Below are 144,179 nucleotides of genomic sequence, written 5' to 3' on the forward strand. Positions count from 1 at the left end.
TACCCATTTGTCTCTTACATCAGTGTTTCTTATAAAGGTGTTCGACTTACCTCGTTAACTCGAACTCGCATATCTTCAAAAATTGGCTAAGCCGAGATTTTCCACAGCACCAAACATTTTCCTATACCTCCCATGTATACTTTTCCCTTTGTCTTGAAGTATTTTTGGGTCAGGTTTGGGATAACCCGAAATCTTGACTGGAAGCGGGTTGAAAATTTCGCCGCCATACTGTTTCACAAGATTCGCACGATGCTGCCATGCCTGGAGTCTGCTGATTTTTGTTCTTATTTTGTTGTGCCTGCCACTATGTCGATCCTTTCGGTGAACGAACGCGAAGTGCACGAAGCCTCAGCCCAGTGACATATCAACTTTGTCAAGCAACCCTGTGGCTCATCATGTGACGCATGCACTGAGCAGGGAGGCCCTCTGCCCACGCCTGGCGTAGTTTGATTTGTTTGCATTGTGCAGTGCACATGATTTTTTCTGAGGTGTGATTCCCGTTCATCTGTGCACACCGAGCAGTACAGATTTTTCTCCGACTGTGAGGAGCGCCAACTTAGCTTGAGTGTGGCAAGCATGGCGTCAAAGCAGTGCAAGTCGCTAACGCTAGAAGAAATGGTTGCCCTAATTAAGGAAGTGGAGAAAGGAAGCCGGAACGAAATCGAGCATCGCGCAGGAATTTGCCATCTCTTTGTCGACGCTTTCGATAATGCTGGAAAACAAGCAGGAAATGCTGGATGGATTTCAGCAGAGCTTCTCCAGCCAGCAGAAGTGGGTTCGAGGGTCAAAGTTCCCAGACGAAGCGGTGTTGATGGTATGGCTGTGCAGCAAAACCCAGCCGGTGAAAGTCTCTTATATGTTATTTTTTTTCCTCTAAACCTGCATGGGTGGAAAGATTAGAAACTGCCGCTGAAGATCCGATAAGTAGTAGTGATTTTTCTGAAAAGCGCAGATTTTTCCTGGCAATTAGCACAACTTTGCTTATCGCAAAAATCCATGTCCTGAAATTTTTCCTGAATTTTACGACTTCGAGTTAACGAGGTGTTACTGTATACCAATTGGAAAAAAGAAAACAGTTAAATAAAAAGGTACGTCGGTTCAGTTTATGCTAAAATAAAAGTAGAACTGCTGGTGTGTTCGTGAGAACTTCTTGCTCACCTGAGAATTTTGCTTTTTAAAAAAAAGTATACAATAAAATGGAATGATTCAGCCTCATACTCCTACATTATATATGACATTGCGCGGAAGGTGTCACAGCACTCAAACTTGCCCTTGCACTGAAAATCAGAACTGGCAGTTTTATACCAGAAGCACAATGGCACATGAGGATGGTTGTTCGGCGTAATCTTTTGTGCACGAGTTGTATGAAGCATCACAAATAGAAGAGTGAACAGGGTGGAGTATAACTAGAATCGGGCTGTATTGTTTTGAGCAGACTGTGAAGAGGGCTACGAGAATGATGTGGCCCAACTGATGAGCACCTTTCCACAACCTCTGCATCGTGAAGAGAATCTGAAGTGAAATAATCAGTCATGACGGATAAATTGTACACTAAAAATCAAGGGCTCAGTTTGTTTTTCAACCTCACGCTGAAATCTCTGCATGTGAGGCCACATATTTCAAAATGCTTAATTCGAACTTCAACCACACTGGCTAACAAAATTTTGTATGCGAAGTATCGGGCACTCTCAGAGGACACTTCATTTTTGCCATTTTGAAATCGCGATGTTAGCAGACGCAGTCAAAACCTGCGACATCACGGCGATTGGTGCGGGTACTTCAAGGTGTTGTCCCCACCCGCATTTATTTGTGCTTTTTTTTTCGCCAACCAAGCATCTTCTCGCAGTGGGCGTGACGATTTTGGTATAGCGAAAGGGTAATTTCTGCCACGAGAAAAAAATTGTTATTCTTCATAGTGCTCCTTTCATCATCAGTGAAACTGTGCCTTGTATAGCAAGCGTGCACCTCTTGTGTTGAGGCACCAATAGATTCCTGCATTATGGGCACTTTGGATTGGAACACCACTAAAACACTACAGAGGTTGCTACTCTTGGAGCAGCCTATCAGTGAACAATAATCCAGGCTTTGCTTTGAAAGATGTCCAAGATAGACTCCTTCACTAAGTGTTTGTGTTAATACTACGATGTTACAATCGAAGTGTACTGAACTGTATGCAACATATGTTGAAAGAGAACAGGAACTTTATTTCTGTTTCCGAAGGCACTGAAATGGCAGTTTTAATTTCGAACACAAGGCACATGAAAGATGTGCGAGCGCGATCTAGTCTTGCGCCTGTGCTGATGGCACCGCAGCTGGCGAGACGTCGGGCACCACGGCGGACGCGTTGAGGCTTGTGTCGGGTGTGGTGATGTTGATCTGGTCGGGGTTCCACTGCACCTGCACCACATCAGCCCCGGTGGACTCCTCGGTCACGGTGGTTTCGCCCGTCAGCAGGTTGGTGCTGGTGACCGTGAGAGTGTGCTGAATCACCGGGCACGTCATGGTGACCACCTCCACCTTGTACGCGTGGTGGGGCTCCGTCTGCACTGACTTGACCTGCGCATCAAACGTTCGTTTGTGACATGGGACAAAGGAAGGATTAAAAAAAGCCCCACGGTAAGACGCTGATTCTGCAGTAAATGTAGCGCTGATGTAATTCTTGCTTAAGTCACTAATGTTGTTCTTGTGTGGGTATTGGTATAGTTCTCAATCCTGCACCTGATACAGCCCCCCTACCATGAAACCTGATAATGTGTGTAGCATGGGCAATTTACCGATTCCCTTGGCAATTGCACACTTGCCGATGCGGTGGCGCCTTCTCTCTTGTGGCCCGGACAGACAGCGATTCTTAGTTATTTCGGTTGTTTATATCATTTTAGACCTCGTTAGTTTGTTTCGCACTGGATTTTAGAATTGCTATCTTGGTTTCTGGCATGTACTCGTATTATTGACCTCTACATGACCGTATAGATAGACAAGCTGAGCCCCAAAGATGGTTTTAAAAAATAAACCTTGCAGTTTGTACAAATGCATTAAATGCGAGAAACTCACCTCACTGCTCTCGGCATTGTCGTCGCCCATCATTCCCAGGCCGGAAGGTAGAGCTGTCGTTTACCAGGAAAAGGATAAAATGGATGTGAGAAATTAACACAGTGCTTATTACAGTATATTAAAAAAATATCTCGGATCTCTGAACTACCAGCTCTAAGACAACTAAAGGTGGAGGTTATACTCGGTGACAACTTATCTTGGCAGTGGAGCGAAGGCTTTGACAAGGACTTCTGTGCATTCGTGTTACTCTGCAAAAAGCATGACAGCTTGCAGCCAATTTCAGTTTTGCTTGCATGCACTGTTAAGGGGGGGACGCGGCTTTGGCATCGCGAAATTTGGCCAAAAAATCGATTTTCTGAAAATCTCATTTTCACATTTTGTCACCCCTTTTCTATCTAATTTCGAAGTTTCGTCCCTCAAAACAGCGTAGAAATGACATAAAAAATTTTTATCGAAGCTAGGGTGGCGATGAATTTCACGGAAATTGCGAAAAAACGGCGTTTTTCGAACCGCGATATCTCCGCAACCACGTAACCTAGCGCCGCCATCTTTGTCTCTATGGATAGCGCGATTCTTCCGTTTCAAATTTGCCGGCTCGGCCGGCTGAACCAGGCAAGAGCAAGCCCACAGCAAGCCAAAGTGTAAAGGTATCACAACAGTTTCCGATTGGCGACGCGCGTCACGTGACTGTACGGCGGCTCCGCATTGGTCGCCCGTGCGGTCGCTTGTAGCAATCGGCACAATGGTCGTCTGCTCTACGCGCTGACGGGCCGCTTACTGCATGTGTTTTTAACTCGTTGCGGCGTGGTTTCGAGATCGCAGCGTGCTGCGATAAGACCGGCGCTCGTGAAAGGAGAAAAACGTTGTTATCCAGTTTGGCGCATTGCAGTTTTGAGATCTGTTCCCGCATGCGATCATGGACCGGCGATCGTTCAAGAAGAAACGCAAGACTGCGCAGCGATTTGGTGCTCGTAAGCCGAAGCCGCCGATCGTGAAAAAGAAATTCAGTCCGGCAACTTCTGCGAGCAGCGACGACGGCGTGCGGCGCAACGAGGACTCGCAGCCGAGCACCAGCACGTACGGAGCATCATCCGCGAGCATCGACGAAACTGTTCATAATATGCCTGTGGAGCAGTGCTTTGTGCTGTCTGAGGAAACATCCGTTCGTCGTTCCGCGCAGGCTGCAGACATCGCGGATGCTAAGCCTAGCACTTCGCGCGAGGATGTAGACGCCGCGGATGCTAAGCCTAGCACTTCGCGCGAGGATGTAGACATCGCTGATGCTCAGCCAAGTACTTTGCGCGAGGATGCGAGGCCGTCTACTAGCACCACCAGTAGCCTGATTCGGGCCCGATTAGAGCCTCGTTTTGTGTCAGCGGAGGCATCTCGCGAACGCGCCGAGTCTCTGTTCAGGAGTCCCTAAGAGCAGTGTCTGCGACGGAGCGCAAGATGTCACTGATGGACCAAGGGGACGAAACGGAAGACGAAGATCGAAACGGAAGACGAAGATGAGTTTTTCCTCGTACAACGCGCGGTCCTGAATGGTCTGTTTGGCAGTGCCCTGTGTCTGCAGTGCAAAGAGCCGGGACGCAAGATGAAGCATGGAACTAAGCACGGGTTAGCGGTAAAGATGGTGCTCACTGCTTGTGACGCGGACGCGAAAAATGCGTGGTCGTCGCCGCGAATGGAAAACAGCAAGTCATTTGAAGTAAATATTCGGGCCATGCAAGCTATAAAAACTATTGGAAAGGGATCAGCTGCACTCAGTGATTTTTGGTCTGTGATGAATGTATCACATAGGGGAATTCACCACAAGACTTCAAAGGCATCTCAAGGGGGAATTTTGGCCTGCTGGCGCAGCAGCCGCAGCACGTGTGTTTTGCGACGCTGTTGCAGCCGTTCGCAATGTGTACAGCCAAATGGAGGGAACACCTACCAAAAATGTCACGGTGGTGTACGACGGGACGTGGATGACACGCGGCCACGCGTCCCACATCGGCGTGGGCACGGTCATTGAATTCTACACCGGATTAGTGCTTGACAGTGTTGTCCTGTCCAATTACTGTCATGGATGTGCTGTGGGCCCCAAAGAAGGCGACGACGGCTACAGTGAATGGAAGGAAGCACATGTTTGCCAGAAAAACACAGAGGCAAACTCGGGCCAAATGGAGGTCGAAGCGGCCCTCATACTGTTTCGGCGCTCACTAAAAAAAAAATGACCTACGCTACACAACCATCGTTTGCGATGGAGACAGCCGCACTTTCTTAGCTCTGTGTCGGGACCACACTTACGGTTTTATACCCCTGAAGAAAGAAGATTGTATCAATCATGTTAAAAAGAGGATGGGCACAGCCCTGCAGGCCATTGTCACAAAGAGCAAGAAAGACCAACATATCGGCGGAAAAGGTGGCCTTACACAAAATTTGATCAAGCAACTGACTGACTATTATGGCCAAGCCCTTAGGCAGCATGCTGAAGTGGAGGATATGCAGCGAGCGGTCATGGCTACATTCTACCACACCACTTCGACTGACCAGGATCAACACCACGAACTTTGCCCACCAGGTCCTGATAGCTGGTGCAGACACCGGGCTGCAGAAGCTAAAGGTGAACCGCAGCCACCCCATAAGTACCACCAGGGACGACACGTTGCCGCTGCCCTGCTGCCTGTGTACCAGCGACTTTCGGACCCACAGCTTCTTGCGCGGTGCCAGGGCAAAAAAACTCAAAATGCTGCCGAAAGCCTGCACTCAATTATTTGGTCAATTCCACCCAAAGAAGAGCATGCTTAATTGATAGCCGCAGAAATTGCTGTCAGTGAAGCAATCTGTAGGTATAATGCTGGGAACCTCCTTGCCTACACCCAACTTTGCACATCTCTTGGTCTCCAACCTGGATGCCATGCACTTCGTAGAGCAGCCGAAAAAGATGCCATGCGGAAAAAAAAGGCTGCGAAAGCTCATCAGGCTAAAGGTCAGATGGCCAAGCGACGCCGCACTGCAAAGGACACTAAGGACTACAACCCTGGTGCCTATTAGGCATGTAAACCGTGACTCAAGACTGTGAACCTCGTTTTCTCAATACTGTTCTTTTGGCATGTTGCTCAGCTCGTGGAGCAGATATCTTCACAACTACTTGACAGATTTTGATTCTGTTTTTTTTTGTAATGCTCCTTGAACTGTGTTTCGGGGGGCTGCGTTCTTATTTTTAAAATTTAGTCTTTTAAAAATTTTTGGTAGGATTTCTTGTTTGTAGTGCAAATGTGCTCATTGAAGTATTAGTGGAGAAAACATGAACTACAAATTTTAGTGTTGCAAAAAAATTATTTTGAAAATGCAGCCCCCTACAGCATACATTCACCTCTGCACACAGTGTTTACCAACTTTCTATGTCATTTTTTAAACTCTCCAGCCGCTCCACGAGGTCCAGTAATGAAATTATTTGTTTCTCAGAAAGTTGTCATGATATCATCTTGAAATATTTATGGAAGCATTGTGAGGTCATTCTTGGTCTCTGTGCCAATTTTCATCAAGATCTAACCAGAAACAAGAAAGTTTGTTCCGACAGGTTTGTCCCCCCTTAACGCATTTAGAAAAAGGCATGCACACGAAAAGCGTGAATGGGGGGGGGGGGGGGGTACAATGCTCATTCAGCATACATTCCGCTGTCATATCAAGAGTGCATCGTACCTGGACAGCTCAACAGCGCGTCTGTGGCCGCACATTACCCCACACATGTACGCCACGTTTGCTCTGGAAAGACGGCATGCAGAAAACGCGGTGCCGTTTAAGAAATGGAAAGAAGAAGAAGACAATTCTTGTAAGGAAAACATTAATTATTGTTCAGCTACGACTTCCAGTGAATGTCTCTTTCTCATAACAATTGAAGCAGTATCTATGTCTGCAAGGCAAATGAGAAAATATTCGGTAAACTCGGGTACTATTTGTCAATGCAGCAGTAGGCATGCGTTTCAGTTTTGTATCTTCCACAATACTGCCAAGATGAGTTATCCCCAAGTATAGGTATCTATTAAAATGTGTTTTTTTTTTCAGCGCTTCATTGGGAACATCACTTCCTTTGCATGCTATAATATAGTGTTAGAACGAAGGTGGCAAATCTTGGAATTTTAACGTGCACGCCCGCAGATGAATCCCCATTCTTCATTTCAACTGTTTTTGAAAACCTCTCTTTTACCATCTCGACTTCGTGTTTTCGCAAAGACAAAGCCAGCAGGCAGCTCAAGCCCCTCTAGTCAAAACTTGTACTACTTAGTAGTTTTTTTATTGTTTGTGTAGAGGCCAACTATTTTGCGTACTTCGACTTGGGATTTATGCAAGAACTACAGCATTTTCATGACTTAGGTGCACTGCAGCGTTGAGTAGATAAGCGTGTATCGGAGTATAAGTGTTTTGATGTTAGCATGCACCAGGGCTTATCGTTTGCATAAGGTTTTCAAGAGAACTGTTTTCAACTCATGCAATGTACACAATAATTCGATAAATCCAAGGGCAAGTGACAGAACCCAGGATGACTCGGTAGGCAGATGTCTGTCAACTTACGGAAATTATAAGCTAGAAAGAAGACCGTGCTCTTGTCACGTGAACAAAGGCAGCAAGCTAACAGCCAGTTTAAGCTCACACTAATTACATATTGGGGCACAGCAACGGTCAAACATGAGTACTGTTGGCACCACGATGCAATTTTGAATATTTTGTAATGTTCACTTTGATGTTACATGAATAGCTAGGCAATGTGAAAGCCGAACGTGCTTTTAAAAAAGCTATTGCACAGAGACGTGTGATCGTAAAGAGTGAGTGGGAAAAGCCATTTTGCAATGGTTTTGTGACCAGTTCAACTTCAGCGTTTTTCTCCTAAAGATGTTACACAAGAATAGCATGAATAATCTGAGAACATGAAATGGACGGCACATTACTCAAGTGACTGGATATTGTTTGTTAGTCATGATAGGTGATAGAATCCCGAATTATAGAGGTATTCATTGTTGATATGAATCGTTGTAATGTCTGAGGGTTTGTGTCGGTGCATTCTCTAGGTTACACTTAAAACAGGCAGAGCGAGCATTAGCTAGACACAAAATAACGTTAATGAGATTGTTCCATGTATTGTCAGGCTTAAAATGAATATCAAACCTCAATATAACAAACTTTCATCTGCCACAAACATACTTCTCCATATCTGAAAATTCATTATAAACAATTGTTTCGAACACTCAGGGCAAAGCTATTTGTCACTGCTAATCTATTCGTCACCGATAATTCATTATATTGATGCTTTAGTGTACAAGAAATTTGGAAGTTCCGGCATGGTGCGTCTTGCAGGGAAATTGCATAGCGCAACATAAAAATTGAGAAAAACACAAGGAAACCAACAGTAGGCAGCACTGCCTACGGTGCGGTGTATCTGTCACTCAAGTGTGCACCACAATCATCGTAACTTCTTTGCACTGACAAAGGATTAACTGCTGCGTATAAATAAACATCCTCACAGAAGTCGGCCATCAGAGTCCTCTCTTCCTCCTCCTCGAGCTTCTTTGGCTGCGACGATGTCTCGGCACACACCGAGCGGCCCACCAACTCCTTCTGCAATGATTCCGCATGCACCATGCTTCATCTCAACTTTCATTTCTTGGTTTTAAATACAATTTAGAAGGTAATAAATGTTCATGTTTATTGGCGACGTAATTCTGTTTCAGCAGCTAACAAATGCTACATGCTTCCCAAATGCACATGCAGCATACTCTCGGCAAACGAAACTAGTGCTTAAATGAAACGAGTGCTTCTGACAGGATTCGTTTCGTGCTAATATTCTGCACCCTCCACAAAGCGACACACTGCTCTTCTTCCATCAATGTCGCCGTCAAAGGTTGCCTTGTTGAGGCAATATCGGTGGCGGTGGGGTGCGGCCTCACGATTTCGGTGCCCCAGTGCCGGTCGACGAGGAGTCCTGAAGCTTTCGTAGAAAAAGGTCTGGACTGCGCACTTGACGTTCAACAAGTACAAATGTAAAAAAAAATAGTAATAGAACACAGGGCGCTGCTTAAGCTGCAAAAAGACACGGTCTTGCCGCTTTGTCAAAGAACTTAGCACAGCTCGATTTCAATTAACACGCCTCTAGTTTTACTCGGTAATCACACTATTTTGCATTAAAACAGTACCTCTGCTAAATAAACAAATTCCTGGTCTTTTCACATTCCGTTTCGTAAGAGTCAACTGTATATACCCTATAAAGTGGACAGAGTGATGACCGTCGCCATAGCTCAGTGGTAGAACATCACATGTGTTATTAGAAAATCACTAGATTGCTCCCTGCTGGCGGCAGGTAACCTTTTTGTCCATTTTTATTTCTTTACATTTACATTACAATTACTCATAATAACATCCCCTATACTTCTCCTGGCATCGTTGTCTATTAGTTCTCAATAACATAGTGTTCAGCAAAAAAAATAAGCCCTTAAAATTTACATTTCTTCCCTTCGTGCTTCCCTTAAACTCAAATAAATTTCAACAACCGCGTTTTCTTCAATACGACTGGCGGGTGACAGGCAGCATTTGTCTTACGTGGTATCGCTCGCCATCTCCAAGACCCTCCAGGATGGCATCATCCACGCGGCAGACATTGGTGCCCCTGGTGGGGAGGGACAGGAAGTCGAGTCTTAACACCGAACTTAGCACCTCATTCGTAGTCAAGACAAGAAAAAAAAAAAAAAAAGAAAAGAAGAAGAGAGACTGCAATAAAAGCATATACCATACATTTTGCGTCATCATCATTATCAGTCTTAATTTATGTCCATTGCAGCACAAAAGCCATTCCCTATAAACGCCAAGCTACCTCATCTTTTGCGAACCAGTTCCACTTCTTGATTGTGTCCCTCCATCCAACTCGCTGCCATCTGCAGCAGCATTTCCCAATTGTCGGTAACTATTTCCTTGCTGCTCCAACTGACCAATGGTCGTCGTGTCTGATACACTGTGTGGCTGGCCCTAGTCCACTTGTTCTGTCTATATCCAGCTACAATATCCACTAATTCTGAGCCACTCTGCTCTCTTCAGATTTTTGTTTTTGTTACGCCTATCATTCTTGATTCACAAGGCTGACCTTAAAACACTGAAAATTATGTAAATAAATCTTGCAAATTAAACCCTTACACAGGAACTATAGAATATTATCAATGTCAGTGAAAAACATTTTTATCTCAGTGAATAATGTATGCCTGTATACAGATAACCTAAATTCAAAGTAGAAAGCTTTATTCATTCTACACGTTCCGCCGCGGTGGTCTAGTGGCTAAGGTACTCGGCTGCTGACCCGCAGGTCGCGGTCAAATCTAGGCTGCGGCGGCTGCATTTCTGATGGAGGCGGAAATGTTGTAGGTCCGTGTGCTCAGATTTGGGTGCACGTTAAAGAACCCCAGGTGGTCGAAATTTCCGGAGCCCTCCACTACGGTGTCTCTCATAATCATATGGTGGTTTTGGGATGTTAAACCCCACATATCAATTATTCATTCTACACCGGTTACGGAAATGGCAGGAAGAGCAAAATGATTGAGGCCTGAAAGACATTCCTGCACTGCTTACAATTTGCTAATGGCAAACAGCTTTTCTTCAGTGCATAAAGTACATACGGCACTGTCAACATGCATTGCTGCGGCAATACATAAATGCTCGGACATGTGCGTGCACATACACCAATTTTCTACAATATCAACCGAATTGAAACTAAACATTGGAGCTCTACGATTTTGAACTTCTAGCTATTCACGGGCTGCCAAAGCCAGCCAGAGCGCGCTTGTTTTTTTTGGACTGCTCTGTCCCCCTCGCGGCGCACTTCCGATTGGCGTTCGTTTTTCTCGGGTTGGACGGTTCTGGTTACTCGCGGGGAGCCCAAGAGTCGCCAGATGCTTCCAGGACAATTTAGTCGTGGAAGCTCTCTGGAAGGTGTCGGGCAGGTTTCGGGCTAGCAGACGCCGAAAAGGTACCGATACGCATTCGGCGCCATCTTTGTGAGGACTCGATGGATTGCAATGTGGGAGCTTGGGGACTGCGCCTTTGTTCGTCATTACACGTGGCGTTATCTTCTAAAGCCTGTTGCGCCTTGCGAGATGAGGCGATTCAGAGTGGCGCCAAGTGTTTGAAGCTACTGTTCATCGCTTTTGTTATGTTTCCCGTGAAGCTTTCTCCTGTAAACAGCGCGGCAAACTGTTGCCTACTAACTGCGTCGTGCACATGCCTCAAAAGTTATGTACGATACGCTCGTACGCACGCATGGAAACAACTTCGGAGTTGTTTTTCTTTTTTCTTTCGGAGAGGTCGTTTGTGGAGCTTTGCCTGCTTTCTGTGCACTTAGCGAAGACGTTTATGGTCGAACTAGCTTGCTCCGTCGAATGTTTTCATGCGTGAACTTCATAGAACTTGATCGATCTTTGATGGTGATCTTAGAAGGCCCTAGATTGTGACTGTTGTCTTCAAATGTGTGATGCTCGCTGGTGGCAAACAATGTGCAAACACACTTCGATCTATGGACCAGCATATGTAGTATGATATACGCTACGACGCGAGGAAAAAAACAAAACAAATGGATTCAGAAATGTATACATCCTTTCATTGCCCATTGTATTGACGGCTGTGTCGTTTTTCACCTCTTCGTAATAATGCCACGTGGTATGTACGCTTATGACCAAGTAGGTAGAATCAAAGCTGATATACATATAAGTGCCACTTAGAACTGAAAAACAGGCCCCGGCAAGTCCCTAAACTGGTCGAAAATGTGTCATGAAAGGTTTAATTTAGATATGACGCGCACTCTTAGTACAGATACCTACGCATGTCTAAACTTTAGACAAAAACGTAAGTTGGTTAATGCGTGTTTGCGACGTATACTACACGATAGCTGAGCAGGTATTCTCCCTGAGCAGGAGTTCTTGAGCTCTTTTGAAAACACGATAACTTTCGAGTGATTTCGCGTCGTGTAGTGCAGTGACTGTACTATGCACTAAAACGACCTGAGCTTGTTAAGCCATCAGTGGCTCGTCAGCTCACCTTGCATCAATCTCGAGGAGGCATACGCCAACTCGCTGTTTCGTTCGCAGACGCGGCGAGTCAACGTGCGAGCATAATAAGTTGTACCCTAATGCGTACGCTCGAAGATATTATTTGAGCTTTTTGGCGAGCTTAGCTACTTATTTCCAAGTGGACAATGCAGAAATAAACAAACATGCATGTGGCACATTGTTTTGTTTGCCGCCACGACGGTAGAGTTTGATTACGCTAGCTGTCCCAGCATTCGATTTTGCGATCTTCGGGCAGCTCCGGGTTGTCTTGGGTTACGTACACACGTGACCACGACGCTATTTCCTGTCCAGACCGGAACTAGCTAACTGACTCTCTGGCTAGCTCTGACTGCCAGAGAGCTGCCAGAGGTTTTGAAAATTGAAGAGCCCAATTCTCTAGCTATTTCTCGGTTGGCAGGAGCTGCACGCAGTGCATTGAAGTACATTCGTGCCTGCTTGCAATGAAGTCGCATTTTACACAAAAATAAGTTCTTTACATCGAAAAATTTGTTGTAAGGGTAATTTCTCAACACTGCCTGTTACAAAGTGATTCTTCACTTACTTCACTATAACCAATATTTTGTGGTATCCGAGTTCGTTATATTGAAGTTTGAGTGTAGTAGTAACTAAGCGAAGGCAGCCCACCAACCTGGAAGCAAATGTGGTCTTCTGGCGGTGGCGGGTCTCCGTCATTCCCTGACGCACACGCCACTGCTGCTGCTGACTGGACACCTGAACAGTTATGTCAGGCACAGAACTGTAAGCAGCTTATAGGTGTCTGCGAGAAAACTGCACAGTAGGTTTGGGAGCAGTATGAAAGGCAGCACTGAAGTTACATAGAAGAAGCCACAGTAGCTAATTGCCGTTGGTAAGCGTAGAAATGTTCATAGCAGAAACAGTTTGAAAGGAACAGTACACCTATTACGACAGAACGTTTCCTGAACAACCGCCAAAAAAATAACTTATCAAGCTTAGTACTCCTGCCTTTAGGGCTAATTATAGCTTGTCGCTTTGCGCGTTGACCTAACGGCAAGTGCGATACAAAACACGGAGCTACGCTGTGTACAGAGGGTAAAATAGTGTGCTTGCCAGGGCTCCTGCATGCAACAGATCCGCCGCACACTCTTCCGTTTCCACCCCTAGAAAGGCGAGGACAGCGTTGAGCCGCAGTCTTTCCTCGACGTTCTGATGGAAAGTGCAACGCTCCGCCTTAGCAGCCGCTCTCTGTAGCACGGCTTGAGATTTGAAAAATGTGTTTGTGAGAACCGTGTGCAACTTGATCATATGACCACTGGCCCCAGCACAAGTTTCCGTTTATTGCCTAGGTCTTCTTGTGCAGCAGCACTGAAAAAGCGCTGAAACCATGGACAAACACGTTTCGTAATATTGAAGTACGAAATACATACAACTCTATGAACATGTGAGGAGTGAGATACTTCGTTATGTCGAGAATGTAGTTACAGCAAGGCTACACTGTATTTCACTTCAATGATGGAATAATTCAATGAAGTTTGTTAATGCCAAGCTTGATGTGTCTAATATTAAATGCTACTCCATATTCCCACTGGGTCCCGACGTCGCGACGAAGGGAGCAGACTGTAGGTCGAAGATGAAACTGGTTATTCGGCCGAACCTGTCGGCGGTCAACGAAAGTCAGGATACAGCGATACATACGCACAGCACTGATAGCAGCGAACAGAGCGCCGGCCGTTGATCAGCTGACAAGTGGTGAAGCACGGTGGCATTTATAAATCTGCTGTCGAATATTCTAGCCTTATTACTGGTCTTTACGCAAGCTTTGGAATAATCTCAAGTGTTCGTTTCTTGCGAGCAATCTTAGCAGAACGATCTACAATGATCGCGAACCTTCTCGAACAATGAGGTGCAGTTAGCACTGAGCATTCCTGACCCAGGCTTTGTGGGTGAAAACCGAATAAAAAAAAATGTGAAGATAAAAAATGTCCATGGCAATATTGTAATTACTGGGATACCATTTAACTAAAATGCAACTGTAAATTTCTATTTCTAGGGATGCTTAGTGACAATGTGCAAGAAATACACAATGCCATTTGAGCTATACAGTAACTTCATCTGGTAATTAACTATCATAGCTTTGCTAAACAATATAATTCTTAAAACTCTACAAGAAACATTGTTATAGTCGAGTTTCCTGTGCTTCATTAGTATTCAGTGCAATCGGGACAGTGTGACTTTGTTAAGACGGTGTTAAAAGTTTATAAGACACCTCAATTTCTCCAGTGAAATTGCTGTCTAACCAAGCGGTGGTTAGACACAAACCGAATTAGTAGTTGCATTCAGAAGAACAGGAACTCAGAGCTTCCATTGATTAACTTCATACCGTAATTCTTAAAATTCTTTGCACTGATATTTCCTCTTTGCCAATATTTTTTAGCTAGAAATTCCTCTTCAAAAGGAAAATTTTCTTGAAGGAATGAAAAGTAGTGGCACTCACCTCAGCATTGTACGTGCTGGAGGAGGTATCCATTGTGGTGCTGCAAGAGAGACACAATGGTCAGGAACTATGGTGTTGATATGCATACTAACTGTGTCACAATGGCACAAGATGCTGAGGTTTCAACATGCAAGGGTCACCTCATTTCGTACGAGCTAACAAAACATTTCTATCTATGACGTAGAGTCTTCCCCCCTCCAAACAATAAAGTAAACAGAGCTCAGGCCACTGCACTCAGGCGATTACTAACAAGAACCTATCCGAACCTGCTGTTAATTAGCAGGATTTATCCGGAGTTGTGTGTTCCTACAACATGTGATAAATGCCACGACACCGTAGATCTTGCTCAGATGCTCTGGCGTAGCTCCGCGTTACGCAGCGACTAGGAAAATACTGAAGGACGACGGGGCGCAGCTTTGCGCAGTACTACATTAGAGGGACAATTATGGACAGCCCAACGGGCCCGCGAAGCGGCTGAAAGGCTAGGTCTTTTGGACTCAATGTGGGAGCGGCCTGCTTCATGCTAGAACACTGGAACGACCTATTGAATCTTAATAAAGTTTTTTCATTCATCCATCAGTGCAGTCAAGGCACTCCTGTATATGTCACATGCTGGGAAGAAAACGAACAAAGAAAGCAGCTGGAGCCATTTCGACAAAAGCCTTTATCAGGGTCTCTTCTCAGAGAAGGCCTCCTTGTCAATGCAGTGGCTTCAGCAACATTACCTGTTCAACGATTTCTAATCACTTCAAGCATTCATCTTGCCCTGAGCTTCCGTCTTAGATTTGTTAGAGAAACATGAGGATCAGACTGGAACAATGCACTGCAGCTGAAAATACACGCTTGAAAATACAAACAAAAGTAATTTCAATTGTAGATGCTTAAAACCTTATAGCATTGTGCAACAATATTATCTCTGTGGACATGTCATCCGAACAAACTGGATATTTTCTTACTACAATCGATGTCCGATTTCCCGGACCCCCAAAGGACGGCAAAAGCATACAGAAATTCACACAGCCTGAAAAAATGAATGCATGTGAAAATAGGTATTTTTCATTAACAGAGAGGGTAGCAACAGGAGTACAGGGTTCTCATTGCAATTTAGCAAATGCATCATTTAGGTGGCTCTGAAAGAGCTGAAAGAAACAAAAAAGAAAAAAATCACAGCATATCCACGGAGCGAGTGATGATGAGTGGGGCGACGCGTCCCTCAGCCCGTCAGTGCTTCTGTGCGTCCGTTCGTTCTTGTTTCCGTCCTTCCGCGCGACCATCCGTGCGTCCATCTGTCTGTCCGTCTTCTAGTCTGTCGGTCTGTCCGTGCGTCCATCTAGTGAACACTTCAAGTATCGCCATCTCGCATCCCGGTGGCTACGTACGACAATGATGGGATCGACAGGGAGCTTCGCCCCTAAAACAAATCTGATGTGGCCGATGCTACAGCATTTGTAAACACTTGGGCACTAAAAAAAGAAACAGCTGAAGGTTTTTATCAGCGCTTGAGAAGCCCTGAAGCGTTATCCCAGCTGGAATCTTAACACCAGCAATGTGCAGATCGTCGAAAGAAACGTCCGCGGGTGGAAGCTCGTCGCACACGCTGTTCACTCCGGGCGAGACGGCTGTCTCGGCTTCCGAGCTCGCGTGGAGAAAACAGTTTCGGGGGTTGTGTTGCGTAACTGCCTTCCAAGAGCCTGCATGCATGCCGACGGCAGACCATAGGTCAACAACGTAGCTTTTCCCGCCGTCGGAGCACAGGCTGCACTCGTGGGCTGCACAGCACCATGTGGCCGAAGCTACGGCTGGAAACAGATTAGCATGCGCTGAATTGCGGCATTTTTGGTTTCAAGGGTACGACAGCTGCGGCTGGTGGGTTCAAGGGCCTGAAAATGATCAAAATGACGACTTCAAGTTTGGGGTTAGCGGTAAAAAGTCCGGAAAATCGGTTGGCTAAAGCTATAAACGTCCGGAATTTCAAACTCTTTAGTACACTGAATCTATGGGGAGCTTGATGGGGTCACAGATGAATTTGGGAAATCAAGCATGTCCGGAATTTCAGGCGTCCTCGAAATCAGACGTTGCAAAATACTACAACAGCTCATTCAAGATGGCACATAAGCTTTACAATTTGCTTTGTTTGCACTCTCCTGTCCTGCTTTTTTTACAGCATGACTGGTGGAGAGTTGCATCATTCAGCGAGGCACATAGTATGTCAGTTGTCATCACAGCGTCTCGTGACTGTGATGACAGTCACATGTGATGTAAATTCAGAAAATTTATATAATAAAGGTTGACACAGATCTTGTAATGGTGGCCATTTTGTCTTTTTGATCTACTTTTCTTTTAAATAATATAATATTTAAACTACGCTCTCAACAAAAAGAAAGAACACAGGATTCACACTATACGCAATTATACTGTACTAATGAGTCTTTCTGGAAACTTGTTGAAATGCAGCTGCAATTTGAAAAAAAATTGGAGGACGCTTGAGCTTCGCCTTCAAGAGTGGGTCGCGAATAGTGTGATCTGGCCTCGTGTGCATCACCTTATAAACTGCTAGCCTGCTTCGATTCTTGGTGCTTGCCTCAACCGTGCCGTAAGGAAACGAAAGTATCATTTAATGGCTGTTACAAGCACCATTGTTAAGTGCTCACCATGCCATAATTATTTCTTTTGCGAATCAGCGAAAAGCCCACTTTGCGTCTGCAAAACAACACGTGAACCCTATGCAGCTGTTCACTTTGATGATGGTTCTGCTGCTACTGAAGATTAACCGTACCTGAGCGTTTTATAATGGGTGGACCTCACCCTATAATGGGTGAGACACCCATTGTTGCTAAACTCGCACATTTTGACACGTGGCAGGATTCTACGCTTCTGCCACACAATATATGATGCGTTGAGACGTTCCTTCCCCTGCATGACCTTCCTACGATGTTTTTGTTTTTGCCAAAGCAGCTTCAATAAATCTCGTGGCTCTGTAATGGAACACCTGCTTACCACTCATACAGCCTGGTTTCGATCTTCACTCAAACCTGGAAATTTTTCTGGCTTATTTTATTTGCATTTTTATTAACTTTCCAGTACGAACAAGATGACTTGAGCGAAACGAGCTATTTAACGCTATCGCATTACTATGGTTTTACACAGTCAAGGGGAATTTAATGTGGATACCACAAGATTGTAAACAGACGTTTAAAAAAAATTGTATACGCAATTTTCTTAACAATATGACTAATGACCATTGAGACCAAAATATGAATTAAACCAGCATAATCGTCAACATGTGATATTATTTTCAAGAAGGGACACTTGCAAAAAGTGTCGTCCCAAATCTGAACAGAAAGGGTGTCAGGACCCCCCCCCCTCATCCCAGCCCCTTCGTTATTTATAACAATGTACGTGACACTCACCGGTGCTGCTGGGTGTTTGCAGAAGAGATGATGCGGCTGGCACCTCCCTGAATGAAGGGCGACACCCCGTAAGAGTGGCTGGCCGGCTTGCAGGGGCGCACCGTGCGCCGCAAACTGCCATCGCCAATCGCACCCTGCTGCAGGGGCTGCTGCTGCTGTGCCGTCACGACAGTTGGCTGATGGACGACCCGTGCTGAGGACGCCTGCGTGCAACAAGATGTAGAGTTCGACTAGCTGGCACACATTGATGTTTAAACATTACTCTGAAGTGTACAACTGAAAAGAGAAGGTTATTTTATTTGTTTAACAAGACTATTAGGGTTAGGAGCAGCGCTGGCCAACACTTTCAGGTTTCACACTCATAAATGCCTCATAGTGTGGACAAGGGTGCTGCGACTGCCACTACACCCGAACCTACACATGAACACTATTGTAGGATTTAGCACTATGCCGAGAAAAGCGTTACATCATCTTTACACTAAACATAGGATCAAGGCTGGATTTATATTATTTTATGGACGATAGTCTTTCTTGGGGACCTTCGATGCAAAAATTTTTCATCTGTCTGTACATTTCTCTGTTTGTTTGCCCTTAACGGTACCCTAAACGGCACCAAAGTGGCCAAACGATACTCCAGATGGCCGACCCCATCAGCAGCGCCCACCAATATTGCTCAAGATTTAGCGTTCATACTTGCGCGATTGTCAATCAAGAAGCAATCGCGCATATCTGAGGCAACGTAACAGCACGTCAATAGTTTGTACGTGTGTCTCTTACTAGAAAAAGCATACATAAGTAATTATAATGACCGTAGCATTTATCACGTTGCGCTGACCAGGCAACGCTTGCACGAAAAGACAAGCGCTTCTAACGCTTTGCTAAGACGACACGGTGGTGGCACCTACCTGTCGCCTTGCGTTCTACACTTTATCACCTCTGAGACGAGCGTGCAGGGCACGCGCGCTTCGTTTTCCAAGATAACTGCCAGATAGCGCTCATGTCTCACGTGCGACGTGACTTAATGTGCTCGTTCACCTCCGCTTCTTGCTCGAGGCACTCTAACGCAGCGCCTCGAGTATACCATTCACCGATTTTCTTGCGCAAAACATCAAATAAACCTTTTGTTCACTCTTTCCAGAAGCACGACATGCAAATACAGGGCCAATTTTTTTTTTTCTTGCTCTCTTTGTACCTATCGCATTGCACAATGCTCCTTCCCAACTGTTTCTTTCCTCCATGCTGAAACTGAACCTCCGTTGACATGCTCAGCAGTGAAAAATTTCAATCGCTATAGGCAACAACGTTCATACCCAGGAAACAATGAAATATCACAGTTTAAAACACGTGACTTCAATAAAACATCCAATTGCCACGCCATAAACAGCTGATTGCTGAGAAGTTCACGTTTGAGAGGGCACCAATTGATGGAAAATGACGCATACAAACACACTCACACCTCATTATAACGAAGTTGCGTCTTCCACAAGAATAAGCTCGTTATATCGGAAAATTTGTTATGAAGGTACACTCCGAAGACTATTTCAAGATTATATTTTGTTTACTTCGTTATAACTAATATTTCGTTATATCCAGGTTTCAGTGTGAGCATGTGACTGGTGCACCTTTGTGGGCCACATTTTTTTACACTCATCGACATCGGGTTTTTTATTGCATACACCACCACCAGAATCTGCAAGTTATTGAAGCTGCGCTTAAACAGCCAGGCAACTGATGATGATGCCCCTTGAAGTATTAGCCCCTACCCATTCAGGGGGATCAGCCAAGAGTGAGGTGGATTATACATACTGGATTTATGATTTATATTTAGTAAGAGGTAAAATAATTTAGAGATGAACTTTTTAATGCAACGTAAATTATGAAAGATTGTAATGTTAAGTTGCACTATTTTGTGTAACCTCCCAGTAACCTGTGTTTCAACAAGTGCACTGTTCTGCACAACCTCTTCCTCACCTTGGCAGACGGCACCTCTTCCGTGTCGAGCAGCAGGTTGTCCGCGAAGCGAGACGACGTCCTGATGTTGCTAACTGACACCTTCTCCGTTGCGGGCACAAAGCCTCTGGTGCGTGGCCGCACTGGCGGCGGCGTCTCGGGATCTGTCTGGGTGCATGCCTGCAGACGCATCCCACGGGCTGGCTTTGCCGCTTATTGGGGCATTTGTCGATAGCTGGCATTTGAACTTAAAGTGGAGCTGCACGGTGCGGGCTGACAAAGCGCCATAAAAGTCGACACGCCCTGTTTCGTCTAATTATGCTCGAACCGCAAATTTTACAAGTACGAAATCGAGCCTCAACTTCCTTTCCCACTTCCCCCCACCATGAATTGACTGCTTGGCTTTTTTTTTTCACTGACCCATTTTGTCAACTTTTCGCAGTATTATTGCCGCACATTAATCGTGCAACATAAGTTTGCACGCTTATCTTTGGCATGGGACTTGCACTTTACAAAACTAATTTTTCTTTGCTTATAGCTAATGAGGATGAAAATTACCATCCTGATTTTATTACAGACATTGCCAATCATCAACGATCTTAGACCACCTTAACTACCAGTAATTAATTAGTCTGCCTTATGTGTTTCATTTAGCATTGCACAAATATTTGAATGAATATTAACATTTGCTCTGATTCAAATTTAAATTATTGGGGAAATTTCAAAGTACACGAAATAAATGAATAAGCTTATATTGATCCCCATGTAATCCACCTGTAAAGGTGGTTTCACTACAGCATATTGATGCTATACTGCAAACACCTTTCCGCGAAAATCCGCACAACCACAAAGCTTTAATTCAAATGAAAAATTGTCTCGATGGTGGGTATTGACGGCCGACTCCGAAGCTAGCGCATTTTGTGAGTGCTCATCTCAGTCTCCGCAGCCATTCTTGTTGTTACGCTGCTTCCTTATTTGGGTACAGATGCAATATAAAAAACAGTGCAGTAACAAGGAAGACGGGAAGAATGACGAAGGAGAGACAAGCAAACTTTCACAAAATGCGCTATCTCTAGAGTTGGCCGGACAATGAAGAGAGACCAAATGAGTCTTGAAATGCAGAGACAATTTTGAATTTCATTATTAACCACTATAGACTACACATGGCAGGAGAGTCTGTTTATTCGTTTAATTTTACCCAGCCAGACAGATCTTAGTCAGGTACGTTTACCTTTTCACAAGTTATAGTGACATTAGTGCAAGACATATTCAGCCATTACTCATGCAACAAAAGCTTAACGATGGTGGTAGACACTGCAAACGATGCTCACCTCAAACGAGTGTTTTCCCATGGGCCTGGAGGAGAAGGTGGGCACCTTGGGCGTCTCCGAACTGCAACGTTGAAAGGACGGCAAACCATGACACACCTTCTTAGCACGGCACACTCACATCATAGCGAGTTATACAGTCAAGTTTCATCAAGCTCATCCTAATGAGAAGACTGATGCTCATCTGATTATCCTATTCAGCAGGTCGAAACAAAGGAGCAGAATGTAGGCTTGCACAAATAGTGAATTTTCGGTTCAAGCGAGTAATAATTTCGGTCAAATAGTTTCGAACTGAATTAGAATGGTATGCATCACATCTTACATAAATAAATGGGCATATTTGTCATGACCTAAGTAACCTGCACAATATTTTTTGAGACTGAAACGAAGCCTGTGCCAGTGCCACTTTTTTAGTTTAAAGGAAGTGGAAACAACTTTGAATAGTCGCAGGATTAGACTTTGAGTAGAATGCAAGTGATAACCTGTAAAAATATGTTACGTTCTAAAATTTGCCATACTTAAATTACATAAGCGGATAATATTAGAGGCTTTTAAAGATAAAAAATGATGTGATGGTAATATGTTCATTTAACTTTGAAGTAGAACTTCAGGGCAATGCGCATTTCCACTAAATGTGTTTTTTGACTGCTTAATAACACTTTACCGCAGAGAAACAATTTTTACAAAAGGATTACATGTGAATTAAAATACTGTATAAATCGGACTATAGGTTGAGTGGGAATATAAATCGACCCCCAAAGTTCAGGTTACCGAAAAAAAAAAGAAAAACAACCCAAAATTGCTGACCGACATTTATTTGCAAATTGGGCACACCGCACCCCGATGGTCGGAACTCCCCTCAACCACCATCGCAACTGTTCCTATCCGTCAGACCAAGCACCACTGTCTTCTGAAGACAAGGGTTTGTCGCTGGCCACCTCCCACAGTGTGTTGTCTTCCGTGCCATACAATGAGTTGATGATGGAACATTTCTTAAAAGCATTTTCCACCATGGAATCTGGCAAGGGACGCCAGGCGGAAAGCACCCAGCCAGATATGCAAGGATTGCACATCTGGCTGTAGATGTGCAAGGATAGCACATCTGCAGCTTCCCTTTCTGCACCCTCCAATAGCGCACGCTTTTTTATGATACACCAAAGCGGCCCTGAGCCGCCATATTCCTATTCGCTTCTGCGAACTCAACAACATCTAGTTTAAATGCAGCTGAGTACTGCCTTCTCATACCGCTTCTCATATTCAGTGAACGAAAGAAAAAAAACACTAAAAATGAAACACAATGTCAAGTGGAGCGAGAACTTAGAAAAGATCGGGGGCAAATCACGAACACAAAAAACAGACAAGAGAGAAAAAAAAAACAAGCTTCTATTGGATTCGAATGTGAATATGGCCGTGTCCTTGTTCATCTATTGATCATGGCGCATACCCACTATGAAGGATTGGCCAAGAATCGAGTGGTTTTAAAAATTATTGTTCAGATTTAGAATAATAGAGATATAATCAGCTTCTTATGCACATGCAAGCCACATGTTGCCAGACAGCTGTGCACTGTCGGCTAAACACCGCTATATAAGACGAGGGGCGACTTTAGCTAGTTGTTTTATTGAAAATATCTCGACTTATATTTTGGTTTACACGGTACAGTCTAACTCCGCTACGATGAAAAATTTACGATTCCCTGCCAGCAGTCCATAGGAGTCAATGCATAAATATCATTTTCAGAGCCTGAAAATGCGTCAACGAAGTCTAAAACACGCATTGGCACCACCAGAAACCGCTGCTGCTCAGCCAGCATGGGCACAACCATTGCTCGATAGTGATGGCAATGAGACTGCCCTACTTTTGTTTTGCCACTGGCTTGCTTTTGAGCCGCAGACGATCCGAAGCTGAAGCTCAGTTCATGGTTTCCTTCTAGCAGCTGCTTGGTGCAAACGCGGCACGATGCCTTTTCCAGATTCCGATGCTTATCATTATGTTTGCGCTTGGCCAGTGTGGTAACTAATCAGAGTGGATGTTCGTCCGCATTATCAACAAAATCAGCTAGCCGCGAGTGATGGATGATAAGAATAGCATAGAATAATGATAAAGTCACCGCTCCACGATACCCTGCCTTCATCTCGGCGTTCTCGTATACACTTCAGCGGACAGCTGCTCGTGTTAATGTGTCAATGCAACTGTTTGGTTCGTTCACGAAAGCGGTTTTAGGTGTTTCAGCGTGCTTTTCACAATGGCCTCGCTATGCATGGGTGAGAATCACGTCGTGACGCTAGTGGGAAAGAATAGAAAGCAGCGGACATTTTTTGAATTTTGAGACCGAACATTCTTTTGTTTTGCTTGCTCGGATCAGCTATATTTTTTCTATTTCACTACAACTAAATTTCCGCTTCAACGAAATTTTTTCCACACCCCTTCAGTTTTGTTGTAGTGAGGTTTGACTGTAAGTCTATCTGTTGATTGGAATACTTCGAAATTTATCATCTAAATTTGAATCAATAAAACAAATTGTCCTCTTTCACTGCTTGAGTACTACACTTTAAAAATGCTATACTACTGCATGGGATGTGCAAGGGAATTGATGTAGCGTATTTTTTAGGCTTGTGTAAATAGTGAATTTCAGGTCCAAAGCGAATAGCTCGAATAATTGGTCTAATAATTTCGAATTGAATTCGAATAGTGTATATGATATATTATAAAGAAAACTGGGCATATTTGTAATGAACTAAGTAACCTGCACACTACATTTTTAAAAATTGAAACAAGGCTTATGCAAATGCACTCTTCTTTTGTTTAAAAGGAAGTGAAAACAAGTTTAAATTGTAGCATGATTTGACTTTAAGTAGAATGCAAGTGATAACGAGCAAGTGATAACGTACAATGCAAGTGATAATGCAGAGCCAATTCTTTTTGAACAGATTTTTTTTTCACAGCTTAGCACTTCTGTACTGCAGTGAAACCACCTTTACATGAGGTTACACGCGGACTTGTATACATTTATTCGTTCATTGCGAATACTTCAAAAATTTTCAATAATTTAAATTCAAATCGAAGCAAATTCGAATACTGAATTATTTGTTGGAATATTCAAAGTGTTCGAGTATTCACACAAGCTCAGTATTTTTACACACACGGGTTGGACTATGATTTATGTGTCTGTGTCAGCGAGAAGCAAATGCGATTATAAATTACACTTATTTAAGATGCACATGTCAACGATTTTTCACAGCTGCAATGCTCACGTGAATTCCATGGGGTCCAAGCTGGAGGTGAGAGATATCTGGTCAAACTTGCTGTCCAGCAAGTCTGCCTGGGCCGAAGCCGCGGTGGCGGTGGTGATAAATGTTCCCCGCGGTGGTTGTGACCGACTGGGCCGCCGGGGCGGGGACCGCTGCAGGGGCGCGGCCCTCTCATCGGCAAGGGAGATCAGCTCCTCCACGACGTCCGACACGTCGTCGGCAATGGTTGATGGTGCACGTCGCCTGCAAACACAAATGATATCACCATGGCATATGCAACATATACCAAAAGTAAATGTCACTGCAGCGCAAAGGAGCACTACTGAGCTACTATATGTATAGCTCAAAAGCTATGCAGATTCTTGCACTACTTTCCACATACCATGCTTGGTAGGATAAGGGTCAGCATTGTCTGCTTGAAAGCACCAACGCGTGCAGGTAACGAAATTTTAGAATGACACCTGGGGAGGTTTTCTCACCTAAACATTGCACTAGACAACACTCGAGATTACTGCAATGCGCATTCACTGTCTTTGAAGGCGTTTATACGATAGGGAAGTGCGCGGTGCCGCAGAACATATGCAATAGAGCCCATTGTCAGTCTTTACGTGTCCCGTCAGGGAAAGAAGTTGCGTGAAGCTTGGATTTTGAGACTCATAAATGCCGAATAGCTGTAGGCTGTAACGCGCGTGTACAGCCAGTACGTTTGCGAGCGAGGCTCCTGCTGACCATAAGGCTACGATGTTTGGTGAGTAGGAGAAGGCACTCACTGAGATGTTTGCTCATGAACTTAATTGGCTAATGGTGCCTTTTTCTTGCAAGCAGGCTCATATGTTGACAGCTCTGTACCTGCCCCAAAATTAGGTTTACTCCCAAATTCAAGTAGGCCCATCACAACGTCATCAGTTCTGTGTAAAGACATAATTGTATTGCTAGAAAGGCACTATGTCTCCCTCGTTATCAATAACATTTTTGTCACCGAAATCGTCGTACAGCTTGACCAAAGTTGCAGATCAAAGCTTTAGATTGTCGTCGCTAAGCCTATATTTACCCCGCTTATCAGCTATTTGCTGCAATAACTTCTTTGTTTTTCACAACAATTTCTGGCTCACGCAAGTCCTTGTCTACAGATGCTGTTCGGAGAACTAGTCCAGCGAATGTTGTGCGATATTTGTTTGCCTGTGCGCTTCATAATTCTACATGTTCAACTTTGTAAACTGCTTCTTCTCACATCAGCCTTGAAGCCCATGGCTTTAAGCTTTGGTATGTGCGCGTTTTGATGCTATAGATACCAGGTACTTCACTGGCATGAAGAGCGAGTGGTAGGAATCATGGTAAAAAAAGAAAAGTCATGGCAAGCACTCATGTTTGTCTTAGCCCCAACCAATGAAAGTAAGAGATTAAAAAAAAAAAGCAGCGAGAAATTGCTTGCTGAGGAGACCAATAAATGTAGAGTGCAAAGCCTCCTGAGTAACAATAATAATTAAACATCCAAAAACTTGCAAATAAAAAAGTGAACGTTGCCGACGGTGCGCAATGCGCCCTCATTGTACACAATTGAACCCCTTTAGAAGACACATGCGCCAAGCAACAATTGTCATCTTTCATATGAGGTGGCTCCTGTGAGCAGTGTACCATGCTTGCACTTTTTTGTCATTAATTCAACATAGAATGTTGAATTAATGTGTCTCTTATAGCTTGTGTCTCTTATAGCTCTTGTGTCTCTTATAGCTGGTTGTCTGCTACATCAGTCTCCCTTATAAAGGGGTTTGAATGTATTCTGTAAACAGACAATGGCTGTAAACAATTGTTTTTTATTTAAATGCGAAGCAGCTCTTTGACTAGCTTGTGTAACGCTGTCCCTTCGTCTGCACCACACTTCCCTGGCTGCAGGTGTTGGTCGGTGCCAAGTAGGTCATGCCTTCTCTCACAGAGCGCTCGTTGATGTCACTCTCTCCCTAGCTTGTCGCCGCTCGCCGTGTGTGACAACCGTAAAACTGTCCCTCCCCTCTCTTGCCTCACAAGGCTGTCGACTAGTAAAAACAGACTGCTTGCTGTGTACAACCATTCACTGGTCACCCCGTATATGCAAGAACTGGGTCGCGCGTTCGAAATTCAGTCAAGGGCGTCTTTACTTAGCTTTCGCTTGGTGAGCGCCAGCATCAACGTTGCTGTCAGTGTAATCCCCTAATGCAGAGATGTTACTTGACTTGTCCTTGACTCGTTCTTGACTCAAGACAGTCTTGCCAGTCGCCATAAATCGTTCTCAAACTTGCGGACGACTTGAAGGCGACTTGGCTCGGTCGAAGTCAGGACAAGATTCAAGTCAGCTGCGGGGCTAGCTTGAAAGCAACTTCATGCGTTATTCGAACATGGCCACCTCTCGAATGGACGTCGCGTGGAGGGTGGCCGCTTTTGAGTTTTCTTGCCTCACCATAAGCTTAGCATTTTTTTAGGCGCACTGCCTGTCGAAGATTTTTGGACCCACTTTACATGACCGAAGAAATCCGATGGAGTTGTACGATGAGCAACAATTCCACGCTCGGTACAGACTCACGAAGAACGCCGTGCGGCAGCTACTGGTTATGTTGCCACTCCGTGAAAGTGGGGACAACCAAAGACAGCCTGTGCCTCCATAGTTACAGCTACTGATGACTCTCAAGTTTTACGGTGCTGGCACATTCAAAACAGTCATGGGGAATCTCGTCCGCAGTCGACAGTGTGGCGTGCAGTTGGAAAAGTTACGTTACTTATCGCAAAGCACAAGCACGCGATGCTGGTGCGCTTTCCGCAGCCGGCAGCACTTTCTATAGTTATGCGGGACTTTTATGAAGTGGCTGGGTTCCCTGGTGTTACAGGTTGTGTCGGCTACATACACGTGCTTACTAATAGCCCCGGTGATGATGACGCGGAAGTGTTCCATAACCGCAAAGGCTATTACTGTTTTTTTAAAACACGACGACATTTTTCCTCTCTTTCGGTACAAAATTGACTCGGCACTGTGTCTGTGTGCCTCGTCTATCCTTTCGTCCCGTCTAGGGTGCCGTTTCTCGCTCAGAAAGGAATCGCTTGCAGCACAACGCTACGTAAAATTCCACACACACACAAAAAAGAGGTACCGCTATCACGGCTTTTTTGTTCATGTGCCTCCCCTTTCACCATGATGCAGCGAGACATTGACGCACCCCGCGAAACAAAATATTGCTGAGGGCAATGTCCTAACCCCGCTTTTTCTCTTGTTTACCGAGCTCAACAAAAGGATACGAATCACTTTTATTCCCAGAACTTGTTTTTTTTTATTTTTCATATATAAATGCGACCTAGCCCTCTACAAGCATGTCCACAGGTGAACAGAAAGACGAATACCCTGAAAATCGCGTTACCTCGTGAGCCAGGTCAGCACAAATACACGCCATGACATTCAATTGGAAAGAAAAAAAAAAAGACGAAAGAACCCGGCGCAATGCTTGTTTCGCCTCCAAACAAGCAAGCATGGAGAAACGCGCCGCATTTGTGTGGCCTATAAAACCAGCGGGCAACGAACACTTTACAGAAGCAACAATGAGCATCGCTGCGGTGGCAGTCACCAAGTGCCACTTGTTAGCCGTACAATGACAAAAATATGCTTGTGACACTTCATTTTTATAGTTATTTTAAAATGTATGGTCTTTTTTTGCTGTAACACGTAGCTTACGTGAACAATTTCATTATTAACCTCGTTAACAGGCGAGCAGCATGTTTCTACTGTGAAGCTCGTTCTTGACTTGACCAAGCAAGACAGCCTGAGCATCTATGAAACGCCAAGGCTGACTTGGGCATTTTGAAGTCCGCTGCTTGCTTCACGCCGACCTGCTCAAGTGAAGTCGAAGGCGCGAGCCAAGTAACATCTCTGCATTTGGGGGTAAGCGTTAAGGCCCGCTGCTTCGCATCTACACATGGCTCCCTTTAGCGGGAGATGGTCCAATTTTTCATCCAATGCTTTTATTTCTACTGTGAGAACTTCCCCTATTCCGAAAGTATTCACAGAAGTGTTCAGAAGGGATTCTGCATGGCGTTTTCGTAATGTGCTGGCAGCCAAACATATGAGGAGCACACTGACGTTACCCTATAAGGCACACAAGAGAGGCATGCCCTATACAAGGCAACTCCGTAAGATCTCATCCCCAATGCGCATAGCTTGCAAATGAAACTGCTGGGACCGTGAATATAACTGATGCCCTTGGGCTTATTTCACCCCTTGCGTGAATTGTATTTGGTTCTAGCTGCTGTTGCATCAACAAATTCAACCAAGGCTCTTTCGTCAGTAAGGTTGAGCTAGTTAATAGGTACCCTTCATCAAAGAAACGAGGCATGCCACAGTGTCGTCTAACTATGGCAGTTGGGGGTTCTGCATCTGTGTCACTTGTTTGCCTACTCTCTTTTGTTTGTTGTCTGCGAACCTAGCTTTTTCTACAGTCAACATTGTTACATAATTATACATCCACCTCATTGAAGCTGGCCGGTGAACAAAGGCGGTGTGTTCTACTTCAACAGTTGGCGCCTGACGGGAAGGAAGTGGCTTGCCGGGCGTCGACTTGACCCGGCACGTGTCCCCAGCCTGTTCCAGCCGCCCGAGGGCAAATCCTTCGTTGCAGTGTCCCTGCGTGCCAGAATACATAGGAAAATGTGTGCCATGCCAAGGCTGACACCGAGTTTCTCATGGTGTCATCCATTGGCAGATTCGGAGTACTTCCAGTAATGCTTTTTCTTGCTCCACGCGGAGCAACCGCATTTACACGGGCAGATTGAGAGTGCTCCCTGCATGTTCCATTGGCAGATCTGCAGCAGCTTCGTTGCGAAGTCCACTTCACTGAGCAAGTTTTCTTAGTGCGTGAAAATCAGCAGATTCGAAACAGCCTTGAAACAGTGCCAATTTAAGGCTCACCAACGGACGTTGGTCGTATCAGTTGCACCTCGCGTCGGAGCTCACGTTTTGCCAGCGCAGCATCGCTCCAACCAGCGTGCCCACTCATGCCAGAAGAGAGACGAACGCATCCCGCTCCATTTTGACATCATTCTAACCCTGCCATTTGCTCCATGGGGAGTGCGTGTGTTCCATTGATAGATTCCGTTCTGTTGCCCTCCGCCAGAAGGGAGTGCTCTAGCGCAGAGTTCGTCGGCTTCTCCGAATCTGCCAATCGATGGTTACTCCTCCAAGGAAAAAAACAGCCAATAAGTTAGGATATTTTGTACTAACCATAAGTCAACAAAAAATTGTAACACTCCCTCAGACTCACCCTAAAAATATAGTCTCGATTCAAAACCAAATCCCTCCATTTTCTATAGCACAACTGTAAATATGACTCTCAGGTTCAACTAAACTAAAATTTTTCTTTTTTGTGATTACAGTTAGCTTATATACACTGACCTCTAGCTTCCACATTTCTTGCAGCACATTTATTGACAAGAAAAAAACATGTCAACGAATATATCATTTTTTTTTTTTTGCAGAAAAACCAAATTTTCATAGAATAATGTTTTGACATGACAAACTATGGTGTAATATTAAAAAGACTTCATTATGTTGAGCTTTCAATGTATACCTAATGCGGCAACAGAAGCTTACGTAGTTCGGCGAGTGATAAAATTACGTGTGATGGAAAGCCTCAGGGCACCTGTAATATTTGATAACACATGGCTTCATGGACATGGCGTCACGAACTTCACAATGACGATGCTGATATGAACGAATGCCATGCTTTGTAACATACACTTGAGTCAAGCGCACCACACTGCTCACCTCCTGCACGATGGCAGCCAGGGCTTGGTACACGTCCTCAAGGTCGGTGTGCCTTTCGGCTGGGTCCAGTGCCAGGCCAGCACGCACTAGCGTGTCCAGCGGTGACGGGATCTCCGGCCGGCGGGACAACCCTCGGTGCTCCTGCGTCACGGCACGCTCCACCGCCACACGTTCGGCCGAACCCCACGGCACCTCCTCTACGAGTCCGCACCACATTGAAAACCATCATGGTGACAATCCTGCCCACAGTTTAGTTACACAATGGTGCCACCACTAGTGTAACTAAACTTCAACATGAGCAACGAGAAGTCCTTACGCACATGCCACCACACGCTAAATTCGATTTTCTAATCCTTTGGTCATTGGAACCAGTAAGCAACTGGTACCACTTGGCTACTGGAACCAGCTAAGGTACTGGACGTGTGTTGTGTAAACCAGTTAACCTAGAATCACTGGAGCAGCAACTGGAACTTCAAATTATTGCATTTAAAAACTAGGTTTTACGTGATGACAATGAAAAATGAGGTATATGTACGTACTAAACACAACAGATTTTAAGTGCAGTATAACAATAGAACATTCGTTATTACACAACACTACATGTTTGTCGCAGACCATGTCTAAGCTCCTGAACATTCTTGCTTCACAAAATAGGTTCCGCACTCATTTCAGTGACTGCAGTTGACCTCGCTCATACAGTCGAATCACGATAATTCGAACTTGAAGGGGCCCGTAAATTTGTTTGAATTAAAAAAAGTTCTAATTAATTAAAACTAAATCAACAGAGGTCTCTCCATGCAGTGGAGCATGTGCATTGAGCTAACACACAAGGGGGAAGTTTTAGAAGACTTACATTTATTCACAAATCACAAGACATCTGCCTAATTAAAATAATCAGTGATGCGTGTCTCCACACGTTTGCCTTGCAGCGAGTCAATCAGTTTCGTACGCAGCTTGCAAAGCATTTCTACTTCGGCTTCAGCATTCTCCCAGCAAGAGAAGTTGCGCGCGGAAATGTTTAGCGCCGACACTCTCTAAAGACGATGACAACAACGACTGCATAGCAGAGCCGCAGCATGGCCAGCACGTGACAAGAAAGGAGGAGCGTCTCCACACGGAGAGAAGCAGATCGGCATTTGAAAGATAACCAACACCCTACGGCAGCTTTTTTTTTTTTTTTTTCTCTTCGTGCACGTCATTGAAAGGAGAAGGATTACGTAGCAGGGACGAGAAAGAGGGAAGCGTGGCACCGGCGCGAGATCCCCCCCCTCAAGGCGCACAGCCGTGCTCCCGCAAGGGGCAAGGGCTGCAGAAGATAGTGCCTTTTACCTTTCCTTTAACTACACATTCATTCAACCCCGCGACAGATTTTTTTTTTTCCACTCTCTCTTCGCGCGCAACATTGGAAGGAGAAGGGTCTTTACATGGCGGGGACGAAACGACGACAGTTATAACGCAAGAACAGAACGCTGACAAAGAGAGTCGTTCTGTTCTCGCGCTATAACTATCAACATGTCATACCAACTAGCCCAAATGGCAACACTTCTATGGGGACAGAAAAGGAAAAAGCATGACACAGGCGCGTCGCAGATCGGCATTTGAGAGAGAGCAAACATTCCACCGCAGCCTTTTCTTTCCTTTCCTTCGCGTGCAGCGTTGAGATGTTGCAGGTGCTGCGGCGGGATTGGGGGGGGTGGTGAGAGCATTTTCAGAGTGCGGTATGTTTGAATTAACTGTCGCAAGTGCTTGCGCGTTTGAATTACCGGGCGTTTTCGCCCATTAGAATACACATAGCTTTGACGGGATCTCATGGTGAGTTCGAATTAAGCGTGTTCAAGTTAATGAGATTCGACTGTATGTTAGAAAGAAAGAAAAGAAAAAATGCAAAAAGTACTATTTAGGCAAAGGGACAATTTAAATCCACCGAAACACCGCAATGTTTCGCTTGATAATGATGTCTAGAATGGCGGCACTCAAACATCATATGAAACGGGAATGTATCTACTAGTTTCGTCTGTGCAGTCTACGGTCCAATTAGCTGCAAGGGAGCACTTAACTTTCACATTGAAAATGGATGCAGAGAATATCTGCGAGCATACCGGTGAAGACCTCCCAGAGGACAACACAGAACTGGTACAGGTCGGCCATCTTGGTGGGACGACTGCCAGTGAGCACCTCAGGGGCGAGCCAGTGGCAGTAGAAGTCGAGAAAGTCTTCAGATGGAGGGCTGTACGCATCGTTTCCCTCCGCATCCTCGCTGCAATCATTTGTCATCACACCAGAGCAAACTGAACTAGCACTATGTTTTTCATTTGATTATGTAGTTCAAAGATATGTAACTGACTGCTTGTGCCATCAGCCTGCACATGCAGTGTTCTACAAGGTTTATAAAGAAGTATCGGGAAAAGTTTATAAAAAATAGATACATCAGAGGTATCGCTGCAGTGCATCAAAAGTCTTTAAAGTAGATACACTGAACATTGAGACAATCCTCTTGCTAATGACCTTTTCGCCACTCGAAGGCTTTCCGGTTGGTGAATTCAGGAAGGCCTCCCTCAAGAGCGCACTAATGCTGTCATCTTTGTGATCTCTAACGATGCTGCTAAGTACACATTGCACTACACTGACACTTGCATTGTCTTCAATGCTACGAGCAATATAGCAATGTTGGAAGCTTGCACAAGTAGTGGAAGGCTGGACAAACGTGCAGTCTGGATTATGAACAAGGTCTTAATTAGCAAGGACATCATTAAAATGATACAAGTTAACACATTACGAACTAGGAAAGTCTTAAAATTGTATAATTTAAACAGGTCTGAATTATTATAACTTTTTTGTATTACAATAATTAGCATGGACTTAATCAGCAAGGTCACTACTCTTTCTCCTCTTGTCTGTTTTTTATCTTCTCCTTCTTTTTATCTGTTCTCTTATTTAATTCAGAAGGCTCATGACCCGAAGTAATGCACACCCATTGAGCACATCCATCTCGTGTATACGGACGAGATGGATGTGCTCAGCGGGTGTGCTGGCTGCAGGCCATATTATCTGCAAATTACAAGGCGATACACGGAAATGTACTCTTTCTAATAACTAACCTTATTTTTCTAATGTACGTTAGCAGGAACGAGGTCTCTTTATTTATAGTCAATGTTAAGATGAAGAAAAAGAAAAGAGCATGGAAATGACTGAGCGTTAAAGCACCCACCTGCGCTGGACAAACTCGAAGTTCCCAAGCTTTCCTAGGTACGGCGACACCACATAGATGCAGTGTGACGACACGCATCCATGCACCCACTGCCGGCTGTGCAGAAAGAGCAGTGCCTCGCACGTCTGCTGCAGCACGAGCAGTAGACGACTTTGGTCGAGGGGGCCACGGCCTGCAAGCAGCTGCTGCGTGTTGTGCAGGATGTCAAAGAGGCTGCCAAAGTGGATGCACTCGAAGACGAGCAGCATGTCGTCCATGTTCTGCACTGGGCTCACGGCCAGCGGCCACAGCAGGTACGGGTGGAAGGTCAGCCGGCGGACCTTCTCCAGCTCTGTGATGAGGATGTCGGAGCCGGGACCGCGAGTGTGGCTGCCGCTGAGCGACGACTTTTTCACCGACACCTTCAGCTTGTCCCAGTACATGCTGTGTGCACAGGAGGATGCGACAAGATAAAGGAAGTTGCCTTATGCATTTGCCTCAATCAACTTCAAGGCAAATGCCATCACTTCTTTTTCTTCTAAATTGATGTACTGAACTTTCCAGACTCCCCTCTAAAGCTTTCTGTAACTATTGTGGTCTTTCAATGCCTCCATTGTAAACTTTCAGCACTTCACCTTGCTCAGCACTGACTCCGAGATTGGCCCACCCTTGACGGAAAAATGATGCTATGTGATGACGCCACCACACAACGTCATGATTATGTCACATATTTTGGCGATCAGTAACATCACATGGTGATGTCATCATGTGATGATTTTTTTTCTCCTCACTTTTGTAGGCATCCCCAACGTGCAACACCAGCAAGAGATGCTGGACAATTATGGCATCTTAAGCTTACTCCTTATGCTTTTTACTGAGTACAGTCCAGTCCACTTATAATGATATACAAGTGCCTACAAAATCCGATCGTTGTAACAAGTAACTGTTACAAGCGGGTCGAAGGAAAAAAATAACCCAAAAGAGAGGTCAATACATTTAATTTGCCTGCAAGCAAGGTAGTGCAACTATGCACTAGTTTGTAGAAAAGCCATAGTATGTCACCTTTGATTGCTTTAAGCTCAGCATACAGAAATCTTTTTTAAGAGCATCACGGTGCTTCACGTATTTGGGCGGGAGGTTTTTCACAAAAACAAAGTCCCGGAGGGACTGAATGGTATGTTGGGCCTCTTGCGATGAGAGTATTTCAGTAGGCTGCTCAACCACACCGTTGCAATCGCTACTCTCACCACTGTTCGCAACACGTATACAAGCAATGACTGCCTCATGACTGAGGTGCAAATGCAGTCAAATGTATGCATATTCGTTTATGAATTCAAGAGATGGACGGGAACCCCTCTGGTCACTTAAAGACTTGAAGGCAAATAAAATAAACACCGACCATGAACGAAAGAAAAATAAAAGCTAGACTACACGGCTCCCACATGGAATTCTTGTTCACAAATGAATTCATTTGTTCACTTGCGGACAAGGCTTCTCAGTGGGAGCTGAGACATCTTGTATTTATGTTGCTTTCATTAACAATTGACATTTACTTCAATTGTCTTCGTGCATAATTGTTCATTTCAAATACTTCAAAATTTTAAAAAAATTTGAAATAATGTCAAAGTGGATTCAAATACGGTAATGACTTGTTTGCATATTCTTAGTGCTCAAATATTTGGCCATTCGTATATATCTCTCTAGTACCATTCTTCTGAACAGAAAAGCTGTTCAAGCTTTAGCTATTGCGATGGGTCGTTTACAGAAGCTTGTGTTGTCCAGCAACAACTTGGCACAGTTGCACCTGGCTTCGTCATGTGTACCACCTAGCAACGAAAATCGAAGGAAAGGAAGTGGAGAGTAATGGAGAGGAGGAGAAGAAATAAATAAAATTTCTAGAGGAGGGCGGCGGGTATGTATGACCCAAACCTGAATGTCACAACTACTCGGCTTTCCAGGCACGCTGACAGAACAAGCATTTATGGGAACTGTATGAGTGCACTGCCATAAGGGAGAGGAAAGATAGAAAAGAAATTAAGACAAAAAGGCGGGAAAGAGAAGTGGGGGGAGGAGAAAAAAATTGTGGAGGGGAAGTTCACTAGTACTACTATTGCTGTTCTCACAGTCATCGCACCACTACTATGTTGCAGCCCCTAAGGTAGACAGACATAGGGTGGAGTTAAGCTTCATTTTTGTTTTTGCTCTACTCCGTGTAGCGATATCCACTCATTTATGGCTTAGAGCTGTTTATAGGCAATTTTCAATAACAAATGAGTATGCTGACTATATTATAGGTGTCAGATAACGCATAACTGTGTTATGAAACATCCCCACCAGAGGCAAAAAAAAAAAAAAAAAAAACGGGGGCCACTATATACTCACGTCTGCATGAGCGACTGCGGCCCGCTCCAGATAATGTTGTTCTCCTCAGAGTTGTAGAGGTAGTTGCTTCCTATAAATGGCACAAACGTGGTGACGCCAGTCTCGCGAGCTGGGCTGCAGTAAACCTGGAAACAATATGCAGAAGCACTAAAGATACATGGCCAGTAAACAACTATATTTTGTAATGTGCTGTCAGGTATGACAAAGACTAAAGAAGAAATGAAACACACTCGAACCCGATTATAACGAAGTTGCACCTTACAAAAATAAATTCGTTATATCCGAAAATTTGTTATAAAAGTTTATTCCAAACACATGTCTATTGAAAGGCGATTTTTCGTTTACTTTGTTATAACCAGTATTTTGTTATATCAAGGTTTGTTATATTGATGTTTGAGTGTACAATGAAGTACAATAAATCACAATTGTACAATAAAGCACAATATATATGTGGAGTGCCCATTTTCAGCACATATAATACCGTCTCAATTTATTGTTCTTTTAATGAGAACTGACAGACAGTTACCCCAAGGAAAGTATAGGGAATGTTATTAGAAGTAATTGTAATGTTACAATTACTTCTAATAATATCCCCTGTAGAAAACAGATTGAAGATGGAGCTCGGAGGCGAGGAAGAAGAAGTAGCCAGGGTCACGCTCTGCATATTTTTTCTGGTCTGTCAACAATAAACCGAAGACGTATCGGTTCTGCGGTCTCTCTGGTCCTTGTGAAACATGGTGCCGTGACCAAGAGGATCTGAAGACAGACGCACAGACTTCAACCCCATTCGCAACAACGGGTTGAAGAACGAAGCAGCGGCGTCTGGCTCAAGGACGAACTGTCGAGAGAAAGACCACGACCGACGACTGTTGGCGACGCACATAAACAGGCAAGAGCTCTTTAAACACGTTAAGCATGAATAAAGAGGTCCTATCGAAGAAGCGAAATCGATAAGAAGATAGAAGAAGACGCCGATCGAGCGCAACTTATGACGCTTCTGAACCAGATGAAGAGCGTGCCAGAGACGCTAAGACAAGTTAACGAACAGATAGAACCGTTCATTGAAAAAGACGACGCGGAGGCAGAATTTGAAAGAGTTTTGCATTATGAGATGAAGATCGTCGCTGCAACAACAAAAATAGAGGAGCGATTACGCGAGTTAGAACAAGCGACGCAACTGACTACGAGAATAGTCACAGAACAGTCGAGTTCAGTGCAAGGTACTAACCAAATCTTGGAGACGCAAGAGCTTGTTAAGTTGCCACGTCTTGAGATGATCAAGTTTGATGGGAAAAAAACAGCATGGCCAAGGTTTTGGCATCAGTTCGAGACATCGGTGCATAGCAGAGTAAACATGCCGAAGAATCAAAAATTTAATTAGCTTCTGGCGTCTCTGAGCGGAGAGGCTGCGTCCCTCATAGAAGGCTTGCAGTTTTCTGATCAGAATTACGAGCATGCAGTCGCTCTTCTGAAAGAAACCTTCGGACAAGAAGATAATTTGAGAGATACCTACATAAAAGAGCTTGCAAACTTGGAAGCAGTGAAGAGTCCTAAAGATGTAGATGGGTTGAAGAAACTCCTCCAAAAGTTGCAAGTGAACACACGAGCACTGCAGTCGTTAGGAGTGGAAATGGGTAGTTACGCCACAGTGATAGCTCCTGCAGTAAAATCTGCGCTACCGGTGGATATGAGGATTGAGATGAGGATAAAGGAGTTAAAGAAAGGTGACAACAGACCAGCAACTACGGAATCGGACTCAGCGTCAAGAGACAGCACGAGCAGTTTGAAAGAAATTATGGAGTTTTTAAACATATATACGCAGCAGAGAAGAAACTCGAGAGGAAAAATACGACGTTACCCAGTCACCGCACAGTATGAGGCGGCCTAGAACATCTGCGCTTCAAAGCACCTCAATAAAAAAATGCATCTTCTGTGAGATGACTGGACACTACACGGAAGATTGCAGAAGAAGCATTAGTATGCAACAGAAGAAAGAAGCCTTGCAACGGCAACGAAGGTGCTTCAGATGCACCAGACCTCACCACACGGCGAAGATATGCCGCGCTAACGTACGCTGCAAAACGTGCAAGGGAAAGCACGCGATATCCATGTGTCGACCACGTACGCCTGCAGGAAAGTCAGCACAACAGCAAAGCGGTGATGTTGAGCAAGTGCGTAAAAGCGCGCAACCTGACCGGTTAGACACCAGCAAGTCCTGCAACATGCACGCACAGCAGTCTGATGAACACAAGTGCATACTACTGCGGACAGCCTTTTCGTGGACGGAGGGAGAAGACAGCGGGTGCTACGCACGGATTCTGCTGGACAACGGGAGCCAGAGGACATTCATCCTCAAAAGATTGGCAAGAAAACTAGCGTGCAAGGTAAAAAGATCCGAAAGGATTACTGTTGGATCATTTGGAGGAGGAGAGATGGAACTAGACATGAAAGTCGTCGAGGTCAGCGTGAGGAAGGATCCCATCTCGGAGCCAGTCACGATTGAGGCACTGGAGATAGAAGTTATATCCTGTGACGTGCTACTATCGCCACCGTTGACAATACACGAAAGAGCAAGATCGATGGGAATGTGTTTGGCTGATGACAACGAGAAGACGGACAAAGAAAGAAAAAATATGGAAACTTCTATATTAATTGGAGCAGATTATTACTGGACTGTAGTCACTGGTCGCATTTGTGAGATTCATCCAAAAGTAATGGCAATAGAAACAATATTGGGATGGACGGTCCAAGGTCCTGTAGGACTTTATTGTGCGCCGATGAAATCATCGACGGTTATGGTACTCAAGGTCAGTGCCAAGTCAGACACGGCTGTGGATGAACTGCAGCGATTCTGGGACTTGGAAAACATGGGCATCAAAGAGGAACCAGCAACAAAGATGAGTGATGAACATTTGCTAGAGTACGTCCGACAAACAATGGAGTTCAAGGCAGGAAGATACCAAGTACGGCTACCATGGAAGGAAAACATGACATTGGACGACAACAACACCATTGCAGAGAAGAGGCTTATCCAGGTGACCAACAGTGAATTATGGGGGAAAGGCGCCACGTGGATCAAGAATGAAAAACAAAGGCCTGATTATGACATCACGCAAGAATCGGACAGTGATGACAACAAAGACGAAGAAAAGACAGTGGCATGCTTAACTACCACCACGGGTGAAGAAAAGATAATTGATGTGAGCAGATTTGGATCATACAAGAAAGCGTTACGAGTTACCGCGTGGGTGATGCGTTATATAGGAAACCGACAAAAAGAAAGGAAAACAGGTTCGCTGACAGGAGAAGAATTGGACAAGGCAGAGTTTGTGCTGATAAAGCAGGAGCAGAAAACGCTACAAAATGCAGTGACACGAATATATGACAACATGAATCTGTACGGCACGAACATCTTCGAAGATGATCAAGGTGTCCTGAGAGTAAAAGGGAGGCTTCAGTGGAGTGATTTGAGCTTTGATGAGAAGCATCCTCTTATTTTACCAAGAGAAAGTCACTTTTCAGAACTCCTAGTTCTGAACGCGCATCAAGTAGCAATGCACGGTGGCGTTGCGGCAACATTGTCACATCTAAGAACGAAGTTTTGGATTCTGCATGCCCGACAGATGGTGAAATATGTGATAAAGAAATGCATCACATGTAGGAGATTCAATTCTAGACCAATGGCACAAGAAATTCCACCACTACCAGCTGACAGGATAACACAGACGAGGCCATTCGACACAGTTGGTATAGACTTTGCTGGACCACTAAATGCTCGAGAGGAGAAAGGCGAAAAAGTTACAAAGTTTTACATTGTGATATTTACGTGTGCAGTAACAAGAGCCATACAACTGGAGTTGGTCAAGAGGATGTCATCAGAAGCGTTTATACAAGCATTCCGAAGATTTGTAGCTAGAAGAGATATTGTGTACAACTATTTACAGCGATAATGCAAGAGCATTCAAGAAATCTGTGAAAGAGATGAACAAGATATTAAAGATGGAAGATGAAAGGGTTCAACAGTATACCAGTAACCTGAAAATAAAATGGAAGTTTATTGTAGAGTTAGCTCCATGGTGGGGAGGATTTTATGAAAGACTGATCAGAAGCTTTATTTAAGACATCCATGGCAAAAACTATAGGTGCTCGACTTTTGGATGAAGAAGAACTACGGACTGTGGTTGTTAAAGCAGAAGGAGTACTTAACAACTGGCCTCTCACTTATGTGTATGACGATCCTAATGAGCCACAACCCATCGCACCGGCGGACGTTATAGGAGGCAGGCAAGCCATGAACAAGCCGGGAGAAAACAGACTCGAAGAATACAGTTTGCTGAATTACTGGAGTGCAAGAAAACAGGCAATGATAACATGGTGGACCAGATGGAAAAAGGAGTACCTGAGGGAGCTTAAGTGTGCCAGCAGAAAAACAGTGCGTCACGCAAATGTACAAGAAGGAGATGTACTTCTGCTTGGAGAAGCGCGAAAAAGAACTCAGTGGAAACTCTGCAAGGTCGAAAAGATTTTCCCAGGCAAGGATGGACTAGTGAGAACATGCTTGCTTCGTACACCTGAAGGAAAATTAGTCAAGAGGCCGATTCAACTGTTGTATTCGCTCGAAGGCTGCTTCGGTTGAATCTGGCCGGCAGGAAGATGTAGAAAACAGATTGAAGATGGAGCTCGGAGGCGAGGAAGAAGAAGTAGCCAGGGTCACGCTCTGCATATTTTTTCTGTTCTGTCAACAATAAACCGAAGACGTATCGGTTCTGCGGTCTCTCTGGTCCTTCTGAAACATCCCCTATACTTTCCTTTGTGCAATTGTCTGATAGTTATCATTAATTTAGTGCCTAACAAAGAAAATGAGCCCTCGAATTTACTCTCTTTCTTTTATCATTCTAGTAACATAAAGGTAAGGCCAGATAAGAAGATAACAGGACGATACGCACCACTCCAAATCCTCCATCGGCACGGATCCTTTCGCCGCACCAGGGCCTGCGAGGTGCAGCAGGTCGACCGACAAGGCGTCGGCGCAACGAAGCAGCCGCAGCCGCACCACCCTTGGTGGGTGAGCCGTCGAGGCCACCTGCACCACCTGCGGCGTCGTCCTCCAGTAGGGCAGCTGCGTCGCCAAACCGGTACGCCAGAGCACGCCTGCACGCATGGCGCACAGCATGTTAATGATGCAAGGTCTTATGCGGCAAGGTTTTAAAACATGCTGTAAATTTAAGGGCTCTGCCTTGCCGCATCTACTTTCTATTCGACCCCAGTTTCAGTGAGTACCAACAAGCTTGCATCAATGCATTTTTCCAGTTGATTTGAAAACCTATATTCACAAACATTTCTGTTCGTAAAGGCTATTTGCTATCAGCTGATCGCCATCACTAATAACATTACGTTTAGTGCCACGATTGGCTAAAATTTGCTCTGATCAACAATTCTTTGACATAGTAAGAATTATTAAATAGTGAATACAGGCCCACATAATACAGGTGTAAGCCACCTATTTACTTCATAATAGCACAGCTAAGTATACTCATTTATTACCTATGCTTTACAAGCACAATAATGGCACAGAAATGTACTACACATGTGTCCGACAAAATATGCGATAAAGCTGCTTCCACAGCTGACTGCAAGAAGCGTGTCCTTAGGAGGAGGATAGATACTGCACACTTCTGTATGGCATATAATATATGAATGAAACTTGCTGCATGTGAGAGAGCGAGCTAAATTATAGCAGTCGCAGAACCTCAATTACAGCACTCGCAATGACTTGCACCATTCTGTGCGCCAACTGGCCAGTGTGGGCAAAGAAAACACTGCCAACTTATTGGTCTACCGCTGTAACAGAGCTGGTGAGTTGTGGTTGCAGCTGTTTTAGTTCACACAAACGAGGGTTGAGAGCTGCACGATTTTGCTGTGCAAATGCGCCGGTTACTAGCTTTCTTTGTGTTTCACAGGCTTTCTTTGCAGCTTAGAAAAAAGGATACGCATGAAAATTCCTATAACGCAAATAATGCAGTGGGGTTTTTGAAGATGCTCTCAAACTTGGCCAATCCCATTTCCCGCCTAAAGTCAGTATTTATCAATTTTGTTGAATAATCCTAATAAACAAATTAATTACAAAACAAAGAGACTGCCCTTAGTGAGCAAGGTGGCTGTCAGCAATGTAACACATTTCACTCGCACGGCTCTATTATTGTATTGTTTAACCTTTGGACAAGTTATCTGGGACACCCTGTATATCTAGATTTGCAAGACATGACAAAGATAAATAAAATGCCATTACATGCAAGAGCAAAATGAGCCCAAAAAAGCATCTTTTCTTGTATCAGAAAGTTAGCTCTGTCATAATGTCTCAAAACCTACCGTTTCTGAAGGAGGTGGTGGGTTTGAAAGAAAAAAAAAAAAAAACCCATTAGAAAAGTACATCTAACAATGGTTCCTTGCCGTTTCTGTTTGAACTTGCAGTGACGTGAAAGATTTCAAAGGCATATAGACAGGTTGTCCACCAATCCGACATTTCTAAATTCCCCGACTTTTCCAGGTTTTCCATGATGCTTAAAAGCGAATTCCATGACCGCCACATCTGCTTGTAAAACTGTAAACTGGAAACAAATTTTTGAGTGATAAAAAAAAATCAGGCGCTCTATACAGAAGAAGTAAGCATATTTACCAGACGCACGCAGAATGTTTTGAGCCCAAGCTGTCAATGTGAAAAAATATGTATATCTGTCCAAAATAAAACCCCTAGCCAGGCAGTGAGCAAGTCAGCCGTTTGATGTTCAGAAGAACCACGAAGCGAACACACCAGTTAAAAGTAACCACGGAATAATGTTTCATGAAGCCTGTGACAGTCTGACATTGCAGTCAAAGCTGCTAGGAAATGTAGAAGTGGTGCCATCTTGCGGCGTCCGTGTAAAATGAGGACATGAGAGCCTGGTTGGTTCTGCCACTAGAGAATAATCTAGTTTACTATAATGGCTGTAGCCCGCGGTGCTTAGGATGTGGATTGGATTGAATTAGGTCGACCTGAACTGCTGCATTTATTGACTGAAATTTTTAGGGTGTGGATTTAATTAGATCTGGTTCGACTTGGACTGCTGTATTTACTATTGATTTGTGACCCCGCCTAATTTAAGCCCTTCTAAAATATATTTTTCAGCAAAAAAAAGAGACTAACTTCTACTCGCATCTTTTGTGTACCTTGCCTTGACAACGAGTAACAACAATGTTTCAAAAACAGAGGCGTCCTGCAAAGTTTTATTTCTTTCTTTTTCCGACGAGCACATGCATGTTTGTATTTTATGTCTCTGGGCTCTGATGCTTGAAGTGCAAGGAAAGTCCTCAAACGGCTGCAATGAAAGCTGAGGACAGCTATTAAAGTGCTGACGTTTGAATATGTGGTGGCAAGAAGGAATCTGTCAAAGGCGCAACAGCTACCTTGATTCTACAGATGAATCACGAATGTCGGCACATTACCTTGATTTACGTACTCTTCTGTGGACGTCACGTTAAAAAATAATTGTAGATTTATTTACACAATCTCACGAAACTGAAATGAGAAATTTAGCAGAAGTTACCCAAGTGCTACCCTTGAAACACGAGCTACCAGCAATAAGTGTGTAGCTGAGGGCGTTTGCTGTTGCATCACCAATAATAATAATAATAATAATAATAATAATAATAATAATAATAATAATAATAATAATAATAATAATAATAATAATAATAATAGCCTGGCAAGCTTCTGCTGACGGCAGCTCAAGCCTAGACAAACCAGACAACCTTCAAGCCGAACAGTAATCGTGGCCTAAAAAAACATGAATAAATTTACAGAAGTGAGTAATGTGGTTCGAAAGTAAGATCTGCAGTTTGATATGTAGAAGCAACACACCACAATAGTGCATGTACCAATGTGGAAGCTAAGGAATGTTTTAGCCAATGTGAAAGACAAGTTGCCGAGCAGAAATTTTCTTGGTCTTGTTAAAGCCATAAGCTGCCATAATTGTGACAAACCACTACATTGGTGGAACTGGTGATTTAAAAAAAAGATTTAAACAAAACTATGACGCCACGAAACGATGCGTGTCCTCAACTGCCCTCGCTGAGCAAGCAGAATCTACAGACTACCAAATAGGCTGGTCAAATGCACGAGTTCTGAACAAAAAAAAAAAAAAAAAAAAACCCCATCTTCTCAGAAGCGGCATTAAAGTAAATGCGTCACAGAGTCGTGGGGGTATCGCCTAAATGTTGCATAATTGGGTATGGTTTGGGAATGCTTAATTATTATTTCGTCTTTATTATTTCTATTTATTGAATAAAGGAGAAGCGTTGCCTTCAATGAGTAATGGGACGCTGATGTTGGGTTGTGGCCCACTAGTGGTTGATGATACTGTTGCTTCTATCGCATCTACACGAGTCAAGCAAAGTGTCAAGTCAAGCGAAATCCAAGTAAAGGTGCCCTTCACTGAATTTCGAATGCTAAATCTCGTGGCCAGTGAATGTTTGTGCAGTGCGAGCAGTCAATTTTTACTATTAGACACTGCCTGAGTCGGCCTTGCGAGGCGAAAGAAAGGGGGGGAGCGACAGTTGGCACAAGACGCGAGCATGCGGCACGAGATGCAAGATGCAAGCATGTGCAGTAGGAGTATAGACACCACCGCTGACACGAGATTTGCATGTTGGTGCGACTACTAGAAAATGCTCCACATTTAAAAGAAGCTTGCATCATGCCAGCACCTTGAATCTAGATACGGACGACTATACATATGCTTAACAGGAGTGATGCCCATCACTCCTGTTGCTGAGCATCCTTGCTGCACATTGTCTCCTGTTGCTGTACATTGTCTGACAATGTACTCTTGCTGCTTAAGTGACTTATTTAGGCGTACTTGAGTACGCCCTGCCTTTCTTATGGCTTTTATTGTGAACAAGGCTTCTTCTTATATCTGGCGCCGAAACGTCACCAAACTTTGTGTTCCATAGGTCGTGTATCCTTTCGCGTTTACACTAAAAAACAACAGTTAAGCACATTCTTTTTTTTTTTCACACCTCTTCTAGCATCTCACTGTAGTTGCAGTTGAAAGAGGAACTTTTTAAGCTTTGATCAATGGTAATGCTTATTCTTGCGACAGTCGCACAGAACTGCTGTCGGTTTCCATGAACTGGCCACATTTTTCAGAAAGTGCCTGACTTTTCCACGATTTTTCCAAACGTGTCCGAATTCCCTGACTTTTTCAGGTTTTACAGGTTTTCCAGGTTGGTAGACACCCTGATAGGCCAATACAAATGTTACCTGCAAAAGTAAACTGTATTTTGTAGACATACGAAAAAAAAGGGGGGGGGGGGGGGCATTTGCATAGCCAATTAGCTAGCCAACCATTTAGGTGCAGTGGTTAGAGTGAGTAATAAAAAAAGACCAACTAATTTTCACTTCTAACACTGATTTCACTGTCACAAAATAATGAAAGGTCTGTAATAAAAAAATAGTTAGTCTAAGCTAACTTCACATTTCGCTTTTGTGTCCCTTGAATTACAAGAAAAAAATGAGATGCATTCATACTCTGATATTACCACACAGAACAATATTCGCCGAGTCTCGACTAGTGATAGCGAAACGTTCATTTGCACAAATTATTATTTATCTTTTCGAGAGGCTATGTACACAATTGTGTACACTACTCGTTTTTGCAACTTCCATAAAGTAGAGGCTAACAAAGAGCAAGATATATAAGATATATTGTACTTTGAATAAATTGAAGCTCCTGCATAATAAATTTGGCGGCATTTAACTTTATTTTGCAATGATACATATAACCACTTTTATGATGGCACTACTACGCTTGACGAGTCGTGCGATGTGCCGCTTCCTGCAAGCAATGTGAAAAGCAGCATTTTTCTTTGCTCATAATGGACATAACCAAAAATAAATTCTGACTTTATCAATAGCCTGACATTTTGTTCTAATTATGCTAAAGTAAGCATCAATATCTTCAGGGTAAAGAGATATTTAATTACAACTTAATTAGGATGAATTACTATAACACATAAATTAAAGCATCATCATATTATTTGTGTAGCAATAGAATATTGAGTGCCTTGAAGTAACATTGTAGCGATTTGACACATTTACAGACAGTTCTTTGTAGGTGGGGTTTGAGAGAGCAGAGCAGGTCAAGGAAGCTAAGATGTCAAGAACATCTTAGTCGAAATCAAGAAGAAAAAAATTGGCATGGGTAGAACACATAGAGAGAAGTAAGAGTGGAAATCTCATTTAAGGGTAACAGACTGGATTCCTAGAGAAACCAGAAAAGACAGAAAGTATAAGGGGCAGATGAGATTAAGAAGCTTGCAAGAATAATGTGACCTGGCCACAGCTGGTGTGACACTAATTGCAGAAATGTGGAAGAGGCCTGTGCCTTGCAATTAGGCAGTCAGGCCAACGATAATGATGATTACTTCATGGTGATGGGCTGGGTGTCGTTTACCATAGCTGCCTACTCTTTTACCAATGCAGTAAATATGACACACCAGTATAACCACGTATCTGCTTCACATAGCACAACAATTTACCTGAGAAAAATTTGCGGTCATTTTGTTTCTTTTAAATGTGACAAATAGAATATCAAATGCACAAATTGTCGTATATAGAGATCGATTCACTTTGTGTTGATGAAGGCGACCAGCTTGCGTCGGCACTGCGGGTCGGCGTGTCCCAGCGCCCAGTCCTGCGGCGTGCGGCCCGATGCGTCGCGCAGCCGCAAGTCCCCGCCGCACTCCAGGAGCTGCTGGAGCAGGGCCCGGCTTCCACGGCGACACGCCGCGTGCACAGGAGTCGCGCCCTCACTGCATCGGCTGCAATGTACACGTCATCACACATGTAGAGCTGTGCACTCGCACATCCCCCAGCCAACGGAGTAAAGTACACTCAAACCTCAATATAACGAATCCAGAAATAACAAAATTGTGGTTATAACGAAGTAAATTAAAAGTTGTCTTGTGATAGGCATAATGTCAGAAATATACCATTATAATGAATTTTCTGAGTAGCAAACTTATTTCAAAGTAAGATGCAACTTTATTACCATAAAGTTTGAGTGTAATGCAATGACGCACTGCCATCAGAGCAAGGTGTTATTTTGAGTATCGTCAAATTCAGCCATTTCATGGTTCTCTTAGTAGGATGTCACGGACGCTCTGATTGGTACAATATATATTATGTTCCGTCATACTGTAATGGCGGGATTTCGCGATTTCCACGAGTAACACGCGTATGGACTTCATGCAAAATTTTTTCGTCACTACACGTGAGTGGACACCTTTCTAATGTGAGTGTTGGAGAGAGCCCCGCTAAATACACGTAGCCATACATAGCAAACTATATTGAAATGAATATTCTTGAAGCATAGCTGAAAGACCTGTGTGTATAAATCCATATGAGGCATAAGTGCCGTAAAGTCAATTACGAAATTACTAGGAAGCTAGTTAAAACAGAATGAAAACCAGACGTTCATTAAAGTTGAAACGAATCCGCATGTTACTGTTTTGATTGACATAGAGAAGAGTAAACAAAAACATGGCGCCTTGTTACATAGCGCGAACGATAGGTCTATCTTATCTTTTCACGAGAGAGAAAAATGCTGCCATGCTGGGATTCGCGCGGCATGATGATGATGATAATTTTTCCCGCCAAACAACGAGGCCCTCTATTCCCCGTTCTTGATACACATGACAGAAGCCGGCACCTCCACGGCTCAAATTAAAAGCAGGCAAAGTTAAAAGCAGGCAGACAAGGATTTCTTAGCCCTTTGCAGCTTCTTCCACCAGGCGGATGACAATTGTTGCTACGAAGCAGGCTCCTCACTTCGCAGCAGGGCTTGCCAGGCTTCTCTACAATTTATGTACGACTTATCCTGGGGGGTGGGGGGCTATAGCGTATTCCCGCATTATGTAGTCGAGGCTTGATCCCTCTCGCCCAACAGTGCTTGCACTAATCGCCTTTCCTATCGTCGGTGCAAAGGTGACATGTCCAAAACGGGTTTATAAAATTGGTACAAAGGCTGATGTCACAGTCCCGACCTCCCATTTCTGGGGGGTCACGATACTTAGGACTGCCCATATGGGAACATGGCGGTGCCATGGGAACCGTCTATGTAAAGATGCATATACACCATTCACTCACAAGTTCGGGTCGGCGCCGGCCTGCAGCAGGTAGGGGACGGCATTGATGGGTCCGTCCGTGATGGCCACAAACAGGGCCGAGTTTCCGCTGGCATCCACTGCGTCTATGGGGGTACCTGCGCACACACGCATCGACAACCACCACACAATGCAAATGAAAACAACACGTAACACACCACAGGCCTAATGCCTGCCCATGCTTCCTTGTATTTGCAGTGATGGAAGTGACTTTTCACTTTTTGGAGCATACCTTGGATCAGGCAAGGTACTGTATTGGAGCAGCCATAAGTGTTTTTGGAGTAGAAATATGTGAGTTTGGAGCAGCTATCGGTGTTTTGAAGCATATACAAGATTTGCTGTACACCAATCGGAGTTCAAAACATCTTGTAAATATTAATATTATAAGATATATATCACAGGCAGCAATCAATATAAATTTCAAGATGCAAAACAATTAAAAACATGGCTGGTTATTAAAAATATAGTGCAAAATGAGCTATATATTTAAAGTACTATTATTTGTGGCAGATTTCAAAAGCTGAGCATCGCATTTTAGAAGCAACCACAGTACCGCATAACTGTTGCCAAATAAGTGGTATATAATCGATTCAGATAAAAGTAATCCAGCTCATTTTCATATTTCAGCCTGTAAGTCTAGTTAAAAAAAAACTGAAATGAGTTAACGCTTAATATGCTGGTTCTTGTCACACAAATGAGATCAGTGCCAATAATGCTGCACAACACACTGGGATGATAGTAAACAGGTTCTTTTCAGTTTCTTTAGGACTTATGAGCTGGTAAACTAGTAAAAGTCAGTCGCATTCTCTCAGTGCAATTTTGGAGCAGGTTTGGAGCAATTACTAACAAAAATCATTGTTTGGAGCAGCATGGAGCAGCATTTCTCTTTTGGAGCAGTTTGGAGCAATTGGATCAGTACTTCCATCAGTGCATACGGTTCATTGAAAAACAAGGATTGGTATGCACAGTCGGTGCCATAGGTTTGGAGACCATTACAGGCCCGAAAAAACTGAATTTCCCAGCAATCCGTGAACACACTCTGTCATGGGCGTCGACGGGAGAATGGGTGCCAAAAGCGCACTTGTACCTCCTAAGCGTCAATAATTCTTGCCCCCCCCGTCAGAGCCACGCCAGTGCCGCCCCTCCACTGCAATGCAGGATAGGTTTGCAATCCCCCTGACAAAATCCTGTTGACGCCCGTGTATTCTGTCGACCTGCACAGTACATATTGTTTATGCATTGTGGAATGAATTGAAAATCTAAACTCCACCGGCCTGCCGAAGCAGATGGAATATTTAGCTTTCTCTTGTCTCGTGGTCCCCAAACTCTCCACGCTGTCTGTACGAAAACCTCACAGATGTGTCATAGCAAAAAAAAGAAAAAAAAGAAAAGGAAGTACGGGCGTGGACGCGGTTTGTTTCATGGCAGTGACCCGACACTGACACGGTGATAAATTAGTACCATGATGACAATGCTTGTAAGGATGCTCGCGATCACTAACAATCCTTATGACAACAATGAATTAATTTTTGCGCCACTTCGAGCATGAATTCATTTTTGTGCCAGTGCCAACGACACAGCGGCAAGGCCTATATGAGTTGGTCAGGTGCCATACACTGCAAAGAAACACACACACACCAACACGCCGACCCGCACACTTCAAATAACAGTGATGGAAGAGACTTCTTACTTTTTGGAGCATACTTTGGAGCAGCCATAAGTGTTTTCAGAGCAGGAAAAAATGCTAGTTTAGAGCAGCTATTGGTGTTTTAGGAGGAAATATTAAATTTGCCATACATTAATTTGGAGTTCAGAGCTTTGTCAAAGCATCTCATAAATATTTTTTTACTATAAAATATATTTACCAGACAACAATTAGTGCAAACAATGCTAGGTTGTCAAAAATGTACTGCGAAATGAGCTACAAATTGAAATACAGTTAAACCCTTTTGTAAGAGACATGCTCAGGGCAGCGATTCTTGTCTTTTATATGAGATGCGTCTTATAAGCAGAGGACCTTAATGCATTTTCCAATGCCCCTATTTTACTGTAGGCATACTGGTGTCTTTTACACCCATTTGTCTCTCATATCACCGTCTCTTATAAAGGGGTTCGACTGTACCAGTATTCGGGGCACAAATCAAATTAAACCAGAAAAGCTAAGCGCCACATCTTAGAAGCAACCACAGTCCCATATAACTGTTACCAAACAAGCAGTACATGATAGGTATGAGATGAAAGCATTCCTGCTTGTTTTCACATTTCACCACACTTGCCTGCATGTGTAGCTGAGAAAAAAAAAAAGAAACAACAGCGAAATGACCTATATGCTTAATATGTCAGTTCTTGTCGCACAAATGAGATCAGAGCCGATAATGCTGCTCACTAGTAGCACACTAGAATGATAGTACGCGGATTCTTTTCCCTTTCTTCAGGACTTATGAGGAGTCGGCCACACATTAAAAGTTCGTCATTCTTATTCTCCGAGTGTCCTTTTAGAGTAGGTTTGGAGCAATCAGTAACAAAAATTACTGTTTGGAGCAGCATGGAGAAATGGGAGCAACACTTCCATTACTGAAATTAGAACAGCTCGGAGGTCAGAGGACCACTAAAAGGACAAAGATGTGTGTGTCTTGCAGGCCTTCGATATCGCTTTATCGGACAATAAAACTTATTTGCTTCAGCACGTGCCGCACGAGCGCTTGACGTTCTTGGGGCAAAGCGATGATGTTGAATGGTGTGATCATTGTATTGCTTTTATAATTTCTATCGTTTTCCCCCCTATATTTTGTTATAGACTGCATAGGTATATATTTTGCACTGCTGTGACAATAAGCCTTGTCTGTGCTGTTGTCTGTCTCCTTTCTTTTACTAGTATTCTGTCTTGTGCGCTGTTTTCAGTGCAAGCAAATCACACCAACTCACCCGAGCATCCACTTCAGCCACTCGCACAATACACTCACAGCCCTTATTTCAGAATACCTGCCCTGAGCGTACCGACCCGCCTTTGTCCTTTTGTAAGTTTCCTTAGTATGCCTAAAATTCCCAGTCAGTATTTTACTCACCACATACCAAAATCTTGCATAGATTCTGGATGACCAATCGTGAATCCTGAATTCTCATTCTTTTTATTTGTACGCACTACTTGCATCACCAGAATGTCACCATTCGATAACGCTCCAACGCTTCATTGGATGTGGTCACCAATTGTTTCTCGTAAGTTATAGCCAGTGTAGTGCATGTGCAGGTCGCTCGGATTATATAAGCTCATCCCTACTTAGCTTCTTTATTTCATCGGATAGCACATGACTAGTAGCCTTATACCTTCTTTTGGGTAGACTTCTCTTGAGTTTCAAGTAGCAGCAGCTGTGAAGCTGTGAATGATGTCTACTCGTAAGATACCTATACTCCTTAACTATGCTATCTGTGAATGTTGTTGTTTGCACAGAATCAACAATTTAGTTGGCATTTAAAGGGGCCCTGAAACACTTTTTCATGTAACCACAGAATGAATTCACAAAAAGAGCTTATTACTTCACAAATTAAATGATGCAAAAATTTTCAGAATCCATCTCATACTAGCGCAGTTACAAAGAATTGTCGCATGCTGCAATTGCTTTCTGCTCTCGTCCCGGCGAAAGCGCTGGAAGCTAAGCATGGAGGGATGGCAGGGGCAACGAAAATGGGTCCCGCGCACCTCCTAACCATGAGCTTTTTCGTTGTTTTTTTTCGTATACGCGGCTTTATGCAAGCGATCGCGAGCGCACGCGTGGACAAGTCACGGCCCCCCCGCGGTGGTCACTGTAACGACCAAGCGCGCCATGTTCAAATCGGCCAATGGATGATAGATGGGCTTGCTACGTGTGATTTTTGGGCGACTTCTGTCATTTGTAGAGAGAAGAGAAAGCAATTTTTTGCGGACTTTGATAATTTATTGTGAATTCCAGGCTGCGTATACTGCGCTATAATATTTGACTCGAGTGTTGTCGGGAGCCTCTACTAACGATCGGCAGCGTTTTCTGACCATGCTCAAAAAGTGTTGCAGGGCACCTTTAAAAGGCGGGGGGAGTCTCAACCTTTCTACGCTCATGCGTGTGTGGTGCGTGTTGTACAAACAACATGAGTAAACGTTTCGCGGGAAGAGGGGGGGGGGGGCTTAAATCTCCCCCACCCAACCAGCTTCCTAGCTACGCCAAAGGTGTACTACGTTGTCGAGCTTGGAAGCGTCATCCAACTACACCGCACCGACAGTTTGAGAAGTCCATACGCCCAGTCTATGCATGAACACTACGTTGTTAGGATCCACAGAATTTCGTTAAGAAGACTTGCCATATGCAACAAGCGTCTATATATACTGCAACATGTTCAAAATAGAACCAAGCGTGACACGTCAAAGAAGCGTTGTGTTCTGCAAACAATGACAAAACGTGACGCAGAGCTGCCGCACGGCATTCTACACAGGTAAGTGATCAGCGCCAGCAACACCTTCCACAATAAAAACGAGTGCACAAGCACGCAACTTCAGAGCGTCGTGCGGCAGAAAATTTGGTAATTAAACCATGGAAGACTTCGTATTACAACACAGCGACCATGTGAAAACTACCGTTACACATCAGTATAGTTAACTAGACAGCACCCATAGCGTTCCCAGCACGCTGCCTTGAACTTTATTTTTCAGTACTATTACATTTGTTTGACTATATGCAACTATAGTGCCAGCACGATTGTGAACAGAACGTTGTTAGCAGCGGCATTGCGGGACGCGTCGATTCGAACACGCTCGACTATCATGCGTAAAATCGTTGTGAAGCGCTTGTACAACGCTCTTGTTCAAGGAACTCGCGTCCAGAAAGCCACCGCTCACAGGAAAGCATAGTCGCGACACTAGAGAAACACGGCGTCGCCGGTCAGAGAAACACCAGCGGCCCTCTGAAAGACCACGCCGTCATCAAACCGCGCTTACCTTCGGCGACAAGTCGAGAGATAAGCCTGCACCTATCGTGCCGCACCGCGTCGTGAAGCTTGGTGCCGCTGGCCATAGTTCACACACAAGCACGGACCAGTACCGAACTGCAAGACAACGTACGGAACACGAAAGACAACAGACAGACTTGACGAGGACATCCAACAAGGAAAATGTCCACTCGCAGAACGGCGTTCGATTACGGTTCGCACCTTCTTTCTAGCGCGAGCGTGGAGATACTGGAGAAAGAAAAGCGCGCGCTGCTCAGAACGTGGGAAGAGGGGAATGACTCGGCCAACTCGGCTCGGAGTGGGCGCTGACGTTCATTGGACGCCGGCCGCCTGATACGTCAAATCGCGTCTAATTCGAAGTTAGTGGGGCAAGAAGGCGCAACGGTCGCTGTGTTCTGTGGTGCAGCCGTCTCCGCGACGCGACGGCGCTTGTTTGTCGCTGGTGCTTGTCGCCGTCGCAAGGAAATTGCCTACATGCTTTAGTCGCGCGCTAGTGTAGACGTCTGTTTTGGTTCACGGTGGTTCAGGCTTGCCTGAAGCTCGCATCTCAACCTGTCGCGCGTTCTTTGTGTTTTGTGGTATTACGTTCTTTCATCGCATATCACATACTCACAGCGGGGATTGACAAATAACGGGGTTGCCGCACTGGCGCTGGCGTGTGGTCCTTGTAGTCCTTGTGAGGTTGATTCTAGCACTGCATCCTCTCGAATACCCGCGCCTCCATCTGTACCGCGAGTAAGAAACATTTAAAAAAAAAGGTATTCTCAACCTGTACATTGAGTTAGTATCATTAAAAAAAGTACTTTTCAAGTTGTCTTGCCACCGACAACGCTTTTTTTTATGTACATGGGACATAGTAGTGTTTCTTGAAAAAGACGTTTGGCGGATTTCCTGGCTGATGGTTGTCTCGTTCGTTATGTCCTCTACCGCTCGTACATGGGACATAGTAGTGTTTCTTGAAGAAGACGTTCGGCGGATTCCCTGGCTGATGGTTGTCTCGTTCGTTATGTCCTCTACCGCTCGCCGATCGGGGCCCCGTCCACGCACTTTTCTAACCGTCTCCCAATCTTGACGTTTCTCCCTATTTCATTTATTCCCTGCTTATCCGTTTCCTTGTGAACTTTGCTAAGGTGTCGCACTTTGATGCGGACAGTTTCGGGGCTAACTTTTCATCCCCCCCCCCAGATCACTACCCTCGCCATCTCCAATGTTTCTTCACATTCGGGATTCTTCAATCTTCATGACTTGCTCCCATCTTGTTATCCCGCAATCCCCTTTCCCCCAGCATAGGATAGCAAACCGGAGGTGCGTCTCGTGAACGTTCCTGCCTTTCCTCCTCGCTAAATAGTGTTATTTTATACGTATCACTAACTTCTGCCCCATGCTGGTATTCAGGAAGTGAGTAAGTTATTAAAATCGAAAGCCTTTAGACGCTTTATTTGTTAAACGTGAAAATTGACCAGTGTTTCCCGTCGATGGCACGAACACGAGTGATGCAAAAGATAGTGGTCACGTGATGACGTCACAGATTGCTTAAATTTGTCACATCGCCACGACAATAGAAGTTCCTAATAATACACTGGAGGGAACTCTGGCGCTAGTGTATATGGGAGCTGCAACGCATGGCACTTAAGCGAGCATGAAAACTATAGGTAGTACATAAATTTGCCTAGTTTTCGCACATTACGTTCCGTTTAGCTTCGCATGGATTTATGCTTTGTCACGCAACAACAATCAGCAATAGTTTACCAGTTACGCTTCCCCACCTTAATAGGCTTACCAATTCGAATCCGGTCACGATGTTCAATTATTCGAAACAAAACCGAAACACAGCAATAAACGAATCCAGAAGTGCAATTCGAGGCCCGCAAGTATGAAGACTAGGCGAATGCATGTACTACCCATAATTCCTATGCCTGCTGAACGATCGCGGCGCCAGAGTCCCCCCCCCCCCCCCCCCCAGTTACTATTAGGAAACTTCATGACCAGGATGGTACATCACGTGACGTCACATGATGGCGTATACACATGACATCGTCGCTTCGTTAAAGGCGGGTTGATCAAGGATGCTGTGCAAACACAGATGGTGCGCAGAAAACTTGCAATGCCTTGAATCACGCAGGCAGTTGTAAAACCGCGTTAGGCGCGGGAATCTTGCAACGCTTCCGATCACAGAGGTGCTAGGCGCGGAAAGCTTTCGGTGGGCAACGGGGGTAAGAACGATACATCGAGTGAGAAGAAAATAAGATGGCTTTCGACTTGAAGTCGTTCAAGTCGAATGCTTAAGAGAAATTAAGATATTTTTTTATAGAAAATAAGATGAAAGCCGCTTCTGCTCAAACTCTCTGCCGTTTCATACCCTTAGAACAGGGATGAGGCCAAATACATCTGAAGATGAGTCCAGCATGAATACATCGCCTAGCAACGTTGTAAATAAAGAAAACACTGCGTCTAGTGGTGTAACCAGGCGTGGCCATCCTGGTCCATGTTAGGTCCCCCTCCCACGAAATTTTTTCACCGAAAGCTGTATATGGCTAGGGGAAACGAAAAACCGTTCGGCATCGCGAGCCGTTTCCATTGGCTGTACTGTCAGTTACGTATTCTTAGCGTCGTTATCAAGCACACGCTCGATTGGCTGCGTTGGGAGTGACGTCGCCCATCACTTCGCACCTGCGGCTTCTATGCCTCCGTCACGAAAAGAGGGAGAGGCAGTGTCGCCTGGGTAACGCATCGGCGCGAATTTCGCGCTGGTTGCCGTCGGGCCGCGCCTACGGACGCTGGTCGCGCCTGGCGTCAGGCTATAGAGTGCTCGCGTTTTGCTAACGTAGCGTCACTGTGCCCAGCGTGCGCGTGCGTCCACACTATATTGGAGTATATAATTGGGCCATTCATGATGCGCTCGCGGTCGTTTTGCTAGCTCCTCATATACCAAATGGAGGACGAAATATATGACTGGTGCAAACCTGATAATACTGACACGTGTGTCATGTAAGAACATGACACTAAAGCACGCTAACAGCGTGATCACGGCCGTTTCGCTAGCTCCACATATACTAAACGTGGTATCACGTGATGTGAATAGATGACGAAGGTAAACGACACATCCAAACATGATAATCATGACACATAAGTCATGTTCGGCATCATTTACCTCCACATCGTGACGTTGTGCTGATTTTAAAGTGACATCAACCTTTCTTATTCGTGCTTTGGATATCACTGATTCACACTGTACGTGGGATCGGCCAGTTTTTTATTTTTTCTTTCTTCATATATTATATATTTCTTCCCCATCTCACTCTGTAGTCGTTCTCTCGTCTTCTTTTTCTTGTTTTTTATTTCTTCCTTTTATATATGTTTCTCTATATACGTCTCTTTCTTTTTTTTCTTTCTCACGTTTTTTCCCGGCTCCATTCCTTCCTCACCTTTGTTCTTTTCCCGCCCCCGAAGCTATATGGAAGGCTCCATTGCCTCGGCTCTAGCACGCACGCACGTTGCAGAGAAACGCATAGCGAATAATTTTCTCACCAACCCATTTGATTAGTATGGTCATTCAGCAACCAGATGTACAGGCGTGAGCATAAGTGTGCAGACGACGGAATCACGTGGCCAAATATGGCCGAAGGCATCGACGCGCTGTCTATCGACGAGACCTGACGAGCCGAATGCTGCGGTGAGCATGCGCGTCCCGTCGTATCAGTTGGTCTCTCATGTCACTCTCTTCGAACGCGCTCGTAGCCAATAGGTCTGTGGGTGTTACTGTCTCTGCTTCATCAAATTTGTGCTGTTCATTTAGAAGCGAAGCTCCTTGAGGCATGCCTTCAGGCGTGGGCTGAGCGTCCCGTCGTAATCGTATGTAGTCACTTCTCGTTAGTTCTTGAACTGGCCGTAGGGGGTGGTACTTGTACATTTAACGAAATGCATATATGCAAATGGTACGATACTAGAGGGCGTTACTTGTAGTATCATAAATGTAACAATTGATAAATGTAACAATGATGAAACAATTGTAATAAGTACGAAGACATAATTAAATTGGTTTGGAGGCTCATGATATTTAATTTAGCTTATTAAGATTAGTCTCGATGATTAGTAATTTGTATCTTCTTCAGGTTGGGTTCCCTGAGTTCACACAAATTCAAGTTCAATTACTTTAAATGATTTTTTAAAACTTGCTTAATTACACCTAACTATAATTAGAATAATATGATGATGCCGTGATCAACCATACTTTGTCAGATTTTTCTGTGCTTACCTTGGTGCTGCCTCACTAGCTTAGTTATGCACAATTAGCTTTATTATACTACGTGAAAGTCCAATGTTTAGTGTGATTGGATATCAGACTAATTAATCAGCCATAACTTTGTGTGTTTGAATTAACACTAGTTAGTTATAAATGAGTCTAATTAATATATAGCAATTAATAATTATTTAGTATCTTTCAGTGTATGTCGCCTCCAGGCTCATGGGGAAGTCGACTTGGATTCTGATAAGGTTTCAGCCGCGATAAGGTTTGCCTTATTTGGGGTAATTTTGCTCGGCTAAATTAAATTCTAGCATGATCAACTATGCTTCATTGAATTTGGCTGTACACGTACTTTTCTCGACCCATCTGGGCGCATCGAGGCTTTACTACGCTTAACTGGGCTTCGACTTACTTACGGCCGAATTTATCAGGTGATACCACGCTCTATGAGGCTAGATTATATTCGGCTGTATGCAATTACACTCTCTCAGCTAGGCTCATTTAAGTTCAACTTGCCCTAACGAAACAAAGGCGCGCTGAGCTGAGAAAACTTAATTTTTATGTGCTTAGATTCATTGAGTTTTGCGAGGCTGACTGCGCTTAGTTAGGCTGATAAACCGGTATAAATAACGACGCGAGCCCGGTGCTGGAACCGGCGCCGTTGCAGCCACTACGTGAAAGAAAAAAAAAAAAAACGGCACGAGTTTGATAAAGCAAAAGCACCGACACCCTGTTGTCGTTTCGGCTACGAGCGCGTCATAGAGAGCGACATGAGAGGTCAACTTATACGACGGCACACGCAAGCGCACCGCAGCAGGTGCCTCGTCGCTAGATGGCGCGTCGAAACCATCGAAGAGAGGGTAAGAGGTGACAAGAGGGTTGCAGTAGGGGCGTTCTCAGGACGCAAGCTGGAAGCAGTCATGAGGCAAGCGAGCGCAAAACTCAAAACAACAGCTGATAGACGAAACCTCGTGATAATTTCAGGCGGTTTAAACGATGTCTTGAATGAAGATACAGCAGGAATAGCAGCCACACTGGCGAAAGGCGTCGATGACATGCGTGCCACTTCTCCTAAGGTACAGGTAGTGATATGCACGATACCGGAGGTACCGGTGCGTGATAGCAACCTGCAAAGAGCGGTGGTCAACGCAAACCAAGAGATATGGCGGGTGAGTCGAGAGAAAGGCTTTGAGGTGGTGGAAATAAACAGAGAGGTGCATAGGTGGGGTGGTTTTCAACGAGACAAAATTCACTTCGATGGGCGGCTAGGTCATGAGGTGGGTTGGCGACTTGCAGGACGCGCAGTAGCTTTTTTGGGGGGCAAGCGAGCCCTTCGGGGTGCAGGATAGTTAGTAACGAGGAAAACAACCAGAGAGACTCTTCGACAGGTGTTATGAACAGATACGATTCCAAAGTGGCACCAATATCTAAGATAGGTAGGGTCCGGGGCATAAATAGACGTAGCTACGAGCGCCGAGCCAATTCAGACATAGGGTATATTAACATACAGGGTGGTAGGAACAGGCTGAAGTGGGAAGAGATAGAAGAACAGCTAAGGGAAGAGAGGCCGATGGTATACGGTTTTGTAGAAACACATCTCAGGGACATGGAACAACCTCCAAACAATCCGGACTACGCGTGGGAATATTGTAATAGAACAGAAGGCAGCAGAAAGGGGGGTGGTATTGGGGCATTCATTCATAAAAGTACAGACTGGCAAAGGGTCAAGCAGGAGTGCAAGGAACATTTATGGCTAAAAGGGAAAGTGGCAGGTCAAATGACACTCCTTGGTTTCGTGTACTTGTGGACGGGAGCAAAGGCCAGAGAGGAAAACCAGGCAATGGTAGAGTGCATATCAAAGGACATTCAGGAGTTAGGAAGAGAGTGCGAGACAATTATACTAGGAGACATGAATGCGCACATAGAAGATATAGACAGGTATACCGATCCGACAGGCAAAATGATCATGGATATGTGTGAAAGGCTTGATTTGATCATTTGCAACAGTACCGAGAAGTGTGAAGGGCAAATAACATGGAAGGTAGGAAGGCTGCAGTCGACGATAGATTATGCACTGATGTCATATAGGATGTATGATAAGCTCAGGGGAATGCACATAGATGAAGGTGGCTCCAGAAGTCTGGGTAGTGATCACAAACGTATCAAGCTAAGTTTTGGAAGAGCAGTGAAAGTGGGAAAGAGACAAGATGAGTAACTACAGGAAAATTTTTATCCAGAAAGGCAAATTGAAATAGCCACTAAACAAATTGAGAAAGTAATCACGGAGGATAATAAGACAGTGTGGACATACACGAATCTAATTAGACTCTTTGAGCTAGAGCTTGCTAAGACGCGTGACAAGTCACCCCGGAAAATAAGACACAAACCCAAAAGTTGGTGGGATGAGGAAGTTAAGAGAGCCATAGCAAAACGTCAGGAAGCCTCTAGGGAACACAGACATGCTAAGCAGCGGGGTGAACCGACAGATGATGTTGAAAGAAAATGGGAAACTTTTCTAAGCTGTAAAAGGGATGCATCCCTTCTGATCAATGAAAAGATTAGAAAGGGAGCTCAGTGGCTGGCAGAAGTACATAAAAAAGATAGAAAACAGCTTCGAAATTTTGGAACCATCTAAACTCCCTAAGAAATGAGACGAGCATAGAGCAGAGTTTTATAACTACAGCCCAAGGTGCTAGGCTAGAAGGGGACGAAGCTATTGAATATATAAGAACAAAGGTTACAGAACAATTTCAACAAAGAAGTACTTTATGCACCACAATAGACAAGGACGAATCAAGTGGTGCAATGGCTCCATTTTCACAACGAGACTGGGAAGGGGCTGAGAAAAGGGTTCCTAGTAGTACATCAACAGGCCCAGATGGCATTCCAATTAGGCTGATAAAGACATTAGGTCCGAAATCTAAGCAGGCTTTGAGAGAGGCAGTGAGCACAATAAAAAACTGACAGCATATCCACGGAGTGAATGATGGAGAGTGGGGCGAAGCATTCGTCCGTCCATGCGTCCGTCTGTGTGACCGTCCATGCGTCTGTTTGTGCGCCCGTCCCTGCGTTCTTTCATGCATCCGCCCCTGCGTCCGTTCATGCGTCCATCCATGCATCTGTTTGTGTGTCCGTTCGTTCATCTATTCAACACTCCAAGTCCCACAATCTCGCATCTTTTTATCATATATTCCCCATATAGAAGCACCGCCATCCAGCGGACATTCCAAGGACTAAACGAGAGGTGGCACACGCACACTTTCTTACGGCCTGCGCTTTGGGTCCACTTCCCACCTTTAACCACCTCGAGTTCATGGTATATTCTAGTTCACTGTATTCATGGCACTGCGACCAAACGCTCGCTAAACCTTTCGAAAACCAAGGAGGTTACGCCCAGCGAGTATAACGTAGCAACCTTTCCCTGTCAGATAGGGCTCAATTTACATGCCAATGGCTGCTAATGAGAAATGAGAGACAGGAGAATTCGGCTTTTACTTTCTTACGGCTTGCGCTTCGTATCTACTTCTCATTTTTAACCACCTTGAGTTCATTCATGGTATATACAAGTTCATTGTATTCATGGCACTGCGGCTCAACGCTCGCTAAACCTTTCTAAAGCTAAGGAGGTTACACCCAGCGAGTATAATGTAGCATCCCTTTCTTGTCCGATAGTGCTCAATGTACATGCCAATGGGTGCTAATAGGGATCGCAGCATGCGCGTTGACTAAAAGCCGAATGCTCATGTCTCTCATTCCCCATTAGCAGCCATTGGCATGTACATTGAGCACTATTTTTTATTGTTAAACAACGCACAGAAGAAATCTCTCACTGGCACCACCTTGGAGGTCAAGTGTTATACCTATTTCGGGTATGTGCCACTGGTGGTTACATACGAGGGACGCCCAAGTCACGCCATAAGGAGCGTCTTAGCGTCTCACGTCGTCGTTAGCGTCTCACGGCGTCCTTGGGCTGGCGGACGCCCGTCATGGCGAGCCAGCCCCCGAAGAAGGCGTTAGCCTTCGACGTAGTCGTCCCCGAGGGGACTAGTCCCGAAGACGTCGTTGACGCGACGTCTTCAATAGTAGGAATCGAAGAAGTATACTGCGTTCAGCACTTTGGAGGCCGGAACTACCAAGTTACCGTCAACAGTGAGGCCGCACTGGCCCAAATCGTAAACGCGTCGCACCTTATCATCCGAGGAGAGCGCGTCGCCATCGTACCCCTGGGACCCCAAGTGACCCAAGTGACCGTCCTGTTCCTGCCGTGCCGCGTACCCAGCGAAGTCCTCGCACAAGCACTCTCTCCCTACGGGAAGGTGCTGCACATCACCAGAGGACTCATGGGATCGCGCCCAACCGTGACCACTGGGACGCGATACGTCCGCATGGAAATGAAGGCTTCGTCACCGGTGCCCAACTACCTCAAGGTCGCGGGCCATCGAGTAACCTGTGACTATAAAGGCATCCAGCGAGTGTGCCGTCGATGTGGAGACAGTGGGCACTTCCGCATGAACTGCACAGCTCCGTTTTGTGGAAGGTGCGGCGTTTATGGCCACGACGGGAAAGGCTGCTCGCTGCCGTGTCGCCGTTGTGGGGACACGCATGCCACCGTGGCCTGCACCATCAGGCCATCGTATTCCGAGGCGGCATCCAAGGATTTCCCTCCACTTCAACCAGGAACGCCATCTAAGAACAAGTGCGACGATTCGTCAACGCGAGCCGCGGTAACCGACCACGACCAAGGTGTGCCAATCGCAACGCTGCACCAGACGCCCACTGCGTCCCCAACGATTCCGGGCCTGGTACTCCCTCCAGGTACTGAAAACTTAAGTTCCCCGCGTCCCGTGGCCATTTCTGAGGAATCGCAGGCCAAGCCCTCGTCTGACGAAGCGCCTCGTGAGGACGGCGTCTCGGATGGGAATATTGCATCTGAGGCTCCTCGCGTTGCTGCTCTGTCGACAACAAGTTCAGGTGTCATCGAGGAGTCTACATCTCAAGACGACGACGCCTGCATTAACGAGGACTCCAACAGCACCGCGAGTGAGGCGCCCCTACAAATTGACGAAGACACCAGCCCCAGTGACTTAAGCCAGGACAGTGGAGACGTCTTTGTACCATCCTCGCTCAAAAACCCGGACACGAAACGCCACCGGATAACTACTCGTGACTTGGAAGCCCCCACCAGAGACAGAAGTCCCCTGCGGACTTCGACGCGATCCCGGAGGCCCCGAGCTTCCGGTGGATCGCCTGGCCGGAAAAAATGACTCAGCCACTTGCGGGGCATTGGCTCCCGCACCTGATAAAGGTACCCCTGCATTTGCGTGATTCTATACTATGTTTTCATTTTCCCCATGGCTCTTACTCTAAAAATTATTACTTTTAATGTTCAAGGTTTCCGAAATCCACAAAAACAGGCTGAGGTATTGGCTTTTGCACGTTCAGTGCACTGTGATTTGCTGTTCCTGCAAGAAACAAATTTTTTCAAGCTTTCTGATGTACTCGCTTTCAAGCGCGCGTTCAATTTTGATTGTTTCTTTTCGTACGCCAGCACGCATTCGACTGGCGTCGGAGTCGTTATTTTTAACCGAGGTCTTTTACGTGACCATCATATTTCCTTCGATGCCTTCGGACGCGTGCTGGCGTTCGACTGCACCTTTTTTTCGTTAAGAATAAGATTTGTTGCCGTGTATGCCCCAGCGGCACGCGAGAACTCAAACGCGTTCTTCCAATCTCTTGATGCGTTTCTTTTAAATTCCCGACATGTGGTACTTTTAGGGGATTTCAATTGTGTCTTAGACTCACGCGCAGACGTTCGAGGTCCGGGTCGCGGCCGGTCAAACTGGAATGCCAGAGAACTCGAACGTCTAGTGCAGCAATTGGCATTGAGTGACATTCATCAAATTGTGCATGGCAGTAATTATGCCTATACTTGGCGTCGAGCAGCGTCGAGCAGCCGAATTGATCGCGTGTATGCATCCCCCAATCTCATTACCTACGTTCACGACACCGGGGTAATGTCATTGCCACCAACACCGGTGTACATTAGCGACCATCGGCCGGTCATGTTATCTCTCCGCCTGCCAGCGGGGACGCCGACGGTTCACAGACCATGGCGTCTCGATTGCCGCGTCCTCCAGGACTCTCAGGCTACGGAGAAATTATCCCGAGCGTTACGCGCATCGCTTATTGGGGCCGATGTAGCTGATTGGGATCGCCTCAAAGAACAGTGGCGGCATCATTGCAGTGCATCGGGCAGAGGACTTTGCACCCGTATGTCGAAAGATGCGTCATTGTTAATCCAGAAGATACGCATTGCCAATCGAGATCCCAGTCCTTCCACTGTAATGCGGGCATGGCAAGAGGAGCTCGTTGAACGGTACCAGCGTATTATGCGCGCTTCTTCACTCTCGGCTGCAGCTTGGCGCTGTAGACGTGCACCCTGTGCGCACCCTGAGGTGCTAAGGTATGCACGCAGAGCTCTGCTTCGTCCACCAGGCTCGCCTGCCCACTCGCTGAACTCTATCACCCCAGCTGCTGCGGGTACGCGCGACTTTCAGGAATTCACTCAACACTTTGAGTCAATAGCTAAATCTGGTGCTAATGTCTGTTACCCAGGATCCGTTTCTTCGCATCCTCTGCTAACAGATTTACCTCATGATTCCAACATGTCAAATGACGTCCTCCTATCACCGCCATCCGATGACGAAATCAAAGGCGCATTAGACGCAATGAAAAAGGGATCGGCCCCAGGGCCTGACGGACTCCCTGCAGAGTTTTATGTACAGTTCTGGCCTATCATTGGTCCAACTATGTCACGCGTCATTCGCAAGTGTTTCCAAGATATTACACTTCCAACTTCTTTCCACAAAGGCCGTATAACACTAGTTCCCAAGAAAGACCCAATGTCTACGCGACCAGAAGATTGGCGCCCTATTACCCTGCTCAATGTAGATTACAAGCTCTTGGCTAACATTTTGGTGCGCCGAATCAGTCCATTTCTTGCAACATTAATCGCTCCCCACCAGGTCTGTTCTGTTCCGGGCCGAGAAATACACACTCATACGTGGTTAACGCGTGACATCATTCAATACACCCTTAGCCGATGTGCGCAAGGACTGTTGGTTTCATTAGATCAAGAGAAAGCTTTTGATTTCATAGAACATGGCTACATACTAAATGTTTTACATGCATACGGATTCCCGGATAAGTTCATTGACCTTATCAACGCGATGTACACTAATTTAGAAAGTACCCTTTACTTAGATTCCCGTGAGAGTCACGCATTTAGAGTCACGCGTGGGGTCCGTCAAGGGTGTCCCCTCTCCCTAGTGTTATTTATCCTTGCATTAGAGCCCTTCTTAAGGGCCATTGAACATCACCCGCAGATTCGTGGCTTACCTCTACCCGGTAACACTCAAGTAAAAGTCGCTGCATATGCAGATGATATCACTCTATATGTACATAATGAACAGTCGCTGCAGCATGCTCTTGATACATTCCATGATTTCGGTATTATCTCCGGTGCAAGGTTAAACTTTTCTAAAAGCCAGTATTTTTTCATTGGCAACCCCAGCGGTCGCATCAACATCACGTCGCCTTTATAGTGGTCTCCTGAGATTTCAATACTCGGAGTTACTTTCACTGTATTTGGTATACAGGATATCATCTGGTCATCCGTTGTACAAACTCTTCTAAATGATATCAAAGCAGCCAGGCACTTCGAATTCCCCCTCTTGGAACGCCGATACTTAACTCAAACGGTGTACCTAGGAAAATTTTGGTACCTTTGCCATTCTGTTAAACCACCGCTCCACGTCTGCAGGAAAGTGCAAAGCTGCATCAGTTCATTTTTTTGGTCTGGTGGCACAGAATTGTTATCGCGTCCAGCGTTAGCTCAACCGCGAGATCAAGGCGGTTTTGCATTCCCCGACGTTTCCGTCGCGGCTTCTACATTGTGCCTCCGCACTCTATTGCGAATACTAAGCAATGATGACATACCCGCTCAGACACTGGCTCGCTACCATCTGGGGCCATCACTACGTGTCTTCTTGCCGGATAGCCAAACAAACAAAGGTCCCCAATCAACTGAATTACCACCTTTGTATCGAGCCCTTCTGGCATTTCACCGACGTTTGGAAGCTACGTGCCCAGAGATAGAGGTGGCCGATTCTAAAGTGGTGGACACAATGGCCGCCCTTCTACGGCCCCTGGTGCCCCAGCATCGTCAATCTGTATTGAACCGCGCTTGGAAACCAATAACTGCCGCAGTGTTGCCAGGGCATCTCAGAGACTTTGTCTGGAGGCTGGGCTGGGGCTTGCTCCCCACGCGAGATCGGTTGCAGCGATGGCAGGTGGTTCGCACTTCCACTTGCCCCAACTGCGTCATGGTAGAGACCAATCGACATGCGACGTTTGAATGTGTGGTTTCCCGCCTTTTTTGGCGTGCGGTTAATGCTGGTTTTCGGGGACAGGGTGTGCGAACTTTCGTGTCCAACGGCCGATTTCCGCGTAGCCGCTTCTCCGCTCTCTTAATAGTTGCGGGGCTTTTCAGCCTTTGGAGAAACCGATGTGAGGCCGTAGCTGCCAATTGCCGCCGGCGTGCTTTGTGGCCGATACTGGGGAGAATGAGACGAGAGATCCTCGCGTTCCTCTCCGAAGAGCTTTTCTTCCTCGGGGAGCAAGAGTTTCTGCGGCATTGGTCGTGCCCTTTCGTCAAGGTGGAACACGAAAGGATACAGCTAATTTTTCGACCAACTTGGTGCTAAGCAGCGCCCGTTGAGTTGTTATATATGATTTTATTTGTTACAAATTGTGTTTTATTTGGATCTATTGTATCTTTATACCCTTGTATCGTGATATCACATTGAATTTTTGTGTACATGTATGCCAACATAATCATGTATATTAGAGCAAATGTCTTCACTGTGACGTAGTGATGTTAGTCGTGAAATATAGATGTGCAGAAGTGTATGTGCCCTGTTGCTGGAATGGTATAAAGCCTTTGTGTTCTGTACATGCTGTAAATAAACTTTTTCTAAACAAGGAGCTTCGCCCCTAATAATCGATGGTGAAGTTCCCGATGGATGGAAACTTAGCAGGATGAGCATAATCTATAAAGGAAAGGGGGACAAAGCTGACATAAACAACTACCGTCCTATAACAGTGACATCAGTGGTCTACAGGCTGGCGATGCAGATTATAAAGGAAAGACTGCAGGCATAGATAGAGGATGAGGGGGTGCTGGAGGAACTGCAGAATGGGTTTCGGAAACACAGGAGGTTGGAAGACAATCTGTTCTCACTGACGCAGTGCATCGAAATAGCAGAAAAGGAACACAGGCCCCTGTGGCTAGCATTTTTAGATATCAAGGGAGCGTACGATAGCGCGGTTCAAGAGGAATTGTGGGGAATACTGGACACACTAGGCGTGGAACATGTAGTCACTAATCTTTTAAAGGATATCTATAAAGGTAGTAAGGTAGTTATAAAGTGGGAAAAACAGGTATCCAAGCCTGCAGAGGTAAAACGGGGGCTTAGGCAGGGGTGTCCCCTGTCACCCTTATTATTCATGATGTACCTACAAGGATTAGAGGCCAAATTAGAGGGAAGTGGACTGGGCTTCAACCTCTCTTTAGTCAAACAAGGAAAACTCATTGATCAGGCACTACCAGCATTAATGTACGCAGATGATATAGTGCTAATGGCCAACAACAAGGAAGATTTGCAGAGATTGATGGACATCTGCGGTAATGAGGGAGATAGGTTAGATTTTAGATTCAGTAAGGAAAAATCAGCAGTCATGATTTTCAATGACAACGAAGGTAGTGAGCTTAGAATACAGGAGGTCACGCTAGAGATAACAGATAAATACAAATATCGGGGCGTATGGATAAGCACTGGGACCGAGTATCTGAGGGAACACGAAATATACGTGACGACTAAAGGTAACAGGAATGCAGCAGTCATGAAAAATAGGGCACTGTGGAATTACAATAGGTATGATGTTGTGAGAGGAATATGGAAAGGGGTCATGGTTCCTGGGCTGACGTTCGGCAATGCCGTCTTGTGCATGAGATCAGAAGTTGAAGCAAGATTATAAATTAAGCAACGTGGAATAGGTAGGCTTGCTTTAGGAGCTCACGGGAATACACCAAATCAGGGAGTACAAGGTGATATGGGATGGACATCATTTGAGGGCAGGGAAGCTAGCAGCAAGATAAAATTTAAGAAGCGATTGAGAGAAATGGGGGAGGAGCGTTGGGCTAGGAAGGTTTTCAGCTACTTGTACATGAAGAATGTCGATACAAAATGGAGGAAGCGAACCAGGAAGTTGGCTGGTAAATACTTAAAAAACAGCAGGTGGCCAAACCAAAAAGAACTTTCGGTTAAAAAGAAAGTGAAGGAAACGAAGACTGACATGTGGAGAATGGGCATGATTAAGAAGTCCGCACTAGAGATCTATCGAACTTTTAAGCAGGAAATTGCCAAGGGAAGGATCTATGACAATACTCGGGGTAGTTCTCTACTGTTTGAGGCCAGGACGGGAGTACTGCGAACCAAGACATATCGGACCAAATACGAAGGGGTAGACACAGTATGCAGTGCGTGTGGAGAGGAAGAAGAAACTGCCGAACACTTGATAATGTTCTGTAAAGGGCTTCACCCTATAGTTCAGGATGATGGCGCAGAGTTTTTCAAAGCACTTGGGTTTAGGGACAGCGAGGGCAAAATAGACTTCAAGCGGGTAGACTTAACTAGAAGGAGGTTATCTGATTGGTTGCTCAAGTCAAGGCATGAGTGAAAATTAAACCCTTCACGGCGAAGTACGAATCCTCAGCTTCATTATTTAAAGGGAAAAAAAAGATGAATGTAATGATTAGTTCACTAAGTATTACGGCTAGGTGGCGTTAGCCGCCGCTCGATCTAAAGGGTACAGCCACATCCATCCATCCATCCATCCATCCATCCATCCATCCATCCATCCATCCATCCATCCATCCATCCATCCATCCATCCATCCATCCATCCATCCATCCATCCATCCATCCATCCATCCATCCATCCATGCGGTCCCATTGTCTGCACACTTGTGCTCACGCCTGTACACTAGCAAATGGATATTCAGCGAGAATTGTATTTGCATTGGTGAGATGCTTACTTAATAACGTCGTTCTATTGGCGTCGAGGACATGCCGTGGCGCCACCTATGTGATGACGTCACTCATAGGACGCCGGGTTGTGTTTTTGCTTTTGCTGTGGACACCGTGCGTGCTTCCCTTTGTTTTGAAGCCCAGTGCTTAAAGAAGCGGTAAGACCTGATGATACGGGCAAGCAAACTACGAATCGGTGCCCCCGGTGGCACTCTCGTGTCTGATTTACATCGTAATATAGCGACTAAGAACCGGTGCCGCCATAGGGGACGATGCAAGTGGTGTCGCGAAAGCAATTCTGCCGTATTACACAACTACTACGCAGCAAGGTGAGCGCATGCATTCTATCTGTACAACGCCTCTTTGGCTTTCGCACGGCGCGCATGGGAACAGAACGTGGGCTGTTTGCAAGACTGTGCTTTACAGTAACCTTGTACGTACTGTTGCGGCGACGCTGTTTAGCGGAAGTACGGCGCAAGCCGCATAGAGGCGCCTATCCAGCACTGCAGGAAATACGGCTCATTGTGCGGAATTACCTATATCAGCAGCTGGAAACTCACGGCGAAGAGGCTTTCCTTCGACGATGACACACACGTTTCTTCAAAGTAAGAGTGGGACAGCTGAAGTTTCCAGTTGTTCCGTACTAGCCATGCGCCCACTCTAGTACGCATACATAAGTGTTATCCTGTAAAGTGCGATTAACTTGATTCATTTTAATTTTCCTTTGGCTTGTAACATTTGCATACCCAGTGATCAATTAGATTTTGGTGCTCATTTGTAAGATGTATACACTGTTTTTACTTGTTTTCGATGTTTTGTTTGCGTATGTAGAAGTCAAGTGTACAATAAACTTTCCTTTCTCCCTGTCCCTCGCGGCCAATAGTGTGCTACCACGGAAGGCCGTTACTTGATTTATTCAATCTAGAGATGAATGCGATTTTTTTATACACGAAAGTGTTTTACGCCGAGGTTCACGAAGACTTCAGTGACGTACTTCCGTCACAGATAGGACGTTGTAAAGCTAATCTTTGAAATTGGAAATGAAAACATTCATGACAAAGTTACCCACCAGGCGTCGAAGAGAGAGAGAGAGAAAAGACATTTATTTTGTCCGGAAGGTAGAGGATGAGATGCGTATTCATCCAACTCCCCACTAGGCCCATGTTGGGACGGGGAGGCCGAGCCTCTCCGCTTTTTCACGGGCCTTTCTGACAGCCAGGAGCTGGACGTCGTAGCTGGTCATTGATGGCAGCGGTCCACCAGGCTTCTTGACAGCAGTCCTGCAATGCAGGGCATCGCTAGAGCATGTGTTTTTTTAGCTTACTTCTCCACAGTCTGGGCATGTTGGGTCCTTCTGCGACTGTACCCTACTCAAGAAGCTTTTTGAGGGGTAAGACTCCGTTTGGAGCATTCTCAGCGTTATAGATTGAGCTCTATTAAGTTTATGATGGGGGGGGGGGATGGAAACACTCGTCTAATGCCCTTGTAGTGCGAGCAGATCTCGTGAGGAGTGACGAGCGGATCGCTGAACTCGAGCTGTTCCGAACCACTAGAGTGATCCTGATCGTCGCGGCCTACGAATCCTCGCCCACGATCATGAGTGATCTCATTGTGGTTCGGGTGAACCGGTGTTACGTCCAAACCTTAGTGAGCCGGAAACCAGATGATGTGATGAGGTTCGTCTTGCAGGGAACTGCCTTTAAGGACCCTAGCTGCCTCTTTTGAGACTAACCCGACTGCAAGGCCCGTACAGCAGCTCGGGAGTCAGTGTAAATGGTGGTGCGTTGAGGATCTAGTAGAGCCATAACCACCGTTCTTGTTCAGCTACTTCTGCCTTTGAGGTGTAACGTGAGGCGGACGAGAGGAGGTCTCCTTTGTGGTCCACGATAGCGACTGAAAATCGGCCAGCACTTTCGTGACGGCTTCCATCTACGAATGCTTTTGTACCCATCAGATTTTTTTAAGGAATGCTCTTGCCCTCGCGAGCTTTCGAATACGTCGACCCTCGTTAAATTGTGGATTCAAGTTTCTTGGGCATGGGTCAACAATGATCGATTCCCTGACATGATTTTCAAGCTGAATTGCCTCACCTTTGTTAATGCCAGGTTGCAAGCCAGCGGCACTTAAAAAAGTCACTTCCTGCTTTGGTACCGGAAAATCCGGTAATTTGTGCCATCCTCTGTGCTTCTGTTAGCTGATCAGTGGTAATATGGCCCTAACTTAAAAATCATCTCTGTACTGGTTGTTCTTGGGATACCGACCACTTTCTTGATATCCGACTATTTGGGATACGACGAAAAGCGACTGCGGTGCTCTATCGACTGAGCTATTGAGGCAATTGCTTGCCTGCGTACGAATGCGCCGTATATCTTGCACACATTCTCGCTCCGTGCTCTCTGTTGGTGAAGCAGAGCGTCTAAGACACTGACCTCCATTAAAAAGGCTGGACGACCCATCACTGTTCTCTCATGCAGGCGCTTGTGAAGCCACCGGAAGATCCCTTCACTGTCCCGGAAGTTGGCGTCTTCTGGGCGCAATAGGTGTGTAATTGATATATTATCTGGTGGCTGTAGTTGTGATGGTAATATCTGTGTTTTCATTTTTTTCAGCAACATTCTCGCTGTCATCTGGTCATCCAATGCTACACGAAAAATGACAGATGCCGTAGCGATGTCGTCGGAAATGGCGGGGTGCTGTGATCTACAACTAGTGCATGCAACAAAGCTTACAATAAGGCATCACTTGGAACGCTGACTAACGCTACATGAAAAATGACAAACGTGATAGTGACGCCATTTGAATACGGTGCAGTGCTGTTACGTACAACGTTACAATCATTCATTAGTCAGTAAAAGAGAAAGAAATTGTCACAATATTATTTTACAAAAAAAAATGGCAGCATATCCACGGAGTGAATGATGGAGAGTGGGGCGAAGAATTCGTCCGTCCATTCGTTCTTGCTTCCGTCCGTCCATGCGTCCGTCAGTGTGACTGTCCATGCGTCCATCAGCACGTCCGTGCATCTGTTCGTGCGTCCGTCCCTGCGTTCGTCCATGCAGCCGCCCCTGCGTCCGTTCATGCGTCCATCCATGCATATGTCTGTGTGTCCGTTCGTCCCTCTATTCAACACTCCAAGTACCACCATCTCGCATCTTTTCATCATATAATCCCCATATAGAAGCACCGCCATCCAGCGGACATTCCAAGGACTAAACGAGAGGTGGCACACGCACACTTTCTTACGGCTTGCGCTTCGGGTCCACTTCCCACCTTTAACCACCTCGAGTTCATGGTATATACTAGTTCACTGTATTCATGGCACTGCGGCCGAACGCTCGCTAAACCTTTCGAAAACCAAGGAGGTTACGCCCAACGAGTAGGACGTAGCAAACTTTTTCAGTCAGATAGTGCTCAATGTACATGCCAATGGCTGCTAATGGGAAATGAGAGGCGGAGAATTCGCCTTTTACTTTGTTATGGCTTGCGCTTCGTATCTACTTCCCATGTTTAACCACCTCGAGTTCATTCATGGTATATACAAGTTCATTGTATTCATGGCACTGCGGCTCAACGCTCGCTAAACCTTTCTAAAGCTAAGGAGGTTACACCCAGCGAGTATAACGTAGCAACCCTTTCTTGTCAGATAGTGCTCAATGTACATGCCAATGGCTGCTAATGGTGATCGCAGCCTGCGCGTTAACTAAAAGCCGAATGCTCCTGTCTCTCATTCCCCATTAGCAGCCATTGACATGTACATTGAGCACTATTTTTTATTGTTCAACAACGCACAGAAGAAGTCTCTCACTGGCACCACCTTGGAGGTCAAAATGTTATACTTGTTACATACTACGGGGAACGAACGGGTGCCGCTATAAAAAGCTTCGTCCCTAAAAAAGGGCGGGGGGAATGAGTGTAATTGTAACCAGGAGCGTAAGTGATTGTCTTTTGTGAGTGACCCGGGAAAGAAGACGACGTTATAATGACATCGTTTCGAAGATGAGCTTTCGGAACCAAGAGATCAAAACATCACTCTGCAAAATGATCACTGCAGAGTCTGCTTCCTAGAGACGGCGTCCAGTTTTCCCTATTTAAGTTACTGACCCACTTGTCGTATATTTGAGAACTCGAACGAGAGAACTGCATATAATAAAACTAAAAAGCTTCAACGTGCCTCTGTAAAAATATAGGTGGTCAAATACCATGATCTCCTCGCAGGATGCAAAAAAATGAATATAATTTTAATGTACTTATGTGTAAAATGTTTTCGCGATGACATTTCCGGTTGATTCGTGAAATTTGAGCATTCGTGAATTTGAGCATTTCATTGAAAAGAAGAGCCTTCGCGCCCGCCGCAGGCGACTGTTCATGGCGGTGGCTTCCGGGACATCAACGGCGTCTTCCGGTGGCTTCAACCACACGCGCTCGATGTGCCATCCTGCTCTGGTAGAGATCAGTGGTCTGTGAGCGCTCAAGAGGAGTGTTGCAGCATGGCGTCCGATATTTATCACTGGCGTGCAGTCTTGGAGGACATGGTTAAATAAAAACCATGACCGAGCCGTGGACCGAGCGAACATCGGAGTGTCGCTGACGCAGTTACGTTCTTTGCTCACTTCGTGTTAGCGCCTGACGTATGAAGTCTTGGTTTGGAAGACATTTAGGCCCGAGGAACCGGCAGCCTTCAGCTACGATGAACGAACCAATATAATGATGATACGCGACAACGATGAGGATGCATGAGCAACACATGATAATGATGATAATATACAGGTAAAGAGGATGGGTATGCTAAATGCCCACACTAATTCCCCCACGTGATTCCACATGCACCAACGATGTTTCAACGCCGACTACTTCAAGCGTGAAAGCGCCGGCTTATTTTATAGCTGTAGTAGGCACTGAAGCAAGGCAACGACGTCGACGGGCGAAATCGTGCCGTGGTGGCGCTAAACCGAGGACTTGGAACGCCGACGCGCGTTCGCGGTGCAGTATGTATGAGTGCGTTGGGCGTTTTCTCTCCATAACTGAGAATCTTTGCAGACGCGCATATCAAGTTTAGTGTGTGTTTGTTGATGTCATCTTTGTGTGCGATGAATGATACGCTGTGTTCAGGTGTGTGCTGAAAAATATCGGTAAAAGGATGATCATGAGTGGTAGTGGTGCGAAGAACATGTGTACAGGCGCCAACATAATTGTGCTATAGCTGCGAAACGCCACCACTAGAAATCGTACAAGCTCTCGTATGGTGACGCACAGTAAGCAGTACTTCTAAGAATACGCGTTTCAGTTTAGTAGGTAGGTAGCCGCGAGTGTGATGATTGGAGGCAGGAGAGGAGGACAACGATTACAGGTGCGCTCGTGGCATGCGCTAGCAGCAAGTTTGTTTCACGTATTCCCCTCCCCCCCCCCTACTATTTCAAATAATATAAAAAAAACTACCTCTTATTTCAAAAGGTTTGACAAATATGGTGGATCAATATGGTGGATCCCAAAGCCGATAAGCTCCCTGAGCAATCGAAATCTAAGATACGGGACTGCCGATTAATTGCCTAGTGAACCATCGCATTTTCGCAAGATCATGCGGTAGGTACCCTCAAACAAAGTCAAATCATACATAAAATGCGAAAGCTCGCTTGGAAGTTAGAAGTCACTTTCTGAGTTGTTAAGTGTCTCTACCATTTAAAACGCGTGTTTATAATTGACGATTGAGTGATATGTGGGATTTAGCGTCCTTAAAACCTAAGGAATTTCTAAGTCCATGGGCTTACAGCAATTCTCCCTCCATCAAATATGCAGCCAGGTTTGCAGCCGTTTACCCTTTCATTGAAATGCAACCACGGAGGGGCAGCGAGATTATAAAAAATAATCACGACACGTACCTTGACATTAAGCATAACGAAGCTTGCTGACGACACCCGGTAAAAGTGTTATATACCAATCCCAAGAAAGAAAAATGGGCTTCACATTATTTCTTCAAAAATGTCTCTTTATATCAGCACGCTTTCGCTGAACGCGTCCGTGGCCAATTCATTTCGCTTCGCAGACTTTTCCCAAATCATTTCGCTTTGCTGTCAAATGCCTACGCTGAAGGGCAAACGGTTGAACAAGAGGAACAATTTTTCATTTGGGTAGTTACCTTAGAAAGAATCTTCAGACTAGCATCACATCTATGAATGTAACTAGGAAACAAAGCTGAGTGGATGAGTGTTTCGTGACCATCACAGAAAAGGCAGCATGTCAACGTATGTACATTTTATTTACAATATTTACAGCTATGTATGTTGGAAATATACATGAAAAGGGATGAGAGCAAGCAATGAGAAAAGATGAGCAAGCAGATGAGAGAAGCTCCCTAGAAGTTCTATATGTCGGGCATCGGACTAGAACTAGAGAATAAATGACTAGAAACTGGCACTGAATGACTAGAAGTTTCGAGTCACACTGCTTGCTCGCCGTCGCTGGATCTGAAGCTTGATCTTTTACATGCTAGATTCTCCGAGCTGGGCAAGGTGCTTGGGATTAACCCGGCAACCCGGATAGCGTGATGGGCAAGAATCGCCGCTACGGCCCGCGACCGACGCCTCCTTGTAGGCCGCCACGGGGGAGAACGGACCTGGCTTGACAGCGTTGAAGAAGTCGACGACCTTGCGACCATAGTTGCCGAAGTCGCCAGGAGAGGCGGCCATCGTGCAGATCATACGCGCCACGCAGCTTCCTTCGTCGTTGGCTCGGATGAATCTGAAGTAGCGGCCAATCACGCCGTCGTCGACTGAGCGTACCGGGCGGCTGTGGTTGGTGGTCGCGTTGTGCTCGGTGTTGTCAAAAGACGAGGCGTCGCCGGGCGAGGCTGTAGCAGGTGAGGCATCTGATCCTAGCTGGATATCGGCTACAGGTCCAGAGCCGTGGCCGACGCGGAAGCCTCCCTTTATGTAGCCGCTTGCATACTTCGGGTCAGTGAGGTGACCGGCAGAACTGCTCCCAAATCCGAGGAGACCAGCAGACTTGCTGCCGAGGTGTCTCAGCTTTCCATTCACTTGACTTCTCAGCAGGTCAGCCTTGGCCTGCAAGATGTCGGAACCGGCGACTTCGGCCATGACCACCTTGGGGACGAGCAACTTGGGAACCACGATTCTCGGCAGCTGAGGCACTGCAACTTTGGGTACAGAAACTTCAGGCATCACGAATTTCGGCACCACGACCTTGGGCATTGTCGGGAGTGTAGGGAGGCGGATGGCTGGTTTTTTGATACCGGGCAGCCACTCAACCTTCACCTGCGCAGACCATTAGAAACACGTGTTAGTGGAAAACTAGGACGTAGAGAAGGAGTTATTTTCCTTAGCACATTTCGTGAAAAAAAAAAAACCATTCAAGTAACTTCATGGTGACCTTTCCTTCAACTAGATAAAATGAACTATACCTACAGATCAGTCATCTATTACAGCGTTAAGAAACGTCCGATTAATAGCAAGAAGTACACAAAGCAAGGGGACACTAACCTCATTTTCGATGTTTACGGGGATGGGAGCAGGAGTCATGGCAGCCATATTCTTCAGGTGGTTCCAGACAATGCCGTTGTGAACGACCTCTGCTGGGGCGTCTTGATACCGCTCGAGCCGAGAGTCGTAAGCGATGGTGGCCCGAAAAGAGCGGTTACCGGTGATCATGGCGAGGGCCTTGGTGGCCAGGGACAGCTTGTAGGCGACCAGGGTGTGCGTCGCGTCCTTGGCCATGTGTCCCGCCCAGATGAACGGTGCCAAAGCGAGGCCCACCTTGGCCTCGGAATCATTGGCCATGGGGACGATTAGGACGCCGACCAGGGAGGCGACGAGGGCTACGGCGATCTTCATGATTGTTGCTCATGAGTCTAGTGAGCGAAGAGTAGTGAAGCATCCACGCTTCGAGCCCCGCTTTTAACCTCTCCACTGCTCGCTCATTGGTCGAAAGTAACTAATGACGTTGCAGACATCTGCGACTGCTGATTGGTCGCGCTTCTAACTCCCTCGCAGGACACCTTCTCCGCTCGTTCTCTCTCACAGTCGCGCTTCAGGAAACCCTTTCCCAGACTTCCCGGAAGGATGGGGAAAGGAGAATTTACCTGCTTGGGGCGCCATGAGTCACCCGCTGCTTATCTCTCTCAGGCACTGCGCCGTGCTCCCTACCGGGTGGCAGAAATTAGGTGCCTAGTTCTTTTCAAAAAACTACCACCACCACCCCCTTATCCATCTACTATTCGGCCTCTCCCCTTTTTACCCCCCTCAAGGCGCTTTGCCGTTCTGTTTTCCGACAGACATGTTGGCGCCGCAATCTAGGGCTGTTAAGTTGGTGTTTTTTTGTTTTTGTTTGTGGCGAGGGAAAATGTAATCAGCTGTAACAATACTTTGGTTTCGATGAGTTGGTCCATAGTACAAAAAAATTAGATTCAAACCACCAGGGAAGAATCAGCGAAAGGATTCCTTTCGCTCATTCCTTTCTGGTAGTTTGCGTCGTCTAATTTTCTTGCTTAATAATAAGCTGATGAAATATCTTATTCACCAGCCCGACCTCTTTCAGCGTATACGTCTATCGTAACACGGCTCGTTTGTTTTTTTAAAGATTGAAAACACATACGTTAGAAGCCCGATATGACGGCACTTAAACAGACCCATGAAATTTTTTATATGGTTACAGAAATAGGTGCCGTTTTTTTGTTCTTGTACAACACAGCGTAAACAAACTATTAGTGCGTCACACGCAGGACAATCCTAATAATAATAGTCGGGGTTGAAAATCCGAAAGTTACCACGTGATTACGAGAGACGCTGTAGTGGAGGGCTCCGGAAATTTCGACCTGAGGTTCTTCAACGTGCACCTAAATCTAAACATATGTGTGTCAAGCATATTCACCTCCTTCGAGAACGAAGCCGTGATACAATCCCGCGACCTGCGGGTAAGCACGACAAGCTTACTCATGCGTTCAGCATGCAAATTCATATTTATAAGCGCTGAGCTTTCGTGAAGAGACGGACAGAAAATGCTATAGATCCACAACCACCTCCCGTATACCGTCTTCACACTGAATATCTGGTACGATCGAGGTGAAAATCCTATCCTCGTTGATAAAACTCTCCGGAGCCTTCCACTACGGCGTCTCTCATAATCATATGGTGGTTTTGGGACGTTAAATACCACTTACCAATCCTATCCTCGTTAGGCATGCAGCCAGAATTTTCAAAATGTTAACGCTGATGTCGGACAGTTGTATTTTTGTGACATTTAAACATGGCTGGCCCATTTACAGCCACTGTACGTCTTTATATGAAGAATCGTTTTCTTGGACGTTGCTCAGAGGAGCCGATGCCGCTGAACATGTCAACAGCACGTGAGATGTAGTGAAGCTCCGGTAGAGCTCGTTTTGCGGCATTTAAATGCTCTGCCTTGAGGCATAATACTTCTAAAACCATAATAATGGCACCACATTTTATAGCTCAAGTACAATGCGGTAATTATTGCACAGACTTTGTATTGTTTTACGCCTGAAAGGCGGGAGCACTACGTTGCGCGATGAAGACAGATGAATCAAAGAAATCGCTTAGGCTTAAGTAGAATTGCTATTTTGAGCTGGGTAAAGCTGCAGAAAATTGTTGGCTGAACACATTCTCGACTGGAAAATATTCCATTTTGTGTACGGCCCATTTCACTTGAGAAATCGCAAGCTCGCCACGCTATACTAGCGGCTCATAATTTATGTTTTTTTTTAACTGGTCACCTTTGAAATTCGTCGCCTTATAGTTTTATGTTTCGTCGATGCCCACACTTCGCAATCAGCACGCGGTCATCTAATCTTTTTCATAATTGATTTGATGAGAAAGGTTTGGTAGGAATAATTACAGAAGCAAAACGGGACTGGAGCATTGACGTCGAACGCTAAAATTTTGGCATTTGCCATTCTACGCTGTCTTTATAGTGTGTAAGCGCATGCCGTGTGTTAGAATTCTTTCACGTCACATGCCAAACACATGATAACAAAAATAATTAATGTGTTGAACGTAAACCGCCGCTAAGAAATACTCAAAATGGATCCCTATCAAAATGCCGAATATCAAAAGGCAAACTATGAAAAGGCCGAACGTCTGAACGACGAAAAATTGAAATGCCGAAAAATTCTAACGCCGAAGAGACACCGCCGGAACGACATGAAGCAACTTTTATTGAATCATGTGAAATATATGGACGTGCTTTGTGACTACCACTTGTTCGTTTTTTAAAACTTGTCCTGCAAATGTACCAATACCAGCATAATAAAGATATATAAAATTTGGTATTTCTATCAGCTGTGAAGCTATAGGCCTTTAAGTTGGACAGGATGGCTCTCACTGGTAAGCAGAAAGAAAATAGCACTGCTGTCCAGCATTCGGAGTGCAAAAGCGGCAGCAATGTGAGGAAGTTGTCATTTTCGCGGAAAGGCAAGAAGATGGTGTTGTAGCGTTCTTTCAGAAGGGAAAAACAAAATTCAGATGCAAGGACTATTGCTTGACAAGAAAGTACGTTCCAGACACTACTGGAAGCGAGGCGAATGTAAGGCTAGAATGATCATCAACAATCTTGAAGAAAATTCTCACAAGGTCATCAGAAAAAAAAAAGTGGTCCACGCAAGGCATGCTCCGGATGTCTATAGAGCGACAGTTCTTCGCACCCAAAAGAGGATCAAAGCTATGGTTGTGGCCACGGGCAAGGCCCCCGTGCAACAAGTCGTGCTTGTGCAACAAGTCACGGCAGAAGTACAAGCGTCTTCAAGGCAACGCCTTCCGAGTTATGAAGCATTGCGCCAGATTGTAAGAAGGAAAAGAAAAACGAACTGCCTACAAGTATGAGCCACCTGCTGTCCATGAGGTCGTCATGGTGGGCTAGTCCCGAACAACCTTAGATGGCCGTGAGTTTCTGCGACGGGACTGCACCAGCGTAGATAAAGCTTGACTCCTCAGTTATTTCATGGTTGAAAACATCTGAAAACTGAACAACGCACCAATGTGGTTCATGTATGGAACATTTAGGACTGTGTCGCCACTCTTGGAACACTTTTACGAAATTCACAGTTATCTTCATGACCGTGTGTTTAGTTGACAGTCTAATGACTCGACGACCGAAGCACCGAATAATATGCGATGGGAACATAACTATTGAGAACGAGGGCAAACGCGCTAGCATTTCGCGCGGAACATTTATTTTGCTACGATGGATTATATTTCGCTATAGCTGGGTGATGTCGGCATTTGATTTTACGGTATTTTGATGCTTTCGTGTTTCAATTTTTTGGCATTTTAAATCTTTGACTTTTTATATTTTCCGCGTTTTGAATTTTCGGTGTTTTAAAGTTTGTGCAAGTAATTTTTGTTAAATGAGCATTTCGAGTATAATCCTAGTTTAGTTTAGAAGTTTTCTGTGAAACATATATTTGAGATTTTAAAAGTTGTTATTTGAGATCCTGCAGCAAAAACACAGTTTAAAAGTTGCGACTGCGGAATAACAACCGAGGTAACAGTTCATTACTTTTTTTGGTAACCGTAACGGTAACGCACTACTTTTTTTTTGCGAGTAACGCAGGGTGGGAGCACTTTCCACTTCTGTTTGAGTAACGAGTATAAGGTATTTTGCTTTTTTTTTCTAACGCAAACTCAGCTGGTGTAATGTGAAGCAGCCTGCAAGAAGTAAGCTACGTTTACATAACATGCATGTCATAATTACATGTGTAGACATGTAATTTAGTTTGTCTTAGCGTCATATTACGCAATATCAGTTTGGTTGTACAAGCTAGCGACATGGTCGTTAGCGTACAGTGAGCAAGGCACGTAAATCATGTTGTACATGCAATGGATCTCAGGATTGTCATCTTAACTCCTACAATAATCGTTATACAGTCACGTGACCGAATTACAAATTGGAAACATGTAAAGTTAGCCAAACGGCCACATACGCACCATGCGTATGGCATATTGTCATGCTACATGACATGCATGTCATGATTTTCACATTACTATCTGTCATTTAGGTTAGTCATACACAAATGTCTCATCGTATCGATTTTAATATACATCAAGTTAACGAAACGGCCACTATAGCACCATGACTATGGCATATAAACAATGTTGCTCATGAGAAGCGAGACATGATTTTAATATGACCTGTCATTTATGATCCTCATACAGTCGTCTTATGGCCCACCAGTTTTGATATAAACCCCATGAACGATATGGTCCGCAGAGCGCAAAGTCGTAAGCGGCTAGATAGAAAGACAGATACGCCCAAAGTTACCAAACATCATTGATGAATGCTTCACATTTAAGGTACTCTTGCACGATATCGTTATTCCGAATAATATCAGTCACAACCCATTCTATTTTCGCGGCAGCAATTCCTAGTCCTTTATCTAGTTCACAAACTGAAGTTCAAACCTCGTAATTTTTTTTATACGAGTGATACGTGAGAAAGTAAACGCAAGACAAAGTACGCGCATTGAAAAACATTGGGAGCGCCACGAGCAGTTCTGAAAAATACCGATGCAAATGCGGGCCTTGAAAACAACAAATAAGCACACTTCGTACTCCGCAAGTTCGCTTCCCTGCACTGCATATTCGCCCAACTAATGGCAGTAACTGCCGTTCATAAAGTGCAAATGAGGTCCTAACTGCACATGTACGCGTTTTCCTCGTCAGAGTGTAAGCAAACAACGCAACACGCTATTTACTAATTGTTAGCTGGCTTCTCCGTTATGCAAGTTACTTTGCAGAAAAGCCAGCTGTGTAAATATGAAAAGGGTTTATAAGGTTGACAAAAATGACCCAGGAAGCTACATGGCTTTAGCTACAAAATAACGCATTATATCAATAGAAAGATTGTGTATCGGCCAATTCAAAACTGAGAGTCGTTTTTGAAATCTACTTTCTAAGCGTTGCAATCGATGTTTAAAGAGGCCAAGGTGTGTGAAAGCTGGGTCCGCTCACATAGGCTGTGTTGAAAAATATTCAGATTGTCTGAGAAGAAAGGGACTTAGTGGCACTTTATTAAAATTCGGCCTCAAATGTTCTGGTAATTGCGTGGTATGACTAACCGGGAGTCGTTTTTGATATCGTGTCTCGTTCGTGAGATATGATTTTTTTTTTCTTGCGCTTCCCATTCAGTTACGGTGAGGTGACCGACCGCCGCCGAGAGATGGCGCAACATGCTATGTCGAGAATTCCTGGGGATGATTTTGGCATTCCGATAGTTCGGCATTTTGATTTTCGGCGTTCTGAATGCCACCCACTCAGAACAAATTTACCACAAGGACCACATCTGGATTAAACGAATAGAAAGTGCATCTAACCTTCATTTCGAAAGCAATGCTCGTATGATGAAATCTAAATATCCATATGCGGACAAGGACATGCATTTCAGAGACGGTTAAGTACATATCGGTATGAAATATCACGAAATGTTATAGCAGAAATTGTGTTTCGTAAATTAATGGCTGCTTCTCAATGCCATAAATTAAGTGCTCGTAGTTAATATTGCATTGTGCTTTATTTTCGTGCATTCTGTTAAACTTGCCTTTGTTTTGGTCTTCCATGTTTTGTTCAAAGATCACACTGAACATGTTTGAATTCATCCAAATTAGTCAATGCAAAACAGACTTGAATGTTCAAGATATTGGCGCTGATGCTGCATTGATAATATACTCCGGAATTACGGATCATTTTACTGTTAAGTACAAGTATACATAGCTTTTGAAACCCCGGGACACATTTTTCTACGTGAATAGACTTACAACTCAGCCTAGGTACCCTTATCCACAATTCCCTTATTTTTGTCTCCATAATTTTTTTGTATTTGAATGTGTTTTAAAAAAGCACCTACGGGGCTATGCAAAAGCACTAACACTTTTCAAACGCCGCATAATTGTAAGAAAACAATCCCTTCCTATTGATGTGTCTTGCTGTTCATGTGTTTCATTTGGTAATTTTATTCCTGATCAGAGATTGAGATGTGCCGATTGTTTCTGACATTCCCTCTTTTTTCGGGAGAGAAAAATACAAATTAATAATACTTGCACTTGGGCACACCGCACAGGACTTGTTTTTTTTTTCAAGGCCAACCTTCTCTAATCAGCACATTGGTGCCTCGGTCTGAAGAATAGACGCTCTTATCAGTGTCCCCGCTGTGGGTGACCAACATTCTTTTTCAAACGAGTTTTTCCCGCTACGCATTCCTAAGCCTTTCAAACAGCCGCGGCAGCTCGTGGCACGTGGCAAGAGCGTGCATGCCACTTGCTCCTCAAAAAGAAGAAAAAGAAAAGTATTTGTTCATGGTCCAGTTTTTCTGTACAGTAAACCCTCCTCTCAGGTGTTCGCTTACTCAGACGCCACCACCAAGGCTCTTAGTTGCTGCAGTGACCAGGTGCGAGGAGCGGGTAGGCCAAGTGGTAGAGTGTGTCCTGTCTTTGTGGATATAGGAAACAAGATTTCTTTTGCATTGTCAGAATCGTTATCAGTAGATGGGGGGGGGGGGGGGACCTTTGGGAGGTAAGCTCTGAGAAGTAGAAAAACTGGTGGGTCCACGGTGGTAGCGGGAATGAGCCGCTTCTGTGGAGCATTTGCACAGTGATGCCAGGCCACGACGCGTTCTTTCTAGCACCTGGCCAGAAGAAATGCCCGGACTTTACATATAATCGTGACTTACGGGAGGCGAGGGCTGAGGTGTTTTCCCCAACAAATGGGGAGGTGAAACGAAGGCTTTTGTTCAAGTACGACCTAACACTGGCCCAGCTACTTTTCTGGAAGTATGCACGCGATTCTGAAGACAAGGTGACTAACCCAGAAGGTCGCGAAAAGATGTTTACAGTAAAAGTTAAGCTTCATGGGGGGATGGGGGGGGGGTGAGGGAGACAAAAAACAGGAAGACCTTTCTGAATAACTTCTGCAGAAATTTCTTCCGCTATTCTTTTGCAAGGTATGTCTACCTTCTACCCACACGTAGAGAATACGCATGGCGGCAATGTTTTTCTTAGCGATCGCTGTGTCGGTACAGTGGGTTCATGCACGGCTTCTAACCCGAATTTCTTGGCTTTGATTCCGGTCGCGGGGTAAAACCCGCCATTTTCTAGTGTTTTTAATGAAGCCGAATTTGCACACACGGTAGTTAGATGTAGGCGCACACCAGGTGGTCGCACTTTCCAGAGGCCACGACTTCATTTTGCCCAACGTTTTCATTAGCTAATTAACATTTCCATTAGTGAAACTGAGAAGTGTCATTCCCAGTTCTGCGTATCACAGACCGGGAAAAGAAACGGACTTCGCCGCAAAGTACCCAAGGGTGAAGACCGACAGCTTCTTGATCGAGAAGAATAATTTGCGCAAATGCTCACACAAGGATATTCTTATACGCAGGTACATTACCGCATAAGCAACACATGCGCCATAGCTGTTTCCTGTGTTTGCTAAGGCGTTTCCCAAGATGTACGGTAATACAGCACCACACACATAATTTAACCCTATCGAATGTTAAATAACACGTTCGATGGTATTATAGGCCCTTTTGCGGATGCGTTTCAGGGCAGCCAAATGGGACTCAACGTCACCAGTCCTAATCAACTGACGTCCTGTGTGATGCAAGAAATCGACAACAGTCGTATAGGAATGAGGCGGTGGCGCCAATACGAATCACGTAAAATTGTCTCTACATGAAATAATATGCGCAAACTGCCTATAATTGAGGGTAGCGAAGACTTCGTGCCTGGCAATTTCAGCGCGCACGCACACACACGCACAATGTCGGTCGAAATTCATTCGTGTGTGTAAATCATGGAGAGTCCGGAACCCCCTTGTGTTAAGACTGGGTGGGGGGGGGGGGGGGGGGGCACGCCTTGCAAGTGTCCCTCTTCTAATTTAACGCTAGAACATAATGTATTTTAATTAATTGACAGTTAAGTATAACCAATTGAATTTTCTTTAAGGGCAATCACATTAGTGTGTACCGGTGTTCAATGCATGAGAGGTATAAAATTACTAAATAAAAGTTCATGGTTCTATACCTATTTTGCATTGAACACAGGTACACGCTAAAAAAGAATCGGCCTAGCCGTGTAAGGCAATGGAAACCGCTTAAGGTGCTCGACCGGCTCAAAGGAGCAATGCTGTTACTCGATCTCGGACGATACGATAATTTTTCAATTTTTCTTTCAAAGCGCGTATTGATCTTTATGTAAAAGTAACATGTGTTTACTTTGCGATGTTTCTGAATTTACGCTACGGTCAGGAACTGAACATAATAAATTAAAAATACAGGTTTACGTCATGTTTAGGAGAGCTTATGTAATGTGACAATACACCATCCGTTGTATGGAAAATTCGAACACTTTGTTGTAGACGAATCGGGTTTGAAGGGCAATCACGGCCAAAGTTTTTTTTATCTAGCGGCCGTGACAATACTCTTACATAACTTCGGGCAGTGCGTCTCAACGCTTAGAACCTGCAGATTCTGGTGCCAAACAAGGAGGATAAAAAAATATTGCTAGAGTGGAAATACTTGCCCGCGAGTGAAGCCGTGCTAGCCGTGAGGTGGGGGTTGCGGCAACCATATTACTAGGGGCATGATGAGCTTTAGACGTTCGGCGATTCAGAAGGAACGTTTTCCTCGCACGCCCAACGTGGCAGCCTTTCCGGGTCACATAGTGCTTAAAGTGCGTCCTTCTGTTACTAGTTTTCATTAAGAAGCCTCAAATTCAAGGCAAATTTCATTGGAGATTAAGTTCCCAATACTAGCTCTGCAAATTATTTCTTCGAAAACAACTATCTTTTAATTTGTAATTAACGTAGCCTATAGACTAACAAATCAAAGTCACTCGATGTTTAAGTGGGCACCACCAAAAGATGGCATGTATCTGAGATCTTTGGAGGGCAAAAGCTGCCTTCACTACTGCTGGCAAAGCGCTGCGGGAGCTCCCACTCCAGCGTTTGTTTTTTTAACCTCCTTGGTGCCAAGCCATCTCTTGTTTTCCTCATCTTCTAGCGCGCTATGTTCATTGTTATTAGCAGAGCAATTAGCAGAGCCCCACCGCGGTGATCGAGTGGCTAAGGTCTTCGGCGGCTGACCGGCAGACAGTGGGATCGAATCCCGGCTGCATTTTTGATGGAGGCTAAAATGATGTAGGCCCGTATGCTCAGATTTGGGTGCACGTTAAAAAAAAAAAAAAAACGGGTGGTTCAAATTTCCGGAGCCCTCTACTACGGCGTCTCTCATATTCATATGATGGTTTTGGAACGTTAAACCCCACACATAAATTAATAAATCGATCCAAAAGGCCTTTGTTTTGGGCGAGTTCATGCTTGCTGATAGCATAGATAACAGACATTACACACATACTCCCGTGCATTGTAACGGCTGTTGATGTCAACCATGATTAGCGCAAGCGTGGATGCCTGGCAAAAGCAACAAAGAACCTGCTCGAACGTTGTGGGAAGCATTCTTTGTCACAAAGAAAGGGTCTGATTGTGTCAGTGACACATATATAACTTTGCATTAGACCGAAACGCATTCCTCGATAATATGTTGTTTTGACCACGTCGCTCCCGTCATGTGTTGATGCTGATGACCTCAGATGGATGGCACTCACCCACAAAGGGAGATGGTCCAAGAACCGGTCGGCAGGATACCTAAATGAAACTAAAATAAAATTACTGCCAATGAAAAATTAGTTTACAGATAGTACTGCCAATAAACAAAAATGTTTGCTGAGAAAGCAGTCAAACCATTTCTTGTTCCTGACAGACATGGCTACGAATTGTGAACTAAAGATCTGAAAAGGTTAGGGTTCACTAGCATGGTAATCTTTTAGGTGTATTGATGTAATCAAACACAGTGGAGCATATATCCCTGTGGCACTAACCATATGAAGTGCCGCCAAGTGATAAAATTACTGGTACATTCACTTGTATTCCTAGCTTTTGTAATGGGACTATGCTAAAAATCTTTTTCTCTGATAAGAGTAACAATGACAGAATAAGAAGAAATGTTCAATTGTTTCAATTTAGTTGCAAAAAAAATGCACAGTGGTGGCGCCTTGAGTCGAGCTTTTTCAAGGTAATAATTTAGTTGTGGAACTGCACAGCTCAATCTGGTATAAGTGACATGTAACTGGCGCGATACACACCACTGCCTGTTCAAGCATGCACGGAAATGTCTTATTTCTTTTTTTTTCTTTCCTGTACACTTCTCAGACTGCCATTAAACAGTTGGTGCACTTCGGTGCTTTCACTTTTTTCTCGTTCTCTGCCCATCTATCGTGAAATGTTTTTTGTGCCATCAAGTCTACTTGAGCAATGCAAGCGGGGTGTTTTCACGACTTTTGTCCAGTGGAGGACTTTCGTTTATGGCACCTCTATGGGTATCAATTCATTCGTTTATTTTAGCCTACGTGGTTACGCCGTGGTTATGGTGTTTGGCTGCTCAGCCGAGAGCCGCAGTTTCGAATCTCACCACTGCGGTCGTATTTCCAGTGCTGGAGTCACGTGTGCTTCGCACTACACAGTGCACGCGTACAAGCTAAAGATACCCAACCGTCGAAAAATTCCCGAGCCATCCACTGCTGCGTCCCTCAAAATCGCACCGCCAATTAGCACGTAAAACGCCAGAAGTTAATCAATACTGACGTATCCAGAGTGATTGTGGCAACGACGCTCACAAAGAATTTCGCGCAATCATTTCTACGCGTGTATTGCGCGACGGCGAACGACACGCCACACACTGACAGCATTAGATAAAAACGCAGTAAAATCAATCGGAGGTCCGTGACACTTGTGGAGCTCTTGTAAAAACTTCTGCTGGTGTTGTAAATTCGGAGCCCCGAGTCCTACTCAAGTTTTATTTCAGTACACCCTGGGGGCCCGAGGGCATTACAGAAAATAGTGGGTAAAATTTCAACCACAATATATTTGAAGAGTGAAAAAATTGGGGGTTACACAGATCAGTGACGAAAACCAACAAGAAATGATGCGCAGTGAAATTGAGAAATTGAGAAATTGAACAAAGCATAACAGATCTATTACAAAAAAAAAGAAAGATCAGGTAAACGAAATAACATTTAAGCACCAGCACGAGCTTTCAACAAAAAAAAAAAAGCGTCATTACAGCATCATATGTCAAAATACAGCCATGTAAAAAAAGAAAAAAAAAATGAAGACAAACGTGCTATTGAAAAATTGAACTACAATAATTCTAAAAACTGTGGCAACAACAAGTTAGTTACAGCAGCTTTAAACCAGGAACTATTAGTAATCTCGACTACAGATCGGGGAAGGCGATTCCATTTTGCTGACGTAGGAGGGGATGAATGAATTGTCAGAATGGTTGCTGTGGCATGTGGGAATGCCAACCTTACGACGATGGTCGATGCGGGTGGATACATAAGAAGGAGGGCTTATCAATTCATTCTTGAGGACCGGATTGTCGTAATAGGTCGTGTTGAACAGGCAGAGGCGAGATATTTGCCTACGTTGTGAATGCAGAGATTAAGGATATCATAGCTGAAATCAAGAAAAGGAAATGGACATGAGCCGGGCATGTAGCGTGTAGACAGGATAACCGCTGGTCATTAAGGGTAACTAACTGGATTCCGAGAGAAAGGAAGCGGCTTAGGGGGAGACAAGGTTAGGTGGGCAGATGAAATTAAGAAGTTTGCGGGTAAAAATTGGCAGCAGCAAGCACAGGACCGGGTTAACTGGCGGAACATGGGAGAGGCCTTGGTCCTGCAGTGGACGTAGTCAGGCTGATGATGATAATGAATGCAGGGGTAATGATAAAGTTGCTCTCGTGCAAGTGACGCTAGATGTGCGATGATAGTTAAAGAGAATGTAACGAGCAGCCCGACTCCGGGTGGATTCAAGCTGATGAATGAGCGTTTCTTGACTGGCGCATACTGGTGTCCCACACAGAAGCAGCATACTACATTTTGGAACCGACAATTGATTTATATGCCAGCAATATTACCGGAAAGAAAGATGGAAACTATGGCTTCTAATGATGGTACTTTTGCAATGCTCCGCGATTGTACATGTGTGTGGTGTAGATGAGGTTATCATTGCTGTAAATAAAGTGACGCGTAGGCAAGCTCGAGGGCGCAGGTTCGATTGTCGCGCTCGTCGTGGGCTGCATCTAGATGGGGGTGTAAAAGACACCCGTAAGTCTATAGGTGGCTGCATGTCAAAAAAAAAAAAAACACCAGACATGGTGGTAGTCAAGAGGGGAGGGTACAAGATTTCGCCGAAAATTTTCAGTTTTGCTAGCGTGTACACATAAACGCACACATACGAACGCACCCTGCGAACATACATAAAGTATGGTTGAATCTCCCCCGTCCCCGCGAAAACAATTTAAGGCTGCGTTCCGTACAGCAGGTGGAAAAAAATTAGTCACGGTTCTCCAACTACCGCATGCTTCTGAACGTATTGTGCTTTTCGCTGGTAAACGCAGAACAATGGCAAAGTGCGCAGCTTTCCTTTCTGAACCGAAGCCAGTTTGACCATTTCATACCTAGTGGCCGCTGTGTCTGGGTACCAGAGACGCCACGTGCATTTTACTCGGACACCCCGAGCTAGAAAAATGTGACAACGGATTGCTGTCGGTGCCCCTCGCGTTTCTTTGTGATCGCCCATGGCACAGCTGTCGACCATAAGAAAGAAGGGGGAGCACGAAAGAACGCTGGGACGGAACAAATGCGTGCCCTCTCGCGCATTGACACCCTAGAGAGAGAGAGAGAGAGAGAGAGAGAGAGAGAGAACATTTATTGTAAGAAGCTTGTGAGTGAAGGTGGGAGGGTCCCTTATTCCAGGAACCCTCTGGCTTGGACAGCCCGCCAAGCTCGAGCGACGAGTTGACGCTGCTCGACCAGGTCCTGCTGGGAGATCGCAGCCTCCCACGCTTCACTGAGGATGTCTTGGTCCGCATCTGGTGCTGCTGCTCGTAGTCTTGGGACGCTTACTTTGCACTGCAGTAGGAGGTGCGCTAGAGAGACAAAAAAATTTACAGTGACCGCCATGTCCAGATACCCAGCGCTGAAAACCTGTCTGCAAAGTCTAAACGCTCTTGTAAGCGTTTTATTTAGTTGCCACGTGACAAAACTTGCATGGGAAGGCATGAGTAGATAATGAACAGGCCTTTGCACGAATATCGTGAGATACGTCTCGTATCGCACGAAACACTTTCCTTCAGCCACGTGTGGCTCTACCAGCATTCAAAAGCCCAGAAATACTGGGTATTAGCCACGGTTGATTCTCGCAGTCTGCGTCCCTGAAAACTGCGATAACAGACGTTCAAAAATCTTTACGCGATCTTGTTATGAAGCTTGTAGCATAGCAGAAGATGCGGCGCAGGCGTCGGCCACATTCTCGCTCAGAGTAAAGGGATGGAAAGGCTGAAAATCACGAACATAAGCAAGTCAGTGACCGGGACTGGGGTGTTTGTTTGTTTGTAACCTGGAATTCATGGCACATATCCACTCTGGGGGATTGGCCAAGAAAACAAAGTATCTTATGGTCGGGAATTGCACTATTGATTACCAAAGGAAAAAAAAAACACACGTACAAAAAGGCAGACACGATAAAAAACAAAGATGCAGAGAGTGAATAATTAAAAAAAAAACAAGTAAAATAATCACTGATATGGTAAACTGTAATGATCCCATTCACTTCTTTCTTGTTCCGCGTTCCTGTACGAAGGCGCTGTTCTAACGCAAAAGCCGACTGAATAGCTCGTTTCGCAGAAGTTCCGGCGTTCGCGTCGTTGGTTGCGAGCGAGCAATCCTCATCTTATGTGCGACCGAAAAAATTGAGAACAATGCGAATAAAATGAGTGATGGATCCTGGGTCTCAGTTGGCACCGAACCAGGGTCGTATGCGTGGTGAGAGGATGTTCTGCCACACGGCCGTGCGTCTGCTCCTGATTACCATGGAAAGAACCTCCTCTGCTTGGAAATGCAGTGAAAGTAGCTTTCATGATTTACAAACACATGCGTCTCGTATACATGGTTCACAATTCAACGTGAAATATTTCAGTGATAATACGTGGTACAAGCGCCCATTGACAGCGGGCGCCAGGACATGTGATTATCATAATGACTTCGTGGTTTAAAGCCGGTCACACACCGTACAAAAGGCATGCACAAAATGTTTGAAGTACGCACAACAGCCTTTGCGTTCAATTCCTCAAGGGGAAACTTTAGGATATCCCAATGTTTTATATTTTCCGTATTTTACCAACTAGCCCACCACCGCACGCTCTTGAAAAACCACGGTTGAAGCCGCAATCAAACTTAGGTATTGTGCGTGACCGTCAAGCATTCTACCACGCGGCTAAGTACTGTTGCCCGTCACTCCTCATTTGCGGGCAATAAATGTTGTGACCAAGAAGTTCACCGCTCTTTCAATGTGTGAACTCGAAGTTCAAAAATTACAAAATAAGTAGAGAAAAGCTTTTCTTCTTTTGCCGTCAGTATTGCATAATATGTTTTAGTCAAACAATTTTTTTTCGTAAAACCGGCAAAACCGCTCTAAACTTGTGGAAAATTCTTGCAACTAGACTCCTACTTACGAAAAAAAAAAAAAACAAACGGCGGAAGCCTTGTCGCGTGAAGCAGTCCATAGGCTAGTAGCGAGTCCTTTAAGTGAAATGTTGGGAGTTTGACTGACTTCATAGAACATTTTGAGTAGTTATGACTAAATTAGATATACCATGGGCCGGCCCTTACTTTTTTTTTTTAACGGAAAGGCTGGGCGGGTCCAATGGCTGCCCACCCGCTGGCAATATTTATTGCATTTTTGTAAAAGCCAACAGCGACCCGCCGCGGTGGTCTAGTGGCTAAGGTACTCGGCTGCTGACCCGCAGGTTGCGGGGTTGAATCCTGGCTGCGGCTGCTGCATTTTTGATGGAGGCGAAAATGTTGAAGGCCCGTGTGCTCAGATATGGGTGTACAATAAACAACCCCAGGTGGTCGAAATTTCTGGAGTCCTCCACTACGGCGTCTCTCATAATCGTATGGTGGTTTTGGGACGTTCAACCCCACATATCAATCAATCAAATGCAAACAGCGAACACTGCAACCAAATTTGAAGTTGCCGCAATAGAACTCTATCGTAGAATCTTTGTCGCAAGAGATTCCAAGCCTTAGCGCAGCTCTTTGCTAGAATACTGATCTGCCACGCAGCATGCCTGGATTAGATTTCAGCTTTAAGCGAGATTTTCAAAATTTTGTTCCCACTGATCTTACCCTCACTAATAACGCTGCCGCTGCTCCACGTATTTAGCGACACAAGCTGCATTACGCGATGGGCGTAAAGATATCGGAACATCGGTTATCGCCGTTCCTGTGTTGCTAAATACGAGCTTTGAATCATGCGTGGCTCATACCCGAATTCCTTAGGCCATGGTATGTGGGCATGTGCTCCACGTAACCTACGCAAAGGGTTTCGTGAAATATTCGACAAGTATCTCTCGATATTCATGCAATGCCACTTTAATCGAGTTCGCTATATATTAGTACACTGACATGCAAATTTAGGTGTGTAATAATTTCAGGGGACGCCCACAAGTGCAGCCAGACTTTTGCGGCGAGATTGATACTTGCATAGAAAAAGTGAGTGTCTTTGGTTCACAAAGAGAAGCGTCATCTTAAAAAAAATTGCAGCAGTGCGTTCGTGAGGTAATAATGTCTGACAGAGGAGTAACTTGTTTATTATTAAAAAAAATGTTGCACGTCCTTTGGGTAATTTTTTGCTTCACAATCCAACAAAAAAGAAAAAAAAACTCAATTAATGTATACGCACAACATGCACCAAGGTTATATATAAATAAATGATCTACATAATATTATAATAAACGTATTGGCAAACCTTTTCAATACAGGAAAGTCTACTTGTTAGGGGTTCACTTGTTAGAGTCAACCTGTATAGAGTGCGGCGACAATATGTGCAGAGCTTGGCATCAGAAATATGGCCGCGAGAAAGAGCATGTCAGGCAGGAAAAAAAAAAAGAAGAGATCGAATAGGGTAAACGCAACGAAAAATGGGATTGAAAAACAAAAACAAAAAAAAACGCCAGACCTGCGTGGGAGGCGCTGCACAGTCACAGCGAAAGCTAGAAAAGCCCTTTGAAGCCTTTTCTGAACACTCATTGGATAAATACTGCAAGCACACATGCTTAATACCCAAATAGGCCATTATTGATAAATTTATTTGGGTAGTAGGCCGGCGCTCGCTCTGCTATTTTTCGTCGTTTTTCTGCGAAGCGTGGTATCTGCTAAACACTTGCAAGGAATTTTGTGCCGACTCCCGTGCATTGGCTGACCACGATGAGGAATTGTGGCTGAAGTGGGTCTGCGCCACAGTTAATAGGGGAGCAAGAACGAGCTTTTGTGATGGGTTGGAGCATTGCTCTTCGCGTTCTGCGACGACTTCTCGTTCTTTCGCTGTTTTAAAACGCTTTGTAAGTCGTAATGACGCGATTGCTTTCGTGACATCAAGCCTGCCTAAGGCAAGTTTGACAACAATTCACAAGCACTGGTGTAGCTCACTGGTGGAATACTGGACTGGCACGCATTGGACCCGGTTTGAGTCGCATTGTGTTATTGGTGCTAGTTTCTTGTTTTTCTAATGTAGCGCGAGGTGGTTACGGACACCGGCGGCGGCGGCGGGCAACTGCACGTGACCCGAGTTGTGACGTCATAACTGCTTTCGCTGTAAAAGTTGCCCGAATTAACCGGATGCCACTTTTTCAAAAATACCACGAAAACAATGAAAAAGTGCCCGTTACATTAACACCGTTTCATTTTCTGGAGGGATCTGTGAATCCAGTAGGTTGCATAACAGCAGCGGGAAAGTAATGGCAGTCCAAGAAAGATAGAAAAGCGAAAAAAAAAAAGGCAGTGAGGTTAACCAGATGCTCTGATTCGGTATTCTACTCGGCACAGGGGTCGGGGAAATGGGAATAAAAGAGAGAGAAATAAAAAAAAGAACCAAACATGAATACACACACACGAAATCGATCCATCGAGAGCCGTTCAGACGGGCCAGTAATTCGCACGAAGTCCCAGTAGCACTTGCGCGGCCTTCTGCTGCGAAGATGAGTCTAGGCGATGGCGTAGTATACTTTCCTCTGACAGAGGCTGGCAATCGAGCTTGTTGAGTGTATTTGAAAGAGAGTGCATTCGCATGTTACATTGCGGGCTGTCGCACAGTACGTGTTGAGTGATCTCTTCGTCTCCGCAGTGTACGCAGGCGGCGGTGTCGGCCATACATATGCGGAACGCGTGCGCTAGTTTTCGTCATGTGTGACATCGTTCACAGCGCGAGCGTGGCCCAGGACCTTTAGGTCTTATTCACCGGAGTGTCATACCAAATGCCAAATCACCAAATGCCCTTCTTCGGGAAGGTAGTAGCCACAACCGCTCAGAGTTCGTCTCCTCATAATTTTTGTAGTTTCACGTGCAAAAATCGCAAGGCCTGCATGGAACCCGCAGCACAGTCTGAGAGAAAGCTGCAAGAGCGGCCTTTGTATAGCCCTTTAAAAACACTTTTCGGGTTACTATACAAGAGTATAGAAGAATGAAGTAGGAATGTTTCGATAAGCGAAATGGGGCAGAGTCATTGGCGTCAAACGCTTGAAGTTAGGCTTTTGCTGTTCTGCAATGTATTTTTAGTTCATAAGCGCTTGCAAGGCATTAAAACTTCGGGAGGTCACCGGTAAAGCATGTGGTATTAAACAGAAGGAGTATATTCAACATAAACTGATTCTGAGACCTACCGAAGACAAATGGACCACAAAAATCCGGATTAGATCAATACAAAGTGCAGCCTGCAGTTTCATTTCAGAAGCAATGCTTGTACGATATAAACACCCAACTAAAAATTTCTATTGGGACAAGGGCGCAGCTGCATTTAGAAGACGTTTCAGTAGATTTCGGGGTCAAACATCCCGAAATTGTGACAGCGGAAAATGTCTTTTGTAGAATAGTTATTGCTGCTTCTGGATGCAATAAATTAAGGCCTCGTACTCATGCTGCTAAACCTGCCACTGTTTTGGTGTTTCACGTTTTCTTTGAACGTCATACTTACAATTTTTAATTAATCCAAATAAATCGCTGCAAAACAGGCCTCAATATAAAGATAGTGAGACCTATGCTTCACTTATCCCACTTTCGAATTTCGGATCACACTAAAGCTCAATTATAGCAGGGCCGTTGAAACACTGGTGCACCACCTCCGGCTGCGCATTCAATAACGCCTCAATGTCATGATCAAATTGTTGAGAATGAGCTTGAAAATACGTGGATTAAGATGTACAACATACATTATTAGAATCACTTCGACATCAATACAATAAGTGATGCTGCGTTTAATGGCACTCGACCATACGGCCCGCAAGCCCTTGAAAAAAACCCAGGTATGTGGACATCACGTGCCTTGCAAAACAAAAACATGAAAACTTGCAACTGGCAAGTTAGGAAGATGGTGTGGTATAGACGGAAGTTATTGGTAGAAACCTCTTTAAGATAGTTTGTCGTATGTAATTTGACCTGACTGCGTCTCGTTGTATGTCGCTTCATGTGCGAAGTGGTTGTGCCTCCTCATGATTGGACTTCGCCAATTTCAGTGCTGCGATGCGATTGCGTGTTGTGTAATGTTATTTACAACACGTGGTTCGCGAGACTGCATTTCGCGACAACTGCATTGTTACGCGACTGGACTGTTTATTGTGATGTTTATCCCTTTTCTATACGTGAATGAATTACCACGAACTTTCTCTAGGTAATATATTGTGTAAGTATTTTATTTCATTCCTGTGATTTTTATTTCAGAAAAAGAGTAGCCAGCGCTATACAAAAAGCGCCAACACCTCCCTACCACCGTAATATAATAAGGGAAAAAAAGTACTTCGGGATCGATGTTCCTCATAACATGTCTCATATAGAAATATTATTCTTGATCAGAGATCGACACGTGTCAATTGCTTTTCTATGACATTCCTCATCTTTTTAGGGGAAAAAATTTTTGAATTACAATTCGTGCTTCTGCACACCGAGTGTGCATACATGCTTGACGTTAAACACTTTTTTTAACGACAGTTTTCTTAAATCGGCATACTGGTGCCTCACAATTTGCTCGAAGAATGGATGATTTTCGTCTCCCAGCTGTTGCTGGCGAACATTCTTTCAATATTTTTTGCTGCCACCACAGCCAGGGACACGTGGCGAAAAACAGAAAGAAAAGCTAAAAAAAGTGAGTTTGTTGGGGACCAGTCTTTTTAGTTCCGCTACAGTGAACCTCCCAACATGCGTGGTCTCTTACTCAGATGCGACCACAAAGGCTCTTAATTGCTGCAGTGGCAATGTGTGAGGAGCGGGTATGGGATAGGTGTTAGAATGTGTGCTGTCCCTGTGCATATAGAAAACAAAATTTCCTTTGCATGGTGAGGGTCGTTATCAGTACGTGGGGCGGGGGTGGGGGGCTTTGAGAGATAAGCGCTTAGAAGAAGGAAAACTGGCGGGTTCACGCCCGTACCGGGAATGAGCCACTCGAAGCGGCTCATTCCCAACATTCCTTCGAGTGCAGTGGTGCGGGGTTCAGCACTTCTGCAGGAGAAATACCTGGACTTGACATATACTCGTGAACTACGGGAAGCCATAGAGATAAAAAAATATAGCGAAAAGGGTGGCCAGCAATAGTCCTTACCGGCTGCTAGTCGGGCTATTTTGCGCCGCCCGCAGATGTTGTCTGACGCCGACAGCACTTGCTTGACGTTTGCAATGTGACGGCGGAACCCCGTGTCTATGCGAAACCAAATAAAATGTCGTTTGCAGCTGAATACACGGACGACAAAATTAAGGTATTCCACAGGCAACAGTCATCTTTAATAGTTGATCAGAAGTGCCTCGCATGCAGGACTATAAAAAAAACACACAAGCATCTCGAGTTTCCAAATTTAGTGACAGGGGTGCTTTGATGTGCGGATGCAGAAGCACGCATGAAAAACACCCAAAATAGACATTGCGTGAAAAAGAAAAGCACCTAACACGTCGAAAAATCGCGACAATATCGAAGTTTGACGTATACATTAAATATGTTTCAAATCACGCAATTCACATCGTCTTCTTTTGCTTTTAAAATTCTACTAAATAGTTTTTGATGCTAATCAATACTAATCGAAACATTGTCGCTTTGTTAAGGACCTTAAGAGTAACTTGGACATATTCTTGGTACTGTTTTACTATAATATTCTTGCATACTTGTGTATTGTGCGATAGCAGTACACGTCAAAGGACACTAGATGGTCTAAGTTTCCGGAGCCCTCCCCTATGACGTCACTCACAACCATTAGGGGGTTTCGGTATGTTATACCTCCGATATTGTCGTTATATACCTTTGTTAACTTAATGTACGGATATTCAGCGTCCTGATGGCACTGTAACTAGTTGTCTGGCCAGTGCGTGCACTCTGTTTCCATCCCAGCATGCACTTCCACGTCAACAGTCACATGAGCTATGTCGAGCGGCTTTCGCTTCCATATGCCTCAAACATGCATGTTACATGTTTCTTGGAAATGAATAATCAAATTCTACTGTGATTAATTATACAATAATTATACAAACAACATAACTCCAACAAGCAAAAAAGACACGCTGAAAAGTTGCGTTCAACTTTTAAATTCGAAGCTTATGGGTCCCCCATTTTTTTTCATATTTGAAACCTACTCTTCTGCTTTCCGTTTATTAATTGAGGTCAAATGTCCCAAATTGAACAGTATAATTACGGGATACGCCGCAGAGGAGGGCTTCGGAAATTTCGACCACCAGGGGTTCTTCAACGGGCACCTAAATCAAAGCACACGGGCCTCAATCATTTTCGCCTCTATCGAAAAGGCAGCAGCCATGGCCGGGATTCCATCCCTCGACCGGCGAGTCAGCCGCCGAGAGCCTTACCCACTAGACCACCATCTTCTGCTTTCCTTGTCTGGTTTAATAATTATGAGTTGTAATTCATCCCCCTAGTTACCTGTCAATGTAATCAGTGAATCACAGGTTACTAAGATACTATCCAATTAACTCTCATCCTGAACTCTTCGCAGTCTAGGGACCTGAGAACCTCCTGTATACAAGCGGTGAATAGCATTGGAGAAATCATGCCTCCCTGCCTCACACCCTTCTCTATCGGGGTTCTGTCACTTTCCTTACGGAGGACTATGGTGGCTGTGGATCCGCTGTACATTTTTTTTCAGTAAGAATATATAGACATTATCAATGCTTGGATTCTACAGTGCATGCTTGAGTACCTATATCTTCAAAGAATCAAATGCCTTCTCGCAATCTATGAAAGCTATAGATATATACGTATAAGGAATGGTTGTATATTCGACACATTTTTGTATCTCCTAATTGCTAATGTAATGATGGCTCATTGTTGAGAAGTCTTTACGAAATATTGCGCGGACCTTTGATTGATTGAACTCTAATGTAGTCGTAACGTTATCAGCGAGTATTTTTGTTAGCTCGTAAACAACGGACAGTATGCTGGTAGGCCTGCGATTTTTCAAATCCTTCACATTCCCTTGCTTATAGATTAAGATGATGGCATTCTTTCAAGGTTATGCTATCCTATGTCCCCGTCAAGAGACCCTTCGTATACAGGGTGGCCAGCTTTCTAACACAACCAATGCAACCAACGCACCATGTTTCAACAAGTCTGATGTCACCAGCGGGTTTTCCTCCTTGCATACCCTCAATGGATTTCCTTACTTCGGTTGTCAATAGTGGTGGCATGTCAGATTCCTCTGAGCTGTTACTGCTCCTTGCGTTATCCTGATAGTCTCGGCTTCTCTACAGATATCTGCAGAAACCGTCCGCTATTTCAACTATGCTATACTCTTTGGTAGGGGCACTTTGGTAGGATCAAGGAAAGCGACACTATAGCGTGGATGCAGTGAACGATGATCTGACAAGTATAATTAAGAAGTGTGCAAAGGAAGTCGGGAGTTCAGTTATGAGACATGACACCGGCAAGCTCTTCCACGAGACTAACAACCTCTTTAAAAAAACTTCAAACGATGAAATCCTAAAAATACAGTTTTTCCATTCCGTTCCATGAAATCCTAAAATACAACCGACCAAGTAGAGCACTGGTGGAGACTTCAAAATTAATCAATGATTCTCCCTCACTTTGGGACGATAGGAGAAAGTTGTCCTTTTAGTCGTGTCTTTAGCTTATATTGTTAATAATGTTTTGTCTTTTTTTCTTCTTTAAAAGGACTGTATACCGCTCGGAAAAAAATCTCTGGTTGAGTCGAAAGTAAGAAGATTATTCATCATAATGTCGGAAATGAGCATGCTTTTGTTTCATAAATAAGGAATTATAATTTTATACTGATGTTGAAGGTCAACAAAAATTACCACTAGCGTCACCTAACAGCGATGTGGTTTAATCTACTGGCAGGGCAAGAAATCTCCGCACGTAGACTCATTTTGCTTAAAAGCAAACATTTATAGCTTGAAAATGCATTTAGCGCACTTAAGACAGCTCTAGGTTCCGCCAAAGAGTAATTCTGGCTTTTTTTTCTGACGCGTTCAAAGGGACGCCCGGAGGTGCTGTCGATGCTGTGTTCGCTTGCCTGTGGCCTGCCTGCAAACGGCAGAGAAACACGAGCACTGTATCCGCCACCACTCATAGTAACAACAACAACAACAACAACAACAACAACAACAACAACAACAACAACAACAACAACAACAACAACAACAACAACAACAACAACAACAACAACAACAACAACAACAACAACAACAACAACAACAACAACAACAACAACAACAACAACAACAACAACAACAACAACAACAACAACAACAACAACAACAACAATTTTTGCGTTCTTTAAACGTCCACTAAACGTTTTGTTTTGTTATTATACGAAAATCGATAAAGCCTGCAAAAAGGCGTATACGTGGTTTTAGCTTTCGACTTTCACTGGCAGCACAGTGGTCGTCACTTGCACTGACTAGTGTTGATGGGCATTTATCCCCCCGATGAAAGGAGACCGAACACAGATCGAAAAATTATATTTAAAGAATTTCTACATACTTTGTGGAGAAACGACTTCAGGGCTGAACACTTCGGATGATACACTTTTTTATTGCGACAGAGAACAGAAAATCAATGGAGGACAGTATACAGTCCCTTTAAGGTTCGTTATTCGTTCTTGTCTTTCGCATGTCCATTGCTGGGTCTTCTTCATTTAGCTTATGTTGTTTTTCTTTAATATGAAGTTAGCTGTAACTTGTCCTATATTTTCACGTAAATCGCGTGTTGTCTTTTTTTTTCGGTGGCCACAGCATTGAAGATCAGTACACAACATGAGACACGATAGCTTCCTCAGGATAGGACGGTATACACACGACGTACTTGAGGCCAGTAGAGAAAGCAAGGGCCAGCATAGCCTGGAAGTTAATCGATTTCGCTTCTGGTCTTTCGTAAGCGACTGTCACTATATAAGTCTTGCTGTGGCCACTATTCACCACAAAGTTTTGTGAAAAAGCTTGTAATAACAGAATTGAGAAGCTATAACATGTAGAGAATGGACCATCATCTAAAGAATGGATGAAGCCTTAGCTGTCAAGGCAAAACTGTGCACAGGCGAAAATAAGACGCATGCAATAAAGTATTGGTAATCTCTGAGCAACAAGTACCAAAAATAAATATAAAAAGATGCGACAGGCTTTCGTACATGATGTGCCAGTGAGAGCAACGTAATTTCAGTGCCTACCGACTTCGCGTATATAGCGGGTATAAAGGAAGGAGCACACGAGAGCAATGAATTTTATCACCCTAAACCGACAAGGCAAACTATGCAAAGCGCATTGGCGAGGCCAGCTTTGACACCGAGCGCCGGGTTTTTTCGCAAGTATGTCTTGACGTCGAGCGAAGACTGATGGTCAGAGTCCCGTGGCAAGTCTTGGGAGATAACAGTGCAGTGGTTATGACATAATCGCCGGAAACGTCTTCAGCACTCGAAGACTTGATTTGATTTATATGTGCTGTTTAACGTCCCGAAACCCCCACATGTATATGAGAGCCGTAACGGAGGGCTCCGGAAATTTTAGACCACCCGGGGTTCTTTTAACGTGCGCCCAAATGTGAGCACACGGGCCTACATCATTACCGCCTCCATCGGAAATGCAGCCGCCGCAGCCAGGATTCGGTCCCGCGACCGGCGGGTCAGCAGCCGGGTACCATAGCCACTAGACCACCACGGCGGGCCCTCGACGACTTGACGTGGATTTCGACGGGGGTCAGTTGTCAGAAATTTGGTTTGATGTGCGCGTCGGAATATCTGTAAATGAAGAACGCTGTCTAGCACAAATTGTCGAGAGTCACTGTGGCAACGATTACAGTTGAAACGCCAGCCATGCCAGCTATGGATGTATTTGCCAAGAGCTAAGAAAGAGTTGTTAGCGTGTGGATCAACGTGCCCCAAAACTATCAAATGGGCCATTTGTTCTTTTTCCCTTGAATGTTCCCCGTCAAATGTTGTAAGCGTACGCTTGAGACAAGCGTTAGGGCCCAGTATCATAGACTGCGAAACGCCGGCTTTCCCAGATTCGTTTTGTCTGCCGTAGCTGAATATTTGCTACGAAAAATGAAAGAAAAAAACACATAGGCCTTGCCAGAGCAAAGGAGACCACAATGTGCTGGCGGAGACCACGGAAAAACTGATTGGTGTATGCGCATGCATCGGACAAAAGAAGAAGCCAGGGAGTGAGGTGAAGCATAGGCAGACTTTCGTGAAATGTGTCGTTAGAGTGGTATATAAAATTCCACCGACTTGCGGGATGGTTTACATAGGCCAAACAGGTCGTTGTGGGAATATAAGAGCCCGGGAACATTTCAAATCGTTAGAAAAATGAATAGGCTCTAGTGTAGCCCTTCATTGTAAACAGTGCGATTGTAATGTAAGCTAGCGCTGAACAAAAACAGGATTTGGGGCAGAACGCATGCAAAAATAACACGTGAAATACTTGAATCTTTTCACACTACAAATAATGTTAAGGCGAGCTGTAGTGATAGCTATGTGGCGTTGCCCAAGAAGAAAAAGAATGATTGATGTGTGGGGTTCAACGCCCCAAAACCACCACATAATTATGAGACACCGTAATGGAAGGCTCCCGAAATTTCAACCGTCTGGAGTTCTTTAACGTGCACGTGATTTTGAACACATGGGCTTACAACATTTCCGCCTCCATTGGAAATGCAGCCGCCACAGCCAGGATTCGATCCTGTGACCTGCGGGTCAGCAGCCGAGTACCTTAGCCACTAGACCACCACGGCGGGGCTCAAGCAGGAAAAGTATTTCCTGCAAGCTTTTCTGTAATATTGAGTGATTAATAACGGGGAAGAGTACGTACAGTGATTGTACACCAATTTATTGTCTTTTTTCATTTTTTTGTAAAGAGCTTGTAGCCTGATCATGTGACGGCATGAGTTCATATATTCGAGCCTCGCGTACGTAAAAAAAAAAAATTGGCAGATCCCACGTACAGTGAGAATTGATGATATGCGAAGCACGAATAAGAAAGCTTGATATGTCACTTTAAAGTCAGCACAACGTTATACGAGGTGGAGATAAAAATGCAGTAGATGACTTCCGTGTCATGATTATCATGTTTCGGTGTATCGTTTACATTCGTCATCTATTCACGTCACGTGGCACCAAATTTAGTATATATGGAGCTAGAGAAACGGCTGCGAGCACGCTATCAGCGTGGTATGTTGTCATGCTCTCACATTACACGCGTGTCAAGATTATCATGTTTGCACCAGTCATACATATTGTCATCCATTGACGTCATGTAACACCAAAGCTAGAAAAACGACCGCGAGCACATCATGAAGAGCCCAATATACTTCTATGTAACGTTGACGCACGCGCATGTTGAACACAGCGACGCCACGTTAGCAAAACGCGAGCACTCCATAGTCTGACGCCAGGCGCGACCGACGCGACAAGCGTCCGTCGGCGCGTCCCGACGGCAACCGTCGCGAAAGTCGCGCTGGTGCGACAGTGCGTCTCCCTCTTTTTCTGATGGATGGATGCTAGAAGCGCTCAAACGCGCATGCGTCAAAGCAGCGCAGCGTGGGGCGCGCATTCGAGTATACGGCAGGACCGGCGCCTGGCGTTACAACGCCGGCACGACGCGACGAAATGAACGCTGGTGAGCACGCACCGCGTCACGTCAAAATGTGTTGGCGCCTTGAGTGTGGCATGCAGTACTGTTCTCACATGACATGCGTCTCATGGTCATCATGTTTGCACCAGTAGCATACCTTCATCATCCATTGACGTCATGTAATGCCAAATTTGGCATATGTGAAGCTACCGCCACGGCTGCGAGCGCATCTTGAGTGTGGCATGTATTCATGTTGTTACATGACACGCATGTTTGGATGTGTCATTCACATATGCCGTCCGTTCATCTCACGTAATACCGAGTTTGGTACGTGTGACTCTAACGAACAGCCGCGAGCGCATCATGAGTGTAGCTTGTAGTCATGTTCTTATATGACACACATCTCATGCTAATGATGTTTGCATTAGTATCATACCTCCGTTACTCATTGACGTCCCGTAATACCAAATTTGGTATAAGTGAAGCTAGTGAAACAACCGCCAGTGCATCATGAGCGTGGCACGTAGTCATGTTCTTACATGACACGCATCTCATGATTATCATGTTTGCAACATTCCCATACCTTCGTCAACCATTTACGTACCGTAATACCGAATTTGGTATATGCGACTCTAGCGAAACGGCCGCAAGCGCATCATGAGCGTGGCACGTAGTCATGTTGTTACATGATACGCATGCCATGATTTTCATGTTATGGTCAGTCGCTTGTGTTCGTAGTGCAATCATGTCATACCATATCATTTTTGCAACATACCATGCGAACGAAACCACTGCAAGAACTGCAGGACTATGCAATGTAAATCATCACATACATGTCATAATTGTCATGTCATGACTACTCAATTATGTTCTTCAAACAGCCATGTTATGCGATACCAAGTTTGAAATCGATACCATTAACGGAACTGCCACGAGAGCTAAAAGTCGGAAGCAGCTAGATAGATAGATAGATAGATAGATAGATAGATAGATAGATAGATAGATAGATAGATAGATAGATAGATAGATAGATAGATAGATAGATAGATAGATAGATAGATAGATAGATAGATAGATAGATAGATACCCTCAAAGTCACCGAAGTTCGCTGAGAAATGCTTCGCATTTAATAAACTTCAGTTATATAGCCGGGTTCCTGCCTCCTTCATCGCCTCTTGTGTTGGCTACTCTATTTGCTGGTTGTATTTATTCCTCATGCAATGCACCAACTAACCCAACAACGAGTGTTATTTTACTACGGTATGTTGGCTTTCCTGTTTAGGTCATCGTGAAGTCCTTGTGTGTGTGTGTTACAAATTGTGTTAGAAAAAAAAAGAGCACACATGGCTAGATGTGGGGGTTGAGTGTATAGCAGTGATATCCTGCGACACTTTTTGCCACGTACAATACATCTGGGGAGCTTCTATGTGACACAAGTTTTGCCGGAGAGGAACTAATGAAGATTTCACATTAGTGAGTATTTCGCTAATTAACATTATGCGGAAGTTAAATGGAACATGAAAGAGCACAGCAGTTTTATGCTTTAAGTGACCTATGTGCGCTAAATCAATTTTAAGAGGGCTGAACTCTTTTCCTTCACTTGCGACACTGCTGTTAGAGTGTAAGGCGTTGTGATTAATAGCACCCGAGAACTTCCACGCGAATGAGTCCCATTGCCGTTGGGCCCAAACCCTTCTTTTCCGACCGTCAAGTCGACACTGCGTGCGACCACTGACATCGCTGCCCTGACGCTGGTCCCAGCCGCAGGCTGCCTTGGAAGACGCTCCCCGAGAGTGATCGAGTGAGTGAAAACATTTATAGGAAAAGATTGGCAAATCCCACGTACAGTGCGAATCGATGATATGCGAAGCACGAATGAGAAATGTTGATATGTCACTTTAAAATCAGCCCAATGTTACGAGGTGGAGGTAAATGATGCCGTACATGACTTCGGTGTCATTGTTAATATGTTCAGATGTGTCGTTTACCTTCGTCATCTATTCACATCACGTGATACGAAAATTAGTATGTGTTGTTAGCGAAACGGTCGTGAGCAAGCTATAAGCATGGTATGTTGTCAAGTTCTTACATGACACGCGTTTCAGGATTATCATGTTTGTACCAGTCATATATTTAGTCATTCATTGATGTCACGTAACACCGAATTTGGTATAGGTGGAGCTAGCAAACCGACCGTGAGCGCATCATGAAGGGCCCAATATACTCCAATGTAGCGTTGACGCGCGCGCACGATGGGCACAGCGGCGCTACGTTAGCAAAACGCGAGCAATCTATAGCCTGACGCCAGCGCGACCAGCATACGTCGGCGCGGCCCGACGGCAACCAGCGCGAAATGTGACATGCTGCATTTCGCGCCAACGCGTTACCCAGACAACACTGCGTTTCCCTCTTTTCCGTGATGGAGGGACGCCGGACTCGCTGAAACGCGCATGTGTCAATGCAACGCAGCGCGGCGCGTACCTGCGAGTATACGACAGGACTGGCGCCTGGCGTGGCATCGCCGGCCTGACGTGACGAAACGAATGACGGCGAGCACGCGCACGTCGAAATGTATTGGCGCCTTGACTGTGGCATGTAGTCATGTTCTCACGTGACACGCATCTCATGATTATCATGTTTGCACCAGTCACGTACCTTCTTCATCCATTGACGTCACGTAATACCAAATTTCGCATATGTGAAACTAGCGAAACGGCCTCGAGCACATCATCAGTGTGGCATGTAGTCATTTTGTTACATGATAATCACTTCTCGGCCTTTTGGCTAAGATCAAAGTGTAGTCCTACCTCTCGGGACTACATTTTTGGCCTTTGGGCCGGGGTTGGATGCCCCCCCTTGAGGGGGGACAACCCTTTTCACTCTTTTTTTTTCTTTCTCCTCTCGCTTCTCTTTTCCCGCTTCCTTCTTACGCTTGCGGTGCATCCAAACCGGGTTCCCTCGAGAGCTGACTGGGCAGTTGCACCGCAACTTATACGTTCTTCCCCTGTCCTGAGGTCAGGGCGTGGGTCTAAACCCACCCCTGACCGCCTGGCCTCTCCAGCAGGACTGTCTGGGGTCTTTGGACCCGCGAAGGTTTTTGCCTGCGGGATCCACTTGGTGGCCTCACTTCGGGGTGCGGCAGCAGGGGAGTGACGCTCCGCGGTGGGCAAAAGGCTCACCCCGCTATCACCGCTGTATTGAGCTATAAGCTCTGGGGTCGCTTGCTTAGCTGGCGGGTGGTCGCCCAAGGCGGCCTTCCCGACTAAGCCCAGGGTTCCCCGGCCCTGGGTGGACGTGCGGCTCAGCCCCTGCTCTGCCGGCCTGCTCCAATGCAGCTCCACCATGGCTCTAAGCCATGGCGACTGGCCAAGCCCTTTGGTGAGAAAGGGTGGACGCTGGGGCAGCCGGTAGGGCGCCGCACCCTTGGTTTGGCCCGGTGGTCCCGGAGGTCCGGGCGGCCTTTGATCGGGCCAGCAAGGCCGAGACTTCTACTTCCTCTCTTGTGTGCTGCCTCTTTTGACAACCTCACTCTATATCTGTTACATGATACGCATGTCATGATTATCATGTTTGGATGTGTCATTCACCTATGCCGTCCGTTCGCTTCGCGTAATACCGAGTTTGGTAGATGTGACGCTAACGAAACAGCCGCGAGCGCATCATGAGCGTAGGTTGTAGTCATGTTGTTACATCACACGCATGTCGTCATTATCATGTTTGGATGTGTCATTTACTTTTGTGTCCATTCGCGTCGTGTAACACCGAGTTTGGTATATGTGAAGCTAGTGAAATGGCCGCGATCGCATCATGAGCGTAGCATGTCTTGTTGTTACATGACAAGCATCTCATGTTTATCATATTTGCACAAGTATCACACCTTCGTCATCCATTCACATCCCGTAATCTCAAATTTGTTATAAGTGTACGCTCGAGGCACTCTAACGTAGCGCCTCTAGAATACCATTCGCCGATTTTCATGCGCAGAACATCAAACAAATGTTTTGTTCACGGATCCAGGCGCAGGACTACCGTCTTTCGACGACATTTGCAGATTAAATGCAGATACGGGGCCAATTTTTTTCCTATATGAAGGGTAGTAGGGCTTCATGGGCCAGGCCACACCGAACAGTACACCTTCCCAGGAACAAGCACTCATTAGGGATCGGTCACTTATGCCCAATAAGCCCACGTTCCTTGATCAGCATTGCTCGCTGCATAACGACTGTGGTGAACTCCAAAATAAGGTGATCTAGCGCCTCACAAGAGACACACAACGTACATAAAGGACTCTTCCAACGTGCCCAGCCGCCGTGGTCTAGTGGCGAAGGTCCTCGGCTGCTGACCCGCAGGTCGCGGGATCGAATCCCGGCAGCGGCGGCTGCATTTCCGATGGAGGTGAAAATGCTGTAGGCCCGGGTTCTCAGATTTGGGTGCACGTTAATAAAGAACCCTAGGTGGTCAAAGTTTCCGGAGCCCTTCACTATGGTGCCTCTCATAATCATATGGTGGTTTCGGGACGGTAAACCCCATGTGCACATATAAATCAGTCTTCCAATGTCCTAGTCATAGACGCTTCCGAAGTCTGCGCCAATTTTCACAGCGATCTCACGCCGGAGTCCTCAAAACCTACGAAGGCTGCGTCAGCGATAGTTTTGCAGGGAAACAGTGCGAAAGACGAGGAACTGCAGGCAAAGAAAGGCGCTCTTGTACGCGTCCTTGTTTGCGCAATTTCTGGTCTTTCGCGCTGTTTCCATCCATTATGTCGTAACAACATGCCGAAGTAACCACTTCGCAATATTTGTGGTGAGCAAGGTGTCGCTTTGTGCAGCAAAAATTAGCAAATCCCACGTACTGTGGGAACCAAGGATATGCGAAGCACGAATGAGGAAGGTTGATATGCCACTTTAAAATCAGCACAACGTTACAAGGCGGACGAGAATTACGCCATACATGACTTCCATGTCATGATTATCATGCTTGCGCCTAGTACTTGTGTTTGTCGTCCATTCACGTCACGTAATACCAAATTTGGCATATGTGAAACTAGCGAAACGACCGCGAGTGCAGTATGAGCGTATACCAAGAAGTCATGTTTTACATGACACGCATGTCATGATTATCATGTTCGGACGTGTCATTTATCTTCGGCGTCCATTCACGTCACGTAATACCAAATTTGGTATATGTGGAGCTAGCGAAACGGCCGCGAAGGCATCATGAGCGTGGTATGTTGTCATGTTCTTACATGACACGCATCTCATGATTTCCACGTAAGGTTTCATAGGCGGGTATTTCAAATTTTGATACGAGCCCTGGTGTGTGTGTGTGTTTGTGTATGCGTGTAATGAAAGCATTGTTTTTTTTCTTAGGTTGTTCGCAATGGCAAAAGAACATAAACAATTACTTGCGTGAACTTGTAGATACTGCACAGTTATAACAGCATATTTGGAGCTGGTAAACCTCAATCAGAAGATTAGCAGCAGCGATAAGCATTCAGGCACACATGAAATGTTCTTGATAACCGGTGATCTCGACTCAGAGCGTTCTGGAGTCATAAAGTTCTGTGTATTTACGTTTGTTTACACTTGAAGTCATACAACATGCCTTTGTTGAAAGCTTATTTGGGTAATTCTAGTTATTCAGTTATATTAGTATGAATTACTTTGCCAGTGGATGACTTGAGTGCTCTGTTAAGCGTGGGGAACTGCTTGTTTCCATACCCATTTTTTTGCCGCAAAACTCTTCTGTTAACACATTCACTTATTGCGCGCTGCTTTAATGGCCTTCTTATTAAGTTCTATTAATTTTCCAGCGCAGCCTTTCGTCGTTGTTCATCAGTCATCAATTTTATGTTTGCTGAGCAGTGGCCAAAAAAAAAAAAATGGCAGCATATCCATGGAGTGAATGATGGGGAGTGGGGCGAAGCATTCGTCCGTCCATTCGTTCTTGCTTCCGTCCGTTCCTGCGTACGTCTGTGCAACCGTCCATGCGTCCGTCCCTCAGTTCGTCCATGCATCCGTGCCTGCATCCGTTCATGCGTCCGTCCATGCATCTGTCTGTGTGTCCGTTCGTCCATCTATTCAGCACTCCAAGTACCACCATCTCGCATCTTTTCATCATATATTCTCCATATAGAAGCACCGCCATCCAGCGGACATTTCAAGGACTAAACGGGAGGTGGCACATGCACATGGTATATACTAGTTCACTGTATTCATGGCTATGCGGCCCAACGCTCGCTAAACCTTTCTAAAACCAAGGAGGTTACACCCAGCGAGTATAACGTAGCAACCCTTTCTCGTCAGATCGTGCTCAATGTACATGTCAATAGCTGCTAATGGGGATCGCAGCGTGCGCGTTACCTAAAGGCCGAATGCTCCTGTCTCTCATTCCCCCTTAGCAGCCATTAACATGTGCATTGAGCACCATTTTTTATTGTTCAACAACGCACACAAGAAATCTCTCACCGGAACCACCTTGGAGGCCAAAATCGTAAGGACCGCCATTTCAGGTATGTGCCACTGGTGGTTACGTACTACGAGGGATGCAGAAGCCACGTCATTTGGAGCTTCGCCCCTAAAACAGCTCTACACACGCTCTCTGTGATTCAGAACACTGCATGGTGCTTGTTTCATCATGATTTCTTATTCTTGCCGTATATACACTAGAATAACAGTTTGTTAACTTTGTATACTGTTACCATTGCCAAATTCGGCATGAGATGTTTGAGCACCGTGAGCATACATTTAGGTGTTCTTTCAAGAACCCCAGGTGGTTAAAATTTTTGGCGTCTCTCATAATCGCATCGTAGCATCGGGACATTGACCTCCAGGTATTATTATGATTATTAAACTTTGCATAAACTTCCTCGTGCTGCATTTATGCTTTATGCGGGAAAGTAAAACCCAAGTCCACTTTGACATTGGCGTGCAGCGAGCACGCATAGCTCAAATCGAGCTAGAAAACTGCGGTAATAACTTAGAAGTGAAGATATCTTTGCCTCTCTACGTGGCTGACGAGTGCGCGTTTGTGTTTCATGGTTCGGTACCCAATACAGCGAAGGCGTTAGTTGTCTTATTTCGTTGTTTGCTGCAATAGTGTTGCTTCTAAAATAAACATAGTATTTAATGTAGCAGAATTTATTCATAATATATAGCACGTCAACATACATCTTCAAGGCATATCAGAGTAGAAGGCATGCCACAGCTGCCTTCTACTCACAGCTGCCATAACCATTGTGCACGTTGTAGGGTCTGCAAGGTGCGGCATTGAGATTACCGAAAATAAAAACAACGAATTTTCGGAAAGCTGGAATTCGAGTGAACGTCGAAAAATAAAAAAAAGCTTCGTTGCCGAAAAACCTAAAATTGGACAGGCCAAAAATTGTACAATTAGAAATTCCGAAACATCCAAATGCCTGCCCAACCTTGCTCTTGTGGAAGATAAAATATTTTGCCAAGATGAAGGTTCCGCCGGCAATGTACAAAAAAGAATATGTGCATGCACACACTTTCACACTTTTCTTTTTTTGACAGTTATATTACATAAGTTTTCTCGCTGTGGTGAAGTCAATTGATTAGCACAGTGCGCAAACTCCTCCCTAGATTGACAAGATCATGAAATAGAGGGGCACTGCCTGTTGTGGATACTTTGAAGTCAGTCTTTGCAAGCCCTTTTAAACATCATGGATTGCAGTGCACCCTAAAAAAGCCGAAGTCAATCAGTACTCTATGACTTCACAGTTTTATGACCATCTGAGCATGTGAGGCGCACGCGCTGCTGTGTGTGCTATTTTATTACGTCACCACTTTCCTTCTCAATTATTTCCCCTCATTTCCCTCTTCCCCCGAGTAGGGCAGCAAACAGGGTGATAACTGGTTAACCTCCCTGCCTTTCCTTTGTTTTTCTCTGCCTGTGACGACTCTGAAAGCACCATGCTGGTGCAACCGCTTGACACACTCAAGGTTTTTCACGCCATGTGTTAAGGTTGTCACTACGTCACTTGCAAGTTTTCTTGCCACCGAAATAACCAATTAAAGGGAGTGTTTGGGTGAGTTTGTAATTCACCACAAAGAAAATTTATACAGAGGTGAAAGAAACACGAATCCAAAAAAAAAAAGACAGTACCCTTCCCTTTCAATGTATACAATAGTGTTACTAAAATAGGCTTTTAACGTCTTGGGTTTTTTTTTCGGCCAAGATTTGTATAATTAGGGGAACGTTTTTTTAACTGGCTAAGGGAACAATCTTTTGTGTCTAAATCTTGCACCTAAAATTGACAATTTTGACCATCTCGTCGGGAACTTCGGGTTCATTCCTACCTGAAAGCACCCAGGTAAGATTAAACGTTTTCAGGTGTGACAAATTCCTGCATTTCCGCTCGCACTTGATGGAACCGAAAAGAAATGGGCAGAACCCACGTCATTAATATTGGGAAAGTGGCGGCTCGTCAACCGCATTCAGTCGCAACTGGGCAGCCTAAAATGGGAATGGTGAGATTTTCATGCCTGGTGCCGGAGCGGAGACGCTGTCGGTGCGCTGAGCGCTGAAGTGCCTTTCTCCATTTTGGAATGTTCTCACTCGGTAAAAGCATCTCAGAATGCCGCGAAAAAAAAAAAATCACGATGGGGTTTCATCTGGAAGGGGGGCGGAGCACTTTGCTTCTGCAGATAAGCAGGAGCAGGGCTCGAGCCCCTCTTCTGCTTTTAGAGTCCTTGGAAGCACGCTGTAGTCAGGGGCTCCTGACTTATAGGGTCCACCTGGCGTAAGGAGCTATAGCCATAAATTGTTTTCGCGGACGGCGGGGGGATTCATTTATACTTTGTGCATGTTCGTGCGTTTGTGTCAGCGCGGACGCAATCAATCCCGTCCAACGTGTTATATGACGCATGATGGGATTATATGGTGCTCTGTTAGCGAGCAACTAACACATACAAATGCGCTTAGCTCTTTTCTGTTTTGCCACAGTGTTTCCTAGGTGCGCGCATTCTAGAGAAATATTATTCTCGGTGAAAAAGCTTTCGTTCTTCGCCTGGGACCACTCTAGAGCGAAGTACATTTCTAAACAGGTCTGCGATGCGCTGAACTCGAATAGCCACATCTCATTTTTGCTAGTGGAAATGTTCACTTGCTTATGAAAATTTTACGCACGCCGACGGCGTGACTTCCGTAACTTTCACCCACCTGATGTGCACATACAACTGCGTACAGTCGTTCAAGCATTTTCGTCCTCTCTTAAACTGCTAGAATATGATGAATTTATCCCGCGGCCATAGTGAAGGCGACGGCTTCCGGGTCAGAAGCCAAGTGCTGTGAACCCCGTAGCACCACAGCGGTTGCTAAAAGAAACGTTTCCACACTGCGCGAGTAATGTGCCGCTACAGTAAGCTGAATTTGTATAACATTATTTATTCACACAGGTCTCCCTGTTCTTTTCTTATCGCTCCTCAATGGAGCTTAATTTCGGCTCTAAACGCGCGTCTACGGCCAACTGGGTCAGTCATCTTGCACTCAAAATCGCGTGCTAACTTCCAGAAAAGGAGTGGGACCGAAGTGCACGATCGTGTACTTCACAAATTTCTATGTGTTATCAACACCCCCCCGCCCCCTTTGTTGTCGTTTGCAATATAACCCCGTGTCCCTGGCCTTCCCTGTGAGTCATGGGGGTATGTTAAGTCCAGCCATTTCTTCTACAGAAGTGCTGGACCGACCGCAGAACGAGCAGGCTTCACTGCACAAAGGCACCACAGAAGCGGCCCATTTCCGGTAACGCAGGGCCCCCGCTAGTTTTTCAACTTCGAAACGCTTTACTCCAAAACATGGCACACTCCGCCAAACCAACCCCTTTCCCTCACTTGCTGATAAGGACGCCCGTCATGCAAATTAAACTCTGTTTCCACAGGAGCAGGGATATGGCACGTACTACCACTTGAGCCCACTTGTTTCTCACACCTTGCAGCTGCAGCTTTTGGGAGGCATTGTGCTCGCGTGTTACAATGGAACTGAGAAGTCTGGTCCATGCACAAACGCTTTTCTTTTTTTCTTGTTTTTAATTTTTTTAGGGGCAAGTGGCATGCACGCTGTTGCCACGTGCGCCCTGCTGTCGTAGCAGCGCTAAAATCACTTAGTCGTACCTACCCGATCAGGGCTTGTAGAAAGAATGTTAGCCGTCCACAGCGCGGACATCGATAAGGGCGTCTATTCTTCGAGTAACTGCTGAGACACCTATGTGCTGACTCCAGAAACGTTTTAAAAAAAGTGTTTAGCGCCATGTCTCATGTCCTGTACATTCGGTGTGTAGAGAAGCAAATTTTACTTCACTACTTTTTTTTTCACCTGAAACAAGGGGAAATGACACAGAAAAGCAATCGGTAATTGCCAATCTCTGATCAATAACACACAAATTGCTATATCAGACATGCTAAGAGCAATGAACGTTAAATACGAGAGATTGTTTCCTTACAATAAAGCGGGGCTTAAGAGGTGCTCGCGCTTTTGCAACGACCCAAGTGCCTTTTCTCCGGGACGTAAAAATACACAAAACTCACAGGGACGAAAATATTAGAATTGCAGAAAAGGCTATCTAGGGATAGTTCACGTAGAAAAACGTGCACTGGTGTTTTAAAAGTCCTGCATGTACTTCATGAGTCGCGTAATTGAAGAGTGAGATAAATGCGGAAGAACTCTGAATATTGTTAGTGTTTAGATCTGCTTCGCATTGACTGCTTCGGAATAATTGAAATATGTTCAGTATGACGTTTAAACAAGACGCGAAACACCAAAAAAAAAAGGGGGCAAGTTTGGCAGAATTCGTAAGAATAAAACGCTACTCAATCTCAACTACAAGGCCTTATTTTGTGGCATCCAGAAGCAGGATTAGCTAATCTAAAAAATATGTTTGCTTCTGTCACTCTGCAATGAGCTTTGACTCTGAAATCTACTATAACGCCTTCGAAATGCATGCCCTTGTCCGGATATGAAAGTTTACATCTCGTCATACAAAGATTACGTCCGAAATAAAGCTCAAGTGCATTTTGTACTGATTTTAAGTGAATTGGTTCTTCGTGGTGCATTCAGTTTCAGTATTTAAATGCGGTGGCAACTTTAATTAAATTCATTCTTTTTAATATCACGCGTTTCACCTGTGACCTGAAACAACGCACTCCGTGCACTTATATATTGAAAAAAGAACAGCGCATAATTGCATATGCTGAAGTTTTAGACTACACGTCAATGCTTCTACCCCATATTTCTTATTAAAATATTGCCTTTCCATTGCCTCTTTCTCTCTTCTCTATTTGGTTCTATCAGCTCAAGGTAGTTATTAGATGATGCGTATTGCGCAGTGAGGGCGTTAAAGAAGGATGTGACTATATTGCAGCGAATTGCGAAGGTAGCCAGTTTGAAATAACATAAATTAGTAGCACTGTGTTTCAATGTGTTGTAAAATTACCGACGGTGCGAAAGCCCGCGACTTCATAAGTGAAGCATGCCCAACACAAAAACAATGTTTTCCAGCCACACACCTAATAGGCCGAGGCTTTTGTGGTTTGCGCTAGCTCTACACAGCCGTTTTAACTCAAACATCGTCCTTTTACTTGTTTAGTCTGCTTTCATCGCGACACGTGCTGCTACCACCTTTCGGACGTAATGAAGTACGGGTTCTATGCAATAAGAATTGCATTCTACTTACTAAATCAGAAGTGGCGCCGTTATTGTGTTTGTATTGCTTTTATGCGCGAAGGTGGAGCATACAGATCCCTCAAGATGCGGTCCCATAACAAATTAACTTCGTACTACTTGCTGTTCACGTGTTAGCAGCATCGGCTCCTCTGAGGAACACCCAAGAAAATGTTTTTTCATACCAAGACTTGCAGTGGCTACAAATGTACCAATCTTGTTTAAATATTGCATAAAGTATTACTATTCTGAAGAGGTCGACATCAGCGTTAACGTCTTGAAAATTGCGAACGTGAAAGTCCTGGTTGCTTGCTTAACGAGGATGGAATGTTGATTTAGATGATACCACATACTCAGTGTGAAGCGCATTTTTCTGAAGGCTCGGAAAGGCGGTTGTGTGTTTATTATTTTCTGTCCCGTCTCTGTCACGATTGCTCGGTGCTTAACTTTGAATGTGCACGCTAAACGTATGAGTAAGATTGTCGTGCCTATGATGACCTAATATTTTTTTACGTTGTGTTGTGAAATATAATGGGCAGCGTAGGGAGCGAATCCACTTTCCGTATGCATCACCATACACATCCGTACAGCCTGCAAGCACTATTTAGAAACTATTTTTATTATTCAATCTTACGCAGTGAACTTGATGGTCTTCTAAAAAAAGAAAAATGTTATCAGGCTGCACCAAATATTTCCCTTTCTAAAACACAATGCATACGCATGCTTTTAATTTAGCTGCCCTGTCCAGAAGTATTTAATGTTGCCTTTGTTTTCATCACAATAGGTGCAGCAAGATCATTTTCACCCCCTTACTCGCGCGATACCAAACACGAGCTCGCTATGCACCTATTTGTTCTGGTCGTGTTCAAAATAAAAAAAAATCAAACGTAAACGTATTGACAAGAATATGAATCAACTAACGTTTTTTTTTTCCTTTACCTCTATACCCACGCACCGAGCTTCCGTGTAAGTTCGATGAGATTTTTTCTTTGGCGGAAAACCACTACCACGTCAGCCACAACCATTTCTCATCTCTTTTTGAGGAACACCGATTTTGAATTATAATCGACTGCGGTAATGATTGGACGACGTGTTGCTTGAGTAGTGCAAAAACGAGGCAGTGTAAGTATAGGATGCTGAATTTCCAGTTTAGCTTATGAAAAAACAGAAAACAGACATTGCGCTTTTGGTTTGGCAACGTGTTTAGCTCAAGTGAGCAGTGCTTGGTTTCTCACATGATGCAGCTTTTGTCTGCCTCAAATACGGCTATTTACTATAACTGGGTTGTATATACGCAGTAATGCCTGTAAGTATGGAGCCATCATTCTGAATCAGTATCTCTAATCAGATTTTGCACCTACACGCGGCTTCGGTGCAAAGAGATAACACGACAATCACCTTTAGCTGAAGGCATGTTGTTTTTCTGTGCCGGCATTAGGTGGTGGTGTTTGGGAATAAAGAAAAAGAAAGCCAAAAGGAGGCATTTTTTTCTGCAACCCTCTAGCATAATTTTCGAGTGGATTTGACGGCCGCCATATTAGGGGCTTTTGTGCTTTGTATTTTACAGCCGAACGAACAGTGCTAGACGCATACGCATAAAGATGGCTGGTGTGGTGCCTACGAGTTTTCATGGCCTTATTCATGTCGTGATATATAAAAACAAAAAAAAAACACCTCCTTCACAGCCCAAGATGGCAGCGCCAACATGCCTCACGGAAAACAGAACGCCGCAGCCCCTTGAGGGGTAAAAGGGGGAGAAACCGAAGAGTAGAGAGATTAGGAGTGGGTGACTCATAGCACCGCAAGCAGGTAAATTCTCCTTTCCCGACTCCTTCCAGGAAGTTTGAGAGAGGGTTCCTGAAGCGCGACGGCGAGAGGGAATGGGCGCAGAAGGTGTCCTGCGAGAGTGTTAGAAGCGCGACCAATCAGCAGTCGCAGATGTCTGCTACGTCATTAGTTACTTTCAACCAATAAGCGAGCTGTGAAGAGGTTAAAAACGGGGCTCAAAGCATGGATGCTTCACTCATCTCCACTGACAAGACCCTAGCAGCAACAATCATGAAGATCTCTACAGTCCTTGTCGTCTCGCTCGTCGGAGTCCTGATCGTCTCCATGGCCGACGACACCGAGGCCAAGCTGGGGCTCGCCTTGGCACCGGTCATCTGGGCTGGAAACCTAGCCAAAGACGCGACGCAGACCTTGATCGCTTACAAGCTGTCTCTAGCCACCAAGGCGCTCGCCATGATCACCGGCAACCGTTCTTTTCGGGCCACCATCGCTTACGAATCCCAGCTCGAGCGGTATCAAGACGCCGCTGCAGAGGTCGTCCACAACGGAATTGTCTGGAACCACCTGAAGAACATGGCTGCCGTGACCCCTGCTCCCATCCCTGTAGACTTCGAAAATGAGGTTAGTGCTCCTTGCTTTCTGTAGTTCGCAATAGTTAGCGTTATTATTAGATAAAAGTTGCTAGGATGAAGGAAGCTGTCACATTCGTATGTAGTTTAACTAAAAAACACATGTAAAGTTCATCTTGATTTAGCAGCGTACTGAGAAACGAGTAATATGAAAAAGGTTTACACAATATTTCCTTGTCCTGGTGTCTCAGTGCATTGCCAAAATCCAGTTGAATCCGCACCAACCTGCTGAAGTTTCAATTGAGCAGTTTCCTTAGATGTTTCTTACCCGTCGTCTGCGCAGTTGAAAGTACAGTGGCTGCCCGGAATGAAGAAACCCATCATCCGCCTCCCTACACTCCCGACAATGCCCAAGGTCGTGGTGCCGAAGATCGCGGTACCTCAAATTGTCGTGCCAGAATTCGTGATGCCTAAAGTCTCTGTACCCAAGGTTGCAGTGCCTCAGCTGCCGAGAATCGTGGTTCCCAAGTTGCTCGTCCCCAAGGTGGTCATGGCCGAAGTCGCCGGTTCCGACATCTTGCAGGCCAAGGCTGACCTGCTGAGAAGTCAAGTGAATGGAAAGCTGAGACACCTCGGCAGCAAGTCTGCTGGTCTCCTCGGATTTGGGAGCAATTCTGCCGGTCACCTCACTGGCCCGAAGTATGCAAGCGGCTACATAAAGGGAGGCTTCCGCGTCGGCCACGGCACTGGACCTGTCGCCGATATCCTGCTGGGATCCGATGCCGCACCTGCTACAGCCTCGCCCGGCGACGCCCGGTCTTTTGACAACACCGAGCACAATGCGACCACCAACCACAGCCGCCCGGTACGCTCAGTCGACGACGGCGTGATTGGCCGCTACTTCCGATTCATCCGAGCCAACGACGAAGGAAGCTGCGTGGCGCGTATGATCTGCACGATGGCCGCCTCTCCTGGCGACTTCGGCAACTACGGTCGCAAGGTCGTCGACTTCTTCAACGCTGTCAAGCCAGGTCCGTTCTCCCCCGTGGCGGCCTACAAGGAGGCGTCGGTCGCGGGCCGTAGCGGCGATTCCTGCCCGTCACGCTATCCTGGTTGCCGGGTTAATCCCAAGCACCTTGCCCAGCTCGGAGAATCTAACATGTAAAATATCTCGCCGTCAGATCCAGCGACGGCGAGCAAGCAGTGTGACTCGAAACTTCTAGTCATTCAGTGCCAGTTTCTAGTCATTTATTCTCTAGTCCGATGCCCGACATATAGAACTTCTAGGGAGCTTCTAGTGATTCAGGGCCGCTTTCTATTCATTCATTGTAAATATCTCAAATATTGCTTGCTCGCGTCCCTTTCCATGTATATTTCCAACATGCATGACTGTAAATATTGTAAATAAAATGTACATACGTTGACATGCTGCCTTTTCTGGTCACTGGTCACAAACCACTCAGTCACTCAGCTTTGTTTCCTAGTTACATTTATAGATGTGATGCTAGCCTGAAGATTCTTTCTAAGTTAATTACCCAAATGAAGAATTGTTCCTCTTGTTCAACCGTTTGCCCCTTCAGCGTAGGCATTTGTCTGCAAAGCGAAATGAATTGGGCTAATTGTTGGCCACGGACGCATCCAGCGAATGTGCTGATATAAAGAGACATTTTTGAAGAACTAATGTTTCTCTCTTAGGACTAGTATGTATAACGCTTTTACCGGGTTTGATCATCAATCTTCGTTATGCTTAATTTCAAGGTACGTCTCATGATTATTCTTTATAATATTGCTGCCCCTCCACAGTTGCATTTCGATGGAGAGGGAAATGGCTGCAATCCTGGCTGCATTTTTGGTGGAGGGAGAAATGCTGTAGGTCCGTTTGCTATAAAAATACCGTAGGTTTTAAGGACGCTAAATCCCATATCACTCAATCGTCAATTCTGATCGCGTGTTAAAATGGTAGAGATACTTAACAACTCAGAAGGCGACTTCTAATTCCATACAACTTACAAGCGAGCTTTCGCATTTTATCTATGATTTGACTTCGTTTGAGGGCACCGTATAATCTTGCTGATGGTTTAATCAGCAGTTCCATATCTTAGATTTGCTCAGGGAGCTTATCGACTTTGGGAATCTCATGGATCCACCATATTTGTCAAACCTTCTGAAAAAAGAGGTAGTTTCATTTGAAATAAGAGGTAGTTTACGAAAATGAAATGCAAAAGAAGCCCAAAGATTGCCCTCATCGAAGAGCGGTAACTGGAAGAGCGGAGAACTTGTGAGGAGCGTGGTGGGCGGTCCACTTAACAAAGCGAGGAGCGGGTTGTAACGAGTGGCTCGGGGCGATATGGCTATGCATGCGGGAAGCCAGTGCTGCCTAGGTGCGCGTCTACTTTTTCTCCTGGTGCGCCAAAAAGTGGAGTTACTGTATATGCTACCTTCATTGTATATACTACCGTTACCTAGAGGTAACATATACAGTAAAACGGTTGTACTGTATGTGCAGTACAACGGTATACAGTAAAGGTAGAGTTCTTAAACCTTATAGGATGCACCTTGCGTTCCCGATGGCTGAGAACCAGCTAGTATTAGAGATACTGCATAGGCTACCTAAAGGTTGCGCATACCTTTTCCTTGCGCCGCTATTCGGCGAGAGCTGTTACGTGGTGCAAAGTGCCGTCAAATGCTCCAGTTCAAGTAGTGAAGCCAACTTTACGTGCAGGATGGCGTGGCGCCCAGGCGTAATCTGCCCGCACATACTTCAGCCTCATCGCGATTGCCATTACGGGTTTTGTACGTGTACGATTTGTGTTACCATGTTACCGGATAGAATCTACGCATGCGGCGGTCTTTACAGAACGTAAACCTTTACGTAACGTAAACGTTTACGTCACTGCTTCACAAATCCACCTTCGTTCGTAGAAACTAGCGATATCCACATTGCGGAGACTTCAGCGTCGTGTCAAAATCAAAAAGTGCCAATAGCGTATACATTGTTTCAGCTGAATTACCTAATGTGTGAGCCTCCGACAAATTGGAACGGTGGCGCCATCTAGTGGTTAAAAAAACAGGTGATCACAAAAGTGTTTTTGCAGAAACATTGTGCATTGTACGTCTGCGTTAAAAACCGCGCTGCGGCGTTATCACGAATGAGTCAAGTTTTTTATTCATTTTCACCTCACTCGTTTAATTGTTGAGTTTAACTTTCTGAAACCACTATATTTTAAAGAAAGACGCCGTAGTTTAGGGCTCCAGAAAATAGGTTCATTAATATGCCCCTAAAGCTAAGCACACGGGCCTCAACCATTTTCGCTACCTATAGCAACATACCGCCTCACTGCAACCATGCAATCTTGTTCAGCGTGATCGAATAAGTCTGCGGCGCACCGCCCGCGCCAGACCAACGCGCCGAATTTTTTTCCTGCGTGCGCGACGAGTGGCTTCACTACACAGCCGTGGAACATAATGGCGGACCTATGCGCAACTTTGCTTCCGTAGGGAGCATATACAGTAACTCTAGCTAGTATAGGAGAGCCGCCGCGAGGAAACGTTTTAACGTGGAGAAAAATTGGAGACGTTTTAACGTGCCCTCGTACACGTTACGCATGCTGAAGCGCATGGTGAATGCAGTGCGGCACTACCCGATGTGCACCGTGTTGTAAGCATTTCGGGAGGCGCAAGACCAGCGCAGAAGTGAACACTTCGCTGAAAATTGCGATGCCGGCGATTATTGTCCGCTTTGGTTTCAGCGATGTTGAGTGCGCGGTCGGATACTTTTGCCGTTGTCGAAAAGACGGACGCTGTACGATGTGAAGTACGTGAGTGAGTGAATATGAACTTTATGGAGGTCCTGAGAAGAATCACTGTGGTGCAGAAAGCCCCGTCAATCAATCCGGCAGTTCCATCCAGGTCGGGGCCGGTAGACGAAGGCTTTCAGCGACGGCCCGGGCCCTCTGGACAGCCTTGAGCTGAGCGATGAGCTCTGTGCTTCCTAGGGCGGAGTACCAGGAGGACTGGTCAGAAAATCCTGTATTCACGTTGGCAGGGCACATCCAGAACGTGCGGTCGAAATTGTTATATCCGTGGCCACAGTGTGGACGTATACAGTGGAGAAGTCAGGATTGATCCTGCTCAGTGTGGTTGGTGTGATGTATGTACGGTTCTGCAACTGTCTGTAAGTGATTGCTTGTGTTCTGTTAAGATTTTTGTGAGAAGGAGGAAAAGTTTGACGTTCTAATCTGTGATGAGAAGAGTTCGTGGCATTATACGAGTGGGTCTTTGTGGTCGATGTTCCTGCAGGCTGCATTCGCAGACGGAGAAAGGAAATTCTCGCGCCATTTGGTGTGCCCACTCGTTTGAATTGCAGCGCAGGAAAGCCGGAAATGTTCCCGTGTGAGCCGGAAACCTTGCGATGTGTGAGGACGGGAAATATTCTTCCTTCATCTCGTAGTCGAAGAGCCTGTTAACAACCGTAGCTGCCTTCGAAGAGACTAGGGCCGCCGGAAAAGTTCATACGGCTCTTCTATAGAGTCCTAGTAAATCACAGAGGCTACCGTGCAGCTTCGAAGGGCTAGCGCAATGGCCATTTGTGAAGTTTGTAACTATACCGTGGCTGCATTGACCAGTGAGCCATGGGCGTTCACCACGGAGACTGCGTAGGCGCCTGGTTTCCAATATTTTGCAGCATATCAACGAAGAGGACCTGCGTATCGTTGCACATTATCTTAGCGAGTATAGCCTTGGCTCTCGCTTTTCTTCGTCCTTGATTATGGATCAGGCGTACGTTTCTGGAAATCGAATAAACTTTTATCGCTTTCATGGTGTGTCTGCTAAGTTGGGACTTCTCTGGTGACATGAAGAGGGGCTGAAGGGCGGCTTCTAGCATGATTTAGTTGCCCACCCTTGAAAGTGAGAGCCGACTAATCGGGGCGCGCTGCTGTGCCTTAAATAGTTCGGTGGCCGTGTTGTGTGTTGTGGCGGCCCAATTGGAGGAATCGTTCCATACAAGTTCTGCGAGAGAGGCCGAGGACCCTTTTCAATCCTGTTCTGATTGGCGTATCAATTTTGTTGAGCTCTGCCTTCTTCCTGTTGAAGAAGGTGGTGGCATATGTCACGTGACTGATGAGAAAGGCGTGAAAGTCCTTCATAAGGTTGTCCTCTTTGAGACTAGCCCTTCTATTGGAGACCCTTTATAAGACCCTGGGGAAGTTGACGACACTCTTCTCTATACGTTTGAGGGCCTCCACGTTGTCACCGCTGTAAGCCCCTACGATCATGCCCAGGAGCTTGACCGTGTTACATCTTGGGACACTGCCTCTATACTTTGTGTGTAGGTGAACTGGGAGGGAGCTAAGGAACCGTCCCTTCCTAGGGCTTTGTTTACACAGGAGCTATGATTTTCCGAAAGCCCCGTATTTCGAAGGAAAACTTGTGTAGTGTCCTGCGTCTGTTGTATAGGTTCTGCTCCAGAGTGCCTATAGTGGGCTACTTGGTCTTTCTGTTCGAGTGGGAGGTCCCCACTGGCAGTCTTTGTGGATTTGTAGCCCGCGCATAATGTTTTATAAGGCATTTGGATACAATGATTGGTGAGATGCTTCTGGCATGCTTTTCTGTACCTTCACAGCGAATGATGTGGTATTTGGGGAAGTCATTTTTCTTAAATTCAGAAATTGCTTGGGTGTGCTAGAAGTCCCCATGAATCATGTACTTTATTCGGCAGCCATGCCAGCCGCTCACCTCCGAGCCCCACAAGAGGACGCTGCGAGACGTGAAGGAAACGCAAGCGTCAGCAGTACAAGGCCTGTATAACGTATAATATCTCCCCAGGGTTTGATGTTTACACCAGGTTAACCAATACCGCCGAGAAACGTTGAAGTAAAAAGAAAGGAGAGGACAGGAAAAGTAAAAGACGAAGACGTAGGGTGAGAAGGAGACAAGATGGCGACTGCCGATTTCTCCTTGGTGGAACAGCCCTGGGCTGCCGTCTCCACGAAGATGGGGCTAAAAGGGTGAGTTGCCACTGCCCGGGGGCCTTATAGGTCCAATCACCTGGTGTTGGCTTACCTCCCCCCACCGGATGCTCAATGCTCTTTTGCCCCCGGACACGGCTCAGCCATGTGCGATTAACGTGAGAAGGGATCGGAGATCGACCCCCCCCCCTTCTCTCCCCCGTTAGGTCGTGTCTGTGGTGTTACCACACACCGAACGCCTGCTTACGCAGATGCCCTTGCAGCGAAAGTAGGGATATTTAGACAAGCAAAATTGGGTATAAGCATTGACGTCGTACGCTAAAGCTTCGGTATCTGCGATGTATTTTTAGAATTCTAATGCATACATTGTGTTAGAATTCTTTCGGGTGAATGACAAAACAGGTGGTATTAAAAAGAATGAGTTTATCTTAAGCCGACGCTAAAAAATGCCGAAGAAAAATGGACCGCGAAAACGTACAAAGTGCAGCTGAGTTTCCTTTCAAAAGCAATGCTTGTATGAAGAATACTAACAAATATATTCATATTAGCATGGGGTGACAGCTTTATTTAGAAGACGCTTTAGTATATTTTGATGCCAAAGATCACGACATTGTGACAGCAAAAAATTGTTTGGTAGATTAGTTAATGCTGCTTCTGGATGCCATAAAATATGGCCTCGTACCTATGATTGCACGGTAGCGTAATATTATGTATTATGTTAAAATTTTCTTGTTTTGATCTTTCATGTTTTGTTCAAGCTTCGTACTTGACGCCTTTTAGATCATCAGAATCAGTCAATGAAAAACAGGTCGTAATGTTCAAAATATTTCCACCGATTCTGCATTGAGCCTAATTGATTGATTTGTGGGGTTTAACGTCCCGAAACCACCATATGATTATGAGAGACGCCGTAGTGGAGGGCTCCAGAAATTTCGACCACCTGGGGTTCTTTAACGTGCACCCAAATCTGAGCACACGGGCCTACAACATTTCCGCCTCCATCAGAAATGCAGCCGCTGCAGCCGGGATTCGATCGCACGACCTGCGGGTCAGCAGCCGACTGCATTGAGCCTACTCTTAAATTACAAATCAATGCTGCTCTGTTGCAACAGCTCCGGCTGAGTATACCGCGTACTAAAAACACTTTTAGCACAAAATGTCATCATATGCTATTTCAAAATGTGCATGTGGACACGCGAATCAAGGTGTACAACTAATTTTATTAATTTTATTAAAATCGCTCCAATATCAAGGTGAAAGACAATCGCTAATAATACGCTGAAGGGCACTGCACCGTAGGGGGTGCCTATCAAAAAGCCGAAAATAAAAAAAAAGCCTAACTATGAAAAGACCGAATGTCAGATTGACGAAACTTCGAAATGCCGAAAAATCAAAATATTGAAAAATCAAAACACCAAAGAGACATAACGCCAAAACCATGGGCAGCAAATTATATTGAACAATGTGAAAAATAAATGACGCGCTTTGTGGCTACCATTTGTTCGTTTTCTGCCGTGTCACTGGTCACTGACACGAACCTATTGTTGTTCAAATTATTTTACAAGTGTATCGGCATCAGGATAATAAACTGATCTAAAATTTTGCATTTTTTCTACCTGTTGTGAAGCTATAGGCATATCAGTTGGACAGGACGACTCTTACGGGTCATTAGGAAAACAAATTACCAGTGCTGCCCAGCGTTCGGGGTACGAAAGCAGCAATGTGAGATAGTTGTCATTTGATTGAAAATGGAAGAAGACATTGTTGTGGTGTGCTCCCAGAAGATAAAAACAGAACTTTGATGCAACGATGAGTATGTGTAGGTTTTCGAAAAAAAAGTATACGTTCTAGACACTACTGGAGGTGCGAGAGGCTAGGGAAGTGTAATGCTAGAATGATTACCAACCTTCCTGGATAAGCTACTTGCAAAGTCGTCTAGAAAAAAGGGGTCCGTGCTAGCCATGCCCCGGATGTCTCTAGAGCGACAGTTATTCGCACTCAAGAGCGAATCAAAACTCTGGCGGTGGCCTCGGGCAAGGCGCCTGTGAAGCTTTTGCAGCAAATAACGGCATATGTACCCGCGTCTTCAAGGCAACACATTTCGAGTGATGAAGCCTTGCGCCAGATTGTGAGAAGAAAAAGGAAAGTGGACTGCCCAGATTAGCCATGCAGGAGCTCGACCTCGAAGGCGAGTACTGAACAACCAACCATGGATGGCCGCTAGTTTGGAGTGGCTGAACCATATGCTAAGAGAACATGGCTATTGAAAACAAGGGCGAAAACGCGTGCATATCGTGCAAAGCCGGTGGAACCTTTTTTTACTATTATTCGAGTTTTATTATTTCCAAAAACAAGGTACAAAATCTAGGATATACAGACGAGGGTCCCAGAGCCAGAGACTTTAGTGGGACCCTCGGTTTGTCGATACAAATCGACGGCAACATTTATACAGAGCAACAGAAAATTCTTACAATATACAGACATCAAAATACACTTCTACATCACAAATCGAGCCAAAACACGCAACATGGTATAAAAAGAACCGAAGAACAAACGAGTCAAACAGGTAAACGATCACAAGTAAGGTTATTCGAGAAAATGATTTTTGATGGACTTTTTGAACAAAGGAAATGAAGTGCAACGCCTAATGCTAGAAGGAAACACATTCCAAAAAGATATCGCATTGACTGCGGAAGATTTTTGCCGATAATTTGCCCGTAATTAGTAATTATCCTGCTATTACACATTATCGTCCACTATAGCTGGTCGATGTCGGTATTTTGATGTTTCTGCATTTTGATCTTTCAGTCTGTTGATTTTTCGGCATTTTAAATGGTCGAACCTTTATATTTTCTGCGTTTTGATTTTTCAGTGTTTTACATTTCGGCATTCCAATAGTCAGGCCTTTTGATTTTCGGTGTTTTGAATGCCACCCCATCTCAACATCTGAAACATCCCAGACCCTTGGCCTGCACGTGTCTTGCAACCACATGCCGTTCTAGCAGTCATGAATGGTCAAAGGAGGACGTGGTGTAGTTTGATGTCCTTCAGAAAACTGCTTAAGGATGATTTAACGCATGTAATTTAACCTGACCACGTTCTAGTCGTGTGTCGCTTCATGGGCGAACTCATTCTGGGTTCTTACGACTTGACTTTGCCAATTTCACTGCGGCAGTGTCATGCGATTCCGCGTTGTGCAGTGTTGTTTAAAGCGTATACTGCGGTGTTCGCTAGACTGCGTTTCGCTCGAACTACAGCGTTACGCGGATCGACTGTTCATTGTGAAGTGTTTCGCTTTTCTACGCCAATGAGCTGTTACGAACTCTCCCTAATCAGTACAATTTAATGTAGTTCTGATATTTTCATCACTGTTATCCTCACGTATTTTAATGTCTCGTAGAGAGAGCAGCCAGTGCCATAAAAAAGCAACAACACCTCGCGAACATGGCATAATAATAATAAAAAACTTACCTTGTGGTTAATGTTCTTTGCTTTTCACACTTATATTGTTACGAAAAAGAAGAGACGCCTTATCGACGACGCTGGGGATTGGATGTATTCAAAACCAGCGGTAGTGTCATGACCAGTTCACCAGCGATAGCGGGGACAACCCTTTGTCTTCGTCGTCAGGCACACACGCCCATCGCCCCCTAGAATATCAATATACATGCATGTAGCATGTATATTGTAGGAATCGATATGGACCTGTGTAGCGAGTAAGCAGTTTTTCTGACAAGCCAACTTGGCGGGTGGGAGATTAGAGCAGGACCAAAGAACAGGGCGGAAAGTGTACGTCGTGGTGTCGTTGGTCATACAAACGCCGTTGCTTCTCTTGAGAGGTCAGAAGGCGAGTACGGGTGATTTGCGTACGTGAGCGGCCCGAGTGATAGCGTCCATGGCATATTCACTGGCCAGTACTCCAGTGGACGGTATGACGGTGTCTAGAGGCAATGTTGGTTCTCGGCCCAACAGCAGAAAAAATGTAGAGTAACCGGCAGTGTCATGGCGCGAGGATTTGTAGGCAAATATGACGCACGGCAACGTGAGATCTCTGTCGGTGTGGTTGGTAGAAACATACTTAACGAACATGTCTGTAAGAGTTCGACTTAGACGCTCCGTGAGTCTATTGGTTTGCAGGTGGTATGACATAGTCAGCTTGTGTCTCGTTTTACAGGACTGAAAGATGTCGGCTATTACCGTCGATAAAAAGGAGCGGCCACGGTCTGTAAGCAGCTGCCATGGAACTCCGTGTTGCAAAATAACGTCCTTGAGGAGGAAGTCGCCGACATCTGTGGCGCAGCTCGTTAGAAGAACTCGTGTGATGGCATAACGCGTGGCGTAGTCCGTGGCCATGGCTATCCACTAGTTACAAGCGAGGAAGACAAGGGGAAAGGGCCAAGTAGGTCCAAGCCAACGCGGAAGAACGGTTCTGACGGAATATCAAGTGGTTGAAGGAGTCCACCGGGAAGTGTCGATGATGTTTTGCGGCGCTGACATTTCTCACAAGCCGCAACGTATCTTCTGACTGAATGTGCAAGCCCTGGCCAAAAGAAACGTCGGCGTATTCGGTCGTAAGTGCGTGACACACCAAGGTGACCAGAAGTCGGATGGTCATGAAGTTCATGTAGAACTTTCGAGCGAGGGTGTTTCGGAATGACAAGCAGCAGGGCCGGTCTATCCGGCTCAAAACTTTGGCGGTATAATACACCATCGTGGGGCACGAATGAGTGATGGCACTGATAGGAAGATGGCGATTCGGGGAGCTCAATGACAGCACGCAAGGACGCATTATGGCGCTGCTCGTCACCGATGCGTGTCGTTTGTGAAAGGGAAAAGACGCAAGGCTCGGTGTTGGCATTAGGCATAGTGCTCGACTCGGGAACCGGGTAGCGGGACAGGCAGTCTGCGTCCTGATGTAGGCGTCCGGACTTGTACGTCGCCGTGTAGGCATACTCTTGCAGTCGCAGAGCCCAGTGCCCGAGCCGGCCAGTAGGATCCTTCAGTGAAGTAAGGCAACACAGCGCCTGATGTTCAGTTATTACACAGAAATTTGGGCCATATAAATATGGGCGGAACTTTGAGACTGCCCAAACAAAAGCAAGAAATTCACGCTCTGTAATGGAATAGTTGCGCTCAGCAGCTGTGAGGAGGCGGCTAGCGTAGGCGACAACTCGGTCGTGTCCCCGTTGCGTTGGGCTAAGACGGCGCCGATTCCGTGACCACAAGCATCGCTTCGGACTTCTGTCGGAGCGGATGGGTCAAAGTGAGTCAATATAGGTGGAGTCGTCAGTAGCGTGATTACGTGAGAAAAAGCAGCAGCTGTGTTGGTACCCCACGTAAATGTGACGTCTTTTTTCAGAAGCTCTGTGAGGGGTCGAATGATGATTGCGAAACCTTTCACAAACCTTCTAAAATAGGAACAAAGTCCTACAAAACTCCGGACGTCTTTGGCTGACTGGGGTACTGGAAAACTGGTGACTGTACGAATTTTTTCGGGGTCCGGCTGCACACCAGAGGCGTAGACAAGGTGGCCCAACACTGTAATTTGCCGGCGTCCGAAGTGGTACTTCGACGAGTTTAGTTGAAGGCCTGCAGTGCGGAATATGTCGAGAATAGCTGACATACGCTGAAGGTGGGTCTCAAATGTTGGAGAATATACAACGCCATCGTCAAGATAACAAAGACATGTTGACCATTTGAACCCTTGTAGCAGAGATTCCATCATGCGCTCGAACGTGGCCGGGGCATTGCATAGCCCAAACGGCACAACCTTAAACTGATATAGGCTGTCTGGAGTTGCAAACGCAGTCTTCTCGTGGTCGTTTTCGTCGACAGCAATCTGCCAGTAGCCAGAACGTAGGTCTATTGAAAAAAGAACGTATCGGGCGCCGTGGAGCTAATCGAGAGCGTCATCGAAGGGGGGGTAAAGGGTAAACGTCTACGTTCCATCTTTCTTTTTAACGAGCACAACGGCGGAAGCCCAAGGACTCGAAGAGGGTTCAATAATTCTTTTGGCTAGCATCTTGGTGACTTCTTGTTAAATTACTTTACGCTCGGTGGCAGACACCCGGTATGATCGCTGATTAATGGGATGAGAATCAGCCGTGGTAATGCGGTGCTTGACGAGTTAAGTCTGGCCGTCTAGACGGCTGTCGATGTCGAAGATCTCGCGGTATGAAGCCAGGAGGCGGCATAGCGCGGCTGATCTCAGGTTTGAGGTCCGGGGCGATCATGGAGCGTAAGGTCGCATCGAGGCACGTGGCATCCTGTGAGTGCCGTGGGCGATCGGGACATACGTCTGCCGTAAAACAGGTGACGTGGTCGTCAATTAAGGGTCTTAGCGTGGCGACCGAAGTTCCTTGGGGTAGCACTTGTTTTATGGAACCGAAATTGATAACAGGTAAATATGTTCGGTTAGAGGCCATGGCTACGACGGAGTTTGGGACACTAATGTCACGTGCCAGGAGAACATCAGTAATCGGCGTCACGATATAATCCCCATTGAGCACGGGAGAGTGTGTTGCCAATTGAACGAATGTGAGAGCTTTAGGTGGTATCCGGAAGGAGTCAGTGGTGCACAGGCTGTTCGGGACTTCAGGGTGAAAATCCGGGAGAAGAGGAAGTTCTAGGCAGAGAGTACCGGCGGCACAATCGATCAGGGAAGAATGCGTCGATAGGAAGTCCATGCCGAAGATTAGGTCGTGAGGGAAATTTTCAAGCAACGTAAGTAAAACAAGGACGTGGCGTCCGGCAATACTAGCACGAGCGGTACACATTCCAGTGATGACTACAGTTCCACCATCAGCGACACGGAGGGCTTTAGTTGCTGCAGGCGTGAGGACTTTTTTGAGTAGACGACACAGATGAGCACTCATTATGGGCACTTGAGCTCCGGTATCAAATAAAGCCGTTAAAAAAATATCGTCCACATACACCTCAATCAAGTTCGTATTACTGGGGAGCGTCAACGGAGGATTTGGGTCAGTCGCAACTGATGCAGCACTACCTCCCGGAGCTGCATGGTCTAGTTTTCCGTCCGAGAGGATCCATAGTTGACCGGCGACGGATAGCGGTGTGGCTGGAGCGATGGGGAACTTGCGGTGGCGTTGAGGTGACGTCGAACGAGCGGCGGAGCGGCTGTTAGGGACGTCGGAAGAAGGGTACACACGACTGGGCGAATACCGACGAGAGTCCTCGTATGGGCGAGAAGAGGAAAATGGGCTGCAGTTTGAGGGCGTCCAAGTGCTGCGGCAGTAGCGGGAGATATGGCCAACTTGGTGGCAGCGGAAGCAGATCGGTTTGTTGTCTGCAGTTCTTCATTCCGTCGGATTGCGGGATCGCGAAAAAAAAATGTGAGTCATGGCGTGGTGCATTTATTGTCATTAGTCTGGAGGTGGGTCTGTAGACAGAGCAGGCCACAGGAAAACCAAACTTTGCGATTTCCTGCCTCACGATGGCTTGAATAACGGAGACCGCCAGAGGCGTTTGTGCGGCGCCATGGTCGAGCGGATGTGGAGGAAATGAAGCCGGACTTGACGCTTCGAGTTCCCGTCGAACTATTCGTGTCACGCTGTCCTGCATGGGTGGTGCGGCACCCAGATCGATGCAGGTTGATGTAACAGCCGTGTTTGGTAGCCGGGTCAATTCAGGCAGAACACGGCGGGTTTTGGCCATTTCGAAGCGGCGGCATTCCTTGATAATCATATCTATGGTCGCGACGTTGGTGTAGACGAGCAAGTTGAAGGCGTCGTTCGCGATGCCCTTGAGTATGTGGCCCACCTTGTCACTCTCTGTCATTTGCTCGTCCACTTTTCGGCACAACGCAAGCACGTCCTGTATGTACGAGACATACGACTCAGTTGAGGACTGCGCATGAGTGGTGAATTGTTTTCGCGCTTCCATTTGGCGACTGGACGCGTCCCCAAAGATGTCGCGTAGTCTCTCCTTGAAGGTGTCCCAGCTGGTGAGCTCGGTCTCATGGGCGTCGAACCAGACACGTGGGGTGCCGTCCAGGTAAAATATGACGTTGGCGAGCATCATGGTAGGGTCCCATCGGTGTGTCTGGCTAACACGCTCGTACATACGGGGCCAGTTGTCAACGTCAAACACAGGTTGTGCAGAGGATGTACCGGGATCACGGGGGGTGGGCATCATCAGGTATGTAGTGGCTGAAGCTACAGATGGAGACGCTGACGGGTTGTTGTCATTGGTAGCCATGACCGGAGACTGAACAGTGCGGCCACTGCGAAGCTACGGGGTGAAGACGGGGAGCGTTCCACCTCCACAAAATATGTTACGAAAAATAATAGACGCCGTATCGACGAGGCTGGGGATTAGATGTAATAAAACCAGCGGTACTGGAATGACCGGTTCACCAGCCATCGAGCTTTGCTTTGTTTGTTTGTTTGTTTGACCCTTTTTTTTATTCTGGCGCAACCCACCATGGGGGATCGGGCATGAAACGAACGGTGTCTGGCTATTTAAAAGGAAGTGTTCGTAATTTCAAAGGCTTAGTTTTTAATGTATATGCTTTATTTTGATATTTTTTAACGATGAACTTAGCATTCTATTCTTCTCGTCTCCCGAAGGAAATCGCAAACGGCTTCGCAAACACTCCTGTGGCTAAAACCCAGCACGGTAGCCCCAAAGGAAAGAAGAACCGGAAGGGATAAATTTAATCACAACTTTTAAAGCGGTTCGTCCAGAAGTCTTTTCCTCTGATTGCTGAATAATCTGCAGGTTAGAAAGAAATGATCAGGAGATTCACACTCATTGCGATGGAGGCATAAAGGTGACTGTACCAGACCAGACCTGTGTAGGTAGAAATTCAAGGGGGGGGGGGGGGGGGGACTCAGCATCGTATTTTGGTAACTGCGATCTTGGTTCTTCTGGAGGGACACCATTGATTCTTCCAACAATAATCGAGGTAAGGGAACTCTGAAACTGACAGCGCAGACTTTGCGAATTTGTCCGATACGGCAAATTTTTCAAAACGTGCCGCAGTTACAAGCGCCAACGTCGGCAAAATAGACATTATCGGACCATTGCATGATAAAAGTGCGAGTGCATCCGCTTGTTCATTTGAGGAATATCTTTGTGTCCAGGTACCCATACCAAGCAAATAATACGTATATGTCATGGAACGAGGGAATGAAATATTTCTAAAGAATTTGAAATTTTGATGCAGTTAAAGAGGAACAGACGGATAGGATGTTGGTCAGAATGACGGCTTCTGATAGTGATAGGGGTAATTTCCGTAGAGCTAATATAATGGCAAGTAATTCCGCATAATAAATAGGAGTAAAGTCCGGTAATCGGAGTGAAAAAGACCAATCTAAATATAATGATGCAATTCCCACCCATGCCTGTTTTTTACAAACTGAAGCGTCAGTTGCTATCACTACAGCTGTTTTTAATCTAGATAAATGCTTCTCCAGAACGCAATTTAGGTATCTACTGGGTAAATGTTTGCAATTCTTTGGAAATATGTCATCAAATTCTATTCGACTTGTTTGTACAGTTGTGCTAATGATCAGCATCTCACGGAGCTGCCCTTGTAATGTTTCCAATTTTGTCTGTGCGAAAATGACGTGGGGAAACCTTAATCTTGGCCACTGATGGCCGGAAAATTCCATGTGATGTTCAAGAAAAATATATTGCGATCTCCTCAATGGCGATGCATAGATCTTTAGAAATGTACGCATGGTTAGGATGTTAAACCGAGTACGAAGAGAAGGCAGGCGTGAATCTTTGTACAATATAGTAGTTGATATAAATTTTGGAAGTCCAAGACATAATCGTAACGATTCGCGTTCAAAAAGAACCAGCGGTCGTAGTTTGTATGCATGTGCACCAGAAAACAAGACGCAGCCGAACTCTAATATCGGGCGAATATACATGCAGTAAATCATGATGAGAACATCACAGCGTAAACCTGAACGTTAGTTGCTGAGCCTACGAAGCATCCCCAGCGCACGAGTTCCTTTGGCAGCCATGTTTTCTATATGTGGACTCTAATTAAGTTTTTCAGTATAAATGATCCCTAAGTACCTAACGGAATCTACCTGCGGGATAACGTCTTACCAGTAATGCAAAGCGATATGGACTGGAAAACTCAGAGGAAGAACTACCATCGCACTTTTTTTGACATTCAGCGATAAATTTATTTTTTTCTAACCACGTTTCTAGAGCGTTCATATACGTCTGCAGACTTAGATAAAGTGAATGTATACCTGCAGCTGTAGCAAAAAAAAAAAAAAAACGCGATATCGTCGGCGTATACACACACTTGCACGTCCACCTGTACAGGAATAGTCTCGTTTGTATATTTTACTCCCTGTAACATCCTTTTATGACATGATAATAAACTGATTGATTGATTGATTGATTGAATAGTGCATAGTAAAATATTAAATAACAGTGGCGATAACACTGATCCTTTTGGTAGACCTCCAGTTTGTTTTTGCCTTAGAGACGACAAAGCAGATTGGGAACAGCAAAATTCCCTGTCGATTAAGAAGGAATTTACCCTTGCTACAAAGTATTGTGGTAGACCTGCGTTTTTAAGTGAATTTATTAGTTTTGAATGTTCCACGCTGTCATAAGTTTTTGTGATGTCTAGGGTTACTAAAGCGGCATATTGTTTCTTATGACAGGCAAGCTGTATTGTATTTTCTAAATCGACATGAGCACACCAAATTGAGCAACCGCGCATGAAGCCAATTTGGCATGGGCTCAAGACCATGTTTTCATTCAACCAATTTTCTATCCTAATGCGTAAGATCCTTTCAATTAGTTTTACCAGATTAGACGTAAGTGCTATAGGCCTGATGTAACCTATCGTAAACCCAGCACCTTGTTTTTTTTTTTTAAATAAAAGAATTATCTTAGCAATTCTCCAATCAGGTGGAATTCATGAGTTTCTGATAGAGTGGTTAACCAATGTCAGGAGTTCCCGGGGTGAAACCTTATGGATTATTTTTATTGTCAAAGTAGTTATGCCGTCAGGACCTGGCGCAGCATTGGGCAAGTTTCTTACTACTTGTTCTAACTCCAAAGCACTGATCTCCTCAAAACTGTCACTTTTCTCAGAAGATAGCGAATGGTTTGAGAAGGCTTTGCTTTGCTATGCTATCCTAGATATATGGCACGTACCCACTATGGGGGATTGGCCAAGAATGCAACATAGAGACAGGTAAATGTTATTTTAGGTAAGCTATAAAACTTAAAACCAAAAATAAGGAAATGAAATGGCAAATATACGTAAAATATTCAATTTAACTACAAGTAATATGCGTTTAAGCCTGTATTCCAGACCGCCGTAATAACCTCACGGGAATAATTTGAAAACTTAATTTATAACCTGACGAAATGCCGAAAATTTTTAAATGTCAGGTTAAAATGACACTCGTTGAATATTTATATTGAAATTACACACGGCATCAAAGGCATCCCTGTGGCAGTATCCCAAGCCTGAGGCACCGAAGCTTAAAATATTTTCCTCCGATAAGGCCAAGCCTATTTTTGTAAAAGGAGTAATTAGAAATCGAGTTCTGATCCCAGAATATCTTGCACATGACAAAAAGTAACGTGCGATATTTTCCAGTTCCCCACAGAATTGGCAGAGGGGTGATATCGTCAGACCAGCCCTGTGCCAATAAACGTTTATTGGGGGACACGACATCGAAATCTGGTGATAATCACTTCTGATTGTCGAGAATGGCTCCACTTTGATGTCCATGCATATTTTAGGTGATTATATGCTGTCCACGTTGTTATTACTTCTATTCTATCTGTGTGGATAGCTGATCTTCTAAACCTGATTTCGTGAAGTAATCTACCGCCGGGAGAACCTGAATTATTGGGAGAGCTAGTGATGAGCGGGCCAAGGCGTCGGCCATTCCGTTTAATGTTAACCCACAGTGACCTGGTACCCATACTAATTTTAGGTACTTCAGCTGAGACGAAACTAAAGATCGTAACGTCGTGATGGCACGAGAAGTATGAGAAGTTGTAAGAGCTGTGCATACCGAGAGCGAATCAGCAGTAGTTATTGCTCTGTTCTCATTCCGCGGAAGTTTTCGCAGTGCCATGATGACTGCCATTAGCTCCGCCTTAAAAACAGGAGTGAAATCAGGTAGCCTCACAGCAAATGACCCGCCAAGTGATTGGGAGACTATTCCTTCACCTGCCCTTTCCTTATTGACGGAAGCATCTGTGGCTATTATGTTACACGTCTTTGTACGCTGTAGGAAATCTGCTAGCCTGTTCTCTAAGAATTTGCGGGATTGAAATTTAGATTGTGGAGGAAAGATCTCATCATATTCTATATTAAGAAGGCCCCGCCGCGGTGGTCTAGTGGCTAAGGTACTCGGCTGCTGACCCGCAGGTCGCGGGTTCGAATCGCGGCTGCGGCGGCTGCATTTCCGATGGAGGCGGAAATGTTGTAGGCCCGTGTGCTCAGATTTGGGTGCACGTTAAAGAACCCCAGGTGGCCGAAATTTCCGGAGCCCTCCACTACGGCGTCTCTCATAATCATATGGTGGTTTTGGGACGTTAAACCACACATATCAATCAAATCAATATTAAGAAGATGATTTGAGATATCAGATGCAATTACGTCACTAATGTTGACATTTATACTTGTCAGTTTCTTTTGTGCATAGATTATCTACGGTGTATGAAAACGAGGCCAATGAGCGAGAAAGAACGAATCTGGGTCACTGATTAAAATGTATTCAGCTCTTATCACTGGTAAGCTGTAAATTTTAGAAATGTCTGTGCTGTTAACAAGTGGAATCGACAGAGCAATGTAGGAAGACGCGCTTCCTGATCGGAGACAACCCTTCGTCTTCCTCGTCAGGCACACACGCGCGTCGCCCCTAGAATATCAATGTACATGCATGTAGCAGTATAGTAAGTTTATTATTGATCGATGATTGACGAGTACAGATCGCTTTTACTGCATTTTTTGTGTGTTTCAGGTGAAACATAAAGCGTGCGCTAGTGATCACCAAGTGTACAACTACATCACTTGGCGTCAAAAAAAAAAAAACACTTTTTTTAATGACACCACCTTGGAGTCAGAATACGGGCGCCTCGCCATATCTTCGAAGAATAGGAGCTCCTACGAGTTTCCACACTGTGGCTCACGAGCATTCTTTTTCCGCAAGCTTTTCTTGGTACGCATGCCCGGGTTTTTCGCACTGCCATGACAGATAAATCCACGTGGCGAAAGCAAACATGCCACCTGGGCCTCAAAAAAAAAAAAAAAGGAAATTCATTTGTGCGTGGGCCTGACTTCTCTGTTCCATTGAAGAAATCTCCCGTGTGGTCTCTAAAAGTCGACCACAGTGGCTCCTAAATGCTGCAGTGACGAGGTGTGAGGAGCAGGCAGGCTAAGTGGAAGCATGTGTCCTGTCCCTGTGGACATACGAAACAGGATTAATTTTGCACGTTGGACGTCGTTAAAAGTAGGTGAGGGTAGGAGGGAGCAGGTGGGAAATGCCACCATATAAAGATAAGCGCTCAGAAGTTAAAGAAAAAAGAAGAACTTGTGGGTGCAGAGCGGTACCGGGAATCGTGGTCGCTCGCATGCCGTATGATTAGTGCCGGTTGTCCCTCGCCCTTCCTCGTGCATTCCTTTAACGCGACTGGTGAATAGAACAAGGCGGGCAGAGCCAACGCGTTGTCCGAGCACAGAAGAACGCGGGAACCGAATGACTCTGTGGTGTGCCCCCCTGCCTTGACATTGTCTCATGCAGTAGAAAGTCGGGGCAGCCGCCATCGTGACGTACCCAGAGCAGATAACCTGTACGTGAAGCCACGTACAAACAAACGTATCCTGCTGCCACATATTACCAGGTGTTTAACCGCGGTTTTGTTTGTAAGGCACAAAATATCTTCAAGGACGTTTTATAGCAATAAAAATGTTTTAATATTTTTATTTATTTATTTATTAGTGCTACATACATCGCCCAAGTGGGCATTATTGTAGGGGAGTGAGGGAAAAGAGAGCTCCGCCGCGGTGGTCTAGCGGCTAAGGTACTCGGCTGCTGACCCGCCGGTCGCGGGTTCAAATCCCGGTGGCGGCGTCTGCATTTCCGATGGAAGCGGAAATGTTGTAGGCCCGTGTGCTCAGCTTTGGGTGCACGTTAAAGAACCCCAGGTGGTCGAAATTTCCGGAGCCCTCCATAACGGCGTCTCTCATAATCATATGGTGGTTTTGGCACGTTAAACCCCACAAATCAATCAATTAATCGAGGGAAAAAACAATATTACAGTCGAACAAAGCGCACGTTTGCGCCATCGAAAATGGCATACATTTGCGCAGATCTTTCCGAGCATTCACAAAAAGCACAAATCTTGTAGTGACGAACAAAAAAATGCACCGGATGGAATATCAACAACACACGCATCTAATTATTCCATTCACGAATAGTAAAAGGAAAAAAATAGAATTCGCAAAGGCACCAGTACGACAGCTGACCTCGAGTTTTTTTTTTTTTTTTTTTTTTGAGTGATCATTTGCGTGTGACACGTAGTGTGGGCTCATCATGTATGAACTCTTGTTAATGCGGATTTCCTTACGGAATATAGAATAGAAACACTTCAATCGAAAGAATTCCCCGCGCTGCTCAAGTGGCTTCCATCGTAAGTTATTCTTAATGCATGTAACACTGGAGTTGAAATTGTAATTATTACTGACAAACCGCGCTGCGCGGTTTTGTATGCGCTCAAGTTTATAGATTAGAGTTTTACCATGAGGATCTCACACTGTACTGGCATATTCAAGGATAGGTCGGACATTTGTTGCATACAAAGCCTCTTTCAGACTTCTTGGGCCAGACTTGAAATTGCGTTTAATAAAGTTTAACACACTGTTGGCCATGCCAGTTACGTAACCTATATGCTTATTCCAAGATGAATCAGCAGACAAATATACACCAAGGTATTTAAAATGTTCAACACGGTCAAGTTGTGCTCCTGACAAGCTGTAGGACGAGCGAAAATGTTTGAGTTTACTGGTAAAACTAAGGAAGCAACATTTTTATTTACATTCAAACACATCTTTCATTTCTCGCACCACCTTACCACAGTGTCAAGATTACGTTGTACAGCACAAATATCGTCCATACTCGGTATTGATCTATAAATAGCACAATCATCCGTGTACAGCCTCACGTTTGATGTTATCGTCTCTGACAAGTCGTTAATATAGACCGAAAAGAGCAAAGCATTCAATACCGCACACTGTGGCACCCCGGAGGTTACGATGACGTATGAAGAAGACGAACCATTCACTCGGACGGACTGTTTTCTAGAAGGTAAATAATCCCTCAACTAACCAAAAACACATGCAGGCAGACCTAAAAAAAGGTAATTTATGTTATAAAAGAGCATGCATGCAACGGTATCAAATGCTTTCTGAAAGTATAGAAATACTGAATCGACTTGATAACCCTTATCATATGAACTTAAAACATCCTGAGAAAGTTCGCACAATTGTGTAACACCTGACAGACTAGACCCAAAACCATGCTGTAATGTACAGAAAAAAATATTTCTTTCCAAATGCTTTATAATACTACTACATATAACGTTTTCAAGAGTTTTGCAACATACACTGGTCAAAGAAATGGGCCGGTAGTTGGGAACATTATTTCTGTTTCCAGACTTTTTGGTATTGACACAACATTTGCTAGCTTTCATTCCGACGGCAGTTTCTGACCTTCAAGTGATTTTGAAAATAATACGGCTAAAAATAGTGCTAGAACACCTGCACACCTCTTCAATACGTGATTAGAAATGGCATTCGGTCCCGGAGCCGAGTTTCGTTGAAGTCATTCAAGAGTGCACACGCCACTAGCCGATGTTATCCTTAGGTTCAATGTTATCGACAATGATGTTCAACAATGTTATCCTTAGGTTCAAATTGCTGGGACGTCGTATATGGCATTTCACCTTGTAATGATGCGGAAAACGCAGCTTCAAAATATCGGTTTAAGCAGGCTGCCTTCTCTGCATCTTCAGAAAAGGTTGTTTCACCATCAGTTATGTCCGGAACGCCAACAGAGTCCATCTTATTTGATTTCACATATTTCCAAACTACCTGGGGATTAGTAATGAACTTTCTTTCCAGGGAAGTAAAGAAAAAGTTATCGTTTGCTTCTCTTATTGTTTTTTTTTCGTCGACTTATCTCAGCGAGTTTATCTTGAACATCAGCAGTTCTTGATGAACTAAAATGCTTGAATGTGCGATTTCTTTATTAATTACCTTTCTTAGGCTTGCAGTAATCTAGGGTTTTTCAACTCCCCGTTTCGCGGAAATAACTTTAGAAGGTGCATGACTATACTGACAAAACCAGGAAGCTTGGTTTTAAAAAGTTCCCACACTGGTGATATTCATGATCGAAGAACACTCTTTGAACTCAGTAATAAACGAAGTACGCTTGGAGGATATTAGTGGTAAGAGCTTGGAACCAACTTTCGTTTTGAACACATCGACCGCAAGAAGCCTCGCTAGCCTCCACAGTGTTAAATATGATGTGTGGAACAGAGTAAAGTTCCTAGAACGAAGAAAGAGGGGGACCAAGGTTTTACTGGAAGCTGCTTTCATGAAATAAGGCAAAAATTCTTAACTTGCCAAGGAGTCAACGAAATGAATACTAAAAAGACAAAATAATAAAAACACTAACAAAAATTACCTTTCACAAAATCACTTCATTACAACTTTAGTAGAGATTTACTGTCAAAAAAGGTTATACTGTACGGTTCATGAACTTGACCTTCACGCGATGATTATCGAGCAGCTTCCAAGCGTGGATAAAAGTGTATCAATGCAGTGTCTGTGTGGTTACACATGTTTGTGAATCGATGAAATGATGTCATAATTTTGCAGTACTTACAAGTACGCGCAAGTAGTGTTTGAGGTTATGGCACCGTTGCGAACAAAGCACTAAAAAATAATGCCGCTCTACTGCGCAGACAAGCGTACACATGTAACTTTGAGACGCGTGCCGAAGAGACCTTCAGAAATTGGCACTTTGTATGTCAGAGAGCTGAGTCCGAGTTTTCTGTTATTTTTTTCTGTGTGGCCATAATTTCTTGCTAAAAACATGCAGGGGGCTTAGACTGACGCGCATATCTCATGAAGAGTGCAAAGCGGTATGAAAATGAATCGTGTGACTTTTTCTACGGGGCATGCATAGAGCACAGAGTACACTGACTTTTTAGTTACTTTTTTTCAGTGTCGTTAAAAAACTATTTGCTGTCGAGCTCATTAGACGTTTTTGTGAGCGTTGCAAGATGGAATGTCGGCCATGGCGGCCTCGTTTCCTATGTCCTCAGAAATACTTCAGGCCCGCGGACTTTGGTTTAGGTGCAGGTTAGAGAATCCCAACTGGTCGACAATTTCTGAACTTTAGCCCATGGCGCCTCTGATAATGGTGTCGTAGTGTTTCTGGTTAACCTCCATGTCTTTCTGGTTAACCTCCTTGCCTGCCCCCATTTTTTATGATTGCTTCCTTCCTAATGAACATTGGTTCTGGCACGCTTACTTATTAAATAAACAGGCCAGCCAGAATACTCAGTAGTCAGGTGAAGACTAATTATTGTTGGGGTTTAACATTCCGAAACCATGTAATTATGAGAGACGCCGTAGTGGAGGGCTCCGGAAATTTTGACTACCTGGGGTTCGTTAACGTGAGCCCGAATCTCAGCGCACGGGCCTACAGCATTTTCGACTCCATCGAAAATTCAGCCGTCGCAGACGAGATTCTATCCCGCGACCAGCGGGTCAGCATTCCAGTACCGCAGCCACTAAACCACCGCGGCGCGTCGCTCAGTTGAAGAGCCTACCAACTTGTACTGCTTCCCAGGTGGTCGAAATTTCCAAAGCCCTCCTCTACAACGTCTTTCATAATCATATGGTAGTTTTGAGACTTTGAACCCCTCATATCAATCAATCAATCAATCAATCAATCAATCAATCAATCAATCAATCAATTTGTACTGCTTGAGGCATGTAGCTTATAAAAATGCGGCACAAATGGTATGAACACGTGTTAGTTAGTAGCTGCAATAACGAAGTGAGTATAGGTACAACATTGCGAATTTAGAAGTTTGATGAGCGCACGCATACAGGCGGCGTGAGCGGTGATTTACATTCTCGAGACTGCTGATACAATACCGTGTTACTGGACAAAGAACGTGATTACTATTTTTGATCTTCACTAGAATTAAAAAGCAACTAAATTCATTTTTAGGACAAGGAAGCAGAAAAGAATAACAGCAAGACAGACAGGGCTGTCGTTCTATTTTAGTTATTTCAACTAAAACCAAAGCCACCATTTTGCATCTTCTCAATTTTTTGATGACATTATCGGCCCATCCATGTTGCCAGTAGAAAGTGGTGTTACGAGAATGTCTTTTGCCCAAACCAACATGTTTTTTTTTGTGCCACGTGGCAGTAGATGGTGGTTGTAGTAATTGGGATTAAAAAAGAAAACAAAACATTTATTTGAGCAACCGTACAAAAAGTCTGACGTACAAGCTTGAGAGCCACCATATTAGGGTGTTATTCTTATATTTTGCATATTTAGCAGCTAAACGAACAATGTTGATTGATTGATTTGTGGGGTTTAACGTCCCAAAACCACTATGTGATTATGAGAGACGCCGTAGTGGAGGGCTCCGGAAATTTCGACCACCTGGCGTTCTTTAACATGCACCCAAATCTGAATACACGGGCCTACAACATTTCCGCCTCCATCCGAAATGCAGCCGCCACAGCCGGGATTAGATCCCGTGACCTGCGGGCACGAACAGTGTTATGGTAAACACACTGTATACGCATCAAAACGGCTGCGTTGGTGCCCACGATGTTGCACGGCCTTTTTATTCACGTCACAATATACAGGAAAACAAGGGCTTAACGACCCAAAATGGCGACGCTAACATGTAAAAGGAGAAACGGCATTTCCCAGCGCTTTGAGGAGGGTGAAAAAGGGAGAGAGTAAAGATTAGAGAGATAAGGAGCGGGTGACTCACAGCACAGCAAGCAGGCAAATCTTCCTTCCCAAACTGCTTACAGGCAGTCTGGGAAAGGGTGTCAGAAGCGCGACGGCGAGACGGAACAAGAGGAGAAAGTGACCTGCGAGGGAGCTAGAAGCGCGACCAATCAGCAGTCGCAGATGTCTGCAACGTCATTGGTTACTTTTGACCAATGGGGGAGCAGTGGAGAGGTTAAAAGCGGAGCTCGAAGCGTGGATGCTTCACTACTCTTCGCTCACAAGACTCAAGAGCAACAATCATGAAGATCGCCATAGCCCTCGTCGCCTCCCTGGTCGGCGTCCTAATCGTCCCTATGGTCAATGATTCCGAAGCCAAGGTGGGCCTCGCTTTGGCACCGTTCATCTGGGCTGGACACATGGCCAAGGACGCGACGCACACCCTGCTCGCCTACAAGCTGTCCCTGGCCACCAAGGCCCTCGCCATGATCACCGGTAACCGCTCTTTTCGGGCCACCATCGCTTACGACTCTCGGCTCCAGCGGTACGAGGACACCCCTGCAGAGAACGTTCATTACGGAGTTGCCTCGAGCAGTCTGAAGAGCTCCGGGCCACTTGCATCCCCTCCAAAACCTGCACCTGTCGATATCAAGGTAAGTGATTGCTCGTTTTTAAAACTTTTTCTGCGTTGCTTTCTTGCCAGAATTTCATGTGCCACTACTTTGTAGTGGCACATGGAATTCTAGCAAGAAAAATTTAGCGTTAAAAGCACTCTCTTAAACGTTAAATGTAGTTCTTTAACGGTTGGTCTTAACTTGCGTCCCTCCATTTGCTTCACTTCAGGTGCCCGTCATGACGCAGCCCGCCGCTATACCTTTGACGACACGGCCCCCATCGCCCAAAATTGATGTGCCTAAGGTCGTCGTCCCTCAGCTGCCAAGAATCGTTGTTCCCAAACTAGTTGTCCCCAAAGTCATCCTGGCTAAAGTCGCAGTTCCCATTGTGCAGTCCAAGGTTGACCTCCTGAGGGCCAAGATCAACGGCAAGCTCAAGCATCTGGGCGGCCAGTCAGCCGGTCTCCTCGTCGCTCCAAAATACGCGGGCGGCTACATTCAGGGTGGCTTCCGCGTCGGCCACGGCACCGGCCGAGCAGCCGAAGTTCATCTGGGTTCCATTCCCGCAACCACCGGCGCCGCAGCTCAATTGGTTTCCGACCCTGTCACCACCACGGTTACACCGGCGGAACCACGGTCTTCCATTAACAAGACCGAGCAGAACGTGACCGTGTTGTCACCACCATGGCTCCATCATGATTCCGACCTCGTCAGTACCACGGCTCTACCCTCTGAACCGCGGTCTTCCGCAAACGAGAGCGAGCAGAACGTCACCGCCAACCATAGCCGCCCGGCCCGCTCCGTCGACGCAGCCGTCATGGGCCGCTACTTCCAGTTCATCCAGGCGAACGACGAAGGACGCTGCGTAGCACTCATGGTCTGCTCGATGGCCGCCCATCCTCACCAATTCGGTGCCTACGGCCGCAAGGTGGTCGATTTCTTCGATGACATGAAGCCCCGCTCGTTCTCCCCGGTAGCAGTCTACAAGGAAGCATCGAGTGTCGGACGCAGCGGTGATTCCTGTCGCTCGCGGTACCCGTCTTGCCAGGTGGATCCCAAGTACCTCGCCCAGCTCGGCGAATCTCACATCCACCTGTGAAAATGCAACTCCCGAGACCGAATCCTCATGAACGATGAATGTCGCTGATCAGGATCTTTCGTCGCTACTTCTCGTTCGGTTATTTCTAGTCAATCATTGTACATAGGTCATCAATTATCAAGCTTTGTATTTTATTTTTTACATGTGTAAATAAAATGTTTCTTTACCACTCATCACCCAGCCCTTTTCTCTGGCAGTATTGGCAGGCAGTCCTGCTGCCCAGCTTGTTCCTTTATCGTTTATTTCCTTTATCGTACCATTTTTCTGATTTTTCTACCATGTAACGGTGCAAAAAGCCACACCAGCATTTTTTAACTTTAGCAATTCCAGCTGTTTTCAACTGTTGTCAAAAACAACAGTTGTCTTCTGCTGTCGTTGTGACGCAGTAAATAATAAGTTAATTTTCTAGCTGAGCGAGCAATAATGAGCCCTTTCAATGCTATACTGCATTCATCTAGCAGCCTTTGTCTCTTCTGAAAACATCGCTCTTCTTAAGTGTACACTGAATAATTCACTTCCCGAATGAATTTCCGCATTGTAAGTGCGCGATGTTCGTTAGACGAACGTCGCGCACTTACAATGTGGGAATTCATTCGGCGTGCGCTGGAAGGGCTGTTCTTTTTGGTAATCGTCTCGTTTGGTAATCGTTTTAATGCAAATATGTGTTTTTACTGCAGTACCTTTTACTGCAAAAGGTAAGTACAATTTAAGAAAAAAATCACTAAAAGAGGTTATAGTCCGTTTCGGAATCAACTGATTTGCTACAACTTTTCGTGCTTTTGGGGACTACCTGCA

General features: G+C 45.2%; 2 protein-coding genes and 1 pseudogene across 2 annotated transcripts; 2 read left to right on the plus strand and 1 right to left on the minus strand.

Moving 5' to 3' along the window:
• Positions 1-2,183: 2,183 nt before the first annotated feature.
• Positions 2,184-53,338, minus strand: LOC119179147 (uncharacterized). The gene is made up of 19 exons (XM_037430218.2): positions 53,044-53,338; positions 48,064-48,178; positions 46,545-46,736; positions 40,826-41,030; positions 35,880-36,004; positions 33,519-33,941; positions 32,410-32,567; positions 30,311-30,507; positions 29,016-29,170; positions 24,535-24,774; positions 21,284-21,344; positions 19,974-20,132; positions 18,003-18,205; positions 14,593-14,632; positions 12,769-12,851; positions 9,631-9,697; positions 8,559-8,652; positions 3,052-3,104; positions 2,184-2,556 (listed from the first exon to the last, which is right to left on the minus strand). The coding sequence occupies exons 1-19, from the start codon at positions 53,117-53,119 to the stop codon at positions 2,281-2,283; spliced, it is 2,922 nt and encodes a 973-aa protein (XP_037286115.2). The 5' UTR covers positions 53,120-53,338; the 3' UTR covers positions 2,184-2,280.
• LOC142767541 (uncharacterized) lies at positions 3,858-6,227 on the plus strand (annotated as a pseudogene).
• Positions 53,339-116,345: 63,007 nt separating the features above from the next.
• On the plus strand, positions 116,346-117,857 carry LOC142767814 (uncharacterized). The gene is made up of 2 exons (XM_075870057.1): positions 116,346-116,744; positions 117,036-117,857. Exons 1-2 carry the CDS (start codon positions 116,346-116,348, stop codon positions 117,855-117,857), a joined length of 1,221 nt encoding a protein of 406 aa, XP_075726172.1.
• Positions 117,858-144,179: the final 26,322 nt, after the last annotated feature.

This window comes from Rhipicephalus microplus, chromosome 7, assembly GCF_043290135.1.
Source record: "Rhipicephalus microplus isolate Deutch F79 chromosome 7, USDA_Rmic, whole genome shotgun sequence".
NCBI classification, from domain to species: Eukaryota; Metazoa; Arthropoda; class Arachnida; order Ixodida; family Ixodidae; genus Rhipicephalus; species Rhipicephalus microplus.

Coding starts and splice junctions, on each gene's coding strand:
- LOC142767814 (XM_075870057.1), top strand. CDS start 116,346: ATGGATGCTTCACTCATCTCCACTGACAAGACCCTAGCAGCAACAATC. Junction 116,745..117,035: donor CTGTAGACTTCGAAAATGAG/GTTAGTGCTCCT, acceptor TCGTCTGCGCAG/TTGAAAGTACAGTGGCTGCC.
- LOC119179147 (XM_037430218.2), bottom strand. CDS start 53,119: ATGGCCAGCGGCACCAAGCTTCACGACGCGGTGCGGCACGATAGGTGC. Junction 46,737..48,063: donor GCCGGCGCCGACCCGAACTT/GTGAGTGAATGG, acceptor TGTACATTGCAG/CCGATGCAGTGAGGGCGCGA. Junction 21,345..24,534: donor TTGGACCCCATGGAATTCAC/GTGAGCATTGCA, acceptor TCAACGTTGCAG/TTCGGAGACGCCCAAGGTGC.